This window comes from Battus philenor, unplaced genomic scaffold (assembly GCF_028537555.1).
Source record: "Battus philenor isolate CCGP_79_NKW_IND1 unplaced genomic scaffold, ilBatPhil1.0.hap1 SCAF_1, whole genome shotgun sequence".
NCBI lineage: Eukaryota > Metazoa > Arthropoda > Insecta > Lepidoptera > Papilionidae > Battus > Battus philenor.
Window position 1 is genome coordinate 266,860 of NW_027181661.1, and position 144,179 is coordinate 411,038.

The window sequence follows — 144,179 nt, forward strand, 5'->3', positions numbered from 1 at the left end:
TCTTGAGCCTCATCACGAAGCATGATGGACACTGTTATACAGCCCGGTTGTCTGCAGTTCGACGGATTGTTTTCACCTTTTTGACATTTACCAATGATTTAGATCACGTCGCAACAAAATATTTGTGATTCTAAATTCAAAACTCGCATCGGTTATGTATTATTGTAAATATTTACAAATTAATATAAATAAAACTGTCAAAAGAACAAATTTTCGTTTTATTTTGTCAACATGAACTAATTACAGTACCCGGCGATAAATATTGCACATCGACTTTTGGAATAGAGGCAATCGGCTAATTTGTTAGTCGTTGTATTTCGTACGGCAGAGATAACACTATAAAGCTAAAATTAGCCGATAGTCTCTATCTAAAGGTCGATGTGCAATATTTATCGCCGGGCATTGTATTTAATATCTGTAGTTCTATCGTTTTTAGTGCATTAATGAAACAACACAACAATTTAAAGTGTTTTATTAAACAGATTCCGCGGCGGCAACCTAAGGCAACAGGGCCAAATAAACGTTGCATATAAATAAACTTTTCTAATTATTGAACGGATCACTCGCTGAATCCAACTCGAATGAGCAGCGTCCAGGAAGTTCCCAAACCTCTTCACGTCTAAAATACTGCGATGTTTGAAGACGGGTGATGACATACGGATCCAAGATGATTTTGTCACTCATAAGAAGGTTCAAGGTCACCCAGAAAACAATGGAGAGGACCACGCTCGGAGTTTCACTTGCTCGTGTGAAGTGGCAACGGGTGGGGAAAATCCCGTACAATCGAAAGGCATTGAGGCCGAAATATCCTCGAGACACGACCACTAGGTCGGGGTTGGGTAGACCAATCACTAGGCGGACTGACGAGATGGTTATGGTCGCGGGAAGTCGCTCGATGCTGGCCGCGCAGGACCGTACATCGCGGCGATAGTTAGGGCAGCCCTTTCCCTTACTGGAACTGAAGGCTCCATGAACTTAACAGAATCATTCTAAGTCGTTCGCACGAAGGTATTGAGTGTAAGTGAACGATGTAAGATGAAAGCTCGGTCTATTAGGCAACCGAAGGAGGGATACGGGTTCTACCTCGGATCGCCCTTGTAATATGTACAGTTTGGTTTTGACTCTTGTGTGAGTGTGATATCCAATAGATGGAGTTGCTGTTTCTAGGTCTGCGCTTGCAGTATTCTAAATGACCGAGCAGGATATAATTTGATGAGTTGATTGCGGAAACTTTGAGATGGAGAACGACTCTTTCTGGTGTTGTTCTAGAAGTTTTTAAAATGGTAGGATATTTGGAAGACATTTGCGCTTTTCTAGAAAGTTGTGGTGTTAAATAATCAACAATAGATAACGACAGAAATATCAATTTGTCAAAATAATATTGACAAAGCCAATGGTAATCAATCAACAGTAGACTTTTCTTTTGCGCTGAAGCAAATTTTGTGATCGTGCAAAAAAGATGATAACATAGCAAAAAAAAAAACAACACGGTATATGATCTTTGCTGATGCCATATTCTTCATCGTTTCATTTATACATAGTCCCCGTTTTTGAGGCGTGTGGGGCAGGCACGTTACATATTCGGGTAAATAACTTTTTCAGTCATAATTTTTATTTCTCTTTCTCCTTCTATGCTTCACAAATTCTTTACCGTTTTCCTTACGCCCTTCGAAATATTTAACTATCTGTCGCTTATATTATCTGCCTTTCATTTTGCTTTCACAGTATTGATTAATTTTTATAATTTTTTTTTTACTTTTTTTTTTAATTTTCACCTTAACAATTTTTAACTTGCATATTTATATATCTTTTCGGCTATTGCCCGATCCCTGTACTGACCTAGTGCCCTATTTTTATTAATGGCATACTTTTCCGCAAAACCTAGAAACGATGCACATAGTTGATCACCGTTTTTGTTTGTGGCGCACTATATAACGTTATCTGTACAGCTCTTTAATAATTTGTTTTAGTGCCATCTGTTGTCGAACATCGGTATCAGTAAGATTAAAATGAACACAATTAGTTCCAACTATTGGTTAGAAAACACAACAGAAAATATGGATACATTATATCTTCGTTAAAAGGTTTTGAGTAAGACAATTTTATACTAATTTATAATGTTCTTGAGCCGTTTTTATTGATTGCATACTGCACTACCTTTCTGCAAAAACCTAATAACAACGGGCGGAGTTGGTCGTTGCCCATTAGCGAGGCAATGTTATTTATTTCTATTTTTGCTCTCAGCTGTTGTAGAAATCGTAGCGAGCCCTCCAAGCACAGGGCAGCGATAAGGTGCACTTCTTCTCCGTTGTACAGCACTGAGTAATGTGATTATTTTTATGTTTGTGACGCACGATATTACACCATGTGTGATGATCTTTAGTTTTGTTTTAGCGCCATCTGTTGTTAAATGCGGACATCAACAGGATTCAAATGACCACAATTAGTTCTATCTATTTGTTACAAGATATGAAAGAAAATACATTACGCGTCCGTTTAACAGGTGGCATTGGAGGTTTTGATAATTTAAAGTTTTGAGTAAGAACATCAAGCTTTAGCACTTTTGTTTCTATGCGGTTACTAACATAATTTACCGGTTTTCTATGGTTAAACCCAAAAATAGCACGGATAGGTTAAGATTTTATAACCGCCCGTACTTAGTTTAGTGTTTTGTCTTTCGTTGTTTGAGTCTATCGACGCCCACTTTAATGCATGCTCCCATAAAGATATCTATGGAGAGATATACCATAATCGGCACGCTTTATAGACGGAATGGTGATTGAAGTGTGGTATTATCGTAAGCAGAGGACACGGTTGCCCATCCTCTAGAAACCTGTGATCAGTGGCAACACTATATAATTAATGTATAACGTTTGAAATATTTTTTATCGTATCCCGGAAATCGAACCCAAAACCTGCGATTGCAAGTCTCAGTCCTCTGCTGTTGGGCTGTCATTCACATCTTAATGTAACCACTGGCACTGAAATCAGATTTACTTCTTGGGGGGTTAAGGCTACCTTTAACTCAAGGCTTTGCGGGTTCCAAGCGCGCTGGGGTTAACACGGGTTAACTTACGATTTCCTCAACATATTAGTAAAATAAATTTACTTTATTATTATAAATTTACTTAATTTTTGTTTATTAAATTTTATAATTGTTTAATAAATAAGTTGCCTAGAAAACAGTTACTAATTCTTGTTTGTATATTGCGAATAGTGCGCAATAAATGTTTTATGATCACTAAATGGTATATAAACAATTGTAAATATTAATTAAAAATTTAAATTACACTATTATTGTTTGCAGTTGAAGTTATTTCTGTTAGCCATTTTGGCTTTGTGCAGTTTCTTAGGTAATGAGCCCGCGGATGCAGTAGGTACGCGAGGTGTAAATTTTGGCTGGGCGGTCGTATCCCAGTTACATCGGAGCCGTTCACACGGAGAAGGACTATACCCATGTAGATGTATAGTGTTGTGAGTGCAGTGTGTTGTGTGTTGCGAAGTGAGAACTACTGAGTCGAGAGAGACGCGGGCTGATCTTGACCTGTCCCCGGTGCCTTGGGTATTAACCCTTTGCGGTCGGTACCGCCACTGAGGCAGCATTTGTAATCTGTCGCGAAAGTCGGTCTCGACGCTGTGGCGGCATGATCACGTCTCGAAAGACCACTCCACAAAAATTTAAATTAACAGAAAGCTAGCCATTTCAGACTTCTCACGCGTTATTTTACCATCGTGAAATGTATGATAATAATCAATCAGAGGCCAAAGAAAAACATGCACAGCGATACCTTTTTTTCGAATCTAATTTGCACCCACGCTTCCGCACAACTTTTGCACAGCAAGCCCTGTGCTTTTGCAACAACGTTCCAAACGCACAGGGCTACCACCTGTACACCGACAGAGTATTTCTCTTGCGGACTCTTCAAATTGAAAATCCACTTAACAGGAACAGTAATACCACACCGAAAATACCTGCCACCTCAAATTAAGAAGCTCAGAATAACAAAAGTAAAGTACCGTAACGTATAAAAGAATAAATTAGTCCTCGCATGGAAAAGCAAACGGGTAGTGACTTTCCTGACCAAAAGCGATACCGTAAGTCTCCCAACAAGTTGCAGCAAGGAGACGCAGCGGTGGCGGTGCGATAAATGTGTTGCAGCCAGTGGTAGCTGTAAATTAGACGAAAAAAATGATCGCTGTGGATCGCGCTGATCAATATGCAGCATCATATTGTTTTTGCGAAAGTCGCTAAAATGGCGACGAAAATTGTTTTTCTCGAGTATTGAACGTGCGTCATCAACTCATACATAATGTACAAAACGGTACACGATACGAATAAGATAAAGCCGCTAAACCACTTGAACTTTGTGAAATGTTTAGTCGACGAATTAGTAGGAACTTTTCTGCAAGGAACACCACTTGCAGCACAGCCGTCCACATCATTCGTAGATAATAAATTAGATAATAAGCTACATATAATGCGTTCAGGAACTAAAAAAGATTGAGCGGTATGTTCCGACGGGAAAACCCCCGGTAAAAGGCGAGAAACACGTACATTTTAAGTAAGAAAAGGACCAATATTTAGCCACTTCCGCACATGCAGTCGTGCAATGAAATGCACCGCCCGCCAGCCCGCTGATAAATGCGTATGCGGCAAACAATGCGAATCACACAACCGCCACCGCCAAATTACTCAACACGTGTTTTACCCCTCCACGGGGCATCTTCAGGAGTTATGTTACAACGATTAGTACGCACATTTTGCGATACTTGCGTTCGGAAACCACGGCTTCATATCGGCAATTACTTTGAAAAATATCACACGTTGGCAAATTACAAAAGTAGAATTTTATCATATTCATGTAGTTAAAACGCTATTAAACATTATAAATTAGCATCAATACATTGTGTTTCTTTAAATATAAATATACCTACCTTAAATCGTTTAAGCAACAGTGGCTCTAAAAAGCTAAATTTGCGCCAAATAGCTGGTACTCCCAAGCGAAAAATTTACCCACCGCAAAGGATTAAGGCGGTAAATTGTATATAATAACACCGATATATAAATATAATAATATATCCGTAACGCAAACACTTCCCAGCTACTTGCTTTAATATCTCAAGAGTCGAGACTTCGGGCTATTAGTGTTCCTAAGCAAAAATAAATAATACTTAATCACTAATTTATAAGTAAAACGATTCAATGTATAATCAATGATGGGATCAATGTTCAAGACTCGCGGTTTTTATTACCAAAGGCAGCTTGTCTGGCGTTTAGTTATGTTGTTACATATGAACCTAAGACTAAACAATGTTTATGATTGAAGTAAAACTGTGATATCGTCGACAAATCTATTTATTAATTATTATTAAGCATTAAACATCAAATTCATATAACTCGTTCATTCCAAAATCTTAGTATTTTCTGTATATATGCGGTTGTCACAGCAATTGTTTATGTATAACTTTATTTATTGTTGTTGTTGTTGTGTATTGGTTCCGTTATATATGAATTAAACAAATAAAAATAGAGAATGGGAATAATAGGGGATTCCTTGTTAATTTTTTTTATGACCCCCGCTATTGGGGGCCTCTCGTAACCCTATTTATGGTGGGACAGGGACTTTATTTGCAATTTAATTTTTCACATGATTTTTTATTTTCTCTCTCTTCTTTCATATTTTACTTTCTCTTTCGGTCTATTATCTATCTTTTATGCTACATTTCTACTTTCTCACCCTTTTGCTATGTTCAACTATCATTCTTTCCTCTTTTCTTATTACATTTTTTCATTTTACATTTTTACTTATTTTCTATAATACATTATATATCACATTTGAGTTTTATTTTATCACATTCCTTATTGTATATTTGGATTTTTATTTTTTTGTATAACGTTTTTAACTATTTTCTTGCAACAAGCGAGGAATTTTTTCCTAGTTTCTTTTTCGCCTATCAGGGAGGCTATTGTCTCCTCCCTGATTTCAACGTCCGATCCTTGTTATATTGCGGATTCTACCTAGAGCTGGTAGGTGTTGATGGGTATACATTGTTACGTCGCCACCATGTTCTTCTCAGGTGTTTCACGGCGATGTAAATCGCTAGTGATTCGCGATCGTGCAAGCTGTAAAGTCATTGAATGACACTCATTGCCTTTTCAAAGATTGTTGATTTCCTGATGCAATACGGCACCCATACTGTGGTCAGACGCATCGGTTATGATTGCGAGCTTCGAGGCAGGGGCTCGACGAGTCAAGGTTTTAGCTTTCGCTAAAACCTTTGTCGGCAATTTTCAAATGTTACTACGGCCTGCGGAGTCCATTCGATTTTTAAAATTTGTATGTATTTGGCTGTATTTATGGAGACATCAGCGAGTTCTTGCGGCTTGACAGTGACGAAAGTGGAAGCGTGGTTATTTTCCATTTTCTTTCTTAAGTAGCAACATGTTCTTGTAGACGGCAGATCATTAATATGGTGTATTTATCTATAGCTGCCGGGGTGTAGTGAACGTCACTATTTTGTTTCAGTTCTAATGATTGGAGCTCTTGTAGAACGTAGCGGTACTTCTAGTCATCTGAAGCTTTGAGAGAGTTGACCACTGCTTCGAATTGCATAAGCCAGGACCTCGGAACATCATTGTCTGCGGATAGACTCACTGCAAGGCATCAGCCGCATAGTATGATCGGACTTGCGCTAAAGACATTTAGGGTCAAAAAATGTTCAACTTCAAAATAGTTCTTCAAAGTAGGTCTTAATTATATTATTTAAACAGTATAAGTTGGTGGCTTACTAACTAGCAGCCGGCTCGGAACGCTGATCTGTATAGAATAGTCGACCAGAAACTAAATAGACTTTTAAATAAATTGTTATTTTGGTATAACCTATCAAAAAAACGAGAAAGGTTTCAGGTACAATAAACAACGCATTAGTATAACTTTAAAAATCTATGTATTCTGATTTATATCAATAGAAATAATTTAAAAGTTTTAAATCATTTTCCTGACCAATGTGCTGTCATCATTTTATAACCTTATAACCAATCACCCTGTATATGTAAATTTGAATTTTAGGCCATTCGCGCTAAAAAATGCGTGGACTCGTTGTCTGTCGGTATAGAAATCGCATTAAAATTCAATAGTCACAAATTGAAGGCATTCAGTTGGTGACTGATTTGATTTTTTGTTTGGTATTTTTTTAAATAGATTATACTCGCGTTATAAATCATCACCATAACGTCCACCGCTGGAGATAGGCCTCACCTATATAATTCCAATAGTACCAGTTGAAGACAGCCTGCACCCATCGCCTTCTTCTCCTTGCTGATCTGCGGTCTCCACTCCAGAACTCTAAAGACTCAACAGCCATTTCTTCAATCCACCGGACGGTCAACGGGTCTCATTTCTGATACGATTTCATAGTTAAATTTCGAGCATAGCCCTTAGTTAAAGTTAAAAACAGGAAGAGAGATATTTTTTTTCCATTTCAATGGGACATTTTTAAACGGTTTTATTTAGTTCGACCCGTACGGAATTTATTTGGATCAAAATTAGAAATTGAAATTTAAGCACCTTCCCGTTGTCAGATTGATCTTAAATTTGGTACACACAATATAATAAAATCAATAACATTATAAATCTAAGATGGGCGCCGATACAAAATGGCGGATTACGTATTTTTCCTTAACCCCCTCAATATGGGTAACAAATGAAAGGGCTACACTAGTAAAACACGATGATTATGTCAAAATTTAAAATTCAATATGGACGCCGTTCCAATATGGCGGACTAGGTACATATTTTTCCACAACCACCACAATATGGGTATCAAAAAACCGTTTAACATAAAAGTTTTTAAATGTATTTATTTGTGATTTGCTTCTTTAGTTTGATCAACATTCAATGTGTTTTTAACCAGACAAAATCATTTTTATAAATAAATATCAAAATGAATTAAGTTTGTATGGCCACTTTCGATTGTAATGTTTCGGAATTATACCAGAATAATAAAATGATAGAAAAATTATATTATATCCACGTTACGACTTCGCTGTGAACGTATCAAAATACGCTTCACTCATACCGTTCACTGATAACGTCATGACTTTATCAAATGGTTTCAATCTGCGCCCGTCGCCTATTTACCAAAACCAATACAGTTCCTGTTCTAAATTAACTCGAAGCTTTCACACCTATCGATCTTTTGATAACAAACATTACACGACCATTATATCGACAACACATAGAAAATATACACGTATATCTTTTTCCAGGTTCTATGAAATTTGTAATTGCTTTGCGAGTTAGTATGGGTCCTTTTCCAATATATAATTTTATATATTTCACATGTAAAGGATGATTCAATTTATACATGAAGCTTGGATGAATTTTTACTATTTTATCAAGGACGTTTGTGAAAGTGATCATTAAAAATCTATTCAAGTATTATATATTGTAGGTTGTTCAAATCGGATTGCGTTTGGATCCAACGTACCTTTTAATTTGGAGGATGCAATAGTGGAGATCTGTTTGATTTTATTTATTTTATTGTATTGAGTCTCTCTTCTGAGGTATAAAAGTGTTTGATTTAAATAGTCATAAGTGAATAATTGATGCGGAACATGGACTTCTTCAATAAGTGTCTAATAAAAGTGTTAGGAAGCGGCACGCGTTCATCGTGTTTCGACAGCCTAAACAAGATTACCGTGGTCTTCCACCTAGTATTTTAATTAGTTCGAAACGCTATGAGGCCTGCTTACTGAAATTTCTACTAAAAACATCTCTAAAAAAGAGAGTAAAAGAAATAAGATGGTGAAATAATTATTAAATTGTAAAAAACGTTGCAACTCATAAGATATGGGCGAACGAGAGGTCCAAAATAACGTGACAATTAAAAATTGTATATCCGCTGAACGATGTCTACTTTCCTAAGTCTACGTATATTTTTATTCCAAAGTGAATAATGATATTAATAAATTAAAATATAAATATATTAATTTATCATGTGTAATACGTTGTAACAACTTCATATATATATTCCGCTTCGTTGATTTTCATACGCGAAGGCCGCATCCGCGCGCGCCCGCTCCGCCCGTCCCGGTGTTCAGGTTCCAAGGGCGCCCTAGACTATAAAACGTCTGGGATAATTAGACGTAATGTATTGCAGTACGTTATACAATAAAGAAGACTGTAATCACAATGAACGAGTGTTCCCTTGACCCGGTCAAGTAAGGCACATAGTTGTTTAATAAAAATAAGCGAGGCGTTGTAAATAAAACATGAGTAGAGATAAAAGTTAACAGCATTAAATATAAGATGCAAAAGAAGAAGTAAGGAAGTTAAGAACATGGCCGATGTTTACAAAAATGATAATTAAAAAAGAACTGAAATGAAGGACACTATGCCAATAGTTTGAAAAAAATAGTAGATGGTAAAAGAGCACTTCCTTGACCTCTAAAATAGGATATTGAGTAGTATTTGATATTTATTCGTATTTACGTAATACCTTTTAGATGTAAATGTATATATATATAAATATATATATATCTAATATATAAAATTCTCGTGTCACGGTGTTCGAACTTGAACTCCTCCGAAACGGCTTGACCGATTTTTACCAAATTTCATATGCGTATTCAGTAGGTCTGAGAACTACTATCTATTTTCCATACCCCTTAGTGATAAGGGTGGTCCACTCTTAAATTTTTTTTTAATTTTTTAGAAAAAAATTTTGTTTTTATTTTTTATGATACAACATACAAAAATACACACAACCTTAAATTTTTACCCCTCTACGATCAACCCTTATTTTTAATGTGTTAATTAAAAACTTTAGTTTTTGTTTGCAAAACAACGTTTGCGGGATCAGCTAGTATATATATTTATGTATAAGTATTATTGTATACATGCATGTGCTTATTTGTTTGTATATACACACTAAACCGCCCTCTCCTTCATATTTCTCATTTCCTCCCAAAGGTTGTCTAGTAGAGATCGCCTCGAGCGATAAGACCGCTTCTTGTAACCTTTGCATATAAATTTTTTAGTTATTATCTATGGTGCATAATAAAGTATATAGGTGCATAATATAGAATAGCGCTCCATCGATGACTGTAGTTTTTGACCTCTGTCGGGATGTCATTTTTAAATCAAATTAAAAAATATATTTATTCAACATACAATATATAACATCTCTTATTGACGTCTAGTTGAGCCTAACAACTGGTCGGATGATATATATGATGATCTCAGGCTAGACAAACAGTTGGAAGAAAGTCAAAGGGATTATACGTTTTTAATAATATAAAATAACAACTATCTTGAAATCGACCGGAGGCGAACATATTAATCTCAAGATGTGATATCTTCCATTAAATCATTTTGTCGTTTCAGTCCACATACGCCCACCGCAATGCACATAAATCTGAAAATAAATGGGCAAAAAAGAATTAAGATAAAAGTTTTTACGAAAAAAGTGGTAACACAGTGTCTAAAAGTAAAATAACAAAAGAAATGTAAATAAACATAAAGATTCCATGTTAAAAAAATTGTAAGAAGTAATGTGAAAAACTGTGATCTAGGATTTAGATAAAGGATGAAGGGAGGTGTAAGAAAGATCTGCAAGCTAAGAATGACAAATCACGTGAAGCTTAAAAGAAATTAATAATATATAATGGGCGCGTAAAAGAATGTAGAATAAAAATTGAGAAATTTATTTTACCTTTATTTGTAACGTCGGGCAGGGGGAAGGCGAAGCCCTCAAAAACGAGGGTCTAAAAAAATGTTAGACCTCCCCCAGAGATATCTATAGGAGAACATACCATAGTCGCACGGCAGGTGGATTGGCAATTGCAGTATGGTATTATGATACGTCGTGATTGATGCTCTCCCCTAGAAACTTCTTTGTGAACAGCTAGTCTATTTATATTGCCATAACCCGTAGAACACAAATATTCTGTGAGATGTTTTTAAAATGTAACAATTGAAACATTTGCTAACTCAATGAAGTCGAGACACAAAACTTATCTATGGTTTCTATTATTTATATTATGTATACTACGCTTTCATGGAAAACTAGTAATATTTTTGTAGACTTACAGTATGTCCGGTGGCAGAATTTGTATTTTATATTAAAAAAATTTCGCAACTGTTATGTAAAAGAGTAAAAAAAGGGCAATGCTTGCTTTGATAATTATGCGGATTTTTTATAGTATAGTTGCAGATTACTTGTATAGTTTTTTTAATTTGAATTTAAAATCCAAATTCGTCTCCAGACACCCTATACAATACATTTTTATATACACCTAAACGTACCGAGAAGTAAGTCAATAATTAAATTTTTACAATTTTTATTCTTCAAGACACTTCAGGGCCCAAATTATAATTAGCGTAAATAGCTTTATTCCGCAGCGCATATATTGTGTTTATTGCACCACCATTACATTTCAGCAGTATGCCAAATAATGTAGTTATGTGAATATGGCTGAAATAAAATATGCAGTCTGTTTCTATATAACTGATTTAAAAGAGATTTATTCTTTCTACGATATTTCTCATTTGGTCACCTAGATCCAGTTCTAATGGTAATTAATTTTAAGTAGATAAATATAATTTATACATTATGAAGAATTAAAGGATTACAAGATACATTTTTTTAAAATTATAGTTCAAATATTTGAAGTAAGACAAAAAAGTTACTATTAAATCTAACTACACTGTTCTATTTACTCTTTTCTCCTACTTCACCTGCCAATTAAACTCAATTTCAATTCGTAGTAAGTACAGTAAAACACTTCGCACTTCGAGCAATTGCCTACTCATGATGACTCCCATAGTAACGACTTTACTCACTCCTTCGCAATACAATATACGAGTATTCTTCTCTGTAATGCGCTCCCCCTCGATATTATGATGATCAGGAACCTTTGCGTATTTAAGGCGAAGGTTAGAAAGCTGTCGCTTGAAAATCTGACTGAATCATCATGATAATTTGATTTTATGGTTTATTACATTTATATAAATAGTATCTGTAGATATTTAAATATATTTATTATGATACATTTACATGTAATGATGGTATAGTAGCCATAAATATTATTAACATATACATAAATATTATTTTTTTCTGTTCTTTTATTAATTTATCTCTGCAACGCCGAAACAGGTACCTGGTAGAAAATGCCTTCGACATTAGGTTCGCTGCTATACGTACATTATATAAGAATTGTTTAAATTAAAGAAAGAAAATAATATACAATCTCTTATGAATTATTTAAACATCTTTCTCTTACAAGATATTGATCAATTCAAGTTAGTAATAGACAAAGAAGACATTTTGTTGAGTATCCAGACGGATGTATGTATTATACATACGATCTTTCACATACCAGATACCGTTATCTTAACAAGTTTTGTATAGTCAACATGAAATTGTCGCTGGAGTTTCTTCCTCCACTTCTCCCAGCATTAATGCTCTATGAAGTGCTGGTAATGTTAACCTAAAAATATCAATCGATAAATTCGTTTCGATACTTTGAAACACGAGTTACGGATTCCTAGATTATGCAGAGAGTAAAGAAGAGAGTTATACTCGAAGTTTCCGAAGAAGAACTAAGGTCATCAATGTAGCTCGAAGAATTGCTCATATGCAGTAGATACATCACTCGTACAACCGATCGCCGTTGAGGTCCAAGTTCTCCAGTGGCGACATGGTTATGGTTGCGGGACGTCACTAGATGCAGGCAGCTTGGGGTCGGTCATCGTGGCGATTTTTGGGAGTGGCCTATGACTTAGACCCTAAAGGTCCTTCCAATCGACTCGAGAGCCTTAGTTATATAAGGTGTTTAGTGTAGTCACCCTTATCTTAATCTTTAATTAGAAAAAATTAAGATGCTCTCTAGCGGACACTTGTGCCGTGGAGCGTTCTCTAAAGCGATGTAATTGCTTGTCGGCTTTCAATATGGAAATACAATATAACAAAGCAGTCTGAGCTGAGGATTCCTAGGAATTCTAAAAGCTTTGTTACGTAAAGCGAGGAGTAAGTTAGTTACCCTCTGTGGTCTTTTCACTCGAGTCCGTGGAATTTGTTACGATGTTCCGAAGAAGTCTTAGAATTGTACATTGAAGGGTCTACATAAATAAAACAACAATTGATAAACACACAGAATCAAATTTATTAACACATATATTTAATAATTTAATTATCATCGAATAATATCTGACAAGAAAATCGATATATCTTTAAATATAGCCAATGAGAGAACTACTAAACATCGATATATTTGAAATCTAAAACTATTCACCGATCATATTTTCACATTTATTATAACTAAACTTACTAATACAATTACGTTAAGATAAAATGTTGAATAATTAAACGTTAAATATTAATTATTTTAAAATTACAGTAAATATACTCGTGCGAGAAACATCTAAATACCTGTTTACAGGTTAAATATGTAAATTTAATAAAAGCTTCATTTTTTTTGTATTTTTTTCACTTGATTTTGCTTCAATAATAATCATTTAAAATCTTAACACTAGAATCATGTAATCGACCATTTGACAAAGCCGAGTCGTTGTTATAATTCTGCCGAGCGCGTCTGCACGAGGAATGCCACGTGGAACTAAACTTATCACGTAGTAATTGAATCAATGAAATACTGTTTCATTGTTATCTTTCATCTTAACCATGCTCTTTATAAGTGAGATATTTATATTTAAAATTGACAAAACATGCATCCCTCCGATAGACGTTATTCGCGAGGCATTGATATCCTCCTTATATCGGTAGGATATCAATCCGCAAGTTAGACTATGTTGTCTGTCGGTCTGCCCGCGTCACGTCTACCGCTCGTGGTCGCGACTCAAACCTTCCGGTCAAATTGGTCGCACGATGAGCCCCGCCCATTACTACTTCAGATGAGCAATGGTCGAACTACGTCGGTGACCTCTTTCTGCGGATCTCCTCTTTTCTGGTTCAATCTCGCAGCGAAGTTCCATAGCTCCCTCCATTGCTCTCTGGGCGGCATTGAGCCTTCTTATGAGGCACATCGTAAGCGACCACGTCTCGGATCCATGTCGTCGTCGGTTACTCTAGTCAAACACTACCTGTGACGTAATCGGTCAAGGAGCATGGTAGTCGTGACTACAATAATACATAATTTTCTTAACGCAAATACACTAAAGTATAACTAGATATCTATTCAACGATATATTTTCTTTATAAATGTCTCATGAGTTGACTGATTGAAATAGCCAGAGTTAAGTATAAAAGTGAAGAGACAGAAGTTTTCCTCGCTACCGAAATGAGCCTTCCGAGGGCAAAATTCATTAAAAATTAACTCCAATGGCCCACTATCCGTTACCGTGTACACACGGCCTTACGCTTACCATACGAGAGACTAGCTTACCCTGTTCAGAATAAAGATTTTTATATATATACATTCCCTGATAGAAGTTTTTGCCGATTCTAAGAGGCTGGTACGTTTATACATATGTATATATATATACAAAAATTACTTCGAATACATTTTATCAATCTCATTTATAATACGCTTAAGAAATCTATTATTATAAATATTAGAAAATCGAAATGCCAATAGTTTAACATATATAGAGAACATTAAAGATGGAAGTATGTTCGTTAATGTATGAATGACATGTCGAGAAAGAGGTTGTCTTACACTTGTTTCATGCGTACGAAAGAGAATTTAAAACGTTACGTTACGTTTCAATACTTGACGTTCTTGTCCGCGAACATAATTGTTAGGTTTTCTATGAAAACCATCAAAATAATGGCCCTGAAAATGTAAATACAATATGTCTATCGACCGATTAAATGTTAATTAAAATAAATGGATCGTTTTTACGAAAATATATTTTTTTAAATAATTCGCGAAACAATTTTGTAAACACGACATTATATCTTTAGGAACGCTTTGAAATTAATTTAAATATATTTACATTTTTAAATTTCAATTAAAGGAACGAATTTTTGGTACATTTCGAAAATTTAAAATGTTGGCTTGGACACTTGTTTTGATTGTACTTTGTGTCATATCGCGAAACATGCGTACACAGGACATGTTTATTATCTGTGACGTCATATTACTTCTCAAGGGACGACACGCACTGTAACGAGATGTTGGCATGTTTCAAAGTGTCCTGCTTGCTTACTATCAATCCCGCTCTCAACTAGAATGATAATAGAAATGGAAGTTGATGTGTGCGTGTGCTGTGCGTGAGTGCGTGTGATGATGATGTCCCTAAGGTTTCTCTTCTGCTGATTTAGAGGCAGGAGTCTTTGGTGTCGGCGGAGGCGGGCGGTACCCCGGCGGCGGACATCTTGCGCCGCTCTAGGCGCGCGCGCGACACCGGCCGGTAGTACTGCTCGCTCCGCCGCCGTCAGCGCTCCGGCGGGGGTGCTGGTGCCTCCGACTCCAGCTCCATCCACAGCGAGCTGATCACTCGGGACTCTGTGGACAATACTACACTTAAAACCAGATACCATTCAGATGCCATCTACTTCCTGTAGGCTTTGCAAAATATTTGAGGAAGGTTTAGTTGTAATGATAATAATATTCATTTAATATATTTATTCCACTCTCTTCCTGAAAGAAAAATATATTACAAATTAAATATGAGAATCCTGTTTAAAGCCAGTCAGTCAGCTCGAAGACAGTGAGTTGGTGTGACATACATCACGAAAACACAACCCTGCTTGAATCATTTTTATACGTACTTGGCAAAAGCTATGTACTTCTAATTTCAAGAACCTGTCTAATTCAAAAGTTTATTAATGTAGCCTGTGTGGAAATGATGTTACTTTTTAATTTGTTTTGATTTCGCTCCAATATCAACACGTACTTGCAGTCATGTGGAGACCAAACAGCTGCATTGGATTCTAATTGAGAGGGATATAGGTGATACTTGATGACTTACTGGGCTTTGTTTCAGTTTCAGGCGGTGCTTCAGTGGCTTCCTCGATGCAGCTCTGCTCGTCGGGAAACTGGACGTGTTTCTTTACTGCCGAGCGAGACGGTCGCGAAAGTACGGAAGCTATTTGAAAGAGCAGTCAGTGTATTGTTAGCATAACAAATTAGTGATACTTCACACAGTTTAACCACGTTTTTTGTTCAATCATATTTTCGTAAATAGTAAAGTTGTATTTATAATGACCAGCAGAAGCAAACCTTTCAAAGAATGCGGATGACAATTGTGTGAATTTTAAAACTGGATAACTCGCATAATGGTGGTGGTTCAAGTGACAGCGATAATTCACCACTTTCTAAAGCAAAAGGATCAAAGTTTATTGCAACGTGCAGCCTTAAGTAAAGAATAATCACAAAACTCAGAATAATATAGAAACAATTCGTAAGAGTTTCTATTGTAATGTAAAATGTCCAACTTCTCCATCCATAAGTAGGACAGACAACTTTAGTTAGGATGCAGTCCTTATCCAATCTATCCTTTTGGAAATCTATGGGTGATGTCACGTGCACAACTGTACATATCATTTAGAAACGAGTAAAGGTTGAATATATATGCAAATATGATCAAAGTGTCAGTCTACGTTTGTAGTGTGCACGGTACGTACAAGTTTTTTAATAAAAACCATGTTTGATATAGAAACAGAGACTAGCAATGAAACCTGTTAAAAATACACATAATTTTTTTAATATTAAAAACCAAAACTTTTCTGTATTATGTAAAAGTATATTTATGTTTTTTTTTCAATTATACGTACATATAAATATCTGTTATAGATTTTTCGTATATATTTCAAATCATTTTACTAGTTGTCGTGAAATAGAAATGTTTTAATATTGGTTGTTCAGATGAGAAGTTATAAACTCTTACGAAAGCTGTCCAAATACTTGGCAAAGTGAATGTACATACAGACTATGATTTAAATGGGTGATTCAAGCTACATATTCAATAGCAAATTGTTCGTATTTCGCCACACCCATGCTCAGACGATATATGACGCATAAAATTAGATGCATGTTCACAGTGAAATGATGGTGGCGTTCAAACCTTAGCAAAAAAGAATGATCCTCGTTTCAGCCTATAGACATCCAATTATATAACATTGTGTCCAAGGGCTCGAACCTGCGACTTTACTGTTGGGCTATCACTAGTCCTTGGGCTCTTCTAGCATTCTATTCATTACCTGTACGTGGTCACAGTAAAAAATTCTCACGCGTTTAGAGTGTAATTTCAAACCTTCTTTAAGGGTGTGATCACACTATTAAAAGGTGAAGTATGACATGTGCATGTTTACCTTGAAATAAGTCTAAATTCAGTGGCAATGATCACATAACTGACAGCGTTCGAATTTCAAACGGCGTTCAATTTTGAATTCGAATTCGAGAACGATTAGTGTGTGATAAAACAAATAGTGTTGTAGCCGTAGTGGCCAGCGACATGAAACTATTTTTTAACCTTTTTTGTGCCACGCTCCACCTTGGTCTTTCTAAAATTCTTACGACCCGTATTCAACATATACATTTTAAATGTTAATGCATGAAAAGGTGAAACTCCCGTCGAGTCCACTTTAGAATTGTCTCCCTTAACAAACAATGCCCCCTGTTGGTAATCACTAGGCTAGATGTGTTTGTGTGTGTCTGCATGAGGTGAAGCATGTCAGATGTGATTACTAACTAAGAGTCTTTGTTGGCGCCTCCGAGAAGTCGTCGGGTTCGCAGCGGCTGGGCGTGGGTTTTGCTGCCGAGCGGCGGCGACCGCTCGGCGCCGAGCTTGTTGTTGTCGTGTGTTGCGCCGTCGCCGTGTATTGTACCCCCGCGATCTGTAATCCAACTTTGTTGAACAGCATCATGCAGGACCATGGACTTTAAGTCAGCGCTTAGTTCGCGACCGCAGGGCTACTGCAAATATGACGTGAAACCTTTAAATGGGTGGGTTTATAGATATTTTTTTTTATTAATTAATACACCATACAAAAATTAATGGTTTCAGAAATAATAATTAACATAATTATTATATAGAAAAATATATATATTATTTATTATCTGTCCTTGCATACTTCGTAATTCCAGAAGTAATTGGTCTGTTGCATTCAAATAGAAAATAAATTATTTCAGAGTGGTTACGTCATAAAGGGCAGTTGAAAATATGTGGAAATACTTTAAACCTTACAATTAAAATACATTTTTACCCCTTTAAAATTAAATAATTTTTTTACTATTTCACTCTGTAGTCTTTTAGATTTAAGAAAATGATTTAATATTTTCTTAACTCGAATAAACCATGGTATATAATTACAGATATTGATGAATTGGGCTATGCTTTAATAGGAATCACCTAAAAGATTATTACAACACGGATACAGGCATTAGTTTTATATTTCGCGTATACAATAATATATATTGTCGCGTAAATATATTGCATCAACAGAATAAAGTTTACGCTAATATTGCCATACTAAAATTGTTGATGTTTTAATTAAAATTGTAATTTGGAAATACTCTTATAATTTTTATATTTTTATTTATTTTATTTAATTGATCTCTGTGTTTGTGTCACACATAATTATTTAAATACATGTATAGATTTATATACACATATGTGACTTATTTATATAGTATTATAAACGTATTGTTTGTACTTACGTTTGTTGTTTGGTGACATTTATACATTGTCTACAGCGATCGTATGGTATGAGAATTTTTATTTATTATTTATTTATTTACACACTTCTTACAACAACCATGAATTTAATGTTGTAGGCTTTTAAATATATATTAATATATCTAAAATTGAGATTGACTATAATCTATATACATAAATATTATAAATATATAACAATTATAATTTGTTTGCATATACTAAAAAGGCGCATAATGCGACCGTTCACTTGCCAAAAGGATACTTTATTACTTTTATAATTTAAAATGAAATATCATGAGTTCATAATAATTTAAGTGAGTGTTTGACCATGGTTCGATAAATAATTATAATTCGCGCTGAACTGTATATAAAATTCGATATTAAAGAAAAAGATATGTGCGAGCGTGTATGAGTGTATTTGATGCATATTATGTAGCAGTCCGATGACAGGAGCACGTGTGGGCACCTGCACAGCCTTGATCCAAAAAATGATGTCCTCGCTGCGTTGGCTACAAAATGTTATCTTTACAAATGTTTCAACAGATCTACGTGATTAAAAATAGTATACTACGATTATAAATATTACACACATTCATTGCAAATAAAAAGAGATATAAGCATTTAACATTCATTGACAATAACAGACTTTATCAAATAGTTGAAGTAAGGAAGCTGAAACGAAAGGAATGAATTTTTAAAATTAATGATTTAAAATATTCTGTTCTATAAAAACAATAAAAATATGAGATTTTATGAAAAGGAAATGAATAAATTCAGTAAATTTTGAACACATGGAGCGAATTTCGCGAACAACTCAGGAAACGACACAGATATCCTCGTATATTCATGGGGTTAAGCATAAAATCGAGAAGTGACAGTTCGATTCATTTACAGAAGCTGTAAATAAATAAATATATAAATCAGAGTTTGAGTTTGCGTTCAGAGAAGAGTTTGAAGGAGACGGAAACTTTTAGAGGTCACTTTAGTTATTGATGTCTACACACCGCGTCTCCGTCGAGTATCGCGTCTTTTTTAGTCTCGTACTGTGCACAGAAAAAAAAACACAATTTAGTTCTCTTTTTTAAAAAGGATACATGTCGTTGAGAAAAAGTCACTACGTGTTATATAATATTAAATAAAAAAAAAACTAACTGTCTAAAAGCTTGGCATCGTCGAATACAATCCTATTTGCTTATCTACGGATGCGAGTTAAATAATTTATGGCGGTAGACTACCTACCCACCTGGGATCAGGGACCATTTACCGTTTTATATCTGTCCCGGGTTGTTTACGAGCGGTATCATTGAAAGTTTTAAGAATAGCAAAAATAATTAACTAAACATCAGGCTACACACGATTTATTGTTTTTCAAAATAGTCCCCTTGACAATCTATATATGTAAAACTTCATTCGACTTTAGGGCGTATTTTTCATTGCGTTTTCGAACGCAGCCACAGTATCTTCGGCATTTGACTACTGTATTCTATGATTTTTTTATCATGTTTGAGATTATAACAACTACGACTCAAGAATTTTAGACCTCAGTGTAATTTTCAGTAGTTGGAATACTACTTTCAAAATAATAGGAAAAAACTAGCTTGTTACATAACAGCCGGGTTAATCAAAGAAAGAGGCAACCATCTTTTTTTTCTTCACATTTTCATCTTTTAACTCTTTTGTTATAAATTTTTATTAAAGATACATCATACAGTGTCATACCAATCCAAGTTTGGTTATTTGTGACACTATACTATAATTAAACTAAACATGGCGCCAATCAATGTTACAGCGTTTCAAAGAAATGATTGCAAATATTTTAAATTTGACTTATACCAATGCTCAAACTTTCTAACAATTTTTGGGAGGAAATTCCCTTGTAGACTATATTACGTGCTCCACTACTTCTATGTCAGTTTCGGATCGAATTAAAAGAATATTACGATCATGTTTGAACTCTTTCTTTTTCTGATTTTCAGTCAATGGACGCCCACTACACGACATGTGTCTCCCCTAACGATGGTCACGATGGTCACGATGCCCGGTCCAGAGCTGCCGCATCCAGTGAATTATTGCGACCTAAAGTACTTGGCTTTCGAACTCGTTCATCCAATGGTAAATGGTTTTATGAGATCAAGTTTCATCACCAAAAGTTGAACGAAGTATTTTACTGATAGAGACTGGAATGTAAATTGTAAAATCATAGAATACAAAAATTTCACCTGTAAATAGATAACGACGCCGATACGTATTTTTAATTTAGCTCTCAACAATTTCTAAAAACTTTCAGTGACACCAACGTAGTAGAAGCTCGGTGAGTGCAGGGAAAGTCACCGCACCCTAGAATTGGCCTAGAATATGTAGATTATTAACCTTTGTGTTTGCTTTAGAACTACAGTTGGTTTGTCTAGAGAATGCAATGAATCATCATTGTCCGCTGGCTTTGTAATGTCCCGTAACAACGTCTGTTTTTGTGCAGTAAATAAAATGCACAAAAATCACAAAACATACTTCACTGATATTTATAAAAATATTAATAAGTATGTTTATGCGATGAATTGAAACCTTATGAAATAATAAGAAGTTGATGAGACATATTGTGGTGTAGTTTCTTTTAGTTGAATTTATTTTCGACTTGAATTTCGACTACGATATAGACGGTATTTCTTCGAAGCCTATTGTTACTTTAGACGCTTTTACATATACAGATATGTGAAAAGAGTGTACCTATAAATGTTTTACTTTGTCATACGCAACACAATAAAAATCGCACTAAAAATACCACACAAAAACATACGGTTTTTTAGTCGGAGTGTATCGTTTCAAACGCTTGTAAGTTTTAATATCTTATTAATACGGATGCAGGTAGACCAGCGGACACTGATGGTTCACATGTATTGTGTATTATTAAGGATTACATCTACGCCAAGCTCCGGTACGGCGGGCAGAAGATGCTCAACTCACCCTGTCAGATCGGTCGAAGGCAGCGGTGCCGCGCCCGTCCAGGTACTCCTGGAACTGCGAGATCACGCAGATCATCGCGTACACCTGCAACAGATGAACACTTCTAATCGACCGCATACATATTGTACTTCTTCATCAAAGGTTAACTGTATCAGCTGTAAAGTCATTTTGTTTCTTAATTATTTTGGCTGCAATTTGTCTCCGGATATACAGGATGAACACCTGTACAAGGTGAAAACACTAAAATATGTTACATTAATTTATTTTTTAATTCGGAATACAACCAACTAATAACTTATGTTAGTACAAAGTTTGCAAGGACAGACAGAAAGCAATAATTGACTTTAACATGTAATTCGAATTAATAGTGTTTTTTCTTATTACATTATCATGTCTGAAACCATTGTTTTTTTAGGTAAGGTGTCCTATATTTAAATTGACAGCAAATGTACATTCACCCCATTTACTATCTAATTCCTATCACCCTGTATAAAGTCATTACTTTGAAGTATGTTACATTAAGTAGTTTTTTTTATTTTTATACTGAAATACAACAAGCCAGTAATTTTTAGCATCACAAAATTAAATTTAAAATTGTATTAATCCGAATCTTTAAAACACTTTTTATTTCTGAAACCATTGATTTTTGAGTAAGGTTTCGTATACATTATAGCAATTAGCTAAACATTCACCCCTTTATACTCTTACAACCTTTTTCCGCTCACCTTGTTTAAAGTGATCACTTTGAAACATATCACATTAAATTAATTTTTATGTTTCAAAATGACAAGCTCTTCTTCTTACTTCTGGCAGCACAATATTTAATTTTAAAATATAGTAATTCGTATTTTAAAAACTCTTTTTCATACTGTATTATAATTACTTATTATTACTGAAATTATTAATTTTTGGATAGGGTACACTGTGTATTTATAGACAGCAAATGTACTATACTTTCAACCCTGTATAGCGCAGCTGCACCAAAATATATTCTTTCATAATTTAATCGCTGATTGGACAATTTCTTTTTGCTCTAACCTGTGGCTATGGCATGTCGTTAATAAAGCCTTTTTTACTTTCACAACCATTAACGATGCCCAACCTTGACATTAAGTGCCAATGTTTTATACGGTAACACGTAGTGTGTTAAAACTGTTTTTAAAATGCTGACTTTAGCATTCTGTTATCTTTTACTTTATACACTTTGGAGCGGAAGAGTTCAGTGAAGAAAATATTACCATGGTACATATACGAGAAATGAACGACAATATGGGTGATACATCTTTATCAATAGAAACAAAGATAAACCTATTATACAAGTGATATTAAATAAAATAGATTTCTTATTAGACGTTACGAATTTTTAACTTTGAACACTAAAGAGACTTGCGTTTTTACAAAGTGTAGATGAAATGCATGGTAGGTAATACCATTATCTATCTTTATTCTATTGATAAAAATAAATGAAGTTAAAAAAATTGCTTTTTAAAGAAAAATCAAGTGAGAATTTTAAAAGAAAAGGTAAAATTGTTAAATATGTAGCGAATAGAATGGCAGATATTGTGACTGACGAAAGACGAAAAATTAATAAAATGATATTAAAAAACATAGTGAAATCAAAGTCGGGAAACAACCCCCACAACGGGGGGCCATATAAAAAAAACCAGTGCCATGTATTTGAGTATTAGATTGCACGCAAATTGTTAATAATATTAAAGATATATTTAGTAAATATGTATGTATAAAGAATAGGATACAAAATATCAATTATTGAATATAAATATCGTAAAGATAAATAGCAGATAAATATTAATGTATAAATACTAATACAATCTAGGAAAAAATAAATATAGCAGAAATAAATGTACAAACTCGCGTTGGTATTGAATCAGTAAATACAGGCATAAATTGTAAAATAAATGCTAAATGAAATTATTTATCTTATATAAAAGTTCTCTGCTATTTGACTGCAGAGGATTTCAGGTGGATACATAAAAAAACGGTAATTTTTTTATTTGCAAAAGCACGCCAAAAGCAGATTATTGACACGATGCAATGAAACGTTACATAAAAAATTCTGATGCATATTAAAATTGAGTACAACATTCATATGTTGACGTATGAAATAGAATACATGAAACAAGCACGTTAAGATATGATAATTAAATACACCGTGTATATTATAAAACAAATATAAACTCTTTAAACAATTTCACCTAGCAAATGTTTCACTGTTTGTTATTTTAACAGTTGCACTGTTGAGATAATTACAAATTCTGCACATGCTATGTGAGAATTAAGACGTGTATTCGTACAGATATTACATGAAAGGTATTTTAACAAAAATTTGTATTCCACACCGCCGACTCCAAAGTAATAGTGACAAACACTTTAAGTAAGCTTTATTTGCAGCGAGTTTTATGCTAAAAGCTTTCTTGGAAAGTGTGACACCTTCACAGGTGGCCTAACGTTGGTTGCCACTTTAGGTTACATATTGTACAAAGAAGGCGACAAGTGTATTGCAAAGGTAAATTTATATTTGAAATGGCACTTCTCATACAAAAATCTGTAAATCAAAATCCGGATTACTACACAATAAAATTCATTTCTGTTAACTATCTCGCCCTGCAGACTTTGTACTGCTAGAAGTAATTTTATTACATAAAGAGTTGTGTGTAAAAATGTGTCGTAAATATTTCATGTAGTGTTTGTCAAATGTTATTTTGTTTTGCTTCAAAAGATAATTTTCGATAATTTTTTATTAAATATTATATACTTAAATAATGATTATTAAAATCTAAAGATTATCTATCTTCTGATTAATTAATTTTACGTAATGAATGTTTTTTCATAGATTTGAGATACAGATTGTTTTGTACCGTATTTTTATTTTTAATCTATAATTACTTCTAATTTTATAATTTATGGGAAACGAAAAATCTGTTCTTAGTTGTTGAACATTTGACGTCAATAAAAAATATTTAATATCGTGTTGAAATTAAAATATTAGTATTAAAACTTTGCAGTGCAGTCAAATATTTAAAATAGATTTAAATATAGAATAAATAAAACTATAAATCGGAATGAGTTTTTATTTATTATATTTTTTATGGTCTGTGAAGGAAAACAGCTTAAAAAAGATAATAAAAATTTTAATTCAGCTTCCTTTAATATTTAACTCAACCTGTCTAAACTGCAGTCTGCGAGCACGACCGTGGTTAAAAATTCAAGAGACAACATTTAAATAAAGCATTTACGAAGTGATTCAGGACTCAAAGGCGCTTCATCTGCTTCGTGCGATGGAAGAATATTTTTCAATTTAAAAACTGAATCTAACTTACAAACGAGTTTTCTATTCAATTTCTTGAGGTCAATTTGACGGCGTTGTCTCTACCTTGATTTTGCAATTTTATAGTTTATATAGAATATGCAAGAGTTGTGCCGATGCAATTGTAGCAACGAAACGTATAGGCGTGCGGTTGCGCTCTCATCAGGCGGACAATATCCGAAGATAATACGGAATACCTCGCCAGGTTGCAAACAATTCAAATTAAATGGAACGTGGTCGACATGCTTTAAGACTGGCCATTTTATTGACCTAATAACTTTTTAAATGATATAAATATTCGGAATTCAAATTAAAAAGCAAATAGCTTAAAACAATCGTCACCTGCCAGACACATTACAAAAAATTTTACATAGCGAAAATATTTATATATCTGTGTTTGTATATGTATATGTGCAAGAAGACTTTTTTTGGACGGACTCTCACTGCTTCATATGGCATTTGCAGAAGCCGCGGCAATGAGGTGGTATGAGATAGTGCGCCCAACTAAAGATATATTTTAAAGTATCGCAGCTCAAAGGGTTCCCGCGTGACCCACGGGTCTACTATACTCTGAAATGTATTGTACATTTTCATGTTTTATTTTTTTATGTAACCCTAAACTGCTCTCACCTACACGTCTCTCATCTCCATCCAAAGGTTGTCTGATAGACATCGCTTCGAGCGATAAGACCGCCTCTTGTGTTATTTAGTTACATATGTGATATTGTTACATTCCCTTTTTGATTTTAGAAAGAACTTTGTTGTACAATAAAGCGTTAATAAATAAATAAAGAATACTTAAAAAGGCAGATATCAATAATATTACTTAGTTTATATTCAAAAGTTTATTGCAGAATTACTTTTACAAATTGTTATTAGCCTAAAAAATAATATTTTCTATCTATTATTGTTTACATAATGGACGAAGGTCATCAACTTCGCCTTGCCAATAGGTAAGTTGAGATGGCATTCGGCAGTCACATTGCAGATGGCAGCTTTGGTCTTGAGGTTTCGGAGACCACAGACCGGCAAGTTCAGCTTTGAACGTTTACCCATTAGGTGGGCAGATGAATTTGTTAACGTCGTCAGATGTCATTGGTGATATTGGAAATATATGGTGAAGGTCTATGTCTGGCAGTGGACGTGGTACGACTGAACGGTGATGATGATTGACTTCTCTTTTCAGCAGATAGACGCCCACAAGGGTAGTATAGAATTGAATCACAATGCGATGTTACGGCGGACAGGGGAAGCTGTTGCTCGTTCTTAGGAAACTTGTTGATGACGAACGAGTGCTTTAGCTCCACGGAGGTCAATTATGTTTCAATGTTTTTTTTTCATTATCTGTTGGTCTTTGTAAACATTGTTATGTATTTATACAATTTAATATTATTGTATATAGATAAATAAATGACTCTGTATGGTCAAGTCCACGAAAGAATATAATATTATTTTTCTTAGTATTATGAAGCAGAACATAATTCTTCCATTTCCGAAGCTATCAATTTGTCGTAACAATTACTGTCTAGACATGCGGCAGTCGGGCCTGAGCCAGCGGATGCCGTGACGGAAGTTGCTACAAAGCGTTTTCATTTCTACAATACGACTGATCTGTACTTGGAACTATAACGGATGAATAGAAAACAATATGTTTTCCTGTTAAGTCTATTGCAGGTCGATAAAGGTGTTGATAAGTCTTTTTTTGTTACACCGGGTCACTTTTAGATTTAGTAATATTTACAGTTTTTATTATTCGTTTTAAGAAAACCCGAGGTCTCCTTTAACAACTTTATCTGGTGGTTTCACGTAGATAGGAAGCCTGTGAAATAATTTAAATAAATTTTGTATGAAGATATTTTCATAGAAAATAAGCTTTTTCTTCAACTATTGTTCATAACAAAAGTCAGCAAGTATTGTAACGAAATAAACAGGTGCAGCTCAGTGGTGGTGGACTGAGACTCGTCATCGTAGATCGCGGGTTTGATTGCGTAGTACCGGGTCAAACAAGCCTGCGTCAAGCATCTTCCAAATTTAACAAATTCGTCTGTCCGTTTTGTTTTTTTTTAATTTACTATTTAAATTTAACGACAAAGGTGCACTTTTATTAAAACTAAATATCCCTGCGATTTTTCTATTTTTTTTTTTAAAAAATCATTGTTGTTTGTTAACCGAGGTATGAAAAAAATTGCTCGAATTTATCAAACCTTTTTTGAATTTTTAACTCAAAAATATATTTTGTTAGTTTATATTTATATACACCAATTTTTAGACAGAAAAGCTTTGTTCAATTTTCAACAAAAATCTTGAATACCTTTTTATGATCATTCCATATAGTTATTACTCCGAAATATGAACTTTGAAAATTTATTATTAAAATATTGAGTTAATTTTCAGGTGCAGTGTACAATACATTTATTGACAGCAAATGAGCCATATTCTCCCCTTTAAGCCTTTGACATGTATAAGCAATCGCCCTGAGTAGAGTTTCAAATATGAATTTTCACACCTTATTTCTTATTATTACGTTATTTATTATTTTTATATCTATCTCTCACTTTACATAGAGTGAGATGCATTTACCCGTTTAAAACTTTTACTCCTATAACTAATCATGGATTGTGAATATATTTATTAAGTTTATTTGTCACAGAAAATGTTTGCTGCGTTTAAAAACATTTATAAAAAATTTACATTGAATAGAACAAAGCCGGCAATTCCCGTGCACCGCAAGCGAAACCTTTACAATATTCAACGCAATACGTTTCATAGTTAACTTAGAGCAGTTAATTTCTGTGCGGTCAGGCTTGGAAACTTTCTCCGTTGTATAAATGAACACACAAAAAATAGCGCAAGCAGTAAAATTTCTTATTACATTTACACGCAAAGTTTATATTCGTGTAACATGTTATTTTGCTTACAATTTATCAAAACCCGTGTGAAAACTCTGTGTAAAAATGAATGTACAGAATAATATTTCAAATACAGACCATGTATGCGGGAAAATTGAAAATTAAAGTATCCTTTTAGTTTTATCTTGTAAAGCCGAGAGGAGATTGAAATTTATATAGAGCGCCACAGACGTGTGCAGATAAATTTAGATAAACCACAGATAAAAATTAATTGGTTTCTGAGCATGTTTAAAAACAACATACTTTTTATAATATTATACCTTAGAGATATAGAATTTATGAAGTGTATCACAGAATTTTGTATTTCAAAATTCTGCTCCTTTCAATTTTATGTTATAGAATCTTGTATACCGAGACTCTGTACCTTGAAAATCCATTACAGTCCGATTTTGTACTTTTGGTTTTACTGTACATCTAGATATCAAACTAATAAATTCCATGCAATTTGGTTCATCATACTGTACTTCGTTTGCAATTGGTTTTTGTTAATCAAAAACCAATTGCAACGGATCTAGTCTTTTAGAAACCTGTGCAAAAGATTTTTTATTTCAAAATCTTGTTTGTGCCACATGAACAGCTTTGTATAAATTATATTGAAATAATTTTTGAATATATTAATGTAGGTCACTGTAGCAGCTACTAGAATATTTGTAAAAGAAAATTATAGCTTCTAGTAGAAAGGAATAAAATATTAAAGGATCTGTGATGTGGTCGCTTACTATGGGCCTAATAACAAGGTTATGAGTTTCGAAGTGAGATCTAATAAGAAATGCCGAGATCCGCAAGAGAACCAAGGTTCGAAGTAGAAGAAGAAGAAGTTCGAAGAATTGCTCGTCTGAGTGTAGTGGCGGTGGGCGGGGCACAACGCTTGCGCTGCGAGTGGTGACCACAAGCAGGCAGTGGCGGCGTAAGTAAACCCCCACAAGATGAACTGACGACATAGTTAAGGTTACAGGAAGTGGCTGGATACGAGCAGCGCAAGACTGGTCGTCGTGGCGAACTTTGGAGCAAGCATCTATTGGCTGAAAAGAAGAAGAAGTAAAGCAGAAGGCAGCTGCGTACTTACGTTCAACACGATGATGAAGAAGTCCAGGGTGAACAGGAACGAAGTGATGGGGTTGAAGTTCAACTGTAAAAGAAAATCAACCTTAATACTCATAGAAATAGAGTTTAAATTACAATAACTGAAATGTAACTACATTTTTTATTTTCTGCCTCTGCTATTGGAGGCCTCTCGTACCCCTAATTAGTTGGGATCATTGTCTTTGTTCACAAATAAGTTTTTCAGATTTTTCATCTTTATTCTTCACTCACTGTTATACTTCTCAAGGTAACTACATTTTAAAAGCAACAGGATGATTGGTTATATTTGTAAAAGTTTTAATACACGGCTGATTTATAAGAATAAATTTAAAACTCATATTCATTCTATATGTATGTAATCTGAAACTCTATTGGAATATAACATTTCAATTCATTATAGCATTTCAGTCTACAAACAAATAATAAACATTTATAAATTTTAAAATGCAATACGAATTTTGAAAATAATTTTTCATACTATATTATCATTACATTATTTATCATTTCAGAAACCTTTGAATTTTGATAGGGTAACCACACATTAATTTCTCAGCGCATCAGCTGTAAGTTCAAAACCTGTTAAAAATGAGTATTTGACTTTCGCTCTTGTGTGCTGGTGAACGTAGTTAGAGAAAGAAGGACTAGACATTTTCCATATTACCATATAAACCCTTAGCTCATTATCCTCTGTACCTCTCTCTAGGCTTCAATCTCTATATAATAAAATCAGTAACTCTTTTTAGCGATTGTGTTCAGTATTACTGTACAAATAGGAAGATAACTTATTCTGAAGAATTTTTTAATTAATAAAGCTTGTATACGAATTTATCTATTCTGTTAGAGTTTTATAGAAGTGACCACAGCAAAAAATCAGTTCAAGTTTGTTTAAGGCTTTACTCAGATAAGTGGTAGTACCTCCACTATTGAGTGTATTTACAAAGCACCGTGAAAAACTCGCCGTAGAAAAGTTACGACTGCAAAGTCACTAATTAACGGAATTTTTATTAAAATTCCAGAAAACGTTATCGGACTACCGATAACAGAATTCAAAACTTATAATAAAAGTAAATTGATGTAAGAAGCTGAAGCGAATATTCAGTAGAGCGTTTATTTTGATTTCATTTAGGCTTTATCTGATAAAGTGTATATGTGTTAACTTTTATTTAAAGATGTGTTATAATGGAATTTATTCCTGATTTTTCTCCACAACTATAATAACACCGTGCGAAGCAGAGTAGAGTCAAAAATAAGATATATTAATAAAATAAATAGATAATAAGTTGACGATCTATAAGAGTTTTGTTAAAGGTTCCAATGTTGAATAAATGAATTTTATCTTTATCTTTTTAAGAAAAGGACTAACATATAGCTACCACCGCTATGTAACAATAGTCGTGCAATAAAGTGCACCGCCCGCCAGCTCGCTGATAAGTACGCGTGCGGTAAACAATACGAATTACACAATTACACACCACCGTTAAATCACTCAACATGTGTTTCACCCCTCCAAGAGGCATCCTCAGGAGTAATGTTACACCGATTAATGCCAAACACCGACTCAAATGACGATGAAAAATAGCATTAGTGAAACACGATAGTAAGTGATTTGATGGTAGTTGTGTAATTCGCATTGTTTACCGCACGCGCATTTATCAGCGGGCTGGCGGGCGGTGCACTTCATTGCACGACTACTGTTGCATAGCGGAAGTAGCTATATATTAGTCCTTTTCTTACTTAGGATGGACTTCTGCAAAGTAACGCCTGAATCTATTAAATTTTTATCTCTTTCATTTACTATTCTCGACATATGCCACCACAAGAGATTTTTAAGAAGCTCAGTTCGTGCAGTGTCTTCTGGCGATCTAGCAAGGTCAAGTGTCCAGCTTGTGAGAGCACATCCAGCACTGAGTGCACTGCTTGCAGGTCCGTGGTCTGGGATCTCAAGTCTCCAGTGGACATTTGTTCTGAGTGGTAGGTAGAATGTAAGTTACTCACTGTCACTTCTAGTTGCCAACCCTCAGGGCTAACTGAGTTACTTTATTTCGTCTTTGCTGATTCGATCTTTTCGCCTCATTAAGCGATTGCTAATTCCTCAATTAAAACTTTTATACTGAAACGAAATCTTGTTCTTGTCTTGCCTTTGCGAGCTGGTTTCCGCAACCAGACGCTGGGCTTATTTTGCTTCGGACTCAATTTTACTCAAGTTTATCAACCTCCTCGATACTACACAGCACACACATCAGGACAAACTAGAATAATTTAGCTCAGTAAACACAGTAATATACAAAACATGAGAAAAAAAAATATCGGAAATATTAAACGTTATTGTAAAAACAAAGATATGAACGCTAATGTCTAATATAGATTCTAATATTAATAAAAAAAGGAAATCCCGGCAGGCTCTTGATGTCGCCGGCACTTCGGTTATCCGTAATGAAGACAAAATACTGTTAAAATTAATTTAGGTACTTTCTTATAAACGTCAATAATTATGACAGGTATTTAATCTGTTATAGCATCAACATTGTGACATTTAAAGTAATTTATTTATACATTTTATATCTCTCATACGTATTACTATATAATTAATAAAATATATACGTAACAGTAGTAGTATTCTGTAAGATTCAATTCTTTCATTTGGAATTATTTTTAATTTATTTAAAAAACGTAAATGTAAAAATTATTGTCTGTATTTTATGTTACTAGATCTTCTACACACAAGTCGATTTCACCGCCATCATATCAGCCTATAGGCGCTCACTTCAAAATATAGGCTTTCCTCAAAAATCCACTTGTCTTCGATTTAAAAAAAAAATTAGAGAGCCATTTATCGATATAATTTATTCTTTAGACATCTAGAGGCGCCGAAACCTGTGACATTGTCTATCAGGAAGATAGAAGCGAAAAATTAACCTAAAGGTTTGCCATATCTCTACGCAAATAAATTTTGGAATCTAAATAGAACATTGTGTACGATATCTTATAACATGACATGGTACGGTTTTAATCACTATACCTGAATAATATAAATGGAAAAGTAGAAATAGTTAAATCAATTAGACATAAACAAGTGAATTAAAAAAAAACAGACAGGCCACACCATCGTACTAAATGCCACCTATAAAAGTAATAGACGGCACGTATGCATAATTAAGATCTAAATAAATCAATCACAAGAGCTAGAGTTAAGTAATTTCATATAGTAAATAGAAAATTAAAAAACAAAAAACTATGAATGACGTAGTACACAGGTAAAGGTATATGGCGTCTGTCAATAGTAAAAAAAAAAACACTATTTCACTAAAATGTATTCGCGTTAGGAAATGATTTATCGTTGTCATTTAGCATAACCACATTCCTTGTCCAATTAGATCGTAATAAATTATAAAGCCGTGTTCACTTTTACCAGTCTAAACAAACATTGACATCAAAGTATAGTCGGGTCTCGTCAAGTTTAATAAATATTTTCGTACATTTAATTTATGTGACAACGATGAACCTGTAATTTTTTAATCCAAAAGGTTAGATTAAGTTGTTCTCGTCTTGCCTTTCTCATCTTTAAGCTATCTTCAATGTTACAGAGTTTAATTGAAATTTTCTTCACTCGGAATTAAATGTTGTACTGGTATGAGAATGTATCAATTTAAACCTTCGCATTTAAAATATTTTGTCTGATATTTGAGTCAATGTAAATTTATAAAAGAAATTGTTAATAATGTAATTAAATATAATCGTCAAAGGCTTTTATTCTACAAAGCTATCCCATAAATAAACATAAAGCCTTAATCTAGTGATAGAGCAGGCAGTGGCTAACCCCAAAATTAAAAAAATATATCAGTCACGTATATTTGAAATTGCTGTCATTAAATAACAAATTTAACACGTTCTTTATATAAGAAAGACTTTAACTATTTACTTTGGCAATTTTTCTCAACTTACCGTGAATAACCTTTATGTTTTCAATCTTATGACAGCCTCCAGTGTTATTCTAGTCAAATGTAACGGGTCAATGTCTTTAAAGGCATAAGGCTCCAGTTTTTTTTTATCTCTCTCCACTTTAGAACCTTAATTCTCTAGCGATTGGTGACCAGCCAACCACCAGGACCAGCAAGCATTAAGAAAGACGTTCAATTACAAGGTTGAGATAGGTACTTAAAAAACGCTGAACGCTGGTCGCTTTAAAGATATAAGGAGAAGAGAAGGAGATGAAAGTGTAGAGATGTACGAAAGGAAAGGTAAGAAAAGGAATGCAAGATATTAAAAAGGAATAGAAAAGAGCATGACAATAACAATATTCGGTAAAAATTATTAATTTTATAAACAGTTCTTGCATCACCACGGAAGCGGAGAACGAGAGCCTCTTCCGCGACTCTCTTCCATCTCGCTTTATCTTTCGCCGCTTATTGCTAAGATATCTTCCTTCAGATATTTCAGAGATCTTCCTCCACATATTCCTGCCACCTTACCGGGTCCTACTCTTGTTCTTTTTTGTTTAATCACGTCGGAGACTATCTTAACTACCATACTATCGATCAATCTTTCAAAGTGGTATGTCTATATTAGTTTGTTGTTGTGTGTTTGTAGAACTTGACAATCGCTTAGTTGTGAATCGAATAGTTCAACTCGTGATTAATCTCTTTAATTTCAGCCTATAATAAATATGATAGATATATATAATAAAGGTCGTTGGTTTTTAATAAAATATAATAAGGTAACAGCTGTAAGAAAAGTAACATGTATATAAATAAATTATGTAAAAAAATAAATATTTTTTTTTTGTAAATAAGTGAGAAACGCGGCGATAGAAAGGACAAGACAGATGAAATGTAGAATGTAAGGAAAGAATAAAATATCTAAAGATGCACGGAAGAAGAGCGCAAAATAAAAATATAAGTGAAATAATTAATAAAAAGAAATAAAAATCCCTAACCCATAAATAACTTTGGGGTACGAGAGACCTCCAATAGCGGTGCCCATAAAAAACAGCTATAGAGAACAAACACAATTGTTCAATTATAAAAAAAGTATAGAATGAATGCATTATAAAACTCATTTCAACCTTTCCAGCACTGTTTACTCGAAACTAGTTTTGTTTAAGTTATTGATTTCCCAGCATTTTCTTTGCATACAAAGTTGTATGAAAGTTACACAGAGATCATGAATTTTAACCATGTTTAATTTGAATTTGTAAATAGTTTTTGTTTTGGTATTGAACAAAAGAAAAAGTTTTTATTTGTTATGAATATTTACATTATTAAAATTCATAAATTCAACTAGATTTTAGATTTTAATTTTATATTATTTTTTATTAAATATTTTTTAATGTTTACATTTAATTTAAATGAATAATTTTTTTATATTAAATATTGAATAAACTCTTATTAGGTACTCAGGTTATATTTATCTTTTTTATATATCAAGACCGGCTCATTGACAGCAGGGATAATTTTTTTTATAAATATCGCGGGCTAAATACGTCATAAATACGAAATGTATCAAAAATAATATTAAGAAAACTACAAAAATTATATTTATTAATAACATATAATACTTCGAACAAAAAAAGTCGATAAATTTTAAATATTAAACACATTTTTTTAATTTTAATTAAAATTGTTGAAAATTCTGTAAATAATTTATTACAGCATTTTTCAGTAATTCTTTCAGACGCTGGTTTTTTATGGCCATCGTTTAATTGTTAGTCAATTGACACTAACCTTTTTAGCTAGGCACTCACTCGAATATACTTTTCATTGATTTTTTTATTGTTATAACTTGCATTTCCTTTTATTTATAAGGACTAGTACGGATAAACATGTTATATAATCTTTTTGGCTATTTATGCATCTGGCTTAATATCTGGTTTTGATGCCATTAAAAACGCTATATTTAAAAAAAAGAAAAGACTATATAAAAATTTATATCGTGATATTTTTCGTTTATTTTTTGTTAAAATAAACGACTCTCATGATTTAAAATTCGAACTACTTAACCTATGCAAGCCTCTAAAAATATTTGTGACGTTTATTCGGATAGAGTGTCAGAAAGAGTAAAGTTGTTTCAAGTGTTCCTATCCGGGATATTCGATGTCAAAGATGCACTACGCGTTGGTTGCTCTGTTACGGATAAAATGGATTGAATTTTTGATAAAAGTAAATAAAGATCAGCATTTCAGAAGTCTGCTTAAGTATTTTAAATTTTAACTCAAAATTTTATGATTCTCAACAAATACAGCAAAAATAACGATTTACAAAACAGTATTATCTGAAATTTTATTTTAAATTATTATATAATATTTTCGAAACCTATGATAGAAATAATAAGGTAAATAAGTGTATAGTTTTCATTGTACCTTATATAAATCATGTAATAAGTACACAAGGTTTATACAATAAAAGCCTCATTCCATTGTAAAGAATTTTTTAAAAGAATTGCGAAAAAAATACCGTTGTGATGCGTTGACTTTGTTATAAGATCTCAGATAGAAGCATGTTTTTAACCATATGTATACATAAATAAGTATAACAGGTTGAACGATGCTATTATAGATTCATAGCGCAAGTGATTTCTATAAATTAATAGCTTATGAGAGAGGATAACAAACAAATAAAGGAGATGTTACAAGAGCTGGCGCGTCACGGATTCTTTAGTGAACTCGTTGAATCAAATGTGTAGCGAGTTATGAAGCAAACTTATCGCAACAGAATCCATCAAAGCATCGAGCCGTGCGCGGTGAACAACGACGTAAGTGAGGATACGAGTCGAAGCACGTTCCGGGCATCTGTCTTGGTAATAAGTTACACAGAGCTGTCATCTCGGCAAATTGTTTCAGTATTTTCATTTACGTCGCTTTTTTTTTCGTAATTACATTTCATAAATGTGCGAGATTTCATAGGGAATGTTTAACGTATTTCTTTGACTGTAATACATATATTTTTGTTATTACACGAACGAGACTCAAGGTGCGATCGCAAGATTCATCGATACTTGCGCTACAGCCTAATGATGGCAATAGAAGCGATGAGGAAAAGGTCACACAAACGTATATTTATAAAACTAGATATAGTTAGGACGTGTAATTCAAGACTATTAATAATTTAATTAAAATGCCTTTTTGGTTTTTAGGACCATTTTACAATGTTAACTCTATATAATTAAAAATTCACTCACAGTCTGCAAGTAGAACAGGTAGACGAGGTTGATGATCTCGACCAACGTCTCCAGCGCCATCGCGATGATCCACGGCATCAGCATAAACTTGATGTCCTGGACAAAATGTATAAATATTTTTATATGAACAATTATTTGATAAATTAAAGTTAATACACGAACCAAAAGTAGCTCAGTGGCCCACTCGGACGCCCTTTTGTGGGAATACGAAGCAGGTGTTATCGACGTGTGACAGCCAAAGCCGAGGACCCATCGTGGGGTCCTTTGAGCGTTCACTGAAACGACCTAAGAGCGCGGCGGCCTCCACATTTGTTTAAATAATAGTATAAAGCGGGTCAAACCGAAGCTCTTTGAAGAGCTTCAGTTTTGCTTAGGCGTGGCATACTCTGCACCCTACCACCACCTCTGCAGGAAGCAAGTCATGGAGTTAATTGTTTCAGCAAGTTGTGGTAAAAATAGTATAGGGAGCGTTGGATAGGAACGGCAGTTCTCTGCACCCAGGAAAGGAAGGAAATAATTAACATCCACACGCCGGTTAGGACCGCCCAATAAACGGATAAAAAAAAATATAAATGAGATGTTAAAAAGTAAAGTTACTGAAAATTAATAAAACAATATATATCAAGCAATAGTTTTTATATGTGACAGTGAAAACTATTCTTAAATAGGCACTCTGTTTACCTGTTCACCGTATTAGTTTTAAAATGTAATATTTTAAATGTATGAGAAAATATATACAAGAGCGTAAAATAAAATGTAAATTTTGAATATGAAAAAAAAAAACGAAGCATAAGTTGTCTATAAAATGTAAATAAAAATAAATAATCTAAAAATTTACACTAGGTTAAAAGTCCCTGCCGATGGCGACTAAAAGAAAGAACCCAAGAAGATTCACACGCGCATCTGTGACCCAGCGCTGGGCTAAACCGTGGTGCACCTGCTGTCTGTTATTCGGTGCTACCCGGACAGATATAGATATCGAGCAAAGAGGGTAGGTGTAGAGTTGCAGCATCGTCTCCCTGATAGGGAAAGAAGAATGCAGTTATAGATTCTTATATTAATGCGAGGAAGTCGTAAAGAAAATCATAACTATTAACAAAATCTAAGGTGTAATAGTGATATACAACTGTGATATTCAAAACAGAAAACAAATTTTGACAGTTGAGACAGACAAATGAATAGTAATAAAAAATGTCATATTGTCAGTAATTTGGCGACGGATAGAACGAAATGTATGAACAACAGAATGTAAATAAAAGTTATAGAGTGAAAGAAATTGTGAAGGAAGGAAGAAAAGAGAATGCGACACTATATGTAAGATGAAAGAAGAGAAACGAAGAACGTCAAATGCTGAAAAAATAATATTTTGTAAGCCTGTCATAGATAAAAATAGTTATACGAGAGGTCCAAAAAAAAAGAGGCCTTAAAAAAAGTCACGGGGTTGAACTCCTGAAGCCTCTCTTAGTAGATGATATTTGAAAAAAACAAAAGTGAATTTTGTTAATGTTCACCCTTCATTAAACTTTCTGATAATGCAGCTAAGTAGAATGTATTTTCTTTGGTAAGCCACATCCAACAAGAAGTTACTAAAAATAACCTTATTATGGTCCACCCTGTATAAGAAACTAGATTGCAGTCATACGCTTTTTAATCTTACATATAGTAGAGAAGCTAAATCTGTACGAATATTTAAAATTTCAAACGAGCGTGGGATATTTGAATAAATCATACATTGAAAAATTGGGCGGATCATTAATGTCTCATGTGAACGCAAATATAAACATACTGTGTAATAAGTTCCGCTGAACATTCGCGTTGTGTTGGAATACGCATTATAATAATTGATTTAAATTCGGGGCCGAGCCTGTTCTCTGTTTATTTTGGTCGGTAAAGCGAACGCTTGTATGTTTATGATTTAAAATGTTAGTCTGCAGAATTATTTCGCTTCATCGGTTACGTAATTACATTTCGTAACTAATTGGATCATCCTTAACTCTTTGTGTGTTGTTTGTGATCAAATTCATGTGTTCATCTAAATCTGGGGATATAGAAGTTGTCTCCTATCTTTCTACATTTGAAATACGGTTTAAATAGTTTTCTATCACATACGGGGTGATGCGTAAGGTATTACGAAGTCTGCAGAGAACGGTAGTAATTAATAATTAACTTTAATGTGAAGCAATGAAAATTTTAAAAACAATTTCTATATTCTTTAAACATTAAATTTTGTATAGGGTGTGCTATACGCTAATTGACAGTAAATCCAATACGTCATGTATGGTAAGGGTCGTTGACCCTGTCAATTTTGTATTTCCAGAAACGAAATATTGGCGACTAAAGTAATGGAGTAACGACTGATTATGGAACGAAAAGGTGCATATTTCTACAACAACAGCCTCAAAAATAAGTCGTTTAAGGTGCTCATTAAATTGTAAATGGTTTTACATTACAAAGTTATGTTACCCGGTGAAGGCAATACAATTCACCGCTCACGATACGAAAAAAACTTGACTTAGTTTATTATGGATTATTCTTAGATCAGGAAGCCTTTGGGATCCCAGTAGCTTTAAGTTGAAATCTAACATCACAGATAATCTCATTATAGAATCAAGGTTCTATAAAATTGAACTTTTTTTGCATTTTCCACTTTACGTACACATGTGATAATTATATTAAAAGTAATGTAGAACGTTTGTAATTTAAAGTAAAAATAAAATTACCTTGTAAACGCCCAGGATCAAGAAGACGCAGGCGACCAGGCCCAGAGAGCTGCAGGCGAGGAGAGTGATGTTCAGCGAAACAGTGACTGCAACAATAGACAGGTGTCAAGTGTTTTTAGTTGCTTTCTGTTGACAGGCAGCTGTAAACTAGAAAGTCATAGCATGGACCTTTATACTGTCCACTATGTTTCTTCCTTACTCAGGCATACCAAACGAGTAGGTTTACGATGTGTTCGGGAGGGCATACGGGTTTACTCTGGATTACAAGTAATATTATCGTTCCGCTTACTCATATAATGATGAAAGTGGTTTAAATATTGGTAGTATATTATTGTCGATGTACATCACTATTAGTGCCACGGAACACAGAAGACAGTCAAATGTTACGCAAGGTATTCAAAATTTCACATTGCCAGCTAAATTTGTATTTTTGATATATCAAGTTTTTCTAGAAATTTGTAGAAAGTTCTGAGTCGAATCGACCGATATAGGTAGACAGAAACAAATAAAAATGAAATTAAAATCGATCAAAAATTCTCGACTAGTTACTTATGGGTTATCAAAACCAAATTTCTGGTTAGAGCTGGTAGTCAATGAAGATGAAGTCATCCGGGAAGTGGTAAAAGTAGAAAATAGCGGAAGAGATTTAGATAAGTCAGTGCGGCAAAATTTGTGTGTAAAAATCCCGCATCGAGAACTGAGTGTTTCTCTGCGTTATTTTGATAGCAATTGGTTTTCTACTCGAGCCCACGGTAGGCAGTTAAATAAATTTGCTAAATAAGTTTCCTAATTCAGACGGTAGGTTTACACTGTCGTGGGAACAGAGCAATTTCGCTTGAGATATTGTTTGAAATTGTTCCAATTGTAAGGTAATATAGGAGCCTTCCTGATAAGCGAAAAAGACACCAAACAGTCATACATCACCCTCTGCAGAAAAATCTTAAAAAATGCTATAGAAAGAAATAAAACGTAAATATTGCAAATAAATAGATAATGAAGACAAAATAAGAGCAAAATAATATACAGTACTGTGATAAAAAATAATTATAGAATTTAAGTAATAAATATGTGATATAAAATAATAATGTAATTATGAAAATGAAAAATGGAAAGAGGAATGAATGAAAGGTGATACAGAGCAAAAGGGAAAGACAGCAGAATTGTGGCATGAAAGAATAGACCGAAAGACAATGTGAAGTATGAAAGAAGAGAAAGTAAATAATTAAAAATTATGTGAATAATTAAATTTGCCCGTAAAGTCCCTGTCTCACAAAAGATAGGGAGTACGAGAGGCCATAAAAAAATGGTAATATAGGTAATATAACAAAGAAGGTAATATATAAGGTAATATAATAGTAGAGTACAAACAGTACAATAATTGAAATTGAATTAAATAATTTTCATTGCACGCTTTTTATTAATATTAATTAGTTCCTATTTACTTTCATACGGTTTTACAAATCTAAAGTGGCAATAGGCGATTGACTCGTGACGGCTGTTGGGTTCGAAAAGTTTTCCAGTGGCGGCCACAAGCCGATTGACGCGGTGGGGATAGGCTTCACTCTACGTGGGTCAAAGGCAAAAGGCCAAAGGGAAAAGTGGGCAAAGGGCGCCTATCAGATGTAAAGAAGAACCAAAATTGCGGAATTTTTTGACCAATGTACTACCGTGATTCGATATCATTAGTGATGAGCATTAAGATTTATATATATAGTTGTATTTAGATACGGCATCGAAAACTTTTCATTCATATTTTAAAAATAAGATCAGCTACGGATGTTGAAATGGCTCGCATACTTTATTTCAGCTACTTTCTCAGTATTATATCCTATAGCATTCTGCAGCGGAGTAATGTTGCAGCAATAAACACGTTATTATCCTGCAGCGAAGATTTATTCGTGCTATTTATAATTTGACTCGTAAACTTAAAGGTAATATGAGAAAAAATTATAGAAATTGTTAAAGAGAACGAACAATAATTTTGGCGCGGCTTTGAAATTGCCATTTTCGTGTAAATAACAGTAAAAACAAATTAATACGCAAATAAAAGAGGTTTTTGTTAAAAATATTACAAAGAAAAATTTTTAAAGAATACGTCGTAGTATTCTCAGATCAGATCGTATTTTGAATTACTACTATTAATTTTTTATTTTAATAAATCAATTAACGACTGTTAATGCCACACACACTCAAATTTAATGTATCAATCTTTAATCTTAATTAAAGACAGTTAAAGTTCCAAATAATTTCATGTCGTAAAAGAATTCATTATATATGTACTTATGAACTTAAATTTTTATGTAATATATTTTCATATTAAACTTGCTAGTGTTTTATAAATATTCTTTTATAAAATATATACATATCTGTATCATAGTTTCTATTCATCGACCCCCACTTGAAGGCATATACCTCCCCCAAAGATATCTATAGTGGAATATACCATAATAGTCACACTTGACAGGCAGGTTGACTAGCGCAGTGTGGTATTTTGATACGCCATACTCTAGAACTGAATAAAACCTTTCTAAAATTCTTCCGCCTCCTACTATGTAACATACATCATTTTTATATTAACGAGAAATTTCACTCGAGACCAATTTCGAATCGACCCCAGTGGGACGTGGGCCTCACCTTGGGAAACAGCTCTAGAAAGTTATTTGTGGGCAGTGGAATTCCATTAAAATTAATGAAGAAAGTGTGAATTGTGTGTAATTGTATCCCGGGAATCGAACTCGTAACCTGTGTATGTATGTCTCAGTCCTCTAGCTAGATTACTGCTCATATATATATATGCAAAAGCATATATGAATACAAGTGTCCATCTAATTGTGTTATTCTAGCAGAGAGGTATGTAAGTGATTTTCTAGAATGTTCTGAAGTGGAAAGCAATGTAAATAATAATGGCCTGCACCCGAAGGTAAATCGGATGTTGTCTATTCGAATCTCCGTTTAAATTATACACGTAATAGTGGCGTTATATCCTATTATGTGGAATACAATGGAATTTCAGATGCGGGGCAATGTGAAACGAATATCTAATATGAAATAATGAGCTGTGGCGATAGCGTGCCCGCAATGGAATAATGTAACTGTCAATTTATTGACGAAACTCGGGAACGGTAAACAAATATTGCGAAACAAATAAACCCAGACACTTTGTTTTTCGTTATATAAACTAGAAATAAATTTTGTATGAATAATAAGATATTGTGCAATGTCTGAAAACTAAAGTCTTTGACCAATGTGTGTTGCCGGTGATGACATACGGATCCAAGACTCAGGGTCATCCAGAGAGCAATGGAGAGAGCTATGCTTAGAGCTTCGCTGTGAGTTCGAATTAGAAATGATGAGATCCGCAGAAGAAACAAGGTCACCGACGTAGATTTAAGTATTGCTCGTCTCAAATGGCAGCGGGCACTCGTGCAACTGATGTCGTTGGCCGTTCTTTGTTACCCGATGGACGCAAATTGCAAGGCACAAGCCACCCCGAAAAATGCTTTAAATTGTAGTTATTGTAATTTATACTCTATTTCTATCAAAATTAAGGTTGATTTTACAGTTGAACTTCATCCCCCATCACTTCGTTCCTGTTCACCCCGGACTTCTTCATCATCGTGTTAAACGTAAGTCTGCGGCTGCCTTCTGCCTTAGTTCTTCTTCTTTAGCCAATAGGCGCTCGCTGCAAGGCAAAGGCCTCTACCAAAGGTCGCCACGACGACCAGTCTTGCGCTGCCCGAATCCAGGGACTTCCTACGACCATAACTACCTCACGCCGCGTCTACCAGCCTGTGGTCGCCACACGAGAACCTTTCGGTCCCAACGGCCATCGATTTTATGAGCGTTGTGCCCCGCCCACTGCCACTTTAAACGAGCAATTCTTCGAGCTGTAACGGTGATCTTGGTTCTTCTGTGGATCACTACATTTCCGGTAAATGATTATACATAGTAAGAAAAAGACTAATATTTAGCCACTTCCACACATGCAGTGGTAGTCGTGCAACAAAGTGCACCGCCCGCCAGCCCGCCGATAAATGCATATGCGGCAAACAATGCGAATTACACAACTGCCACCGTCAAATTACTCAACACGTGTTTCACCCCTCTACGGGGCATCTTCAGGAGTTATGTTACACTGATTAGTGCCAAACACATAGTGTGATTATACATAGTAATATTTATATATAATACCAAAAATATTTAAATTATCTGAATAGTTCTAAATTATATATATAAAGAACTGAAACTAAATGAATTATTGATAAAAGATATAATGTTACTGTCTGCAGAGACGTCCATTCATATATAAAAAAGTAAAATGCGTTATCTATCCGAAAATATGAAAAAGGTTGAAATTGAATGATCGAATTATTTTCAGATGCGATTTTTCCTCGATTGAACTTAATCTTCTTTCATAGATCTAACACACTGTGGATATATTATTACACTACTTAAATAGAAATGTTATTATTAAGAAGTAAAGTTTGCATTTACATTTCATTGGATTCAAAAACGTTCTATATTCAAACTAATTTTGCTCAATCATTTCACATGCTTTATCAATTTATCTTTAAAGTCACGGCATCGGCTGTGATTTGATTTATACGTACGTGCAATAGGCAAGTAGGTCGTAGGTCATGGGTTCGATTTCCGGGAGACAGTCTAATATATAATTCACACTTTGTGCTTTAATTATAGGATGATCACTGCTCACAAATGAATTTGTAGAGTAAAGGCAGCAGTGTTTTTGATTATCATAAAACCACATTGCGACCGCCAACATTCCTGTCAAGCATGGCGATTATGGTGTACATCTTGCAGTGGGTGTCTATGGGCTGAATCGACCACAATAGGTCATCAATATAGGCCAAATTCGGGGCGTTCTCTTAACAATATAAACAACAATAATACTGATTTTTTAAAGATATTTATTAAGTCAAGGTGATAGGCCAATTGTGTATGTTTAACTAAGGAGCTTATGATAGTGAAAGAGATAGGTATAGATTGAGTACGTGCAGAAAGAGACAGGCAAGAGGGATCGTCGGAAGAGAGTCAATCTTGGTAGCTATAGGAGTTATCTTCTTCTTCTCCTTTTAAGCCGATTGTCGCCCACTGCAAGGCAAAGGTCTCCTCTATAGATCTTCCACCATGACCGGTTCTACGCTGCCCTCATAAAGCGACTTTCTGTCACCTTAGCTATGTCGTCAGTTTACCCAGGGGACCTACTCATGTTTTGTCTACTGACTGGTGGTCGCCATCGAGAACCTTTCGGCTCCAACGGCCATCAGTTGCAAGCGCGATGTGCCGCGCCAACTGTTACTTCATATGAGCATTTATCAAAGTTACGTCTATGATGTTTCTTCTTATGCGAATCTTCTCATTTCTGATGCGATCTCGCAGCGAAATTCCGAGATATATCCCTCTCCATTGCTCTCTGGGAGACTTAAAGCCTTATGAGGCCCGTCGTAAGTGACCACGTTTTGGATCCATGTGTCATCGGCAACACATATTGGTCAAAAACTCCTATTAAAAGCAGTAGCATTTTGGACGAGAAGAGGTTTAGGAGCTTCCTAAACTCTGCCCATCCGAGTTGGATTCGGCGAGAGATCTCCTTCTGGAAGTTTAAGTCACCAAGCTGGACCGCTTTTCTCAAGTATACATAGTCGTCTATGACTTCGAAGCGTGGCACTTTCGACAGCTACTTGATTAGGCACAACCTTTTAAGGCTATGGTATCGTATCTTACATAACGTATAAATGGCCGTAGATATCTAGCGCTAAATTTGATTTTACTTAGTATGAAATTGTAATTATATATATATATATATATATATATATATATATATATATATATATGAGTGTGTGTGTGTGTGTGTGTTTCCACTCAGACCAGGTGTAAAGTCTCCCGAGAAAGGCTTGACAAGGGTATTCTTATGTTGCGTACAACTTTGACTTGATCGGTCTTTAGGTTACAAGTAGGTGTAAAATAAGCCTCGTTCATCTTATAACTTAATATAACTTAAATATAAAGGGGTAGTTCCACTGCTATATAAATCTTTGTTATAATTTATATCTCGGTATCATAATTCTTGATGACTTTGGTACCGTGCCAAATTAGGAAGCGAAATTAATTTAGGCTGTCTCTATCGTTCTATAAGAATTATTAAAGTTCAAGACATCAAAGTACAAACAAAAGTACTAATTTAAGTAATAAATTAAATTTAAAGGTGATGGTTATAAATGCGATGGTGGAATCACATTAGGATAGCGGTTAGCAAGGAACCTTACTACACAGGAGAAAGTGGAACAGGGAAAAGAGATAATTGAAGGAGTCTACATGTAAAAAATTTTTTTTATTTTTTTTTTATTTTTGCAAAAAGACTAATGTATGTAAAAACAAAGAGATGGAACGGGCACGTCATAGAAATAAGCACGTCAATTGAAATGATGGCAGGGCGCCCCATAAAAAGTAACTGGTCCAGAAAGGTGCAGAATAACGTGAAACGGAGAAGAATGGAAGACTTCACAGAAGGCCTTTTTCAACGAAAAGGCTGTTGGAGGAATCCGATAGTTAAATAATACAGTAATAAAAGCTAATTTGATTTTATTTTTATATTTTGTTACATAACTTCGGAGTTAATTATGTGCAATGTAAAATACGCGATATATAACAATTGTTATGTGCAATCATACAAGGCATAAGCCTTCTCGTAAGATCGCCTCTCGTCTCGTCTTACGCTACCTGCATCCCGCAAGGTTCAAGGTCTATTTCCAGCCATGTCTGTGACTTTGGAGATTTCCGGATATCCTCGTTTTTGATTCTATATCGCAGCAAAACTCCAAGCATAAATTTTTAACAACCTAGCTGCCGATCTCGCGCCCGCGCGTGATGCCTACCGGGCAATTTTTACGAGCCAGCACGGCGCCGGCATCGCTCAAAGTAATATGCAAACGTGTCTGCACTGCGCTTGAACGTTCCAACTTCTATATCAAAGTCAAGCGACAAAAAAAATCGAGACAGAAGTAGAGAGAATTTATTTCCCATCACCGGTCTCGTGCTAGTGCGTGATGTTTTTAGTTTCTTATTTTTTCATTTTAATTACTTTATATAGAGTATTTAATAAATAACCTTTGAAACATTTTTAAACAAAAAAGAAAGTAGGCATCTGACTGACTCATTTTCAAGACACCGGCAGTGAAGCTGTTAAACAGCTCTCTGTGTGACCATGACCTTTTTATGGAGTCCACCGTAAACACGTCTCAAATACCCATCATCACCGATAACACATAGTGATGAAAGACCTTCATCTTTAGACATTGCGGTATTTTATAATAGCAAAAAATATTTTTATAATAGCGGTTAATAACAATTACATTAATAATAGGTACATGAGTCAGCCGGAGCTTTTTTGTAATCTCCATTTCTTAAATATTACAGTACCCGAGCGTCACTTTTGTGTTCTACAAGCGCCCCCCATTAAGGGTCCTTGTTAAAAGGTCGTGAACAACGTACAATTAGTTCGCTATTAAATTTCATTGTACAAAGTGTCGCGGCTGGACCTTTTGCTTATAAAGTTATGGTAACAATTCTATGCGCCGAAAGCACTCGTTCTATCTTAGAGGCAACAATGAATTTAGTCATACATCAATATTTATTAACAAATTGTTATAAAAAATTACAACAAGATGTAAAGTCAATTTGTTTGGATCGGAAGCTAAAAATACCAACAACGTAATTTTTGTAATTACACCAATAAAACTCAATGCGCACTACACGTATTACATAACTCGTTATATATGACTAAAAAAAATTGAACTCTTTTTTTTAAATTAATGGGCAGTATAGATATTTATTAAATGCCAGTATTTCTAGTGTAAAAGTAATCTGATATAAAAAATATTTTAATAATTCAAAATAAGACGTATTGTACTCGATATTAAGGGTGTTTATTGGTTGTTCTGTGATTCAAATGAAATGTAATAAACACATTAATTATGTCAAAGTCTTGCTATTTACAGACAATGTCGTTCTAAATTTAAAGTAGCCATAAATTATTAAAATTACACCAAAGAGTTTAACAATTTGTTCAAGGAGGTCGCTGCAGTATTTCATTTCAATATAATGTTTATGTGGGGAGTAGACGCGGCGTAAACAAAGACTATTTTATACCGAACGATGTCATTTAATAAAATTACTCAAGAAGACTCTGCGCTTTAATTACATTTATTTAGAAAAAAAAAAACACTAGAACTACACGCATTTTACCACTTTATGATATTTTGAACAACGTTCAAATTTGCTTGTACTATGGTATATATAATAGAATGCCTATTTGAAAACTCTAGTTGGAATAGAAAAAACTTTGGAGCAAAAAAGCAGCTTCTTCTAAGAAATTTATTTCCCCGCACATCTGTTCGTTACCATTTTTAATACAGAAAATTTTTAAAGAACATCGAATAACGCATAAAGGATTCTTAGAATGTTTTATGCGAAGCATTGAATTTTTGTACAGCTTATACACTACTGATTTATTTATTACGTCATTTGAAATATAAATTCTGCTGATGAAAATAAATAAATTGTGTCATGCGTGCAGTATAGTATTTTTAAAGAGTGTAGCCTTCGAATGCACTTGAATTAGAACTCCTTAATAAAGTGGCAAAAGCCTGGAAACATGGTACGACAATGGAAATCAAAGCGTTTCCGATGGAGTAAGGATGTGTTAGTGGTCGTATGAAGCTTTCGTTAAAATAAATTAAGAGGCTTTGTCAACACTAACATGCAAAAACGTGAGCCTAAAAAATTTCAGAAATATTAAACGTAAATGTAAAAACAAAGGCACGGACGCTTATGTCTGTGAAATACAGATCCCAATAATAATAAAAAAACGCTCCAAAATACGCATTAAGTGAATGTATTAACACTTGACCACATATCTGTATAAAAGGTACAGATATGTGGCCAAGTGATAAAGCTGAAATTAAAAATCTTCATGATTAGCAAGCGGAGTTCAACTACCCACCCATGCCAGACGACCCGTGCCTTTATTCCGAAATATCAACTGAATTCGAACGCGAAAGAATAATTTAAAATAAAAAGTATCGTAGTCTTTGTGGCCAGCAACATGAAGCATTCTTACGTGAATGCTACATACATATAAAGGCCGTTGATCATTTTTAGTTTTAATCTGTCGTCTTGTTTCAATTCACATTCGAAATTTAAATTCTATTTTGATTTTAAAATTTATGTAAAATTATGAATTATATAAAACTAATCTTTGTCGCAAATAATGTAATATAACTATCAAATTTTTAATTTTTAAAATTATTGTTTGATATATATTAGCCAATAATAGTAATATACCATATAAAAAACTTCACACAAAAATAATACCTATGCATTTCATGTATTTATTAAGAGCATATATTTTTTGATTTTGGAATACTTTTAGATACTTTTATGTCCTCGGAGGAAGATACAGGATTTTATTTTGGACCGAACTGTCACTGTTGCGCAAAAAAGAAGCAGAGTGCGCCTTGCCTGAGATCTCTTTTAAAGTAGCGAATCTTTGAGGCTTGTGCCCTGGGTTCTGTTTTACTGGATTAGGAGGAGCTCTCAGATCGCTTCGGTCGAAGACCAGTTTGGGCTGTCATTCATCGGTAAATATTAGTACACGAGTGGTTTTCAAGGTCAAATGTACGTGGCAAGTAAAACTTTTGTCAAAACAATCAAAATATTATCTGACTTATTATTATGAACAGTTGTATTCTTTTTTATTCTTCTTTTTCCTCTTTTCAGCGGATGGAACCTTAATGCAAAGCTTAGGCCTCAACCAAAGTTCGCGACGATGACCGGTCTTGCGCTGCCCGCAACCTTGACTATGTCATTGGTCCACCTGGTGGGAAACCCACGTCGCGTCTACCGGCTCATGGCCCCCACTCGAGAACCTTTCGGCCCCAACGGCAATTGGTTACAGGAGCGATTTTCCCTGCCCACTCCTATTTCAGACGAGCAATTTTTAAAAAGCTACGTTGTTGATCACGGATCTCATTTATTATGCGATCTCGCAGCGAAATATCAAGCATGACCTTCTCCATTGCTCTCTGGGTGACGTCGAGCCTTCTGGTGCGGCCTAATTCCAGAGTCATAATTTTCTATCTTTTTCCTTTTTATTTGTATGTATATTTGCATATTTTTTGTATAAAAAAAAATTATATATTAATACAAAAAACAATTTATTGCAAAAAATTCCATAAACGGTTTTTCACTTATTAAACCTACCTCACTACGCTTTTTTCAAAACGAATTTATAATTTAACTGTCTTATTAATAGAGTAAAACATATTCTCCATATATAATCATAGACTTATGCTACATTTAAATATCTTAAAATTATATTATTGTCAGTTATAGCATGTACTATTTTATAAGATATATGCTGTGTTAATTTTGAATCTTTGAAATATATTGAAGTATTTTTTTAAAATAAGTATATTGCTCTCAAAAATAAAAAAACATAAATGAATAACAAATTATTTATACGAATAAAAAATAATAATTTTAATCCATTTGATTATGATTTTCATACGTAGACGCGAATCGACAGCTGGCTCAGAATTCTGCACGTGGAAATTATAATATACCCTATACCAAGCATTAATTAAACAACAATATCGGATATCATTGTGATGCACGGACAAACTCACTGAGCTTGTGATTGAATTATATACAATATGAATATATTTTAAGTGTAAGCAAGTGGAATGAAACCTACAATATAGATAATTACTGACTGACTTGAATGTTTCTTTATTCCACAGACATTAGGGTTCAAGTCTTTGTTTTAAAAATGACATTTAACATTTCCAAATTTTGTTTTGCTCGCGTTTCTGCAAGTCACAGTGTTAACTATGTCTCATAATCTATTTTAACGACGACCTAAAAATGTCCACTTTTTATTTAATATTACGTTTCGTGTGATCATTTCCTCATCCCTACTCCATATTGCCATCGTCAGGATCGATGAGCCTTGCGATGGCTTTGATTCTCGTCCTTGCATTACACGCACGAGTTCGTGTGACGTGATATTGCTACCTCCGCGTGTAAGACACTGTTATACAGCCCGAGGGTGTCTGTAGTTTGACGAATGAGAAATTTCTTGCTCTTTTTCCTCTGAGATTTCTGAGTTCGTAGACCTACTTAAACCATAGCCTTGTCTAATGAGAACATGTTTATCGACTTGTGTGTGAGTTACGTACAGGGTGTTTCTCTGTATTCTTCTCAGAGTAAGGACGCCTACTTAGAAAGTGCACTGTGGGCTTTAGAGCAATTGTGCAACTTCATCAGTTAGCATTTGCAAACGTATTGTTATCATCATTGTTTTAGATATGTGATGTTACTGGTGAACATAGGCCTCCCTCCCAGACTTTCAATATGGTCTAGCATCTTCCGACGACCTTGACAAGGTCATCTATTCATTTTATGTGTCTGTTTCCACTTCAGAACCTTTAAGAGACAGTTGCCATTTGTTTAATGCACAATATGACCATCTGATAACTACATTAACTCTATTGATTCACTGATCTGTATCGATTAGTTTGTTTCTACGAATCTAGGAGATACACAGCATATCTCTCTCCATGGCTTGTTGAGCGAGCTTGCGAATGTGGCTAAGAATTTATATTAGTATTAAGTTCTTCTCGTACACGCTTGTGGTTTAAGGTATAAATGCAACGGTACTTACTCGGAGTGATCTTGTCAGGTTCGAGAAAGCTTTCCGATTCAGGGTGCGCCATCTCGCCGCTCAGATAGCGCTGCTCCACCTCGATGAAGTGGCCCATTGTGATGATGGTGACGGAGAAGTACACCTGAAAACAAAATTGCTATCACCACTTATGAACCAATGTATTTATTCAAAACAAAAAAAATATATACGAAGATTTTATGTAGGTATTGGTTATAGGTGTAAAATATCTAAAAGACTGATTGTACAATTCAGGGGTGAGAGCGACCTTGTTAATCAATGGGCCATTGTAAAATATATATTTGTAAAGAAATTCAATACAAAAGTCGCGCAGACGAGTCGCGTTTGTATTGCATGTTTGGAAAAGTCTCTGTGGGAGTAACTTGTTACAGACAGATTGGTTTATTTTAGTATGAACTCACCCTTTTTTTTAAAGGTGAAAGTCAATAAAATAAATTCCATTTTGAAAATGCTAGACGGGCCGCTTATATAAGTTCAAAAGGCCACAAGCGGCCGCGTGCCGCGATTTGTTCCTCCCCGGTATAGCTCATTTGTCACCTAAAAGGGTGAAAGCCTTGACACATTTTTTAAAATCTTATAATTTATGTTTTCTATTGAAATTTGACAGGCCAATAACTTCTCGAAGTATGAAGTTGGCAGGTACGCACACACACACACACACACACACATATATAAATATAAAATGCATGCGTAAGTATAGGGATCGGAAGACCTGGAAGATCTGGACGCAAGCTGATTCCAATCGTTCCTACTGAAAATCTATGGTGGAGGCCAATGTTCTGTAGTGAACGTCCCACTGCTGAAATGTTGATAGAGTTAAAATGTCAGAGGGACATGCCTTTTGAAACTAGGTGACATTTGGCTTTTAGTACTTTTTTATCGCTTACTAGTACGCCTTTGACCATCAACTCCACTGTTGGACGACGACAATGTTGAAGATAAATTTCTCAAACTCAATAAGTACCTGTTCACAGTGACCTTGAAGAGAGCTGGGTAATATTTCTCGGCTAATAAGGGAGCCGGTAGATTGCTCCATACTCGAGATGCTGATCAGAAATGTAGAATCGAAATGCTTAGAAAGGGAACTCCACCGTGTGGGGTTGGTAGTGGGCCGACGTTCTAGTTGTCTTATAGAGAAACGAGGACTGTTGGATAAGAGACTATCTCATTATCATCTATAAGTTGAACAGCGCACCGTTATATTTACCTAGGAAACTCCTCCCATAATCATTTGGAACAGTTAATGATTATATTCTAGTAAATTACTTGCATGCTCTGGATGTTGTATTTTTTTATTACTTTTACGTAAATTAGCACGTAATTAAGAATGCAATAAAGTTGAAAAAACAATATCAATTATTTGGTTTACATTCAGATGATACTACACGGGATACTACACGGGTTTGAAAGTGTTGAACATTAATATACTGCAGTATTTTTTCAATGTGTAATGAGATTTGTATTAATATAATAAATAAATGAAGCATAGAAATTTAAACGTGCAGACGTCATAAAAACGGTTGAAACACTAGTACAGTTTACATACAAATAACAATATTCAAACATTGACTGTGGCTTGTTGTAGACGGTCAAGTAACTTGAGGGTGAGGCTTGCGAGACTATAAAATTCAAGTATGTATGTAAATAGGTTTTCATTTTTTTAATTTCAAAAGTTAAATTCCTTCCACTACATCTTAAAGCCTTAAATTACTATTAGATGTACATAAATCTTTTTCAAATTAAAGGTAAAAAAAAAAACATTTCTTTCTACTTAAATCTATAAGAAAACTAATGAAAAAGGATCCATAGGGTTAATAATAAAGACGAGAGATTTAATAAATAAACTTGTAAAAAATACCAATGTTTTTTTTTGTTGAATGATTTGTTCCGGTCATTAAAAATATCAAGAAGTAGTTTGTGCAAACTGGCTAGACCTGTAATTGCATATGGAAGTAGGGGGTATGTGACTGTAAGTATCTATATACAGGATGATTGTTTATAGGTGTATAGGCCCATTTGTCATCAAAAAACATTTTTTTTAGAATCTATATTCCGCAGACATTAGCGTCCGTGCCTGTTTTTATATTCACATTTAATATTTCCAAAACTATTTTTGACGAGTTTTTGCGTGTTACAGTGTTTTCTAAGTCTCTTGACCTATTTCCTAACTTATATCGTAAACTATTTAAAACTAAATTGAAGTCAAGTAATAATTTTTGTGTATAAATCATTGGTGTGTTGTTTGTTTTTGACGACGATTTAAAAATGTTCAGTTTTTAAAATTACTGTTCATGCGAGGACTTCTTCATCTTTACTCCATATTGACATCCTCAGGTTGTGCGCCAGTGTCTATGCGGCGGTGTGCTGTATTCGCTACCTGAACCTTGCGATCGCATTGATATACAGCACGAGTGTGTCTGTTGTTCCGACAGACAACGATGACCACCTCGCCTTTTAGATCCTGAGCTTTGTGAATCCTTAAACCTGCTTGTATACTGCAGCCTTGGCTAATGTGAACTTCTTTAGCTACTTGAGTGTGAGTTAGGTACAGGGTGTTTCTCTGTCTCTCTAACCTACTCACGTAGTGCACCATGAACCATGAGAAACCTTTAAAGCCTTTGCACCTATTTCCGATCATACTGTATAAAGTAATCACTTTTGTCTGTTATATTACTTTATATTGTCAATTAGAATAAGACAAGCCGAAATTTACATTAATATGTAATAAAATTTAGAAATGATTTTTTTTTACTATGTAATCATTCCGCTAATTATTATATATGAAACCCTTGATCTATGATTGCGTGTACCGTACATTAATTGACAGCAAATTAGTTATACACATACCCGGTAAAAGTTTTTACATCGACAACATCATCCTGCGTGTATGAATGTATGTATGTTTGTGTTTATTCCCGATCTAAAAGCGCGAGAAGGTTCATGAGGAAGCTCGCGAGTGGAGGTATAATAACGCGTCCCAATTTGTAATCCGAGGTTTAGATGGAGGGGGGAGGGGAGGGGGCAAAAGAAAATGATCGTATCCACGTGTTGACTCGCCGAGAAGTCACAAATAATTAGGTCAACGACCTACACGCGGAGGGATCCCGGCGCCCGAACTTACGTAGGGATATGTTCAACCCTACAGGCGTTCGTCCTGACGGGAATACAAAGGGAGTTGCGTCTAATTTGTTCTGCGATCGATTCATTTTGTTATCACTCGCACCGGGTCCCTCTAATCTATAGTGATTCTTTCTTCATTACCAAAATCGTCGACTTTCGTACAATTATCTTTTGTACATATAATAAATGACTACACGACTTCGAATTCTTCATATAACTGCTATTATAACTCTAAAGTGTAATTGGAAATCGGTGTATAAACTTTTAAAGTGGTGTATACATAGCTCATTTTTTAAAAACCTTTAACCTTTCTGTGGAGTTGCTTCCTGCTTCTTCTCCACAGCTACAACACCTAAGCAGAACGGAGTCAAAAATAAATTAGATAAAAAAAATAGATAACATGTCGACGATCAATAAGAGTTCTAATGATATGTTGAACAGACGTATTTTATATTTATTACCTATTTCCAATTATCTAGTCAAGGGACATAAATTCAAATAACGTGTTTCAAAGTTAGTTATTATTTATTATCTATCTTTACAGAATTTGTACTGCCAGATGTTATTGGCCTGTAGTATGTAAATAAAAAAACAGTGTAACATATTTCAGAGTGATCACTTTATAGAGGTTGTTTGAAAATATAAAAGGTTTAAAGCTCATTGTTGTTTAATGAATTTTAACACTATTAATTAATCATTCTGTATATTTAGATATGCATATCTCTCTCGGTGTTTATTGTAATAAAAGCATAACTGGATATGTTTACATTGCCCACGTAATCCGATTGTAATGCACCGCGATATTTTTAAATCAAACAGTGAGCTTTCGAAGCTCAAACTGAAACAAAACCGATCTAAAAGCTCACGTAATCAAACATTTACAATTGTATTAAATTGCTTGTAGGTGTAAAAATATCAGACAGGTTTTTCAACGGGCGCTGTCCGGTAAGTCGCTGCGTGACCGTTCGACCCTTTCGAATGATTAGATAAAAGAATAGAAAAAATGTCCGTGTAAGTATTTTATTTATGAAACCCGTAATATGTGTTGCATTATATGAGAAAAAACCATATAAGGAAGTATATATAAGGTATGTATATAACATTGTAAAAGGATGTTAAATAATAAACCAAAACAAATTACTTAAATATACGAAAAAAATAAAAGAATAAAAAACGTGGGTAATACTAAAAATAATTAACAACCCTAGCTAGGTTTACATATTATAATACAAAATTAAGTAACACGAAATGTATATTGTGAAATAAAATTCGAACTATAATTGTAAAAAAAATTAAAATTCCCTTCCGAGTGATGAAGGTGATTTTAAAGGGTTTATTTAAAAAAAATTAGTAGTTGCAATAAATTTTACAGAAATATATCGAGCCTAGTTGAATGTTAAGCGAAAGACTTAGTCACGCCATAGATGCCTCTGGCATCCTTGATTTTGAATGCTCGACGCGTGTTGAGTGACAACAATTATCTAGATCCTGAAAGCAAACGAAACAGCTGTACCACGCCTTAGGTATGAGTGCGGCAAGAAGGGGGGAGGTGTATCGACCGCTCTTTTCCGTCAGTCCGCTGTTAATAATTTCAAACAGCGGTTTCACTAACACTTCACAAATGCTAGACTCAGTGCCCTGTCATTTCAAACCTATTGAAGCTAAAATGCCCAACGGAAGCCATTTTTTACGTGACGAGTCCTGCGCTGTCTGCATCTAGCGACTACTCGCGATCCCAACTATATCGTCGGTTTATTTATTGGACGTCCTACCTGCACCGCATCTACGGGCTCTGGTCGTCACTCGAGAACCTTTCAGCCCCAACTGCCATCAACCAACAAGCGAATTTCCCTGGTCACTGCCACTTCAGATGAGCAACTCTTCTAGATACGTCGGTGATCTTGGTTTCCCTAAGGATTTTTTCATTTCTGATTCAATCATACGCACTGAAAACTCCGAACAACAACTTTTTCCTTTGCTGTCTTATAATGCTCTTATGCAACCCCCCAAAATCTAAATAAGAAAAGGACCAATATTTAGCCACTTCCGCACATGCAGTGGTAGTCGTGCAATGTAATGCACCGCCCGCCAGCCCGCTGATAAATATGCGTATGCGGCAAACAATGCAAATCACACAACCGCCACCGCCAAATTACTCAACACGTGTTTCAACCCCCCACGGGGCATCTTCAGGAGTTATGTTACACCGACTAGTGTCCAAAATCAATAAAGCATTTACAGTACCCGGTGATGAATATACATCGACCTTTGGAAAGAGACAATCGGCTAATTCCGGCTTCGTAGAGCGTTATCTCTGTCGCACGAAATACAACTGACAAAACATCACATAGGTAGCGTGAGACCGATATAGTGCTCAACGAAGCCGAAATTAGCCGATTGTCTCTTTTTAAAAATCGATGTGCAATATTTATCGCCAGGTACTGTACACGTATTTCCAATAATCCTGTATAAAGTAATAACTCTTGAAACTCTATTGGAATACAATATCAACACACAATAACTTCTGGCAATACAAAGTGTGCAAGGACAGATAGTAAAAAAAAACAAAAATTAATTTTGTAAATGAGACAGTTTAGCCCTCTAAATCCTATACAGCTGTTTATTATTATAGATAAAAAAATAGATAATTTATAGTATTGTAACATTTGAGTATATATTTCAAAAATAATTTCTTTCAGTTTCGAACAAAGAATTTATCAAAAGGAATAAAAATGTTAGAATATTTCGAATCTCTGTAAACGGATTAAGCTGTCATAGTATCACAAAACCCTTGTCAGTCTGAATGAAACAGGTGTTGAATCAATCTGGAATACCACAAACGTTAAATAAAATATTAAAGTTAGTATGAACTTGGAAATTATGTTATAATCTGATTTTATCTCTAGCTATTTGGCTTCTGTATTTGTTATTGTTTAAATGTAATATGAACAATTTAAAATTATAACTTCAATACAATGCCATTGACTTTTCGGTGGAACGCAGCTGTTTGCTACTATGTGTTCAAACATTTACGTCTAGTGTACGTACGTTTTTACTGCCGCGCACGAGAGTTACAATCTATTTATATCGCCTCCAGAGACTCGACGTAAGAGAACGTTAATAATGCTCTGGCTTTTACGTTACTACGTTATTACCTTAACGGCTAATCAAACGTAGCGCGTAGGATTGAGTGATACTTAGTTTTTTTTTTACACAGATTAATGCCGTTTGTTCGTTGGTTTTTATAACAACCTAATATTGTTGTTATTAAGTTCAAATTTGAGGAAGATATCAATCTTTGAATCCAACTCGGGCTTGAGACTTGACAATGTTGTCAGGGATGGGGAGAAGGTTAAACCATGACGGATTGTATGTATGTATGTTTAAGTATGTATGTCTATGTGTGTTTATGTATATTTATGTTCATTTGTTTGTGAATATGTATTTTTTTTGTACACGTGAACTACCCTTTATAAGTACTATTATCTTTTCCTTACTATGGTTGTCTGTAAGAGAATGCCTTGTGTGATAAGACCGCCCATTGTAGTTTTCTGGTATGTGTATATTATGTATCTTATCGTGTACAATAAAGAATATTAAATAAATAAATAAATAAAAAAAGATTGCTGGACATTATCTTCGATGAACGACTCGCCTCACCCCTACGCTTTTTCATAGACCACGTTATGAAGGATGTACTGGCCTGGAACGGTAACACTAGGTTTCCTTGCGGAACCACGGCGCCTGACGCTGCCGGAACATCAAACGCAACTGGTTAAGTTTAAATAATATAATTAGAAAAGATATTAATGTATAAATAAGGTTAAATTATTTAAAGAATTTTTTAGATATAGTAGAGAACACTGCTGTCTATCCTAAGGAAACTTGTTTGTGAGCAATGGGAATCCTTTATAATTAATGCGCAGTGTATGGATTGTTTAAGATGGTATACCGGGAATCGAAGCCGCGACCTATGATCGCAAGTTTCTTCTCTTTCCTAATCCCTCCACCACTACCTACCATTGCTCATTTTCACTATTCAAGGTCATACATATACCAAGTTGTTTTTCGTATCTACAATCAGAAAGGTGTGATATGTGGAACAGGAGACCATGGCAAGCGGATAGATGACCAGACAAGGTGGATCGTTAACTAAGAACGATGGATCCGCTTACAACCTAACTATAACCAAATAAGACCTTATTGGAAATATACGGGGTATGTCTATGTCGAACAGTGGACTACGTATGGCTGAGGTGATGATAGTAGTGGAAGCAGAACGCTGGAAGCTCCCTTGACTTGGGTCGCTACGCTATCTGGCTCAGGTTTGCTCAGGCAGACGCTAGACCAAGCCCTGGACTGTCATTAGAAACACGATTCCGATTCTATAGAACCCGAGAGAGACACGATCACAAACGAAGTACAAAACTTTATATACAAAACCTGAAATATAATCTAATCTTCACAAATGGACTGAATAAATAAAAATGCTTGAACATACCTTTTTAATTCTATTATCTAATCATTCGAAAGGGTTGAGCGGTTGCGAAGGGACATTGTCAGATTTGGGCGCTGTGAAAAATGTTCCCGAGATTTTATTTATTTCTATAACATTTTATTTGTAACAGCGTGTCGAAAACATTCTTTACCAGTTAACTGTTTGGCCGGAGAACAGATAGATTAGGTAAGTGAAATAAGATGTCTTCATAAAAGATAAAAAATTAAATTAAAGAAATTTAAATCGAATTCAGGAGATAAATAATTACTAAGATAAACAAGACACCTATACATATGTATTTTTTTATGACCCCCGCTATTGGGGGCCTCTCGTACTCCTATTTGTTGTGGAATAGGGACTTTATTAGCATTTAATTTATTCACTTAATGATTTTATTTTCATTCTCTTCTCTTTCATTCTTCACATAATCTTTCATTCTGTTCTTTATACCACAATTCTGCTTTCTTACCCTTTTGCTCTTTTTTACCATTCTTTCATCCTCTTTTAACTTACATCTTCTTAATTTCTAGTTTTGTTATATTTCATCACATTTTTATCTTTATCTTTATCACAGTTTAATATTATTTATTTTTACATATCTTTTTTGTTTTTGTTTTTGTTTTTGTTTGTTGGTGCCTAGCTTTTGTGCTTTTTTTCTATTGCGTGCTTTATAATTTTTTTGCAATAACCGAGGAATTGGTTAATGGTTTCTTTTCCGCCTATCAGGGAGATATAAATGTATTAATGGCTACTACTAACTATAATTATATATAAATATACCATAATAAATGTATTTAAATATCTACATGTACTATTTATGTAAATATGATAAATAATAAAATCCTATTACCGCGATGATCGCGTCAGCGTGTCTAGCGACAGGTTTGGAACTAATACAATGTAAATACATTTGTTTTAGTTCACATAGAGCACGCGTCCATCAAGTTTCGGAAGGTTAGTTGCAAACTTACTTTCTACAGCTCACATAAAATTAGTAAACGTTTTGTGTGGTTCTGTATACGGTGTAACAATATATTCCCGTGTTTTGTACCTAAATAATCATGTTATAAATTTTATAAGTTTATTCAACATTAACTCTTATTAAAATCCTATTACAATGTAAATATTTATTTATAGAAATAATTACAAGTACTTTCGATTCGTAAATCTCAGCATTGTTGTCCATGCATGAAGCCGCCAACGGCTCGGAAGGCAGTTCTGCTAAGAGCCGGCGAGAAACTCAACAGTTGCTCTTTACAAATATAGTTTTATATATGTCCGCGACAATAATTAACTTCCTTAATGAGCATAGATATTTAATTACACTCATATACTTCAATATAGTATTCTTGTATGGAATAAAATGCTTTTTCAATAATATTTTTAAATACGGCAGATATAAAATTGATTGTGAAATTTTATAATGTACATATGTATACCTTGGGTAATAAACGATTTATTTAATTTTTAAAAACGAAGGCTGGGGGTATACAGTTTCCTTGTACACCGTATCTGTCATTGATTTTGAAAAAATTTTGGATGTCTTTGCGGATTAACATTGGCTTACAATTCCGAACTAAATTATTAATATCGTTATTTGATAATTGAAATTTGAAATATCGGGATACCGGTATTAAAACCGGTAATATTAATAAAAATTACTAGTTACATTTTGATTTACCTCTGTATATTGATTTGTTAACAAATAATATATGAAATCCAATATTAAATCGTATGTTACATTTTCCAGGCCCGTATGGTATTTTATAATTAAAGAAGCAAAAACATAATTAAATTGAAAATATTTATGAAATAATATTAATAACATGCGTTTTAATTATTAAAGTATGGTCATGAAAAACATAGTCAATCGTTATATTTTTATTTGTAAACACTACAGATGATTTGCAAATCGAAGCAATCTAATCTAAACATAATAATTTTCGAATTACATACTTTATGAATTTGTATAAAAGAGACCGAGATTGCTTGGGCAGTAGATGTAAAACATAAACATTCGCTTTGTAGTGCCGACACCGTCTCTTCTTGACGGTGCCTTACTCGACTTACCGGCTCGATATGTGTAATAAATATGCCTGATATACATTTTAATACAATCAAAATGTTTGTATATCTTAAAAAATTCTAATTATTAATTGATATTATTTTAAATTCGATTTATATTGTGCATAAATTAAATTTTTATCAACTAATGTAATACCGAAATACAGGTATTTTTACAAAAAACGTCCGGAATTCTGGTATTTGGGATCCCGGAATCGGCCACTCTATAACCTTTTAAATCCAACAGCTATCAGTTGCATAAACAACGTGCCAATACTATGTACATTTTATTTTTTTTTGGAATTTATTTAAAACATTTACTTCAACACATTTTTAAAAAATAACTATTTAGTAATTAAAAAAAACTTCATCTCAATTTAATTGTAACGAATACAATTCTTTTAATATGTACTGCTCGCGTTGGCAAATACCGATGTACTCGTGTTACAATATACGTGGAATCAGTGACGGTAGTTGTTATGACGCAGCTGTCCTGAATCGCGCTATCAAAGTTTTGACTTTTGTTGAGTATATATACGACGTCTTAAAAAAGTTTGTCGGGGGTCCTTTCCTACACAGGGAGGTAGGAATGAGAAGAGCTGCTCTAAGTCTTCCGTACTTTGACAATACGAGCGCTGCTCATGCTCATCAGCAACAGTAGTATCTCGTAGCAACTTGCAAGTTTGAGCGCTGGTACTTGTCGACATACCGCGCTCGCACCACTGCTGTAGGAACTTCGACTCCCTTTTTGCTGGGATTCATTGATCTTAAATTTATTCTTTCATTAATTTTTTGACGATTAAATCTGAGGCAGTTGTTTAATTCAATGTATTTAAATAAATTATTTTATTCATTAAATATTTATATATTTATTCCCTCATAAACAGGTATTCGTAGAAAAGTTAAAATAACATACTTCTCTTGTAAAAAACGAGACAGTTTTTTTTTTATAATATCATATTTGTCTATTTATAGTTTATGATTAAAAATATTGTAATTTTGCATGTTAACGTCCCATACATCTTAATTAAAATTTTTACTAAAAAAATTTAAGCACGGGAAATGTCATATAAATTGCAATACAGTAAAAAATTGTTGAACACTTGTCGGGAAACGATACATCTCAAGTGGCGTGGACCTTTGTTTTTATAACAAACATTCTAATGCGCCCGCGCACCAGCCGCAGAGCATATATCCATTGCCCGGGAGAAGGACCCTGGCCTCGGTCGCGTTCACTTAACGGGGTCTGTAACGTCTCACGCGCCGGCCCAATTCGAATTTATGTAATAAGTTCTCATCTTGGTTCTTTTGATTCTCGGAGCATTTTTAAACTCACGCCACGACCTTTATATCGACACGCACTCAAACTAAAAAAAAAATAACCTTTGGTCATTGAGGTTGAATCTATTCGTACCTCGCATGGGCACGAACACACCTGTCAACTACCCGCGCTCCCTGCTCTCGACCTGCTACCGCCTGACCACTCCTGAGAGATCGTGCTGACCACCACCACCAAGCGAGTACCGACCCGCGGTGTAAAATCAGACTAGGCCTTCTGCCCACTACACTTCTCGATTTTAAATGTATTTTTCTTCTGTTGCCGAGCTCGCAGTTTTCTTTCTACCGTGCCATCTACAACTTAATACGTTACAATATTGCATTTCAAATCGAAAATAAATCTATACTCTCTATCTATAGTATATCGTTTCGACTCATTCTTATTGAGCATTTTTGCTGTGGTTGTGAATGCCATAACTTAAGTTTTTCGGGGTCAAAGATCAGTTTAATACTTTCACCCCACTCAACGATTTTTCTAAGCGCAGAGTTGGTTAATCCTTGGAGGTCAGCGCGAGTGTGGTGTGTGATGAGTAAGATGTCGTCGGTGAACGCTTGTAAGTGGCACCCATCAGATTGATCCATTTCGAGAAGCTCGTCCAGGATAATGTTCCCCATAATTGGGCCACATGCCGAACCCTGAACGCAGCCCTTAATTAGCGTCTTCGTGATTCGTTCTCCGGCGTTATCTAAATCCACTTGTCTCAAGGATAGCTTTCGATAATTGAAAAAAATGTTTCGAGGGCAGCCGATCCGCTTGAAGCTCTCGAATAGTGCTGGCCACCAGGCGTTATTAAATGCCGCCTTGGTGTCAAGGGAGACGTCGATGACAGCCTCTCAGGCTCGTATGGCCTAGTTGACCTTGAGGACTGAGGAGATCGCCATGGTTGTGTTGGTTTGCTCCTTGAAAACAAATTGGTGACCGTCGAGCTTGCCTGCAACCGTGGCTACAAAGGTCATCTTTTTGATCAAGAGCTTTCTCAACATCTACCCGAAAATAGGAACGAGGCCGATTGGTCTGTGAGACTCGAGAGTACTGTAGTCAGGTTTACCTGGCTTCGGTATGATCTTGACGTATGCCTGTTTCCATTGTCGAGAAAAGTGATGCAATTTCAAACATCTATTTTAGTAATTCTGTAATTAGCTGTGGGTAAGCCTATGCAAATCGCGTACATATGTCTGAAGTGAAACCATCCATGTCTGGTGCCTTTTTTGTATTCATAAGTTTCCGTAATTCCAGTAACTCCTCCACAGTTATTCGATGATAGGTGAATGTGGTGCATGCTTGTGTAAATTTAAAACGTATTCATGGAATTATCAATATGTGATTGTATTAAAATGAAGTGCAATTTTTAATATAAAATAATTTTACAAATGTTTTCAGATAAAACGGATAAAACTTGCAATATATTTATATATACACGTCTCAGATTTTAGCTTCATACATATTAATTTGTTTTGATTCGTTCTTACTAGACGGATATTGAAGCAGGTAATGTTCAATTGTAAATAGATGCGTTGGAGTTATTGGAGTTACTTCAATCGTCCATTGATATTTTTTTAACGTGTATAATTAATTGACTTGTAAAGCGTTATCCATTGCTGCGTTTTAATGAGCAATTTTAATGTTCAAAGTTGAACACGATGAAATGAATACACAAGCATTTTTATTTTCGTCTAGAATTATTTTTGACTCGATATCGCTTTAAAAAGAAGTTTTGCCTCTGATTTTCGTATGCTATTCTATATATGAATTAAAAATGTATGCTAGTATTTTAATTGTTCATAATTTGAACATAAACCGCACAGGGTTTATGGAGGCAGTCAAACACGCTGTTTCCTGGGAGTTACACGGTTCTTTAACAGCGATCGATACCTATTCGTCTAGGCCGTTCCACTGACAATGCCATTTACTCAGGCACGCACTGACGACGCAGTAATTTGCTACGGAATTAACCTTTTCTTGTACATTTATCTATTTTTATTTCACCTCATATTATGGTGCATGGGACGATGTAATACTATATATTTAATATAGTACAGTAGGTTTTAGCCTTGTCTTTATGTGTAAGATACTGATAAATATAATAAAAAATACGATGTACACAAGCTAGGCAGAAGCAGCGCAACGGTAAAGGATTGAGACTTGTGATCTTAGCTCGCGGATCGATTACCGGGGCGCAGTTTATACTTTAATTATATAGGATTGCAACTGTTTAGTAAGTTTCTAGAGGTTGGGCAGAAGCGTCCTATACGAACTATAATACCACACTGCAATCCTTAACCATGTCATGCGTGGCGATAATGCTACATCCCTCCATATATACCTTTTTTAAGGGCCCCCGTTTTTAGATGCCTTTCCTTACTGTGTTTTGTGTGTAACAGACACGTTATAATTTCGAGTTGAATATTAGTTTTCAGTTTTGTATATATATTAATATTACTTCACGATTTCTTTTTTACACGGAGGCCTATGTAGTGGGCGTGTATGAGGTTTTATAAAATTAATGGCTTTTAAGTAAACCACCGTATAAATTTATTGTGCAACAACAAAACGTGAAGGTTGGTAAGTAATAAAATAGAGGATATGGTGGGTAGAAGATCTTTTTACCAACCGGTTTTAAATTAAATCGCTGAAAAAGTCCTATGTAACACGTTTATGAAGTTAATTACTAAAAGATAACATTCGTATTTGGTTCCTTTCGGTTCAGAATGCAGTTGGAACCATTGTATAGTTTAAGCTGAATGATGATCAAAATGATATACACAAGTGTTAAAAATAAATGACCTTTAGTGAAAGAAAATTTTAAAGAAAAATAGGAAGAGTGAAACAAAAATTAAGATCAATAAAATACGTATAAACGATTTGTCCTTGATAAAAATGAGTCCATTGTACGTACTGTAAAACAAACTGCGTAAATTTATTGACCCGAATACATAATTCTATATAAAAAAACGTTTCAACGAATTTCGTACTCAATTGAGACGTCTTAATTTCTTTGAAGAAAAAACCTTCGTGCGACACTCGGAATTTGTTTCTTAAAAAGCTTATAACGAATGCCTGAACATAGATTTTCATAATACGTATTATTCATTTCCATTTCCATATACACTGAATAATTTTTATGATATTTTAATTTTCTTTAAAAATATAACTAACTGTAGTGACTCAGTTTTTATTAATACCTGTTTTATTAATTAATTAAAACATTATTTATGGCGCAAGGTATGTACAAGAAAATTTCGCAATTAATTTCAGATTTGTCTTTGGAGAAATTTAAAATTAATATTAAAATAATATTGTTAGCGTGTGGAATTAAATGTAGTCGATGCTCACTATGGAAGCTAATTATTATTAAGCACTCTTTATAGAACAATATTTGTAAAGAGCAACTGAAGGCCCCCACTAGGGGGCGAAGAGATAGTAGGGGCAGCGCGAAGCCGCTGGATGCAAGCAGCGCTGGACCGAACATCGTGGCGATCTTTGTGATAACCCTATGTCTTGCAGAGAGTGTCTATAGACTAAATCGCTTTAACCAAAGAAACTAATAATAAAGTTTTTTTTATTAGTTCGCAATATAATATATACAAACGTTATACATATTTACGTGGTTAGAATTTACCGGACAAATAGTATGGTTTTTAATTTGATAACATTTTTATAAACAGCGTTAGATTGTCGTTATCGGGCAAAAAGGGGTCGAAGTTCCTACAGCAGCGGTGCGAGCGCGGTGTGTCGACAAGTACCAGCGTTCAAACTTGCAAATTGCAACGAGATACTACTGTTGCTGATGAAGTCATCACCATCAGCAGCACTCGTATTATCAACGTATGGAACACTTAGAACAGCTCTTCTTATCCCTACTTCCCTGTGTAGGAAAGGACCCCCAATAAAGTTTATTAGGACGTTGTATATATACTCAGCAAAAGTCAAAACTTTGATAGCGCGATTCAGGACAGCTGCGTCATAACAACTACCGTCACTGATTCCACTTATATTGTTACACGAGTACATCCGTATTCACAAACGCGAGCGGTACAAAATAAAAGAATTGTTTTCGTTACAATTAAATTGAGATGAAATTTGTTCGATTACTATTGTAATTACTAACTATTTTTTTAATATGTTACAGCAAATGTTTTAAGTAAATTAAAAAAAAAATAATTATTCAATGTACGTAGTTTAGGATAACCTTTGGGCGTTAATTTGACGAGTCATGGAAATAACAAAAATTAAAAAAAAATAATTTATGCAACATTGAAACTTTCAACAGGACTTTTTAATTACACTATGCACGTCCTCTATATTTTTAACTTATTATAATTATTGTTATTGTTCTGATTATCTATGAGAGCAAATAATAAATGAACTTAAGTGTACCGAAATTACATTAAATGTGGGAACGTCTTACAAACTGGCTGCGTCACCAGGAATATTTCTCGAAAGATCTCGAATGTTCTCGAACTATCGACTCTGACCAACAACATTCATGAGCATATATAAAACGGGCGTGTGTTCCCCCGGGAGCTACCGGTTCCATTATTCATGCTATCATCCGAACGGGCTTGTCCTGTTTGTTTGGTGCAATTTACGGTTGGAATTATGACTAACAGAGACATATGATATTTTTATGCTAAGCGAAGGAATAAAATATCAATCGGAAGCGTTAAATGGGATTCTATTGTATTGTGATCTTTAATTGTGAATAGATAATATGCAACTTTAATATCACCATCATTTCAGTTACAGGATTTCCACAGCTGGACACAGGCTTTCGCATACTACTGGCCCAGTGCCACGACTCCTTACTTGTGGCGGATCACCCTTCCTCCGTCGCCAAGGTCATGCTAAGGGGGTTGGAGAAAGGCGTGGTATAACACTCTCCTACGTCCAGGTCGACTGCGGATGGGGAGCTCAGATGTCCTTTCTCTCTCTCTCTCTCTCTCCGCAACCTTCTTCTACGACATCACTTTTTCGCTTTTACCATCGCCTTAACAAAGCTTGGTAACGAGAGGTCTTTCAGTATTGGTAAGTTCTCTGCGCAGCTCTTTCCAAGCTGTACATTTCTCAAGCATTTGCTGAAATGTATCCTCTTCACTACCACAATGGTGGCATATGGTTCACAGTTCCCTGTGTATGCGACACAGGTACTTGCCAAAGCTTCTATGCACTGAAAGCACCTGCACACCTGCATGTTAGAGTACTGTACCGCCTGTTCGTCCAGTCCTCTAGGACCGAGTGTGCTGATCCCTGCTCTTAGGCTGCTCAATCATTCCTTCCATCATCCTAGTAGCAACCGTCGTGTGAAAGACGTCTTCAGTTCCAATTCCCCAGCGAGGTTTGATCACAAGCCCATAGTTCCAAGCGCCTCTGATATATCTAGGCTTGTAGCCTTGTTCAAGATCCACGACGGACAGCCTACCTTAATATACTCGTAATAGGGACTAACGTAACATAACACAGTGAATAAATATATATCGCATACCATATTCACATCCACATGAAATTTGATGCCTAATATATACAATGCGCCAATGCTTAGTAAGAAAGTTTTAAAATTTATTTATAACTTTTTATTATTTTTCCTATTACCTTTTTGTAGAACTCCGAAAAGGCCTGGCAACATTCCTCTTTATTCACTAGTGAGGAGATGTTCTCTTACTCTATTCTCTCTACTAACCGAGATTGGTATCTGTTCTTACTCGACATAATTGTTTTTCAGGCAACTGGTAGGCGAAGAAGACGTATTATATATGTAACATAATATTATTAAAATGTAAACTGTTAGTCCTAATAATAAATAAATATCGGATCTAATTCATGTCATTGTATCATAAATATAGATTACTTTGGTTCGATGCCAAATTAGGAGGCAAAATTAATAGACGCTGTTAGGATAATTATACAAGTTCAAACATCGAAATAAAGATAAAAAATAGTATTAGAAATACTCCTAAAATGTAAATAATTTCAGCGATACATGTGGTGATAGTAAATTTTTAAATTACTTCTTGTCTTTCGAAATAGATCCCTCGATAATCAATGCATTCTTACATTTAGAAAAATCATTGTAAAAGTAGTGCTTTTCACATTTTGGTGACTTTTTTGACCGCTGCTTCAACTCGGCATCTTGAAACTATATTCTAGAAAGTTTCTCTTTTATTTCTGTGGTCAAATAAAAATTGTATGATGCGTGGTTAAGTGATACAAAAGATGAATTATTGTAACATATTATAAAGAGATTTAAAGATTTAATTGTCGGATGAGCTACGCATTAATAATATAGAGCTCTTACAATCGATAACAAATATAAAAATATTTTATTCTTATTTCATTACGTTTAAAATTCGCATAAATTCAATTAATTCACCGCTGACAGGTCGTCAATATCAGAGTGAAGTTAGTTCGGATATTTAGGATCATAAGCAGGGGTCAATCTCGCGCGTTAATTATTTTGCGTTGATGGAAGGTAATGGCCGCGAGTTTTTGACGCGCCCCTTCACTTTATTTTCGTTATCAGGCGTGCTTCATTCGATAGACAGCGCGCCTTTATTACTATAAGACTTTATTAAAACCATTTATGTTTTGAAATATTCACACGAAATTGTTTTTTTGAATCAGTTTTATAACGCTTTTAGGAGTTAAAAGTGAAACTCGTTTGCAGAGAACAGAACACTGCTCGCAGTTTTATCCGCGGAAACAGGAGATCCATTAGCAAAATAATGACGCTGGGTGATCGTACCTCAGTTACAAATGAAGTTCTGACGAAGAGGAACCGTGTAGGTTGTAGGTAGATTTACCAAGCGGGGAATACTCGGCGGTCGACAGCGACGCGATCTGACCCTGACCCGAGTGCTAGAGTGATGCGTGTGCGGTGCGTCGTAGTGTTGAAATGAAGAGGGAAATTAATTAAATTTCGTTTTAAGAGCAACGAGGAGCAAGTTGTGATTATAACAATAGATATAGGCAAATATTTGTCAAAGGGATAGAAACATTCGGGACATGGTGTTGGTGCAAAATGTTCAAAATGTTATGGACTTTAGTCGCATTTATTTATCTATCCGCGGATCCGACTATCTACAGTTTGCTTGAGATAAATCCTCGATTATTTGGGTAGAATTGCAGGAAGGAGTTTTGAAATTTAAAGCTAATATCATTCGCTCGAAGTTGTTGACGATTATATATACCTGCAACAAAACGTTCAGCTTCGAGAAAGAGATCACTCGCCGAATCCAACTCGGATGGCCAGCGTTCGGGAAGCTTTGAAACCTTTTGTCCAAAATATCGCAATGTCTGAAGACGAAGACCTTTGATCAATGTCTGTTGCGGGTTATAACATACGGATCCGAGATGTGGTCAGTTACGACGGGCCTAATAAGAGAGTGAGGGCTATGAGTTTCGCTGCGAGATCGAATCAGAAACGAAGAGACCAGCAGAAAAACCAGGATAACCGACGTAGTTGTAAGAATTGTTTGGATTAAGTGGTAGTAAGCGGTGCACACGTTCGTGTAATATGGCGGTTGGGGCTGAAGGGTTTTTGAGTGGCGACCACGTCTACCATGGCGTGGGTAAGCTCCCCACAGGATCGAAGACATAGATAAGGAAGTAGCCGGATGCGGGCACAGCTACCAGGTCATCGTAGTGATCATCGTTGGTTAAAGCTTATGCCTCGCAGTGGGCGTCCATCGGCTAAAAAGAAAGAGGAATAGTAGTCGGTGATGTAGTGGATAAATTGGTTAGAGAACAAGCATAACGCCACAAGTGGAAGACCACGTTTCTGTACCGTAGGTAACACATTATAAACTTTCGCCTTTAGGTACTGTGAGATATATTATGCTGTGATTTATACGGAAATGCGCCGTTGAAAAGGTATATCCTTTGTCTATAAATGGCCGAGCGAACAGCGCAAAGCGGTTTATAAAACAGTTTAGAATCCTTTCATGCCGTGCCTCACATAAACTGTTCTGAAATTTCTATTTGCATGCAAACTACATATGCGTTTTTAATGGATCATTTAGTTTCATACGTAATGCAAAATTTTCTATGAATTTTCTTATACGTGGTTTTATTACAAGATGTCAAACGTGGGCGTCGTGTTAAAGGTGAGGGTTCGTCATTTCTCTTCGAGATAAAATAAGTCCAGAGTATTTGCAAATTGAAGTAGCAGTAGGCAGCCACATTTCTTTATTTTTATTTTTTGGTATCACAGATTTGTTTGGATTTGAACTTTTCAATATATTGAGACAGTCGACCTTGTATAGGTCATCGGAGATACTTATACTACGAATGGAACGATAATTATACTACGAATGTCCAGAATCAAATATCAAATGATTTATTTAATGACCCTCGCAGACAAGCGTCAAGGAACAAAGGACTTATCTACTAACCGAAATCTATTCAAAAGTTTCAAACAGTTTGTCTTGCAACCCGCATGGACCGAGCGTTCAATACAGAACTGTTCATAATCTTCTCAGGTGAAATGTCAATTGTAGAAGTTTCCTTCCAGTTAATCGTAATCTTAACAAATAATAAAGCTGGAATAACATGAGTCAAGTCTTTCCAGATGACGTATCAACTATAACAGAGAAAGATAAAAGATATATAAAAGATATATTTTACCCTTTTGATATGTAAGAAGATAAGGAAGATAACAAAGGAAATCATACGGAGTAATAAGACGTTAAAATAAATATCTTGGTAAGTTAGTGTAAAAGATAATAAAAATGCTATAAAATAGTGAAACAAGGCAGTGGGGCAAATGGCTCGTGCCACCGATGGCTGTTGAAGCCGAAAGATTCTCGAGTAGCGACCACGAGCCGGGAGGCGCGACGTGGCTAGGCCCCAGACTAGGTAGACGCGACGTGGCTAGGCCCCAGATTAGGTAGACGCGACGTGGCTAGGCTCCAGACTAGGTAGACGCGACGTGGCTGGGCCCCAGACTAGGTAGACGCGACGTGGCTAGGCCCCAGACTAGGTAGACGCGACGTGGCTAGGCCCCAGACTAGGTAGACCGACGACAATGGTTAAGTTTGCGGGAAGGATGGAATGGATACAGGCAGCACAGTATATTTGGGGAAATCCAGGCATTCATCAGCTGAAAAGAAAATGCAAGCGAGGACCATCTGTACTAAAGAAGTATTAACTCAAACGGAAAGACTAAAGATCATTTAACACAAAAAAAAACAATATAATCGCAAAAGAAATAAGAAAAGGTAACAAAAGTAATACATAAACATATTTATGCGGAGAATCAAAGAGAAATGAATTATTTTTACCTATCTACTCCGAAAGTTAGATATAAACACAGAGAATGATTGATGAATGTTCATATAACTTTTATAAACTACTCCACGCATTATAATATCTGCGTCTCTTTAGTCAGATTGCTTTGATATATGAAACTACAAACTTTCGCTTCATAAACGTGCATATAGTTTATATTAACTAATCCAACTTTGAGAAAGAGGTCAATTGTTGAATCAAACTAGTATGGGCTGCGTGCGGGGTGCTACGAAACATCTTTTAGTCTAATATAATTCGGATACCAATGTACAGAACTGTATAAGCAAGCTATTTGCTCAATGAGTCACGGAAAAAGGTTAACTTGTTTAAGTTAAGTAGTCTAATCTAGCCTAATTAGGAACCTTCCATCGGACAACAAGATGTACGGATTCCGTACACTGTTGAAATTCCATCGGGTGGATGCACTAGACTATTTGCTAATACTTTTATATTGAACAGCCAAGGGATGACACAATCTACCCTCGTTGTTTCCAGACGATTATAACTTAGATCTTCAAGACAAGAGTGAATATGTTTATTCCAGGTCCAAGCATGTACTATCATAGATCTATATAGCTAAAGATCAGGCTAGAGATCAAATGCTTCTACTGTAAAGGATCAAAACAGTCAGCTGAAAGGTTCTATCACAGGTTAACAGACGACCTTGTTAAGGTCTTCAAGGATGCAGAACATATTCAATTTGTACTATTGGAAATCTATGTGGATGATCAGTGAACAAAGGTTTTGAAGGTGAAGGTGATGTGATGAATTGCGTTGTTGTGCATCACATCAAATAAGTGCAGTTAAATTACAAGTTGACTCACACGTACCATGGTGTAGATCGCCGAAGCGTAGCAGCCACGGCGTAGACTCCTCCAGCAACAACACGACTTGATTAGAGCCATGACGTCACAATGTTCTACGGACAATGAAAATTATTCATTTTAAATTTAGAATGTAGCTATGAAACTGGAGGTGCTCCTCGAAGGAAATGTTAATAATGTGATTAAAAAAGTAAGGTGAATTTGTTTATAAAATGAGCATTCTTTATTTAATCTTGCAAATTAATTTCATCGCAATCAAAGAAATCCCTGTTCGATAAAACGCAACTTTTGCCAACGCTTCTTCCAGTCCGCGAAACAGTCGGTATGGTCTTTTAAGAGTATAGCCTTCAAGATGGTTCGATTCGGTTTTTATCTTCTCACCTGTTTCAAAATGGCGTCGTAGCATGTGCCTTTTGAGTTTGCTGAATAACCAGAAGGCGATATCAGTTGAGTTTTCGTATCAACTGACACTTATCACGTTAGAGATACAAAAAACATCCTTCAAAATGTTTCGAGCAGAGCCATATATATTTTAACTTTTGAAAAACAGACGCCTAGCAAATGTATAGACAGTTCTACCAACTTAGGAAAAGAAATATCTGACTTCCTAATGCTGGGGCAGTTTTAAATGACAATTTCACCTTACTTTTTGATCACAGTAGTATAAGGTCTTCGGCATGTCGTCGTTAATAAAATTTGATTGGTTATCTGTATTAAAATTTTAAAACAATGCGCTGTCTAAAATCAATGATTTCTGAAATAATAAATGACGTATATATAATATAGTTTGTTTTCACAATCCGTGGTACTATTTATTAAAATTACTTATTGTTTTGTTCCTGAAGATTAATTATTTCTAGAAGTTAATGGCCTGTAATATTCCTATAGATAAATTAAATTAATGTAACATATTTCGCAGAATTCATTTTATATAGGGTCATTGTAAATATATGTAAAAGTATTAAATAATATATAAACATATTCACCCTATTAAAGCGTTTTAATTAAAATCATTCTGTATAATTACAACAAAAAAAGTTAAAAGAAAACGATTCAATTTGCATGACTTAAGCTATAAAACATCGAGACATTGGCATTCCAATTTAATTAATTTCACTTCGGTCGCTTAAACTCCATGTACGCATCCCTTTGTAAATGTTTTAAATTGTTTACATCTATACGACCTAAATTTATTAGTAAAACATTGTTGTATTGCTTACTCAGCAATCATAGCTCATAGACTAAAGATTCTCTTATAGAAAACTCATCAATTATATGATAATACAATACATCGTATAATATATAATAGGAAGTGAGGCAATGTACGGAAAGGAATAAGAGATATTGTGAAGTAAATTAGAGGAAAGAAAAGACATAAAAAGAAATGAGATCATAAAAAAAATATTAAATCACCTTTATTTGTAAAGACAAAAGAAATAAAAGATAATTGGATCTTGTGCTTCCATAACTAAGCATTAGCTACCTTTTTAACAAGTTTTTCTCTTTAGGTTTTCATAGATATACGAAATGAGTTACATTTTAATATATATTTTAGATAAGAGCGACGATTTTGTTTTTGTCTTTGAAAGGCATTGGGGCTCGCTTACAGCAGACACATCTGGATATATATTGAGCGGGTTTATGTCCAGCTGTGGACGTCTTGAAGCTGATGTGATAATAATTTTTTCATTATATTATCACGTTCGATTAACAGATTTTTTTAAATATGGAATTAATGAAACAACAAGCACTTTGGCCAATAAGTGAAATATATTTTTTTAGAAAGGCTTCTTTCTATTAATGTAATTGTACAACGTTTTATAATTACGTCGTCCTTTTTCGTCGCTACTGACCACACACTGCAAGACATAAGCCTCCAAAAAGGTTTCTATAGGTGGAATCGCATGGCAGGCGGGTTGATGATCACAGTGTGGCATTATGATACGCAGTACACAGTGCTGCCATATACTTAATGAACAAAATGTGAACCATATAATATTGTATCCCCGGAATCGAATCCGCGATCCATGATCGCAAGTCTGAGACCTCCATTGCTTGATATACCGCGATTTTATTAATCAAGCGGCGTCGTTAAATGCATGCAAACGTGTCAATATAGTAAGGGTTGATAAACAATTTTTGTGAACGCCCTACGAAATTTTTACTTAACTTTGCGGTTAGTTAAGTAAAGGTGACATCATGTCATGGTAAAAGTTTCTTTGGCTTTTAAATACAACAATGATACAATGTACTATATATATATATATATATATATATATATATATATATATATATTATTCTTTAAACTAATTATTCTTAAAACATCTTGGTAGGTCTTCATTTTCTTCTGTATGACATGCTCTAAAGATTGCCCGCATCTAGCGACTTCCCACGACCCTAGTCATGTAGTCGTATCCCCTACTGGGGAACATACCCGCGGTGCGTCTACTGGCTGGTGGTTACCACTCGGGAACCTTTCGGCCCCGCCCACTGTTACTTCACACGAGCAATTCTTCACGCTACTTCGGTGTTCTTTGGTTCATCAGCGAATCTCCTCATTTATAACGCGACCTCGCATCGAAACTCATGAGACATACATAAGCCACGTCTCGGATCCGTAAGTCATCATCAGCAACACACATTGGTTGACATTCATCTTAAGATATTGCGGTATTTTAATCGTTGCCCATTCGAGGTGGATTCGGCGAGTGATATCTTTCTCGATGATTTTATTAAACATATGATAACCAAATTTGATATATCATGTCGATATCTAGAACTTCGAATGTCAATACATAAAAAGTACAGTCATAAACGTTAATAAAATTATTTATACAAACATTATATTTTTTATGATCTATAAATTCAATTTTATTTCTTTCTTATACAGTTATAAAGGAATGTTGTGTTTAGTAAGTCTGAGACGTTAGAATATTTATGAAGCCGTTGAACTCCGACCGCGCAACATAACATTGATTTAATTAAAAACTAACCCCTGTTCTATGAATAGTGTAAGTAATGAATCAACTATGAATCAGCTGCGATATTAAATTGTACATCTATTTATATAACTTTTAATCATTAAATAAACAATGTTATAATACAAACTATATTAAAGTTTATCTATAAACAATGGGGTAAAGTGTACAGACGACTTTAATGATTTTATTTTTATAATGATAAGAGTTTAGCTTTACCTGTCATAGCATAAATACCAACACCACGGCTGGGCAAATGAATCCACAATCCACGTAAATTTACAGCGATTTGACCTTGACAATGTCATGACGTCTTGCACTGTTTGCTACTCTATCTTCACTCCCGAATCATAAGGATATAGCAGTATTACAGCAGTTCTGCGGGCTATGTGGTGATCACTACTTCATCATGCCAATTCGGAGAACTATATCCATCACTTTCGTTTTACTAAGGACCTGTCTATTGTTAATTCGATCTCGTAATGTTATCAAAAACAATCTTTCAATTGATTTCCTTGCGGTTGATGCAGTAAGAAACCAAGTTTCTGTGTCGGTTTCTACTGGTAATACATATCTAATGGATTTAGGCGTTATTTTGCGAAAGTCCATCCTAATTAAGAAAAGGACCAACATATAGCTACTTCCGCCAATGCAGTAGTAGTCGTGCACACTCAACACGTGTTTCACCCCTCCACGGGGCATCTTCAGGAGTAGTGTTACACCGATTAGTACCACACACAGAGTGAGCTCAAACCGTCACCGCGTTTGACGTGTTGAGTGAATTAACGGCGGTAGTTGTGTAATACGCATTGTTTGCCGCATACGCATTTATCAGCGGGCTGGCGGGCGGTGCACTTTATTGCACGACTACTACTGCATTGGAGTAAGTAGCTATATGTTGGTCCTTTTCTTACACAGGTAATACAAATTGGTCGTAAACTTTCGTTTCTTGATACTGATCCATATGGTTTATTAAAGTGATCATTCTTCTTTTCAGCCGAAGAAGCTCTTTATAAGGTATAGGTCATTCGTGATATCGCCACGATAATCGGCCTCGCGCTGCCCGCATTCATGGACTTCCAGCGACCTGAACTATGTCATCTATCCATCTAGGATCCAGGATCCCGAATACCAGAAACCAGGACGATTTTAGTCCGTTATTTTAACCGGTATTTATATAAAAGTACCGGTATTTTGGTATTACAGTAGATGATAAAAATTGAATTTAATCAAATTTAAAATACTGTTAATTAATTACAAGAAATTTTTTGAAGATATCCAAACAATTTGATTCTATTAAAATTTATATCAGGCACATTTGAGCCGAGTACGGCACCATCGAGAAGCCGCGATGTCGGCAATACAAAGCGATTGTTTATGTTTTTAAGAGCATACTTTAATAAACAAAACGTCAAAGAAAAAATTATTAATATTATTTCATATTCATAAATACTTTCAATTTAATTATATTTTTTGCTTCTTTAATTATATAATGCCTTACGAGCCTATTATATGTAAAAAGTAACATTCAATTTAATATGTACTTTTTTTACTTGCAGGTTTTTTTGTGTCTATCTACTTCAACTTTTTATGTAAAATAATAAATCATGTCTACTTATTTTAGAACAATATTTATTGGATTTCATATATTATTTGTTAACAAGTTTATATAACAAATGAGGTAAGTAAAAATATAACTAGTAATTTTTTATTAATAATACCGGTATCCCGATATTTTAAATTTCCAATACCAAATACGGGTATTGAGATTTTAGTTTGGTCTTGTAAGTCCTAGTCGACGCAAGCCGCGTCTATCGGCACGTGGTCATCTTTCGAGAACCTTCCAGCACCAAGAGCCATCGATTAAAAAATATTGAAGATGTTTGATATTTACTTTGACCACTACTTTAATAGATACGACTAAAAAACGAAGAGGTTTAATATTTTTAACGAGAAATTTAAATATTTTTCATGCAAATGCATTTTTAAATTAAAAATTATTAGACTATTGTTGTAACGTAACATTTCGACCACTCCAAAGTTCGGTATAATTGAAGTTCACTCCGAACTTTTTCCATTTCACTCGAACTGTTTCTTCGCCACAGAACTGGACCGGGAATAACGGGAAAGCCCACCCCTCCCGAATTTCGACCCGGCGAGAAGGTGATATATACAAGGGACATAAATTACATAACTTGAAGGATAAGTTATATAACTTTGTTAATACAACTTCAAAAGGAAGCTAATAAGTTAAATGCATACAGAATACGTGCTGATTTGATTTGCGAATCATAGCGCGGTTCGTTGGTTCAATTATCTGCTGTATGTATTTCGTGATTTTAAATTTCGAATGATTCCACGGTTGAAACGGTCGATCATTTGCGCGGGTACACATATCTGAACTTTCCCATTAACACAATATTTTTAATTCGTTTAGCTAAAACATGAGAGAAATATCCTTCCTATTTTCAGCCGATTGACGCCTACTGCAGAACATAGGCCAAAGACCGCCACGGTGACCGGCCCTGCTCTGCCCGTATCCAGCGACGTCCTCAGCTTAACTATGTCTGTGGGTAAACCCACGCAGGGGTTACCGGATCGTGTTCACTCGAGAATCTTTCGGCTCCAGCTGGTACGGTTGCACGAAAGGTGTGCCCTGCCCACTCATTCGAGAAAAATCTACGATCGAATAATTTATTACCACTTTTTCCTTCTCACAAATATGACTTGGTTAATTCTTCTGTATCCATCTAAAACCTTCTGCTTTGTTCTAAACCTCTCCTACGATTAAGAAAACCTACAAATCGTTATTTGTTTATTAAAATCTTCGATATCTATCAGCGAATGAATCGACTAAACATTTCTCTAATTTAATATGGTATAGTATATGATTATATATGTATCAGTAATTTATTAATGGAAGCAATGGTAGTACGGCGATAGAGGACTAAGGCTTGCGATTCGTAGGTCGTATGTTAGATTCTCAGGATCGAATCTTCAGCAGCAGTGTCATCTGCGTACCATAATACCACACTGTGATCGCCAACTCGCCTGCTAAACGTGGCGATTGTGGTATGTCCCCCTATATATATTTTTGGGGGAGGCTCATGCCATGCAGTGGGCATCTATCAGCTAAAATGACGTGTATTATATAGAATTTTGTTATATATTTACACATCCTACTTCTTATCTCTGCGCTACACTAGGTTGACCGGTAAAGAATGCCTATTAAGGTATAATTCCATCATTATACAAAGTGTAAAAATAGTAAATAGTTAAATAGTAAAAGTTAATAAAATATATGATATGCCAAACAAAACTGAAAAATTTCATAAATGTCTTCTTTTTGCTATTGCTGTGTTATTTATCAATGAGATATAAATAGAATATACTGACGTAAGCTATCAGCTAAATGTCAAATGTTTTCACATGACACTGTGTAGTAAGGTGAATTTGTTTATAAAATGCAAATTTTTTCTTCTTACAAATTCATACCTTTCAAAATAATCTCCGTTCGATAAAACGCACTTTTTCCAGCGCTTTTTTTAGTCCTCGAAAAAGACAGAATGGTCTTTTCTGGTATAGCCATTAAAGACCTTTTTCGATTAGGTATGTATCTCCTCCATTGCGTCAAAACGGCTTTCTCCACATTGAATTTGAAGAGCCAGAAGTCCTACAGAGCCAAATCAGGCCATTCCAAATCAAAATCATTGGTGATATTGACATTTATTATTTATTGTCAGTTCTAGAGACTTGACGCTTTTAATAAAATTAAAACATTTAAAAAACACATGTAACTCGTAGATAGTTAAACATTTATGGAAAAAATTATAGAGTGGTATCCCACCTTTGTGGTTCTAAAATTCTCACGCCTCACTATGTAACATATATAATTTTTACAATTAAAGCAAAAGGGTTAAACTCGTATCGATTCCATTTTCGAATTGCTCCCTCCCAACAAATAAATTCCCCTCCTGTGGGCGTGGGCACCACGCTGGGTAACACTGTAATAAATTGTCCTCCCAACTTAGATAAAAAATTTCCTGCCATCCTAATGCACAAGAGTTTAAATAAAAAATTTCACCTTACTTTTTAATCGCAGCAGTATAAGAGTATGTCATCATCTAATAAAACTTGGTTTTGGATGTTAAAAGATAAATATATAGCTAATTTGCTGTCATTTATTATTATTAAAGTAAAAGAAATTTTTATACTCAACTAATATCGCATTTAACTAATATACAGAGTGCAACCGTATTTAATTGGTTGCTTTAGGAGCGTGCGTGTTGTGACGGAAGCTTCCAATTGGCAGGGCTGTGACAAGTTTTAAGTCAATGTCGAAATTAGTATTTCTTTCTTCTGAATCCGCTGTTTATGATTATATATCACTTGTACATTCTTAAGTGATGTATAGTTGAATTCAGTCATAAAAATTTCACCAGATTTAAGTAATTTCATCATTATCATTCATAATTAAATTCAAAATATTCCGTATCCAAATAGGCTGTTTTATTTCTACATGAAGCTACCACCGGCTCGGAAGGACCCGTTGAAATCGACCTGACATCTTTCCATTGCAATTGTAGGTCCAGAACCATAAATACCAAGCGGTTGTTTATTTTGCACGTTAATTTGCCTATCCACTGCTACTTTAATTTGAAAAGGCGATAAGATTCGACCTTTTTGCAGTAGCAATGCATGTTACATACAAGGCTCTAAGCTGTAAGGTCGTTTTTATGAACGAACCATTGAGTGACTGAATACAAGGGCCTCCGAGATATGTTCTCTGCTGTTGATACCAAAGAAAATTTATTTCAATCAGACCACTATTAATTTTTAAACTTGTATTGGTCATAATATATATAATATTACGATAGAATTTATTTCTCAATATAATTATCAAGGAATAATAAAATCATTAGATTTTTTTTATTTATTTTATTAAGTTAGATTCATTTGTATGCATCATGAGCAGAATAGGCAGAAGAGCGTCCCTAAAATTCAAATACGTTTCAAATGCGCCATGATCGAAGTGCCCACAACAAACACAGATTTTTTTTTAATATGATAACCTTCAAAAGAATTTGTAACAGCAAATAATGACATTATTTCAAGCTCCATTATTGCTATAACAATTATCACAGGCTTTTATAAAAGACATAAAAAGTCTGTGATAATTTTTATATTTAATAAACTTTTATATGTATATATATATATATATATATTATATCATGTGAAAAAAAAACTGTATTATATATAGATATATATGTGTAAAAATATCGAACAATGAAATCTTGGTGTCGACAAATAACAGATGTTGTTAAAAAAAAACATCGACAAAATGTGAGACAGTGACATCCCTACATCAATGACGACTCGGCCGCCTGTAGCAAAGTGATGTATTGTGACGTAAAAATTGAATTATGACCCCTGAGCGGCGCAACCAAATAAACATTGTGATTATGTCACAACAGGATAAGAACTGAGTTGAGTAAATTTCTACGTTTACAGACAGACAGACGATCAAAAGGAATATGTTTTATTACTAAAATCATCATTTTTTCAATGTTTAAAGTATAAGATTTAATCTATGTTCAATCCTGTCATTAGCTGTCGAATCTCACGGCTAGTTTGACACTTCTTTTGCCCTCCAGCTTTGATGCCAGTTGGCATGTGTTAGTATTCTCGTCTAGTAAATTATGCTGTTTTGTAATCTCCTTTTTCACGATATAGATATAAATATACACTGGATACAATGTTCGCAGAAGAGCCTCCGGATAAGATAAACATGGATAAGTTGAAAGTGAAGCTTAATATCCAAGGAGTTGTTGGAGGTGCTACGCTCGAAGTTGTAGACGATCTAGGACAAGCCGTCTAGCTTCAAAAATCAAACTTCGAGAAAGATATCATTTGAATCCAATTCGTATAGACAGCGTACAAAATACCACAATGTTTTAGACAAAAATCTTTGACTATGTGTATTGCTGATGACGACATACGGATCCGAGACGTGGACAGTTACGAAGGGACTTATAAGAAAGCTAAAGGTCATTCAGATAGCAATGGAGCGAGCTATGCTTGGAGTTTCGAAGAAACAAAAGCACTGACGTTGTTCGAAGAATTGCTTGTCTAAAATGGCAGTTGAAGGGGCTGAAAAGTTCTCGACTGGAAAACACGAGCCGGTAGACGCGGTCGGGGTGGGCCCCCCACTGGGTGGACATAGTTGAGGTTACGGGAAGTGGTTACACGTTTACCCATCGCTTACTAACAAAGTACCTTGATGCGTATTATTTATTTCAGATGCCTGGGGAAACCTTCGAGAGTTATAAAATACCCGCCTACCGACTGTCTCGTATTTGCTGTGGAATAAACAGATTGCCAGGTTACAGGAAGGAAATTTCGCCTCGCTAGGGAACGAGGAATGTCGCCGGAATTTTCTAGAATTTAGCAGGGTTCCCTCTAAAATATAGGGTTAGGCTTCGTTTCGTCTTCGTTTGGGCCCTTACACCTCCACTGCAATGCTGTGCATGACTAACCGACGTCTAACTTACTTAACTAACTTCCTCAAAATTATCTATGGGGAATATACTCGTACCATAATCGCCATGATTGGCAAGCGGATTGGCTATCGTAGCGTGGTATTTTGGTATGCAAAGGACGTTGCTGCTCATTCTCTGTAAACTTATTTGTGTGCAATGCACTAAATGTAACTTATATAAGATTATAGCCCATGAATCGAACCCATGATCTACAACCGCAAGTCTATCTTATACGCCATAGATACCACTGATCTTATGTCGTATGTTATCAGTACTGGTGTTAATATATAAAGTCAATTAGAATCAATAATACTAAGTTATGTATTTATATGTATTGTGTCAATGTCTTGCCGTTTCAAAGGTGCCAATAATATTTGGGATAATAAATGGTTTGTGTTATTGTTAATGTAAGAAGCCACCAAGTTCAATTCGCTAAGGCGGTCGGGTACAGAGAGACTGGACACAATTAGAAACGCATTTAGCATTCCAATATACGAGGTTTCGAGAGGGCTACACATAGGCGGTTCTATTATTGGATTATCGGGAAAACTTCTACGTGTGTATGTTAGTTCAAGTTCGGAAAACTATCTGCGCAGCGCTGTATGAATAAGCGAAACAGTTACTAGAAATTTAATTGTTCTTTTTTTAAAATTTAACAAAAACTGTTAACATAGCCTGACTAAAGCCTGTCTGTCGTTTACGAACTTTTTTTATTACGTTCGAATCTGAATTCGAATTCATCGTATCCATGGCAACCCGAATCGTTCAATGTCGAATGAGTCAAAACAAGTAACAAATTTATACCCGTCTAGCGTGTTTTACATTCGTCGCTAGGGCAGCCATGGTACAGTGACAATTTTTGGGACATATCTGAAAAAACTAATATATTCAGTAAAATTTTAATATCTAACGTTATAAATAAAATTAGTTAATAAATTAAAAACTTAATTACGGTGTATTCCATTTACATATAACCAATAGTTTTTGCTACTTATAATTTGCGCAAATATTCTGAGGAATTTTCTTTTTTTCACGTGAAATACATGTTAAAAATAACGATTTCATGGTCACTTGTTAAGCTGCTCTCTGACCTACAAATTCTAAACGTGTATTTCGAGACAGTCCAAGTCGAGGTCTATCTCGGGGTCCCCTGAGCCTTGTCACTCCAGTGAGCGTCCCAAGCGGATTAATAGCTTGTAAGATTTCCAATCAGGTAATACATGAATGTAATACTCGAGCCAAGGCTCTCGAGGGAGTTGACGAGCTTACGAAATAAGATGAAGTTTACCCTACCAGATCTCAGCGCTCTGTCCCACAGGGGTCAGTACTAGAGCTACTTTTATGGAACGTACTATGGACTCCTAAAGAAGCACCTACCCAGCGAAACTAAACCCGTCGCATTCGCTGATGATCTAGCAGTCGTGATAGTAGCGAAATACTTGGAGGAAGTGAAATAGGTATTTGAGAGATCGTTCCAAATAATCACCCTGTGGATGAAGTCAATCGGACTAGAACTGGCTGAGCAGAAAGCGGAAGCAGTGTTCATTACCGGCAGGAGAGTTGCGGAGACCATCACACTCAATGTCGGCAGCTGTGAAATCGCAACCTAACCAGCTATACGCGGTACCTTGGAGTAATGATCGACCATAGGCTAAACTTCAAAGATCAGACTGAGAGAGCTGCAACGAAAGCGTCTCTGGCGACAGCTTCAAATACGAAGATTCCCGTGACCGTCCTATTTGTGTCGGAATCATTGAAGATGCAGAGCACGTCTTTTTCGTCTGACCTCGATTTAACGAGGCTTGGAGGCCTGGGAACTTACGAGCGCGTACTGTACGAACAGCTTGAACAGCCACTTTATGAGAAAACTGCGGCTAAATCCCCCCCGCGAAGTAATGTTTGGTGACCATGCCGTGGGGACCAGGGATACCGAAGAAAGAGGATTGATATATATATATATATATATATATATATATATATATATATATATATATATATATATATAGAGAACGAGGATATATATATATGTACATATAAATATATATATATAATACTACACAATAGCCTATTTTAGAGGCCAAGGAAGTGCTTTTTCACTATTTTTATAAATGCTGACAGCCATTTAATGCGTTTTATTGATTCTGGCAACTTATTTCATAACCTAACAGCAACAACAGAAAAAAATTCTCTATTTAATTCGTTTAGTTCTTATATAAAGTAAAATCATCCCTTCCTGTCGATAAAATAAAGATGGGATACCTTTCTAAAAGGTAACCATTTGACAAGTCTAACAGAAGATGATCAAAGGGTCGCGTTGAGTTGCGTGTAATAAATTCGGAGTCCCTTGTCGTGGCCAAATACGAAGTGTAAATCATGCATTGAAATGTATCAATATGTAATACTTTATTTGGAACGAACAGACACAAATACGGTACTGTAGACATAATCATTGTTTATACTTATAACAGATATAAAGAACTTTCTTACCTATTATTAATCATATATAACGTGATTACTCTGAAATATTTTACATAAATTTATTTTTTCTATAATAATGCGAAAGACCAATAAGTAATATAAAATCTGTACACATGTAATCAATCGTCAATAAATATTTTAAGTATTTAGTTATTCGAATTTTGAAAATGCTGCTGTTTCGCAGCCGAGAGCATCATTTTAAAACAGTGAAATAATTGAAAGACGTATTTAAACCCATTAAACACAAAAAAATAAACTCAAGTTCAAAATTGCTTCCATATATATATATATATAATAAGTGATGTTAGTGTGTTTTAGGTATCTAAAGAATCGCACAGAATTTTTTCAAAGTCATTTTTTTCCTGTGTATACACGTATTTATATAGGTTATAATGAAGTAAGTAGGCGGGGAAAGCTGTCTAATCGGAAATTATTAAAAAATACTCTTTACAAGTGGTTTATTTACAGTGTTTTAGTATTTTCGAAGTATAGAATTCAAAATAAGACCTGGTTGCACCGCCAGCACTTAGCTTTTCATAAAAAGCATGGTATTTACACCTCTTAACCTAAAAAGTGAATCTTACTTAGGCATTATTTTGGATTAAACCATGATCTTTCAACCTTCAGAAGTAAACTTAGCTCAGGTGGTTTTGCAATTAAAAATGTAAGACAGGATATTAATTAAGCTCGACACGCATATATTAGTTATTTTCGTAGCGTTTTGTCTAAAAGTATTTTATTATAAGGCAGTGCTAGTACGGGATATGTATAACTTAAAATATAGATATTCCCTGAGAGATGTTTTTAATAATAATGGTATTTTAACGGTTGTTTTACAATATATTTTTAATTACAAATTATTTATGCGCATTTATTTATAATCTTCTATGAAAAATTATAGATACATAATAAATAAAATATATAAAAATAAACTCGTAACTAATAATTTTTTTAAAAAATTAACAAATACTTCACGTGTAGGTGTATGCGTATATTAATGTTCCTTAAGATATCTTAGACCTTCCGTTTCTTTGTTTTAAATTAAAGAATATGTTATTAAATAAATCTAAATGAATTAATAAAATGAAATTTAAATTTCATTTAAAAGGGCAACCGTTGTGCTTCTGTCCGGATATTAGCAGATCTGTTATCCGACCCGGTGGTATCTTACTGCTTATAATGTTAAAATAATAGTCGATTCAAAAGCGCATTTAAATGCCTATTTCAATAAAGATATTTGAAATATATTCATAGAGTAATAATATCGGCGTTATTCTAACATTGTTTTTAATATTTTTTTTATAATAATTTTTTTTCTACCTTGATATTTCTAACATTGTTTAACGTTTTTCTAATTAGTTAACTATTTAATTAATTTAAAACTAATTAATTAAATTTTTCTGACATTATTTTTAATATTTTTTTGATAATTATTTTTTTTCTACCTAGATTTTTATTAAGGATGCCTATACAAAGCGTTCCGTTTCGCACTTCATGTTTGTCATACCCCGACCTCAAGCTGACACATAGCCTATCCTAAACCAACAAGGCATTGCTGCAATACATTTAGGATACATTTCATAAAGTCAAATATATACAAAAAATTGCATTTTTTTTTGATACGGGACATTACATGAGTTATATTATGATATACTTGCATTAAACAGTGAAAAACCATATCATCACCATCTTTTTATTTATTTAAAAATTCTTTTCATCCATCTTGTTTTCGGGATATACAGCCTCCTATTTTCACTCCCCCTCTCTTTATCATTCTTCACGATCACTCTTTTTATTATCTCTTTCATCCTTCATTTTTTCCATTATTCAGCATACATGCAACACACAGCATTCACCCACATTACATTCACGTATCGTCTCCCATCCCTTGCCAACCTTCCTGTTACAAGATTTCGTTGTCTAATTACGTTACCCACCACCCTGTAATAAACCCGTAAGAAAGTGTGGTGGTTCTCCAGCTCCTTCAAAATGGGAGCAATGTTGTCGCAAGCAATGCACCGACCCGTTTCCACTTCGCAAGCCACGCTAGGTTCTCTATATACGGGCCAGTAAGTAATTGGGTGCACCACGATCTGGTCCACCGCTGGTTCACAGATGCACAAGAAACACTACGTGAGCTTAAACCTTTACAGGTACTTTGAAAACCCTCAGTCCTCCTTCAACATTTGGGTCAGACATTTGTCCCGATCACGTGTACAAGTTTTTCTGTCCACATTAAGGGCGGAGGTTATTTCCGAGCTTGCCGGTTCATGGTCTTTACTCTAAATATTCAAGCCCGAGTTGATTGCTTTTGTATCTCATTTCTGTTTCGATCCAAATTAAACAGAAACATACTTTTTATATTATTCACATTTTATCATGTGACTACTTTTATATGACACTAGAGGAATGATAGACAGTCTAATTTGATAAAAACTACAATCAATTATTTATCTTTAAGATTCCAAACGCGTTCTAATATGAAAATAGCCCACAACATACTCTAGTTTTATTTAAATATCATATAGTATATCACTGGTTTAATTATCTAAGTCATACATTATAAAGACGCCATTAACTTAATGTTTATGGAGTTTTGAATGCTCAATATACATATAAATGGTTAATTAAAATAATCTGTTCTTATACTCTCGCATGGTCGGTGATAGATACGCGATACCTTCGAATAGAGTCAATATACGCACATTTGCAAGCGTGTGAAAGAGACGGATAATTTCAATGGACGTTAAAAAATTAAATAGTAAGGAAGCATTTACATGTGATCACGTTTAAGAGACGAGCAAGTGATAATTCATGCGATTTTTTAAAAAATTTTCGCATATATCTTGCAGTTGATATAAAATGCCACCCAACGTTGTTCGTAACACCAACTGATAGTATTAACAGGGGAAAAGTAGAACACGTAAAATAATAAGTTAGGAATAATTTCCGTTATAAAACAGGATGAATCATCGATATTGTACAAATAGTAGACCAGTGTAAGCGCATCTTTACCTTGTTTTAAGAAATTTATGTAACCTAATAAAATTATATGTTATAACTTCTGATCTATAAGGAAGGTTTATGCAATCAAAATAATAATTAAAGCCTTAGATACAGAGGCATGAACAGACGTCTCCGGAGGCTGTGTTAAGCTTTGGTTCGCTACACCAGTACACTTCAATGAGCTTTGGGTCTACGGTATGCTACGAAACATATACCTAAGCGTCTACGTTATTTGGACTAAAAGAGAGCTTTCAAGTTCACGTAGCAGATAAATCAAAATATATCTACAAATTATTCTAAAATTAGAACGAAATAATTGTTTAATGTGACTTCAGATTCAGATTCATTTTTATGAACTTCAACTAAATTTATTCCAAATTAAAATTGTATTATAACATGTAAATTAATAAATAATGAGAAATACGTTATTAAGTTTTATTTTTTATCTATTATGCAAGTTAAATTAAAATTTAATTAGTATTTTTTACAACGTAAAATTAACATTTATTTAAAGTAAATAACATATGACATTATAATTTTGTATAATTCACACAATTTTTTATTAATTATATAGGGTTGCAACTGTTTAAAAATAAGTTTCTAAAGGATGGGCAGCATCGGCCTTTGCCTACCATAATACCACAATGCGATCGTCAATCCTCCTGCCGAGCGTGGCGATTATGGTATATCCCTCCATAGATATATTTGGAGGTGGCTTATGCCATGTACTAGGAGTCTGTGAGCTGAAACTTCGACGAAATTGTAAGTAAATTTACTTTGAAAAATAATAGAATAAGATTGCAAAAAGTTAAGGTTACGATTCTGTTTATATACCATCATTTAAGAATTACATCGTTACGTAATAATGTTATAGTTTATTAATTGTGCTTCCTGAATTACATATAATATATTGTATCTTATTGATTTACTATATTGTTACATGCAGCGCTTTTGGTGTAGTATGTAAATGCACAGGCTTTTCCGAAAGATCGCCATGATGACCGGTCCTACTCTACCAGCACTCAGCGACTTCCAGTGGCCTTAACTATGTCATCGATCTACCTAGTGGAGGGGAGAGGCTTCCCAAGCCGCGTCTACCTGCTCATGGTTGCCACTTAAAAACCTCTCTGCCCCAACGGCCATCAGCTACACGAGCTATGTGCTTATTGCCACTTCAGATGAGCAATTCTTTGAACTACGTCAGTGATATTGGTTCTTCAGCGGATCTTCTTATTTCTTATTCAATCTCGCAGCGAAACTTCGAAAATGATTGACTTTGATGATAAAACGAAAAGAAAATTAAATTTGTACTGTAGATGTTTAATAATATAACTGAATTATAGAATTAATACAAGAAATTGGATAAAAGGAAGCATAAACTATTACAACGCGATGTTTAAAAGGCGTGAAAGGAAATAGACGAAACGTTGGGAAATTGACATTAGGGGAAGTAGCTGTCGTAGAATGGATATAAAAAGCTGAGAAATATGAAAATCTTCAACGAAAGCTTTTGTCGAATCAAAAGCGGACGTAAAATAAGTTTTTACATTAAATATTTTTTACTAAAAACACATAACATGATAAGAAAAAAACGTATATATTAAAATATATCGTCGAATACATTATCTATGGATATTTTAATTCTCTCCAAAAAACGACGTATTGTTCGGCCGCTAAAGAGCAAGGGTGGTTGCGTTTATTGATTCGAGGTAAAAAGGTAAACTTAGTGAACCTTACGACTTAAGCAGGAGGTTGTTATATATACTTGAATGGTCTCCAAGGAAACGAATCCGTCGTAAATTCACCCCCAAAATAACAATGAATTCTACGCCAGAAAAACCCGAGCGCACCCAAAATTTTCATTGGACGGTAAAAAAAGGAAAAGGATCTCTTTGTATTTTATTTATTTCAAGTATCCCGTTGTACGCCAGTAGTAAGGATCGTGATTTGTGATCGTAGATCGCGGCTTCGATTCTCGGTATACAATGTTTTATAATTCAAACTTACTGTATTAATTATATAGGATTGCCACTGCTCACAGAAAATTTTCCATATAGGAAGCAGTTTCCTCTGCGTACCATAATACTACACTACGATCTACCGCTGCCAAGTGTGGTGATTATGATATATCCTCCATAGATATCTAGAGTTATAGTTACAAATAATTTGTTTTGACTTGCGTATGTCACAGTGGAGTAAGATCAGCGGTAGCTGAGTGGCAGAGGACTAAGACTTGCGATCGGTTCGCGGGTTCGGTTCCCTCAATACAATCTTAAATAATTTTGTTCATTAACTATGTAAGGTATCCATTGTTCACAAAAAAATTCCAGTTGATGAACGATAGAGTCCTCTGTGCTCCATTATACCAAGCGTAGCTATTATGGTATATATATATATATATCTCTTGGAGCATTTATCGAAGCGATCTAATACCCCGACAGCCTCCCAATTCGGTAAAATAGTATTAAATAGCAGCCGAGTCAAGGCTGTCTCTAAAAAACTTTATTTATAATTGAAGGGTCAAATTGGGCTCTTTTCAGGTTATATTGTTGATGACAACTTAGATCCGAGGGCTCCCTAGGGAATCTGGACATGCAGTGTGACCAGTCAGTCTGACTGTCTTTCAATACGCGTTTAGCGATACGCCTCAAGACTGTCTTAAAATCCACAATATTTTAAATTTTAGTCCTGTTTTATCAGGTATTTATTATTTCTCTTAATACAGCCAGTAACAATCGGTAAGGCCAGATCTCTCGTATCTTAGAAGTAAATACAGTGAGTAATAGACGAGCGAATGAGGAATGTCGACAGGTAAGAGGCAATGCCAATACCCTGCAGGCTCTGAACACCTGGCTGATGCGAACTCTACTGCGTAGTGTCTCTGTGCTGGGCGTGCCTGGAAGAGGACGATATTTGGTTCTCCAAACTGCCTCCCCGAGATCACCGGCAAGATCTATGGTCTGCTGGTATTTCTCGAGGAATTGGTTTTTTTTTAGCTAATTTAGATTTATATAGCTTATAGAATGCAGAAACCAGCCGGCAGAGACAAGACAACGTGGCCAGTCGTCGTTATAGCCTATAGAAGCCAACTGCAAGGCATATACCACCCCCAAAGATATCCAAGGGGGGGGGGATGTACCATAATCGCCAAGTTTTACAGGCGGGTTAGCGATAGCAGTATGCAAAGGACGCTGCGTGCCATTCTATCCTATAATCCTGGAAATCGAACATGTGAACTACACACACACACATATATATATATATATATATATATATATATATATATATATATATATATATATATATGTGAATGTAACGTAAACAAATGGTAAGTGAATGAAAGAAAATGCGAAGAAAGGAAGAAGAAAGAGAGAAATAGAGATTGTGAAGAACGGAAGAGGAAAAACAAATTGAAAAAATATTTAATTAAAAAGTCCATGTCCTCAGTATGGTGGGGGATACGAGAGACCCTAAAACGGGACAATTAAAAAATAAGACCGGTTGGAAACAGCCTCCAACCATACGATTACCTTAACAAAGAAATTAGTCTTATATATATATATATATATATATATATATATATATATATATATATATATATATATATATATATATATATATATAATGCGAAAGTATACGGGAACCTTAACCGGAGTAATATTGCTCATCACATCACAAGGCTTTTACAAATCGAAAGTTTGTTGTACTAGCCTTATAACGTTCGTACCGGAGCGTCGGTACTTCCTGTATGTGCCCGCGTCTCTCTCTTCAATTTCCTATACGGAACTAACGGTTTTAATTTAGTTTTTTTTTATCGCATTAGCCTCAAAACCCATTGCCGGGTTTTGGTATTGGTAGTGAAATGTGTATATTTTTACATCTTTTTTATATTTTTTTTAAATTCATACTCTATTATCATTCTTCTTAAAGCCTTTCATTCATCTTTTTACGTTCTACAATTATTTAGCTTGTTTTTGTTATATAACTTAAGAATTTTTCTTATAATGGCTTGTAAGCATGTGAAAAACGCTTCTGGCAGTACAGCGTCACATAGCACGCGTAAAAGATGGTTGCTAGGACCTTATGGTTCTGCATTGGAGACTGCAAATTAGGTAGCGCAGTGCAAGACATTCACACAAATTTGACTAATGTCTTTATTAAGGTTATCGTATGGTTGGAGGCTGTTTCCAACCGGTCTTATTTTTTAATGGTCCCGTTTTAGGGCCTCTCGTATCCCCCACCATACTGAGGACAAGGAATTTTTAATTAAATATTTTTAAGTTAGTTTTTCCTCTTCCGTTCTTCGCAATCTCTATTACTTTCTTTCTACTTCCTTCCCTCACATTTTCTTTCATTCTCTTACCATTTGTTTACGTTCCATTCTCATCTCGCCTTTCTTCCTTCGACTCACCCTTTTATGTCTTTGCTTATATTATATCAATGTTTTGTTTATTCTGATTTTCAATTCGCTATCTTATACTTATGCCTTTCTAACCTACGTTGAAATTTTTACTTTTAACTTTCTAATTTTTCAGCAACATCTCAAAAAGATAGATTACCCTCTTTTTTCAACTTCTCCTATCGGAAATTTATTAAAGAGGTCTATATTCAGTCGCAGTCTTACAGTTGAAATGATAATGATGAACGATGTTACCAGAAAAAAATTAAGTTATCCTGCACCAAGAGTTTCAGACTAGTTTTCAAGGTACGGTTAATGGTTTAAGATGATCCACAGATGATAAGAGAGTATATATAGAATCATCACAAAATCCGCGCGTGCGATATTATTTAGAGTAAGAGAGATAGTGCGGGAAGATGAGAAGAACAGTGCAATGACAACTGCTCTACTAGAAACATAAAATTATTATATGTAAATTATAAAGTTAGAGCAAAATGTAGAAAGAACATCATATAAAGATGTTTGTCAACAATATACTTTGTGCGTGTGTGGTAGAGTTGTCCCAGCTATTGGATTCTTCTTTTTCTTTGCAGCAGATGAACATCTACATCAAGACATAGGTTTTCCCCTAAGATCGCCAGTTCAGCGCTGCTCGCACCCACTTACTACGTCGTCCGTCTACTTAGTGGTGGTCTACCCCTACTTCGTCTACTAGCTCAGGGTACAGTTGAATTAAAGCTATTTTATTATAGAAATGATAATGATTATATATCTCAAGGATACCGGCAGCGAGTAATGACTAGAGTTGGTCGTTCGTATCCGATTTATAGCACCGTTAAGCCATTAGTTATTTGAAAATCGAGCGCCGTTTACGCTGACCAATGTGAATATAGTGGTTAGACGTATGCCACTAAATACTCAGTTTATAACGTACTAATTAAATTGTTAACAATAAATGAATTTATTAAATTTTATTGTGACTTTTTTTTCGTATTATAAATAAAATTAATATTTAGTAAAAACATTGTTCCGATGACTACGAATTTTAATCTTTATGCGAGATTATTGTGTGTTTGTTTATTCTCTTCTTTTTTTAAGCTGAAAGTCGGTAATTGAAGGTATAGGCCTCCTCGCAAAGATCGCCACGATGTCACTTCCAGTGGCTTTTGCTCGGTGAAGAGATGGGTAAGAAAAAAAAAAGATTTTGTGAAGAATAAATGATGAATGAATAAATGACAACGCAAATAATATGATGATCTTGAAATATTTTGTAAAAAAAATGTACTGTGTACCTAATACAGGTAAAGTACTATAGGACCCCATAAACGGGAGCCATAAAAAAATTACCATGAAAGTCGATGTATGGAAAGATCGCTAAAAATGAAAGATATAGTAAGAGAAGACAGAAGAATAATAAAAGAGCTTAAGAAGTTAGTGTGCCACGCCCACTGCCACTCCATACGGGCAAGTATTTTATTATTTGTTTAGAATTTAATTGCAATAAATTAAAAATTATATCACATTTTGTTCCTGCCTAGTGTAAGTTCGTATCTTGAAGATTTTTTTGGGAAAAAAATACTTTTTTAATTCTTTTAAATCCCTAGTTTCATTTAGCATTTTCAAGAGATATTGTCTTTGCTTACTAATGCAAAAAATATTTTATAGTGTGCCCAGAGTGTGCTCGTATCTTTAATAATTACGTCTTATATTTCAATTTGTGTTTTAAAAATGTCATCTTTCACAGTTAAAAACGGTGACAATAGCAAAATATACATTCTGGAATCGAACCCGCAATTTATTACGGTCGTAGAGTTAACTAGTGGTGTATAGCTACATTAGCCTTGATTTTATTCGGGCAAAATTTTTCTCTATTTCACACATATAAATAATATACAAATATTTATAAATTATATTCGTATTGCGTGCTGAGTATGAATTTAACATCATCTGTTCATTAGATAGCGCGCAATGAATGTAATGTATGATTAAAATTTCAGTAAGAACCGATTTGAAATCTTCATGAATGAAATCGGAGTGAAAATGATTGCGGTGATATGTAAGGTATGTATACACTATCATTATCCATAATAATAAAATAGCTGTCAATTTTAGTGAACATTTCAGAGAGAGATAGATAACGCGGCTATAAATAATATAGAATAATAATCGCTTCAGTTCGTAGCAACAAGTAAACATTCTTGAAAAAATCTTTATTCAAAACGGATACTTACAAAATGAGGAGTATTTTTACTGAAATAGGCGGACGCGGGGAGGAACGCGATTGTTTTGTTACCGCTTTTGTACTAGCTACGAGTTGGCTTTAGCTCAAACTCTAGCACGTCTTAGTGAATGACTTACTTTTTTCTATTTTTTTTGAAGCCTTTTAAATTAGAATGGTGGTCTACGCACTGCCGTTTGGAAGCATTAAGCTCTTCATAAATACGAAAACTTTTCGTTTGTTAAAAGTTGTGAGAAAACATTATAAAATAAAAGATTTCGCTTTCAGCCAAATTTTGCCGCATCGCGTGTAAATTTAGAAGCTTCCCAAAACACACGTTTCAGGAAATAAAAATTTATTAGGTTCGCCGTTACTTTTTATACATAACGACCCAAAAACACACACATAGCCACGCTTGCAGCACGAAGAACAAAAGCTAAAAAAAAAAACTGTGTCAAGCTCGGAATAAAAAGACGGAGTAGTATTTGTTTGCCGCGATATAAAAGCCTTGATGGTTTTGAGTGATTAAGGTAACGGAAATGATTAGATATGCGCACAGCGAGTGAAATCGTGAGCAAAAAGAAATAATTTTCCAAGCAGCGGAAATTTGCGATGAACACCACTCCAAAGTTTTACCCGTGACAAATTGCCGCAAACGAGCTTTCAGTTTTCATAAGTTAAATAAAAAACTTATTTCTAACGTAAGCTTTATTTAATATATATATACTTTAAGTCAAATATTATACGTTAAGTCAAAATAAATAATAAACGCTTCAGTATGTTAAAAAAAATATATTTACCTTATGCCTGTCAACCTCGAGTGTAGAAGCACTGGTCCCCAACTATTACACTTAATAAAAGAAAGTTCTGAATTGTTCACAGACTATTTACTTTTTGAAATGTTCCCGGGCAGGAGCGCGCGAGTTTAGGAGGACCAGGCTTCCGTTGGAGGGCGTCCGCTGCTGCCGGCGGCTCGCGAGGGACTGAACGATGCTCGCGGCCACGACTCTCCCCGCTCCGCTCGCGATGTGCGCAGTTTTTCGGCCACACCACTCCTCACCACACCGTGCCACCCTGACTCCACGCGCCCTTCGCAAGTGAAAACTCGCGCGTTTCTACCCTTGTTATATGATCACACTTTTGACTTCGCGTTTGCGACATCGGCGTACAATAATAACGACTTCTTAATCTTTGCACATTTACTTATATTATTACATTTTTTAAACTCTAGATTAGTATTAGTATATAAAAGCATAAAACCAAAAAAAATTCTCTTCTATTTCATTTGAACTCCATAAATATTAAAAGTTTATCAGTAAAACTTTATTAAATGTTCTTCACCTTTTATTTTTTTTATTTCAAAATCAATTCAAACAATTGTTGCGCATCATGCTGAGGCTGGCACATTACTCCAGCATTGCTTTGTACAGAAAGATATATTAATATAACATGTCTAGTAAGGTACATTTTTTACTTTAGTCAGTAAATTTAGAAAATGGGTACTGTAATGTGAACAAATGTGTTGAATATAATCTTATTCATTTGAGAGTAGATATTAGAAATAAACCGAGCTACCTCTGACATTCTGTAATAATTAAATTACGCGGCTTTCTCCGTTAGCTGATAATAGTCGACAGCAAACCAAGTGGACCGACGTCATAATTACTGTCCTGCGAAATCGCTGGAGGCATCGCGGGTCCGGTCATCGTCGCGATCTTTAAGGACCTATGCCTTGCAGAGGGCGTCTGAATTTTGATTTGTATTAAATCTTTCATACGTCTTTAACACCTACCAACCTACTGTGTCCGTATTAAGTATTTTTTATGGTCACCCTTTTTTGGGGGCGCATCATTTATCCGTACCGTGTAAGGGACAGGGTCTTTTACAATCTTTAATAACTTTTTTTCACTTTATTTTTTTTATTCCACATTTTTACAATCTTCTCAAAATCTTTTGATCATTTCACATAATTCACATGATCTTTCATTCTCATCCATATTTATTCTCCGTCTTTACATCATCTATTATTATTTCGTTCACTTTCTGAATATCATAAGCGTTGGGCTAATATCATAGTGCTATTGCTATGTTTATTTACTATTTCACCACTACTTAATTTTTATTACAAATTTTCGTATCAAATTATTTCTTTTTATATACTTCGCTTACCCGACCTCATGTTCCTCTCTTCAATTACCTACCTGAGAAAGATAAGGAAGATTGGTTCTTTTTCAACAAAGTATTTGATAAGTTGAAGCTAGTAAGGTTCCATTAACGGTATTACATTTATAATTGTATACATGGGAATAAACGGTGCCAGATCTAGACGAGTAATGTAAGAAAATGTTCCGTAGACATCGACTGCAAGGCATGGGATTCCCCCAAAAGATATCTATGTAATCTTGTTTTGCAAGTATTGGCAATTCTATGTAACTAACGCACATAGTGTGAATTATATAAGATTATATCCCGGGAATCGAACACGCGAACTATGATCGCAAAAGTCAGACCTCTATTTTTGGAATACCACTTCCTTTTAGAAGTAAATTTTATGTTAATGTAATTGTAACATTTGGTATAGTTAATCATTATAATTCTAGATTTAAATATAAACCAATTATTATTATATGTAATGGATGTATATAAAATATGAACTTCAATTAAAAAAGTTTTTAATGTCCTTTCCAAGGAAGGAGATTTCAGGTGGCCTAATAAAAAATGTTTTAATGCGGTAGTTAAAACAACTCATTCCCAAGCTGTTATATTAAAATTTTAAAAATTCCGGCGCTTTATTCTTCGTTTATGATCATATCTTTTACCACGTAGTAGCGTTCTACGGATTGTGGAATGCGTGAATGAATATAAAACATGCTAAGTTACTGCCTATTTTTAAGTAAACGCTAAAAAAATATTTGGTACACCAATGATTATTTATAATTGAATTCATTCTTTTTCTTTCTCTGTTTCTTTATCCTTTTTAAGGTAACTGCGAACGTTAGTATGATATTTTTTATTTATTATTATATGTATACTATATATGTACTCGTTAACAACCAGCTATACTACCTTGTACTGTTTCCATATTATGGTTGTCTGTTTGTCTGTAAAAAATTGCCTCGTGTGATAAGACCACCCATTATACTTCTTTCTTTACTATAATGCAACTACGTATATATTTTCTAGTGTGTACATTAGAGAATTTAAAAACAAAACACTTTACACCGCAGTAGAACGTTTTTATTACTTTTAACATCTCAAATTTATTGAGACATAACAAGAGAGTTTATTGTAAAGTGTGAACTAACGTGTTACTAATTTTATAGAGTCTAGAGAAAGGTACTACAAGCTTATCTTAATTTTTAGTGCCAACCTCTTGTACCTCGCTAACATGTATATATTTATATACACACACATATATATATATATATATATATATATATATATATATATATATATATATATATAGTATTCACGTACAACTATGTATAAGGATGCGTAAGAGTAGCCCGGTAGAGGAGTGAGACTTGCGATCATATGTATTGGGTTCGATTCCCGGGATTCAATCTTAAATAATTCGTGTTGTTATATAATTAACTGTGAAAAAATTTCTTCGTTTTTTTTTATAAAACAATCGACACATATTTTTTAAAGTTTATTTACATTTAAATAAAGTATATAGAGTATTATTAACTATAGTACATTCAGCTAGATCGCGGATTCGATTCCCAGGATACAATCAAAGATAATTAACACTGTGTATTAATTATATAGGATTTCCACCGCTCACAAACAAGTTTTCCAAAGAATGAGCAGCAGTTCACAACGTACCCCTACTACCACACTGCAACCGCCAATTCACCAGCCAAATGTGGCGATTAATGTATATACCCCATTGTTATTTTTATGGTAGACCTATGACATGTAATGGGCATCAGGAAAATTCCCGTTTCAGATCTTTTTGGACTTTCCTTCAGTGCACGTTTAGTAACCAAAACAGTTTTAAATTTAAGGTAGCCATTTTCAGCTCAATATGATTCTAGATCATGTTAAATTCTTCTAATGACGTATACTAGTGGTCACGATGATCAAAGATGAGTAATGGTCACTATCGTTTCAGCCGTGTAATATCCAGTTCTGGATGTAGGCCCATTTTATTTAAAATTTTCAAAAAGTCCAGCTGCATGAACTAATGAAAGAACGACAATAATGAAAATAATAAACAATAATAATAAAATAGCTGATAATAGAAATGTAAGTTATGTGAAAGTAAAGATAGCAAAAAAATTAATAAGAATTAATAATAAATATATATATTGCAGAGGTCTGGAGTGAAGGCGAAGGGAAGCGAAGTATAGAAAGAGATTGCGAAGAACGAAAGATAAGTATGGAAATAAAAAATATAATTTAAATAAACTTTTTTTTAAATAAAATCTCCTGCAAAACAAACAAAACCCTTCTTAGAGTTTACAATCACTACTGGACACTAAGCTTCTCTTATTATAATCCGATCTATATCGGCTGAGACGTAGTCCGGTTCTCACTGATGCTGTCCAGTTAAAACGCTGTATCGTTGCAAGTTAACGTCCCATAAATCTTAGTTAAAATTTTAACAGAAACATCTCATAAATCAAAATACAGCAAAAAATTGTTTAACCCTTGGCGGGGAACGGTACATGTGCAAGTGGCGGGGGATCGCGGAAGCGTGCGTGGTTAGGCGGACCTTTGTTTTTATAACAAACATTCCAATGCGCCCACGCACCAGCTATAGGAGTTTACTTTCGTTGCCTGGGAGGAGGACCCTGGCCTCGGTTGCGTTCACTAGCTACGTGACGTCAAACGCGCCGGGGCCAATTCGAATTTACGTTATAAATTCACATCTTGGTTCTTTTCATTCTCGGAGCAACTTTTAATTCACACCACGACCTTTATATCGCCTCTCACACCAAAGGGTTGTGAAAATAACCTACAACCTATAGGTCACAGCAATGTTAGTACGGGCGTACAGAACAGTGCCCGCGCTCTCGTACTGTGTTTAAGGCAAGACTAGGTAAGGAAAATACACTTATAGACGATGGGCAGCAGCTTCTTTCGAAGACATTTGATAATAAAAAAAAAACGCCTGCCAACCAAAACCAACCGTAGCGAAACTTGCCAAACATGACCTTTTTTGATATTTAACAAATGAAGAAAAATAAACAACGTTGCGAATGTAACAAAGTCATATCAGAAAAGTTACGTATATTTACAGTCGGTACGGTATTTATTTGCATTTACTTTAATTTAAAAATTAAAATTACGCGATTTGAAATTAAATCGAATTGTTAATTTTTAATATTCTATAATCGTGTCATAAATGAAGAGGTCTTCAGGAGAACCGAAGTCACGGCTGTAAATCGAAGATTTGCAAGTCTAAAGTGGTTATGGACGGAGCTGAAAGATTGTCGAGCACAAGCTGGTAGATAGGCAATCCACCAGGTAGACCGACGACATAATTAAGGCTACGGAGGATCGCTGGATGCGGCAGCGCTCATCGTGGCTATCTTTTTGTGTATCGCTTCCACTATAAATTACGTAATAAATAACACTAATTATATCAAAGCTTCTTTAAATTTGCCGTCAGAATATTTTTTTATCCAAGAAATGAGGTGCGAAGCAACAGGTTCTTCCGTTGCTTATTGGCACAGAGGGAGTAGAGAGAGTTCACACATTCTCTTATCTCGGCAGCGTCGTGTCGGAATCAGGAAAGATCGAAGAGGACACCTCTTCGAGAATCTCCAAGGGAAAAGCAGCCTTCGCACGGCTCCGTTCTGTATGGCAATCGCGGAAGCTGACTAGGAGAGTTAGGCTCAAAATATTCCGGTCCAATTTGAAAATCGTGTTGCTATATGAATGCGAGACGTGGAAGGTTACCAAGGATATCAAGCGTCGGCTCTAAGTCTTCGTTGACAACTGTATCGTGGGTTCACGGCGGCAGGTCAGAGAGGGCACCTATCCAAAGACTTTTGTTAAGATGGCGAAGCTTGTGGTCACTCTGGGAAGCCCAGGCTTTAACCGCGACATACTACAATTTCGCTGGATAAGAAGGCCGCCGAGTTCTTCCAGTTCCTAGTATTCCACAACACTCGTTTTCCCAAGTGGGCTGAACCTAGATGTGGTCGGTAGCTATATTCTCGACTAATAAAACCACTAGGACGTCGGAGAGGTTTAGCGATGGGAGAAAAAGTGGCGAAAGCAACTTCAGCAATGATTTTATCGAAATGATTGGGAGTGGCGTTGACTGTAATATCCTCGAATCCTACGACATATCCCACTGTTTGATTCCATAAGAACTCTTCTTGAACTTTAATGAGAATGAGAATAACAAAAAATTCCACAAGGTCGGTATTATGAAAAATTTTTGTTGAGATTCGAGACAATTTCGTAAAAATATAAATATGAGGGTAACTTAGAAAATATTGTTAAGAATTGCATCGACGCGGACAGCTTACGTCGACAAGCGACCAGTTGGTCAGCGATGAAGTTACAGTGCATACGTGACGGCGCAAATTTAAATTTTCTAAGTAGACTATTGGTAATTAGTGCAGATTTATATCGTGTCTACGATCAAATACAAGCGCAATTATCTGAGGTAAGTGAATTATTTATTAATATGCTTGTCGCTGCAATAACGCGTCGATGGGTGGAAATTTGACTTTGAAATTTGAGTTTAACCTTGATAATTAAAATTAAACCCTTGCCATGTCTAGATGAACAGCATTTAATGAAATGTCATTAAAGTTTTCATCAAACATTAATGTATTTCAATGCGAATAGCGTCGAGGTGCATGCGGCCATTAGACACGTGCACGTGGCAGATGAGTTCAATTTTTTTTATAATAATTTTTTTATAATTTAAAAAAATATAAAAATGTTTTTCAACATAACACCAAAGAAACCAGATTAAACGTAATTAATATCAATTAACGCTTAAAAGTCGCCGGATGTCGATAGATGCGTGTAGCGTTATACCGAACATCGCGGCCATCTTGAAGGACGCCGGTCTTGCACAGGGCATCTATCTGCTGCCAAGTTATTATATCAGCTTTTATGCTTTTAAGCTATGAATTACGTTCATGTTGCGACTTTGATAAATGTCTAATGGTGATGATGTGGGATGGTATTTCTATAATAATTGTCATTATTTATTTAAATCGTATAACGACTAAATAGAGAGGCCTATACCTTGAAGTGGGAGTGTGTTGAGTAACATGACGATGATATAATCCGAGTAGGGTATATGAGTTAACTAAATCTCCACCGGTAGGCATACAACAATAAATAAGTTGCAATGCAATAATTCACAGATAAAGTAAGCGGCAGCCGGCGACGCTTCACTTGTAGGAGGAGAGGCAGAGTTCTGTAGCGCGTGCCACCCGTAACGAAGGTAAATGTATTGTTGATTAGAAATAAAAGCTTGTTAAAAATGTAGTCGTGTCAATTTAACTTAAGAAAGTGACATTTCTTTCCGGTCCTCCTAATAATTATTTTAGTCCCTTATTCGTTTGTTGATGGTTGATTTTGTTACTTTTTCAGTTTCAAATCAGTCAATACTTTGTATCAAATTGTCAATTAACTTTGTTTATTAACATAATATCATTAATACATAACGCACATATAAAAATTTCAATCAAGAAGAGCCACTGTTGAGTTTCTGGGCCGACTGTATTAAAGGCCGACACACCTCTACAAAGATATTGAAAAAAAACCATTACACTAAATTTAAAGATTTTTTTACATAGCAAATAAAATATTATGTATTAAATTGCTGATTTTGTTATGTGTGAAAATGGAGACGCTCCATGTGAGCCAAAGTCGGAGGTAGTCAAAAATACGGGCTGATTTCAATACATGTACTTTAGACATCTTTTGTCCTGCAGTGAATATCCATTTGAAGTATAAAATTAACAGATATATTAATTTGTTGGACGCTTATATCATTGTATGTGTATTCAAATCGTAGTGTTATTAGTGAGTGCAAACATTTATATTATTAATAACCGACAGTAAAAACCATCATTGGTAAGAAGAGAAGTTTCCTTAACTTATGTGTTTTTGTTCTAGAATTTACAAGAAAAAAATTAATATTAATGTGTGTGTTTGTAGCAGCTTTATGTGTTTTCAGTCATAAGCTTGTTACTAAACGCATACATATATATTAATAATAACCAACGGTCCAAGCCCATCATCTGTAAGAAGAGAAATTTCCTTAACGTTTAAGTTCCAGTATTTAAAAGAAAATATTTAATAATAATGTGTTTGTTTATGGCAGCTTTATGTGCATTTAGTTCATAAAACTGTTACTAAACATACACATATTTATTAAAAATAACCAACGGTCCAAATCCATCATGTGTAAGAAGAAAAATTTTAATAATAATGTGTAAGTTTATAACAGTTTTATGTATATTCAAGCCATAAAACTGTTAGTAAACATACAAATATTTATTAATAATAACCAACGGTCGACACCTATCACGTGTAAGAAGAGAAATTTCTTTAACATGTATGTTTATGTTCCAGAATTTAAAAGAAAACATTTAATAATTATGTGTGTGTTTAAAGCAGCTTTATGTGTATTTAAGTCATAAGCTTGTTGCTAAACATACACATATTTATTAAAAATAACCAAAGTTCGAAAATCATCCTGTGTAAGAAGAGAAATTTCCTTAACTTATGTGTTTATGTTCTAGAATTTAAAATAAAATATTTAATATGAATGTGAATGTTTATAGCAGCTTTATGTGTATTTAAGTCATAGGGTTGTTAATAAACATTTACATATATATTAATAATAACCAACGGACGAAACCCATCACGTGTAAGAAGAAAAATTTTAATAATAATGTGTATGTTTATAACAGTTTTATGTATACTTAAGTCATAAAACTGTTAGTAAACATACAAATATTTATTAATAATAACCAACGGTCGACACCTATCACGTGTAAGAAGAGAAATTTCTTTAATGTATGTGTTTGTTCCAGTATTTGAAGAAAATTTTTAATAATAATGAGTATGTTTATAGCAGTTTTATGTGTATTTAAGTCATAAAACTGTTACTAAACATACAAATATTTATTAATAATAACCAACGGTCAAAACCCATCACGTGAAAGAAGAGCAATTTCTTTTAAATATAAGTTTATGTTACAGAATTTAAAATAAAATATTTAATAAGAATGTGAATGTTTATAGCAGCTTTATGTGTATTTAAGTCATAGAGTTGTTAATAAACATTCAGATGTATATTAATAATCACCAACGGAAGAAAACCACCGTATGTAAGAAGAGAAATTTCCTTAACATATTTGTTTATGTTCCAGTATTTGAAAGAAAATATTTAATAATAATGTGTATGTTTATAGCAGCTTTATGTGTATTTAAGTCATAAGCTGGTTGCTAAACATACACATATTTATTAATAATAACCAACGTTCGAAAACCATCATGTGTAAGAAGAAAAATTTCTTTAACATATTTGTTTATGTTTCCAGTGTTTGAAAGAAAATATTTAATAATAATGTATATGTTCATAGCTGCTTTATGTGTATTTAAGTCTAAGAGATGTTAATAAACATTCACATATATATTAATAATAACCAACGTTCGAAACCCATCATGTGTAAGAAGAAAAATTTCTTTAATTTTTGTGTTTGTTCCAGAATTTGTAAGAAAATATTTAATAATAATGTTTATGTTTATAACAGCTTTATGTGTATTTAAGTCATAAAACTGTTAATAAACATACACATGTTTATTAATAATCACCAACGGTCGAAACCCATCATGTGTAAGAAGAAAAATTTCTTTAATTTATGTGTTGTTCCAGAATTTGTAAGAAAATATTTAATAATAATGTTTATGTTTATAACAGCTTTATGTGTATTTAAGTCATAAGCTTGTTGCTAAACATACACATGTTTATTAATAATCACCAACGGTCGAAACCCATCATGTGTAAGAAGAGAAATTTCCTTTACATGTGTTTATGTTCCAGAATTTACAAGAAAAGATTTAATAATTATGTGTGTGTATATAGCACCTTTATTAGTATTTAAGTCATAGAGTTGTTACTAAACATACTTAATATAGTGATGAGACAAATTGCATCCAATTTCAAAATATTAACAAACAGTGTAAATTTAATAAATAATGAATAAATAAAAATGAACAAACGAAGTTAGTTTCAATATCATCATTTCACTAGAATGTCGTCGTCTGCCGGTCAGCAGCCTCCCTTGTAGATTTAAAATGACATTGGTTTGACGAGGTCCGCGTTCAACATATTCTGAAAACTAAAGATTATAGATATCTCGGGAGATGAAGATAAAACCTAGAACAATGTCGCGTATTTTCAAAAATAGTTTACGACTTGCAGCTTACAACTTTTATTACTATTAGAGTAATAAATGTTGCATACTTTATAATAATTTGGTTTTTCTTTGTAATAATATTTATGGCTAGACTAAGTTGATATTCTCGGTATATACTGGCCTGTGAAAGTCTGCAACGTAGAGCAAACCTGGCGGCGGACGATCACTACAGAAGTGAAGGCAATGACATAGAGCGAAGTGAAGCGCGAAGCTCAAGACCGCATGGGATAGCGACGTACTGCGGACGCTCTCCTCATCCCACATAGTAAATGAATAAATGTATGAATGAATAAATTATGATAAATTAATGATAATAATCAATTTATGATATTAAACGATATAAATTATATTGATGTAAAATCACCAGTACAAACGTACAGAACCGTCCCCGACCTCTCATCTTGTGGTTAAGGTAAGATCAGCTAAGAGGAATGTATTCATAGACAACGGGCAACAGCATCTTTTGAAAACATTTGATATAAAAAATGAAAAACAAATAAATAAAAATAAACAACTTTTTGCACACACTGTATATATATATATGAATTGGGACAAATCATTTAGTCCTATATGTCAACGCAAATGGTTGTATTCATGTTACCGTGGAATGCTTGAAGTTATTTCTCCAACAGCCTTAAATGTTAAATATTCGATTACGAAGGTGTTGAAGTATGCCTTTGCAACAAAAATATGTGCTACGGATACGCCGAATCGGTAAATATTTAAAAAAAAAACTTTATTTAACCAATAATTCGTTAATCTTACAAAAGTAATCGATTAATGATATAAAAGTTATTTTATTGTTATGATATCGGGAATCCGTTATTAAGAAATGAAATTTCAAGAACTACATATCAACATCGTTGTCATTTCAGCTGAAAGACGCCCAGCGCTGGGCATACGAGTAGACCTTAACTAAGAAATTATGATTAAACCTCTATTTTTAAGGGATAACGTTATTTCATTTATTTAAAATATATTTTCCTTATTTTAAGCTGTAAGCTGTGTCGAATACAGCGATTCCCGCGATTATTTCGTCATCCTCGCTATAGCGTGCCTACTCACGCCGCGTCTACGAGCACTTGAGAATCTTTTATCCCTAACTGCCATCGGTGGTTACAGCAAAGTTTTCCGCCCCATTCTATCAAACGAGCAATTCTTCGAACTACATCATCATCGGAGGGCACTCCATTCATTAGGCATGATGGTACACTACAGGACTTCAATAGTAGCGTGGTTATGTTTTCAATTTAATGTAATATAGAACATTTTTAATTTACATCACAACACGTCTCTTTTTGCTTTTGAATAACTTCAAACTACGTAGGATGAGTGTTTTAATAACCATGTGATTTATATGGAAGGAGAAAAGTGTTTGTTTTAGAGTGTTCCATGCAGACATTTTACTCTTTTTATTCCATAGTTTCTTTTCTCGAACTTCAATGAGGATGAGAGTAAAAAAATTCCACAAGGTCGGTATTATGAAAATTTTTTATTGATATTTGAGACAATTTCGTAAAAATATAAATATGAGGGTAACTTAGAAAATATTGTTAAGAATTGCATCGACGCGGACAGCTTACGTCGACAAGCGACCAGTTGGTCAGCGATTAAGTTACAGTGCATACGTGACGGCGCAAATCTTTAATTTTCTAAGTAGATTATTGGTAATTAGTGCAGATTTATATCGTGTCTACGATCAAATACAAGCGCAATTATCTTTGGTAAGTGAATTATTTATTAATATGCTTGTCGCTGCAATAACGCGTCGATGGGTGGAAATTTGATTTTGAAATTCGGTTTTACCTTGATAATTAAAATTTGACCCTTGCCGACGACGTCTCAATAAATAACATTTAATAAAATGTCATATTAGTTTTTATCCAATATGCGAATAGCGTCGAGGTGCATGCGGCCATTAGACACGAAGCACGTGGCAGATGAGTTCAATATATTTATTTATTTATAATTTTAAAAAATATAAAAATATTTTTCAATATAACACCAAACAAACCAGATTAAACGTAATTAATATCAATTAACGCTTAAAAGTCGCCGGATGTCGATAGATGCGTGTAGCGTTATACCGAACATCGCGGCCATCTTGAAGGACGCCGGTCTTGCACAGGGCATCTATCTGCTGCCGAGTTATTATATCAGCTTTTATGCTTTTAAGCTATGAATAACGTTCATGTTGCGACTTTGATAAATGTCTGATGATGATGATGTGGGATATTATTTCTATAATAATTGTCATTATTTATTTTAAGTCGTATAACGACTAAATAGAGAGGCCTATACCTTGAAGTGGGAGTGTGTTGAGTAATATGACGATGGCATAATTTTAGTAGGCTATATAAGTTCACAAAGTCTCCGCCGGTAGGCATACAATAATAAATAAGTTGCAATGCTAATTCACAGATAAAGTGAGATGTTGAACGAGGCGTTGCGGCGTGCACGGGGGCAGCGGGCGACGCTTCACTTGTAGGAGGAGAGGCAGAGTTCTGTAGCGCGTGCCACCCGTCGTAGGCGCCGCGCGAACTATTCTAAAGTCAGACAAATGTTGCAAAAGGGTAAACATTAGGAAATTCGTTTTACATTTAGTGGTTTATGTATAATTGCCTCGTGGACACACTGTGTTGTTGAAAACGTATGAAGGCGTCCAAGTCATGCTTTGACCTAGTTCTTTTGGGAATCTATAGTGAATCGATGGTGATCTAATGGGATAAACTGTTAGAAAATTGATCATTAATTCATTATCTTTGTTACTGTTAACATAACAAATATGTTTACGATAATTTTTATTATAATCATGTGTAAGAATCTAACCAGTGAATTTTCTCTAGAACTTAATTTCTTATGTCCAGACGGCTCCATCTATACAAATATTAGAGGGACCGGAAAGTAATGTTGTTACTATCGTTGTTTTTATGTTTTACAGAAAAAACCGATTCATTTGTTACTGCTCCGGCAATGATTTTTATACTAGATGTCAAAAGGTTATTAGTAACGAAGGTAAAAGTATTGCTGATCAGAAATAAAAGCTTGTTAAAAATGTAGTCAGGTCAATTTAACTTAAGAAAGCGACATTACTTTCCGGTCCTCCTAATAATTATTTAAGTCCCTTATTCGTTTGTTAATGAATATTTTTTTACATTTTCAGTTTCAAATCAGTCAATACTTTGTATCAAATTGTCAAATATCTTTGTTTATTAACATAATATCATTAATACATAACGCACACATAAAAATTTCAATCAAGAAGAGCCACTGTTGAGTTTCTGGGCCGACTGTATTAGAGGCCGACACACCTCTACAAAGATATTAAAAAAAAAATATTTCACTAAATTTAAATATTTTTTTTACATAGCAAATAAAATATTATGTATTAAATTGCTGATTTTGTTATGTGTGAAAATGGAGACGCTCCATGTGGGCCAAAGTCGGAGGTAGTAAAAAATACGGGCTGATTTCAATACATGTACTTTAGACATCTTTTGTCCTGCAGTGAATATCCATTTGAAGTATAAAATTAACAGATATATTAATTTGTTGGACGCTTATATCACTGTATGTGTATTCAAATCGTAGTGTTATTAGTGAGTGCAAACATTTATATTATTAATAACCGACGGTAAAAACCATCATTGGTAAGAAGAGAAATTTCCTTAACTTATGTGTTTTTGTTCTAGAATTTACAAGAAAAAAATTAATATTAATGTGTGTGTTTGTAGCAGCTTTATGTGTTTTTAGTCATAAGCTTGTTACTAAACGCATACATATATATTAATAATAACCAACGGACCAAGCCCATCATGTGTAAGAAGAGAAATTTCCTTAACGTTTAAGATCCAGTATTTAAAAGAAAATATTTAATAATAATGTGTTTGTTTATGGCAGCTTTATGTGTATTTAGTTCATAAAACTGTTACTAAACATACACATATTTATTAAAAATAATCAACGGTCAAAACCCATCACGTGTAAGAAGAGAAATTTCTTTAACATGTAATATATGTTTATGTTCCAGAATTTAAAAGAAAACATTTTATAATTATGTGTGTGTTTAAAGCAGCTTTATGTGTATTTAAGTCATAAGCTTGTTGCTAAACATACACATATATATTAATAATAACCAACGTTCGAAAAACATCCTGTGTAAGAAGAGAAATTTCCTTAACTTATGTGTTTATGTTCTAGAATTTAAAACAAAATATTTAATAAGAATGTGAATGGTTATAGCAGCTTTGTGTATTTAAGTCATAGAGTTGTTAATAAACATTCACATGTATATTAATAATCACCAACGGTCAAAAACCACCGTATGTAAGAAGAGAAATTTCCTTAACATATTTGTTTATATTCCAGTATTTGAAAGAAAATATTTAATAATAATGTGTTTGTTTATGGCAGCTTTATGTGTATTTAGTTCATAAAACTGTTACTAAACATACACATATTTATTAAAAATAACCAACGGTCCAAATCCATCATGTGTAAGAAGAGAAATTTCCTTAACTTATGTGTTTTTGTTCTAGAATTTACAAGATGAAAAATTAATATTAATGTGTGTGTTTGTAGCAGCTTTATGTGTTTTTAGTCATAAGCTTGTTACTAAACGCATACATATATATTAATAATAACCAACGGTCGAAACCCCTCATGTGTAAGAAGAAAAATTTCTTAAATGTATGTGTTTGTTTCAGAATTTATAAGAAAAATTTTAATAATATTGTGTACGTTTATAGCAGTTTTATGTGTATTTAAGTCATAAAATTGTTACTAAACATATAAATATTTATTAATAATAATCAACGGTCAAAACCCATCACGTGTAAGAAGAGAAATTTCTTTAACATGTAATATATGTTTATGTTCCAGAATTTAAAAGAAAACATTTTATAATTATGTGTGTGTTTATAGCAGCTTTATGTGTATTTAAGTCATAAGCTTGTTGCTAAACATACACATATATATTAATAATAACCAACGTTCGAAAATCATCCTGTGTAAGAAGAGAAATTTCCTTAACTTATGTGTTTATGTTCTAGAGTTTAAAATAAAATATTTAATATGATTGTGAATGTTTATAGCAGCTTTATGTGTATTTAAGTCATAGGGTTATTAATAAAAATTTACATATATATTAATAATAACCAACGGACGAAACCCATCATGTGTAAGAAGAAAAATTTTAATAATAATGTGTAAGTTTATAACAGTTTTATGTATATTCAAGTCATAAAACTGTTAGTAAACATACAAATATTTATTAATAATAACCAACGGTCGACACCTATCACGTGTAAGAAGAGAAATTTCTTTAATGTATGTGTTTGTTCCAGTTTTTGAAGAAAATTTTTAATAATATTGTGTACGTTTATAGCAGTTTTACTTGTATTTAAGTCATAAAATTGTTACTAAACATACAAATATTTATTAATAATAATCAACGGTCAAAACCCATCACGTGTAAGAAGAGAAATTTCTTTAACATGTATGTTTATGTTCCAGAATTTAAAAGAAAACATTTAATAATTATGTGTGTGTTTATAGCAGCTTTATGTGTATTTAAGTCATAAGCTTGTTGCTAAACATACACATAAATATTAATAATAACCAACGTTCGAAAATCATCCTGTGTAAGAAGAGAAATTTCTTTAATGTATGTGTTTATGTTCTAGAATTTAAAATAAAATATTTAATATGAATGTGAATGTTTATAGCAGCTTTATGTGTATTTAAGTCATAGGGTTGTTAATAAACATTTACATATATATTAATAATAACCAACGGACGAAACCCATCACGTGTAAGAAGAAAAATTTTAATAATAATGTGTAAGTTTATAACAGTTTTATGTGTATTTAAGTCATAAAACTGTTAATAAACATACACATATTTATTAATAATAACCAACGGTCGAAACCCATCATGTGTAAGAAGAAAAATTTCTTTAATGTATGTGTTTGTTCCAGAATTTACAAGAAAAGATTTAATATTAATGTGTGTGTTTATAGCAGCTTTATGTGTTTTTAGTCATAAGCTTGTTACTAAACACAGACATATATATCGATAATAACCAGTGGTCGATAACCATATGGGTAAGAAGAGAAATTTCTTTAATGTATGTGTTTGTTCCAGAATTTGTAAGAAAATATTTAATAATAATGTTTATGTTTATAACAGCTTTATGTGTACTTAAGTCATAAAACTGTTAATAAACATACGCATATTTATTAATAATCACCAACGGACGAAACCCATCATGTGTAAGAAGAGAAATTTCCTTTACATGTGTTTATGTTCCAGAATTTACAAGAAAAGATTTTATATTAATGTGTGTGTTTATAGCAGCTTTATGTGTTTTTAGTCATAAGCTTGTTACTAAACACAGACATATATATCGATAATAACCAGTGGTCGAAAACAATAATGTGTAAGAAGAGAAATTTCCTTAATATACCTGTTTAAGTTCCAGAATTTACAAGAAAAGATTTAGTAATTATGTGTGTGTATATAGCACCTTTATTAGTATTTAAGTCATAGACTTGTTACTAAACATACTTAATATTGCGAGGAGACAAATTGCATCCAATTTCAAAATATTAACAAACAGTATAAATTAAATAAATAATGAATAAATAAAAATGAACAAACGAAGTTAGTTTCAATATCATCATTTCACTAGAATGTCGTCGACTGCCGGTCAGCAGCCTCCCTTGTAGATTTAAAATGACATTGGTTTGACGAAGTCCGCGTTCATCACATTCTGAAAACTAAAGATTATAGATATCTCGGGAGATGAAGATAAAACCTAGAACAATGTCGCGTATTTTCAAAGATAGTTTACGACTTGCAGCTTATTATTTTTCTAATTAAAAAAGAATAGGACGGTAAGATCAAAACAACTATTTTAACTGTGCGCAAATGGGAGGTCGCACAAATTGCGACCACTTCGAATAAATTTCATATAAATGTTCTATATTTTAATATAAATGTATTAAACTAACTACAATCTAATAGTAATAAATGTTGCATATTTTATAAAAATTTGGTTTTTCTTTGTAATAATATTTATGGCTAGACTAAGTTGATATTCTCGGTATATACTGGCCTGTGAAAGTCTGCAACGTAGAGCAAACCTGGCGGCGGACGATCACTACAGAAGTGAAGGCAATGACATAGAGCGAAGTGAAGCGCGAAGCTCAAGACCGCATGGGATAGCGACGTACTGCGGACGCTCTCACCATCCCACATAGTAAATGAATAAATGTATGAATGAATAAATTATGATGAAATGATGAAGTATAACACAATAATGCGATTTGTCTTACATCAATTATGTAAAAATATAATAATCAATTTATGATATTAAACGATATAAATTATATTGATGTAAAATCACCAGTACAAACGTACAGAACCGTCCCCGACCTCTCATCTTGTGGTTAAGGTAAGATCAGCTAAGAGGAATGTATTCATAGACACCGGGCAACAGCATCTTTTGAAAACATTTGATATAAAAAATTGGCCCGCCAACCCACTGCTTAGCGTAGGGAAAATATCCGCAAAGTCCTTTTATAATGAAAAACAAATAAAGAAAAATAAACAACTTTTTGCACACAGTATATATATATATATATATATAAAATAAAACGATAGTCTAATGTAGACGACATAAGCCAGGGGCTAAAAACACTAGTTGCTTTTAAAGACCAAATGTAGAAACTATTTTTACTTGCAAGAATTGGTACAAATCATTTAGTCCTATATGTCAACGCAAATGGTTGTATTCATGTTACCGTGGAATGCTTGAAGTTATTTCTCCAACAGCCTTAAATGTTAAATATTCGATTAAGAAGGTATTGAAGTATGCCTTTGCAACAAAAGTATGTGCTACGCCGAATCGGTAAATATTTAAAAAAAAAAACTTTATTTAACCAATAATTCGTTAATCTTACAAAAGTAATCGATTAATGATATAAAAGTTATTTTATTGTTATGATATCGGGAATCCGTTATAAAGAAATGAAATTTCAAGAACTACATATCAACATCGTTGTCATTTCAGTTGAAAGACGCCCAGCGCTGGGCATACGAGTAGACCTCAACTTAGAAATTATGAGTAAACCTCTATTTTTAAGGGATATCGTTATTTCATTTATTTAAAATACATTTTTCATATTTTAAGCTGTAAGCTGTGTCGAATACTGCGATTCCCGCGATTATTTCGTCATCCACGCTATAACGTGCCTACTCACGCCGCGTCTACGAGCACTTGAGAATCTTTTATCCCTAACTGCCATCGGTGGTTACAGCAAAGTTTTACGCCCCATTCCATCAAACGAGCAATTCTTCGAACTACATCATCATCGGAGGGCACTCCATTCATTAGGCATGATGGAACACTACAGGTCTTCAATAGTAGCGTGGCTATGTTTTCATTGTAATGTAATATAGAACATTTTTAATTTACATCACAACACGTCTCTTTTTGCTTTTGAATAACTTCAAACTACGTAGGATGAGTGTTTTAATAACCATGTGATTTATATGGAAGGAGAAAAGTGTTTGTTTTAGAGTGTTTCATGCAGACATTTTACTCTTTTTATTCCATAGTTTCTTTTCTCGAACTTCAATGAGGATAAGAGTAAAAAAATTCCACAAGGTCGGTATTATGAAATTTTTTTATTGATATTCGAGACAATTTCGTAAAAATATAAATATGAGGGTAACTTAGAAAATATTGTTAAGAATTGCATCGACGCGGACAGCTTACGTCGACAAGCGACCAGTTGGTCAGCGATGAAGTTACAGTGCATACGTGACGGCGCAAATCTTTAATTTTCTAAGCAGACTATTGGTAATTAGTGCAGATTTATATCGTGTCTACGATCAAATACAAGCGCAATTATCTGAGGTAAGCGAATTATTTATTAATATGCTTGTCGCTGCAATAACGCGTCGATGGGTAGAAATTTGACTTTGAAATTTGAGTTTAACCTTGATAATTAAAATTAAACCCTTGCCATGTCTAGATGAACAGCACTTAATAAAATATAATTAAAGTTTTCATCAAACATTAATGTATTTCAATGCGAATAGCGTCGAGGTGCATGCGGCCATTAGACACGAAGCACGTGGCAGATGAGTTCAATTTTTTTTTATAAAAATTTTTTTATAATTTAAAAAAATATAAAAATATTTTTCAACATAACACCGAACAAACCAGATTAAACGTAATTAATATCAATTAACGCTTAAAAGTCGCCGGATGTCGATAGATGCGTGTAGCGTTATACCGAACATCGCGGCCATCTTGAGGGACGCCGGTCTTGTATAGGGCATCTGCTGCCAAGTTATTATATCAGCTTTTATGCTTTTAAGCTATGAATTACGTTCATGTTGCGACTTTGATAAATGTCTGATGATGATGATGTGGGATATTATTTCTATAATAATTGTCATTATTTATTTAAATCGTATAACGACTAAATAGAGAGGCCTATACCTTGAAGTGGGAGTGTGTTGAGTAACATGACGATGATTTAATTCGAGTAGGGTATATGAGTTAACTAAGTCTTCACCGGCAGGCATACAATAATAAATAAGTTGCAATGCTAATTCACAGATAAAGTGAGATGTTGAACGAGGCGTTGCGGCGTGCACGGGGGCAGCGGGCGACGCTTCACTTGTAGGAGGAGAGGCAGAGTTCTGTAGCGCGTGCCACCCGTCGTAGGCGCCGCGCGAGCTATTGTAAAGCCAGATAGATGTTGCAAAAGGGTAAGCATTAGGAAATTTGTTTTATATCTAGTGGTTTGTGTATAATTGCCTCGTGCGATAGGTCCGCCCATTGTTCTTTTTCTTTGCTATTATGCAATGTTGACATTTTCTAGTGAGTACAGTAAAGATTATTAACTAACTTAATTTTTTTCTGTTATTCTAATGTTTTAGTTTAAGATTTTGTTTGAATCTACAATCACAATCGAGGACAGACTGTGTTGCTGAAAACGTATGAAGGCGTCTAAATCATGTTTTCACCTGGTTCTTTTGGGAATCTATGGTGAATTGATGGTGATGTAATGGGATAAACTGTTAGAAATTTGATGATAAATTTGCGGCATGCACAGGGGCAGTTGGCGACGCTTCACTTGTAGGAGGAGAGGCAGAGTTCTGTAGCGCGTGCCACCCGTCGTAGGCGCCGCGCGAGCTATTGTAAAGTCAGACAGATGTTGCAAAAGGGTAAGCATTAGGAAATTCGTTTTATATTTAGTGATTTATGTATAATTGCCTCGTGGACACACTGTGTTGTTGAAAACGTATAAAGGCGTCTAAGTCATGCTTTGACCTAGTTCTTTTGGGAATCTATGGTGAATCGATGGTGATCTAATGGGATAAACTGTTAGAAAATTGATCATTAATTCATTATCTTTGTTACTGTTAACATAACAAATATGTTTACGATAATTTTCATTATAATCATGTGTAAGAATCTAACTAGTGAATTTTCTCTAGAACTTAATTTCTTATGTCCAGACGGCTACGTCTATACAAATATTAGAGGGACCGGAAAGTAATGTCGTTACTATTGACATGTTTTACAGAAAAACCGATTCATTTGTTACTGCTCCGGCAATGATTTTTATACTAGATGTCAAAAGGTTATTAGTAACGAAGGTAAATGTATTGCTGATCAGAAATAAAAGCTTGTTAAAAATGTAGTCGGGTCAATTTAACTTAAGAAAGCGACGTTACTTTCCGGTCCTTCTAATAATTATTTTAGTCCCTTATTCGTTTGTTAATGAATATTTTGTTAATTTTTCAGTTTCAAATCAGTCAATACTTTGTATCAAATTGTCAATTAACTTTGTTTATTAACATAATATCATTAATATATAACGCACACATAAAAATTTCAATCAAGAAGAGCCACTGTTCAGTTTCTGGGCCGACTGTATCAGAGGCCAACACACCTCTACAAAAATATTAAAAAAAACATTCAACTAAATTCAAAGATTTTTTTAACATAGCAAATAAAATATTATGTCCGTAAATAAAGAAATTGCTGATTTTGTTATGTGTGAAAATGGAGACGCTCCATGTGGGCCAAAGTCGGAGGTAGTCAAAAATACGGGCTGATTTCAATACATGTACTTTAGGCATCTTTTGTCCTGCAGTGAATATCCATTTGAAGTATAAAATTAAAAGATATATTAATTTGTTGGACGCTTATATCACTGTATGTGTATTCAAATCGTAGTGTTATTAGTGAGTGCAAACATTCATATTATTAATAACCGACGGTCAAAAACCATCATTGGTAAGAAGAGAAATTTCCTTAACTTATGTGTTTTTGTTCTAGAATTTACAAGAAAAAAATTAATATTAATGTATGTGTTTGTAGCAACTTTACGTGTTTTTAGTCATAAGCTGGTTACTAAACGCATACATATATATTAATAATAACCAATGGTCGAAACCCATCATGTGTAAGAAGAAAAATTTCTTAAATGTATGTGTTTGTTCAAGAATTTGTAAGAAAAATTTTAATAATATTGTGTACGTTTATAGCAGTTTTATGTGTATTTAAGTCATAAAATTGTTACTAAACATACAAATATTTATTAATAATAATCAACGGTCAAAACCCATCACGTGTAAGAAGAGAAATTTCTTTAACATGTATGTTTATGTTCCAGAATTTAAAAGAAAACATTTAATAATTATGTGTGTGTTTATAGCAGCTTCATGTGTATTTAAGTCATAAGCTTGTTGCTAAACATACACATAAATATTAATAATAACCAACGTTCGAAAATCATCCTGTATAAGAAGAAAAATTTCCTTAACTTATGTGTTTATGTTCTAGAATTTATAATAAAATGTTTAATATGAATGTGAATGGTTATAGCAGCTTTATGTGTATTTAAGTCATAGGGTTGTTAATAAACATTTACATATATATTAATAATAACCAACGGACGAAACCCATCACGTGTAAGAAAAATTTTTTTAATAATAATGTGTATGTTTATAACAGTTTTATGTATATTTAAGTCATAAAACTGTTAGTAAACATACAAATATTTATTAATAATAACCAACGTTCGAAAACCATCATGTGTAAGAAGAAAAATTTCCTTATGTGTTTATGTTCTAGAATTTAAAATAAAATATTTAATATGAATGTGAATGTTTATAGCAGCTTTATGTGTATTTAAGTCATAGGGTTGTTAATAAACATTTACATATATATTAATAATAACCAACGGACGAAACCCATCACGTGTAAGAAAAAATTTTTTAATAATAATGTGTATGTTTATAACAGTTTTATGTGTATTTAAGTCATAGAGTTGTTAATAAACATTCACATGTATATTAATAACCACCAACGTTCCAAAACCATCATGTGTAAGAAGAAAAATTTCTTTAACATATTTGTTTATGTTCCAGTGTTTGAAAGAAAATATTTTATAATAATGTGTATGTTCATAGCTGCTTTATGTGTATTTAAGTCTAAGAGAAGTTAATAAACATTCACATATATATTAATAATAACCAACGGTCCAAACCCATCATGTGTAAGAAGAAAAATTTCTTTAATGTATGTGTTTGTTCCAGAATTTGTAAGAAAATATTTAATAATAATGTTTATGTTTATAACAGTTTTATGTGTATTTAAGTCATAAAACTGTTAATAAACATACACATATTTATTAATAATAACCAACGGTCGAAACCCATCATGTGTAAGAAGAAAAATTTCTTTAATGTATGTGTTTGTTCCAGAATTTACAAGAAAAGATTTAATATTAATGTGTGTGTTTATAGCAGCTTTATGTGTTTTTAGTCATAAGCTTGTTACTAAACACAGACATATATATCGATAATAACCAGTGGTCGAAAACCATAATGTGTAAGAAGAGAAATTTCTTTAATGTATGTGTATGTTCCAGAATTTGTAAGAAAATATTTAATAATAATGTTTATGTTTATAACAGCTTTATGTGTACTTAAGTCATAAAACTGTTAATAAACATACGCATATTTATTAATAATCACCAACGGTCGAAACCCATCATGTGTAAGAAGAGAAATTTCCTTTACATGTGTTTATGTTCCAGAATTTACAAGAAAAGATTTAATATTAATGTGTGTGTTTATAGCAGCTTTATGTGTTTTTAGTCATAAGCTTGTTACTAAACACAAACATATATATCGATAATAACCAGTGGTCGAAAACAATAATGTGTAAGAAGAGAAATTTCCTTGATATACCTGTTTATGTTCCAGAATTTACAAGAAAAGATTTAATAATTATGTGTGTGTATATAGCAGCTTTATGTGTATTTAAGTCATAGAGTTGTTGCGAGGAGATAAATTGCATCCAATTTCAAAATATTAACAAACAGTATAAATTAAATAAATAATGAATAAATAAAAATGAACAAACGAAGTTAGTTTCAATATCATCATTTCACTAGAATGTCGTCGACTGCCGGTCAGCAGCCTCCCTTGTAGATTTAAAATGACTTAGGTTTGACGAGGTCCGCGTTCAACATATTCTGAAAACAAAAGATTATCGATATCTCGGGAGATGAAGATAAAACCTAGAACAATGTCGCGTATTTTCAAAAATAGTTTACGACTTGCAGCTTATTATTAATTTTCTAATTAAAAAAGAATAGGACCGTAAGATCACAACAACTATTTAAACTGTGCGCAAATGGGAGGTCGCACAAATTGCGACCACTTCGAATAAATTTCATATAAATGTTCTATATTTTAATATAAATGTATTAAACTAACTACAATCTAATAGTAATAAATGTTGCATACTTTATAATAATTTGGTTTTTCTTTGTAATAATATTTATAAATAAATATAAATATATTCTCGGTATATACTGGCCTGTGAAAGTCTGCAACGTAGAGCAAACCTGGCGGCGCCGATCACTATAGAAGTGAAGGCAATGACATAGAACGAAGTGAAGCGCGAAGCTCAAGACCGCATGGGATAGCGACGTACTGCGGACGCTCTCCCCATCCCACATAGTAAATGAATAAATGTATGAATGAATAAATTATGATAAATTAATGATAATAATCAATTTATGATATCAAACGATATAAATTATATTGATGTAAAATCACCAGTACAAACGTACAGAACCGTCCCCGACCTCTCATCTTGTGGTTAAGGCAAGATCAGCTAAGAGGAATGTATTCATAGACAACGGGCAACAGCATCTTTTGAAAACATTTGATATAAAAAATGAAAAACAAATAAATAAAAATAAACAACTTTTTGCACACAGTATATATAACATATAAAATAAAACGATAGTCTAATGTAGACGACATAAGCCAGGGGCTAAAAACACTAGTTGCTTGTAAAGACCAAATGTAGAAACTTTTTTTACTTGCAAGAATTGGTACAAATCATTTAGTCCTATATGTCAACGCAAATGGTTGTATTCATGTTACCGTGGAATGCTTGAAGTTATTTCTCCAACAGCCTTAAATGTTAAATATTCGATTAAGAAGGTATTGAAGTATGCCTTTGCAACAAAAATATGTGCTACGCCGAATCGGTAAATATTAAAAAAAAACTTTATTTAACGAATTATTCGTTAATCTTACAAAAGTAATCGATTAATGATATAAAAGTTATTTTAATGTTATGATATCGGGAATCCGTTATAAAGAAATGAAATTTCAAGAACTACATATCAACATCGTTGTCATTTCAGCTGAAAGACGCCCAGCGCTGGGCATACGAGTAGACCTCAACTTAGAAATTATGAGTAAACCTCTATTTTTAAGGGATATCGTTATTTTATTTATTTAAAATATATTTTTCATATTTTAAGCTGTAAGCTGTGTCGAATACTGCGATTCCCGCGATTATTTCGTCATCCACGTTATAGCGTGCCTACTCACGCCGCGTCTACGAGCACTTGAGAATCTTTTATCCCTAACTGCCATCGGTGGTTACAGCAAAGTTTTCCGCCCCATTCCATCAAACGAGCAATTCTTCGAACTACATCATCATCGGAGTGCACTCCATTCATTAGGCATGATGGTACACTACAGGACTTCAGTAGTAGCGTGGCTATGTTTTCAATTTAATGTAATATAGAACATTTTTATTTTACATCACAACACGTCTCTTTTTGCTTTTGAATAACTTCATACTACGAAGGATGAGTGTTTTTATTCACCATGTGATTTATATGGAAGGAGAAAAGTGTTTGTTTTAGAATGTTCCATGCAGACATTTCACTGTGTTTATTCCAGTTAGTTAGTTAGTTTCTTTTCTCGAACTTCAATGAGAAGGATAAGATTTAAAAAAATTCCACAAGGTCGGTATTATGAAAATATTTTTTTGAGATTCATGATAGTTTTGAAAAAATATAATTATGAGGGTATCTTACAAAATATTGTACATAATTGCATCGACGCGGACAGCGCACGCGTCTGCAGGCGACCAGTTGATCAGCGACGAAGTTACGGTGCTTACGTGACCGCGCAAGTCGGTTGACAAGGAGTTTTAATTTTCTAAGTAGACTATTGGTAATTAGTGTAGATTTATATCGTGTCTACGATCAAATACAAGCGCAATTATCTCTGGTAAGTGAATCATCTGTTAATATGCTTGTCGCTGCAATAACGCGTCGATGGGTGGAAATTTGACTTTGAAATTCGGTTTTACCTTGATAATTAAAATTTGACCCTTGCCGACGACGTCTAGATAAATATCATTTAATAAAATGTCATATTAGTTTTTATCAAATATTGCGAATGGCGTCAAGGTGCATGCGGCCATTAGACACGAAGCACGTGGCAGATGAGTTCAATTTATTTATTTATTTATAATTTAAAAAAATATAAAAATATTTTTCAATATAACACCAAACAAACCAGATTAAACGTAATTAATATCAATTAACGCTTAAAAGTCGCCGGATGTCGATAGATGCGTGTAGCGTTATACCGAACATCGCGGCCATCTTGAAGGACGCCGGTCTTGCACAGGGCATCTATCTGCTGCCGAGTTATTATATCAGCTTTTATGCTTTTAAGCTATGAATTACGTTCATGTTGCGACTTTGATAAATGTCTGATGATGATGATGTGGGATATTATTTCTATAATAATTCTCATTATTTATTTAAATCGTATAACGACTAAATAGAGAGGCCTATACCTTGAAGTGGGAGTGTGTTGAGTAACATGACGATGGCATAATTTTAGTAGGCTATATAAGTTCACAAAGTCTCCGCCGGTAGGCATACAATAATAAATAAGTTGCAATGCTAATTCACAGATAAAGTGAGATGTTGAACGAGGCGTTGCGGCGTGCACGGGGGCAGCGGGCGACGCTTCACTTGTAGGAGGAGAGGCAGAGTTCTGTAGCGCGTGCCACCCGTCGTAGGCGCCGCGCGAGCTATTGTAAAGTCAGACAGATGTTGCAAAAGGGTAAGCATTAGTAAATTTGTTTTATATCTAGTGGTTTATGTATAATTGCCTCGTGCAATAGGTCCGCCTATTGTACTTTTTCGTTACTATTATGCAATGTACACATTTTCTAGTGTGTACAGTAAAGATTATTAACTAACTTAATTTTTTTCTGTTCTTCTAATGTTTTAGTTTAAGATTTTGTAACGTCTAAGTTTTTCTTCAATTTTCCTTATTGCTATAATTGCTTTGTTGTAAATCTACAATCACAATCGAGGACAGACTGTGTTGTTGAAAACGTATGAAGGCGTCAGTCATGCTTTGACTTGGTTCTTTTGGAAATCTATTGTAAAACGATGGCGATGTAATGGGATAAACTGTTAGAAATTTGATGATAAATTAATAATCTTTGTTACTGTTAACATAACAAATATGTTTACGATAATTTTCATTATAATCATGTGTAAGAATCTAACCAGTGAATTTTCTTTAGAATTTATTTTTTAGGTCCAGACGGCACCGTCTATACAAATATTAGAGGGACTGGAAAGTAATGTCTTTATACTAGATGTTAAAAGGTTATTAGTAACTAAGGTAAATGTATTGCTGATCAGAAATAAAAGCTTGTTAAAAATGTAGTCAACGGTCAAAACCCATCACGTGTAAGAAGAGAAATTTCTTCAACATGTGTGTTTATGTTCCAGATTTTAAAAGAAAATATTTAATAATTATGTGTGTGTTTATAGCAGCTTTATGTGTATTTAAGTCATGAGCTTGTTTCTAAACATACACATATATATTAATAATAACCAACGTTCGAAAATCATCCTGTGTAAGAAGAGAAATTTCCTTAACTTATGTGTTTATGTTCTAGAGTTTAAAATAAAATATTTAATATGATTGTGAATGTTTATAGCAGCTTTATGTGTATTGAAGTCATAGGGTTGGTAATAAACATTTACATATATATTAATAATAACCAACGAAAGAAACCCATCATGTGTAAGAAGAAAAATTTTAATAATAATGTGTAAGTTTATAACAGTTTTATGTATATTCAAGTCATAAAACTGTTAGTAAACATACAAATATTTATTAATAATAACCAACGGTCGACACCTATCACGTGTAAGAAGAGAAATTTCTTAAATGTATGTGTTTGTTCCAGAATTCGTAAGAAAAATTTTAATAATATTGTGTACGTTTATAGCAGCTTTATGTGTATTTAAGTAATAAGCTTGTTGCTAAACATACACATATTTATTAATAATAACCAACGTTCCAAAACCATCATGTGTAAGAAGAAAAATTTCTTTAACATATTTGTTTATGTTCCAGTGTTTGAAAGAAAATATTTAATAATAATGTGTATGTTCATAGCTGCTTTATGTGTATTTAAGTCTAAGAGATGTTAATAAACATTCACATATATATTAATAATAACCAACGGTCGAAACCCATCATGTGTAAGAAGAAAAATTTCTTTAATGTATGTGTTTGTTCCAGAATTTGTAAGATAATATTTAATAATAATGTTTATGTTTATAACAGTTTTATGTGTATTTAAGTCATAAAACTGTTAATAAACATACACATATTTATCAATAATAACCAACGGTCGAAACCCATCATGTGTAAGAAGAACAATTTCTTTAATGTATGTGTTTGTTCCAGAATTTACAAGAAAAGATTTAATATTAATGTGTGTGTTTATAGCAGCTTTATGCGCATTTAATTCATAGAGTTGTAAATAAACATTCACATGTATATTAATAATCACCAACGGTCGAAAACCACCGTATGTAAAAAGAGAAATTTCCTTAACGTTTATGTTCCAGTATTTGAAAGAAAATATTTAATAATAATGTGTATGTTTATAGCAGTTTTATGTGTATTTAAGTCATAAGCTTGTTGCTAAACATTCACATATATATTAATAATAACCAACGGTCGAAACCCATCATGTGTAAGAAGAAAATTTTTTTAATGTATGTGTTTGTTCCAGAATTTGTAAGAAAATATTTAATAATAATGTTTATGTTTATAACAGCTTTATGTGTATTTAAGTCATAAAACTATTAATAAACATACACATATTTATTAATAATCACCAACGGTCGAAACCCATCATGTGTAAGAAGAAAAATTTCTTTAATGTATGTGTTTGTTCCAGAATTTACAAGAAAAGATTTAATATTAATGTGTGTGTTTATAGCAGCTTTATGTGTTTTAGTCATAAGCTTGTTACTAAACACAAACATATATATCGATAATAACCAGTGGTCGAAAACCATAATGTGTAAGAAGAGAAATTTCCTTAATATACCTGTTTATGTTCCAGAATTTACAAGAAAAGATTTAATAATTATGTGTGTGTATATAGCAGCTTTATGTGTATTTAAGTCATAAAGTTGTTACTAAACATACTTAATATTGCGAGGAGACAAATTTCATCCAATTTCAAAATATTAACAAACAGTATTAATTAAATAAATAATGAATAAATAAAAATGAACAAACGAAGTTAGTTTCAACATCATCATTTCACTAGAATGTCGTCGACTGCCGGTCAGCAGCCTACCTTGTAGATTTAAAATGACATTGGTTTGACGAGGTCCGCGTTCAACATATTCTGAAAACAAAAGATTATAGATATCTCGGGAGATGAAGATAAAACCTAGAACAATGTCGCGTATTTTCAAAAATAGTTTACGACTTGCAGCTTATTATTTTTCTAATTAAAAAAGAATAGGACGGTAAGATCAAAACAACTATTTAAACTGTGCGCAAATGGGAGGTCGCACAAATTGCGACCACTTCGAATAAATTTCATATAAATGTTCTATATTTTAATATAAATGTATTAAACTAACTACAATCTAATAGTAATAAATGTTGCATACTTTATAAAAATTTGGTTTTTCTTTGTTATAATATTTATGGCTAGACTAAGTTGATATTCTCGGTATATACTGGCCTGTGAAAGTCTGCAACGGAGAGCAAACCTGGCGGCGGACGATCACTACAGAAGTGAAGGTAATGACATAGAGCGAAGTGAAGCGCGAAGCTCAAGACCGCATGGGATAGCGACGTACTGCGGACGCTCTCCCCATCCCACATAGTAAATGAATAAATGTATGAATGAATAAATTATGATGAAATGATGAAGTATATCACAATAATGCGATTTGTCTTACATCAAGTATGTAAAAATATAATAATCAATTTATGATATTAAACGATATAAATTATATTGATGTAAAATCACCAGTACAAACGTACAGAACCGTCTCCGACCTCTCATCTTGTGGTTAAGGTAAGATCAGCTAAGTTGTCTATGAATACATTCCGTATTCATAGACAACGGGCAACAGCATCTTTTGAAAACATTTGATATAAAAAATTGGCCCGCCAACCCACTGCTTAGCGTAAGGAAAATATCCGCAAAGTCCTTTTATAATGAAAAACAAATAAAGAAAAATAAACAACTTTTTGCACACAGTATATATAGATATAGATATATGTATATAAATATATATATTTATATATATATATAAATATATGTATATATATATATATATATATAAAATAAAACGATAGTCTAATGTAGACGACATAAGCCAGGGGCTAAATACACTGGTTGCTGTTAAAGACCAAATGTAGAAACTTTTTTTACTTGCGAGAATTGGTACAAATCTTTTAGTCCTATATGTCAACGCAAATGGTTGTATTCATGTTACCGTGGAATGCTTGAAGTTATTTCTCCAACAGCCTTAAATGTTAAATATTCGATTAAGAAGGTATTGAAGTATGCCTTTGCAACAAGAATATGTGCTACGCCGAATCGGTAAATATTTAAAAAAAAACTTTATTTAACCTATAATTCGTTAATCTTACAAAAGTAATCGACTAATGATATAAAAGTTATTTTATTGTTATGATATCGGGAATCCGTTATAAAGAAATGAAATTTCAAGAACTACATATCAACATCGTTGTCATTTCAGTTGAAAGACGCCCAGCGCTGGGCATACGAGTAGACCTCAACTTAGAAATTATGAGTAAACCTCTATTTTTAAGGGATATCGTTATTTCATTTCTTTAAAATACATTTTTCTTATTTTAAGCTGTAAGCTATGTCGAATACTGCGATTCCCGCGATTATTTCGTCATCCACGCTATAGCGTGCCTACTCACGCCGCGTCTACGAGCACTTGAGAATCTTTTATCCCTAACTGCCATCGGTGGTTACAGCAAAGTTTTCCGCCCCATTCCATCAAACGAGCAATTCTTCGAACTACATCATCATCGGAGGGCACTCCATTCATTAGGCATGATGGTACACTACAGGACTTCAGTAGTAGCGTGGCTATGTTTTCATTATAATGTAATGTAGAATATTTTTAATTTACATCACAACACGTCTCTTTTTGCTTTTGAATAACTTCAAACTACGTAGGATGAGTGTTTTAATAACCATGTGATTTATATGGAAGGAGAAAAGTGTTTGTTTTAGAGTGTTCCATGCAGACATTTTACTGTTTTTAATCCATAGTTTCTTTTCTCGAACTTCAATGAGGATAAGAATAAAAAAATTCCACAAGGTCGGTATTATGAAATATTTTTTATTGATATTCGAGACAATTTCGTAAAAATATAAATATGAGGGTAGCTTAGAAAATATTGTTAAGAATTGCATCGACGCGGACAGCTTACGTCGACAAGCGACCAGTTGATCAGCGACGAAGTTACGGTGCATACGTGACGGCGCAAATCTTTAATTTTCTAAGTAGACTATTGGTAATTATTCGTAGTGTAGATTTATATCGTGACTACGAACAAATACAAGCGCAATTATCTGAGGTAAGTGAGTTATTTATTAATATGCTTGTCGCTGCAATAACGCGTCGATGGGTAGAAATTTGACTTTGAAATTTGAGTTTAACCTTGATAATTAAAATTAAACCCTTGCCATGTCTAGATGAACAGCATTTAATAAAATGTCATTAAAGTTTTCATCAAACATTAATGTATTTCAATGCGAATAGCGTCGAGGTGCATGCGACCATTAGACACGAAACACGTGGCAGATGAGTTCAATTTTTTTTTTATAATTTAAAAAATTAAAAAATATTTTTTAACATAACACCAAACAAACCAGATTAAACGTAATTAATATCAATTAACGCTTAAAAGTCGCCGGATGTCGATAGATGCGTGTAGCGTTATACCAAACATCGCGGCCATCTTGAGGGACGCCGATCTTGCACAGGGCATCTATCTGCTGCCAAGTTATTATATCAGCTTTTATGCTTTTAAGCTATGAATTACGTTCATGTTGCGACTTTGATAAATGTCTGATGATGATGATGTGGGATATTATTTCTATAATAATTGTCATTATTTATTTAAATCGTATAACGACTAAATAGAGAGGCCTATACCTTGAAGTGGGAGTGTGTTGAGTAACATGACGATGGCATAATTTTAGTAGGCTATATAAGTTCACAAAGTCTCCGCCGGTAGGCATACAATAATAAATAAGTTGCAATGCTAATTCACAGATAAAGTGAGATGTTGAACGAGGCGTTGCGGCGTGCACGGGGGCAGCGGGCGACGCTTCACTTGTAGGAGGAGAGGCAGAGTTCTGTAGCGCGTGCCACCCGTCGTAGGCGCCGCGCGAGCTATTGTAAAGTCAGACAGATGTTGCAAAAGGGTAAGCATTAGGAAATTTGTTTTATATTTAGTGGTTTATGTGTTGTTAAAACGTATGAAGGCGTCTAATTCATGCTTTGACCTAGTTCTTTTGGGAATCTATGGTGAATCGATGGTGATGTAAAGGGATAAACTGTTAGAAAATTGATCATTATTTCATTATCTTTGTTACTGTTAACATAACAAATATGTTTACGATAATTTTTATTATAATCATGTGTAAGAATCTAACCAGCGAATTTTCTCTAGAACTTAATTTTTTATGTCCAGACGGCTCCATCTATACAAATATTAGAGGGACCGGAAAGTCATGTTGTTACTATCGTTGTTTTTATGTTTTACAGAAAAACCGATTCATTTGTTACTGCTCCGGCAATGATTTTTATACTAGATGTCAAAAGGTTATTAGTAACGAAGGTAAAAGTATTGCTGATTAGAAATAAAAGCTTGTTAAAAATTTAGTCGGGTCAATTTAACTTAAGAAAGCGACATTACTTTCCGGTCCTCCTAATAATTATTTTAGTCCCTTATTCGTTTGTTAATGAATATTTTGTTACTTTTTCAGTTTCAAATCAGTCAATACTTTGTATCAAATTGTCAATTAACTTTGTTTATTAACATAATATCATGAATATATGACGCACACATAAAAAATTCAATCAAGAAGAGCCACTGATGAGTTTCTGGGCAGACTGTATTAGAGGCCAACACACCTCTACAAAAATATTAAAAAAAATACATTGCACTAAATTTAAAGATTTTTTTAAACATAGCAAATAAAGTATTATATCCGTAAATAAAGAAATTGCTGATTTTGTTATGCGTGAAAATGGAGACGCTCCATGTGAGCCAAAGTCGGAGGTAGTCAAAAATACGGGCTGATATCAATACATGTACTTTAGACATCATTTGTCCTGCAGTGTTTCCATTTGAAGTATAAAATTAAAAGATATATTAATTTGTTGGACGCTTATATCACTGTATGTGTATTCAAATCGTAGTGTTGTTAGTGAGTGCAAACGTTTATATTATTAATAACCGACGGTCAAAAACCATCATTGGTAAGAAGAGAAATTTCCTTAACTTATGTGTTTTTGTTCTAGAATTTACAAGAAAAAAATTAATATTAATATGTGTGTTTGTAGCAGCTTTATGTGTTTTTAGTCATAAGCTGGTTACTAAACGCATACATGTATATTAATAATAACCAACGGTCGAAACCCATCATGTGTAAGAAGAAAAATTTCTTAAATGTAAGTGTTTGTTCAAAAATTTGTAAGAAAAATTTTAATAATATTGTATACGTTTATAGCAGTTTTATGTGTATTTAAGTCATAAAATTGTTACTAAACCTACAAATATTTATTAATAATAATCAACGGTCAAAACCCATCACGTGTAAGAAGAGAAATTTCTTTAACATGTATGTTTATGTTCCAGAATTTAAAAGAAAACATTTAATAATTATGTGTGTGTTTATAGCAGCTTTATGTGTATTTAAGTCATAAGCTTGTTGCTAAACATACACATAAATATTAATAATAACCAACGTTCGAAAATCATCCTGTATAAGAAGAGAAATTTCCTTAACTTATGTGTTTATGTTCTAGAATTTAAAATAAAATATTTAATATGAATGTGAATGTTTATAGCAGCTTTATGTGTATTTAAGTCATAGGGTTGTTAAGAAACATTTACATATATATTAATAATAACCAACAGACGAAACCCATCACGTGTAAGAAGAAAAATTTTAATAATAATGTGTATGTTTATAACAGTTTTATGTATATTTAAGTCATAAAACTGTTAATAAACATACACATATTTATTAATAATCACCAACGGTCGAAACCCATCATGTGTAAGAAGAAAAATTTCTTTAATATATGTGTTTGTTCCAGTATTTGAAGAAAATTTTTAACAATAATGAGTATGTTTATAGCAGTTTTATGTGTATTTAAGTCATAAAACTGTTACTAAACATACAAATATTTATTAATAATAACCAACGGTCTAAACCCATCACGTGAAAGAAGAGCAATTTCTTTAACATATATGTTTATGTTACAGAATTTAAAATAAAATAATTAATAAGAATGTGAATGGTTATAGCAGCTTTATGTGTATTTAAGTCATAGAGTTGTTAATAAACATACGCATATTTATTAATAATCACCAACGGTCGAAACCCATCATGTGTAAGAAAAGAAATTTCCTTTACATGTGTTTATGTTCCAGAATTTACAAGAAGAGATTTAATATTAATGTGTGTGTTTATAGCAGCTTTATGTGTTTTTAGTCATAAGCTTGTTACTAAACACAGACATATATATCGATAATAACCAGTGGTTGAAAACCATAATGTGTCAGAAGAGAAATTTCCTTAATATACCTGTTTATGTTCCAGAATTTACAAGAAAAGATTTAATAATTATGTGTGTATATAGCAGCTTTATGTGTATTTAAGTCATAGAGTTGTTACTAAACATACTTAATATTGCGAGGAGACAAATTGCATCAAATTTCAAAATATTAACAAACAGTATAAATTAAATAAATAATGAATATATAAAAATGAACAAACGCAGTTAGTTTCAATATCATCATTTCACTAGAATGTCGTCGACTGCCGGTCAGCAGCCTCCCTTGTAGATTTAAAATGACATTGGTTTGACGAGGTCCGCGTTCAACATATTCTGAAAACAAAAGATTATAGATATCTCGGGAGATGAAGATAAAACCTAGAACTATGTCGCGTATTTTCAAAGATAGTTCACGATTTGCAGCTTATTAATTTTCTAATTAAAAAAAGTTTAGGACGGTAAGATCAAAACAACTATTTAAACAGTGCGCAAATGGGAGGTCGCACAAATTGCGACCACTTCTACTAAAAGTAATTAACTAACTCAATCTAATGGTAATAAATGTTGCATACATTATAAAAAATTGGTTTTTCTTTGTAATAATATTTATGGATAGACTAAGTTGATATTCTCGGTATATACTGGCCTGTGAAAGTCTGCAACGTAGATCTCTGGAAACGCTGCGGTGAGATGCCGATCGACCAGCAGATGAAACGCCGCAAGTGGAACTGAATAGGCCACACGCTCCGTAGGGTCCCTGATCACATATCAAAGCAAGCCCTGAAATGAAATCCTTAAGGAAAGCAAAGACGTGTCCGCCCAAAGCAAACCTAGCGGCGGACGATCACTACAGAAGTGAAGGCAATGACATAGAGCGAAGTGAAGCGCGAAGCTCAAGACCGCATGGGATAGCGACGTACTGCGGATGCATCCCACAAAGTAAATAAATGTATGAATGAATAAATTATGATGAAATGATGAAGTATATCACAATAATGTGATTTGTTTTACATCAAGTATGTAAAAATATAATAATCAATTTATGACATTAAACGATATAAATTATATTGATGTAAAATCACCAGTACAAACGTACAGAACCGTCCCCAACCTCTCATCTTGTGGTTAAGGTAAGATCAGCTAAGAGGAATGTATTCATAGACAACGGGCAACAGCATCGTCGTCGATATCGTTATTTCATTTATTTAAAATACATTTTTCTTATTTTAAGTTGTAAGCTGTGTCGAATAGAGCGATTCCCGCGATTATTTCGTCATCCACGCTATAGCGTGCCTACTCGCGCCGCGTCTACGAGCACTTGAGAATCTTTTATCCCTAACTGCCATCGGTGGTTACAGCAAAGTTTTCCGCCCCATTCCATCAAACGAGCAATTCTTCGAACTGCATCATCATCGGAGGGCACTCCATTCATTAGGCATGATGGTACACTACAGGACTTCAGTAGTAGCGTGGCTATGTTTTCATTATAATGTAATATAGAACATTTTTAATTTACATCACAACACGTCTCTTTTTGCTTTTGAATAACTTCAAACTACGAAGGATGAGTTTTTTTATTCACCATGTGATTTATATGGAAGGAGAAAAGTGTTTGTTTTAGAATGTTCCATGCAGACATTTCACTGTTTTTATTCCAGTTAGTTAGTTAGTTTCTTTTCTCGAACTTTAATGAGGATAAGAGTAAAAAAATTCCACAAGGTCGGTATTATGAAAATTTCTTATTAATATTCGAAACAATTTCGTAAAAATATAAATATGAGGGTAACTTAGAAAATATTGTTAAGAATTGCATCGACGCGGACAGCTTACGTCGACAAGCGACCAGTTGGTCAGCGATGAAGTTACAGTGCATACGTGACGGCGCAAATCTTTAATTTTCTAAGTATTTATATTACTATTGGTAATTAGTGTAGATTTATATCGTGTCTACGATCAAATACAAGCGCAATTATCTGAGGTAAGTGAATTATTTATTAATATGCTTGTCGCTGCAATAACGCGTCGATGGGTAGAAATTTGACTTTGAAATTTGAGTTTAACCTTGATAATTAAAATTAAACCCTTGTCTAGATGAACAGCATTTAATAAAATGTCATTAAAGTTTTCATCAAACATTAATGTATTTCAATGCAAATAGCGTCGAGGTGCATGCGGCCATTAGACACGAAGCACGTGGCAGATGAGTTCAATTTTTTTTTATAATAATTTTTTTATAATTTAAAAAAATATAAAAATATTTTTCAACATAACACCGAACAAACCAGATTAAACGTAATTAATATCAATTAACGCTTAAAAGTCGCCGGATGTCGATAGATGCGTGTAGCGTTATACCGAACATCGCGGCCATCTTGAAGGACGCCGGTCTTGTATAGGGCATCTATCTGCTGCCAAGTTATTATATCAGCTTTTATGCTTTTAAGCTATGAATTACGTTCATGTTGCGGCTTTGATAAATGTCTGATGATGATGATGTGGGATATTATTTCTATAATAATTGTCATTATTTATTTAAAACGTATAACGACTAAATAGAGAGGCCTATACCTTGAAGTGGGAGTGTGTTGAGTAACATGACGATGGCATAATTTAAGTAGGGTATATGAGTTAACTAAGTCTCCACCGGTAGGCAAACAACAATAAATAAGTTGCAATGCTAATTCACAGATAAAGTGAGATGTTGAACGAGGCGTTGCGGCGTGCACGGGGGCAGCGGGCGACGCTTCACTTGTAGGAGGAGAGGCAGAGTTCTGTAGCGCGTGCCACCCGTCGTAGGCGCCGCGCGAGCTATTGTAAAGTCAGACAGATGTTGCAAAAGGGTAAGCATTAGGAAATTTGTTTTATATCTAGTGGTTTATGTATAATTGCCTCGTGCAATAGGTCCGCCTATTGTACTTTTTCTTTACTATTATGCAATGTACACATTTTCTAGTGTGTACAGTAAAGATTATTAACTAACTTAATTTTTTTCTGTTCTTCTAATGTTTTAGTTTAAGATTTTGTAACATCTAAGTTTTTCTTCAATTTTCCTTATTGTTATAATTGCTTTGTTGTAAATCTACAATCACAATCGAGGACAGACTGTGTTGTTGAAAACGTATGAAGGCGTTAGTCATGTTTTGACATGGTTCTTTTGGAAATCTATGGTAAAACGATGGTGATGTAATGGGATAAACTGTTAGAAATTTGATGATAAATTAATAATCTTTGTTACTGTTAACATAACAAATATATTTACGATAATTTTCATTATAATCATGTGTAAGAATTTAACCAGTGAATTTTCTCTAGAACTTATTATTTATTTCCAGACGGCACCGTCTATACAAATATTAGAGGGACTGGAAAGTAATGTCTTTATACTAGATGTTAAAAGGTTATTAGTAACGAAGGTAAATGTATTGCTGATCAGAAATAAAAGCTTGTTAAAAATGTAGTCAACGGTCAAAACCCATCACGTGTAAGAAGAGAAATTTCTTTAGCATGTGTGTTTATGTTCCAGAATTTAAAAGAAAATATTTAATAATTATGTGTGTGTTTATAGCAGCTTTATGTGTATTTAAGTCATGAGCTTGTTTCTAAACATACACATATATATTAATAATATCCAACGTTCGAAAATCATCCTGTGTAAGAAGAGGAATTTCCTTAACTTATGTGTTTATGTTCTAGAATTTAAAATAAAATATTTAATATGAATGTGAATGTTTATAGCAGCTTTATGTGTATTTAAGTCATAGGGTTGTTAATAAACATTTACATATATATTAATAATAACCAACAGACGAAACCCATCACGTGTAAGAAGAAAAATATTAATAATAATGTGTATGTTTATAACAGTTTTATGTATAATTAAGTCATAAAACTGTTAGTAAACATACAAATATTTATTAATAATAACCAACGGTCGACACCTATCACGTGTAAGAAGAGAAATTTCTTTAATGTATGTGTTTGTTCCAGTATTTGACGAAAATTTTTAATATTAATGAGTATGTTTATAGCAGTTTTATGTGTATTTAAGTCATAAAACTGTTACTAAACATACAAATATTTATTAATAATAACCAACGGTCGAAACCCATCACGTGAAAGAAGAGCAATTTCTTTAACATATATGTTTATGTTCCAGAATTTAAAAGAAAACATTTAATAATTATGTGTGTGTTTATAGCAGCTTTATGTGTATTTAAGTCATGAGCTTGTTTCTAAACATACACATATATATTAATAATATCCAACTTTCGAAAATCATCCTGTGTAAGAAGAGAAATTTCCTTAACTTATGTGTTTATGTTCTAGAATTTAAAATAAAATATTTAATATGAATGTGAATGTTTATAGCAGCTTTGTGTGTATTTAAGTCATAGGGTTGTTAATAAACATTTACATATATATTAATAATAACCAACGGACGAAACCCATCACGTGTAAAGAGAAAAATTTTAATAATAATGTGTATGTTTATAACAGTTTTATGTATACTTAAGTCATAAAACTGTTAGTAAACATACAAATATTTTTTAATAATAACCAACGGTCGACACCTATCACGTGTAAGAAGAGAAATTTCTTTAATGTATGTGTTTGTTCCAGTATTTGAAGAAAATTTTTAATAATAATGTATATGTTCATAGCTGCTTTATGTGTATTTAAGTCTAAGAGATGTTACTAAACATACAAATATTTATTAATAATAACCAACAGTCAAAACCCATCACGTGAAAGAAGAGCAATTTCTTTAACATATACTCGTATATTTATGTTACAGAATTTAAAATAAAATATTTAATAAGAATGTGAATGTTTATAGCAGCTTTATGTGCATTTAAGTCATAGAGTTGTTAATAAACATTCACATATATATTAATAATCACCAACGGTCGAAAACCACCGTATGTAAGAAGAGAAATTTCCTTAACATATTTGTTTATGTTCCAGTATTTGAAAGAAAATATTTAATAATGATGTGTATGTTTATAGCAGCTTTATGTGTATTTAAGTCATAAGCTGGTTGCTAAACATACACATATTTATTAATAATAACCAACGTTCGAAAACCATCATGTGTAAGAAGAAAAATTTCTTTAACATATTTGTTTATGTTCCAGTGTTTGAAAGAAAATATTGAATAATAATGTACATGTTCATAGCTGCTTTATGTGTATTTAAGTCTAAGAGATGTTAATAAACATTCACATATATATTAATGATAACCAACGGTCGAAACCCATCATGTGAAAGAAGAGCAATTTCTTTAACATATACTCGTATATTTATGTTACAGAATTTAAAATAAAATATTTAATAAGAATGTGAATGTTTATAGCAGCTTTATGTGCATTTAAGTCATAGAGTTGTTAATAAACATTCACATATATATTAATAATCACCAACGGTCGAAAACCACCGTATGTAAGAAGAGAAATTTCCTTAACATATTTGTTTATGTTCCAGTATTTGAAAGAAAATATTTAATAATGATGTGTATGTTTATAGCAGCTTTATGTGTATTTAAGTCATAAGCTGGTTGCTAAACATACACATATTTATTAATAATAACCAACGTTCGAAAACCATCATGTGTAAGAAGAAAAATTTCTTTAACATATTTGTTTATGTTCCAGTGTTTGAAAGAAAATATTGAATAATAATGTACATGTTCATAGCTGCTTTATGTGTATTTAAGTCTAAGAGATGTTAATAAACATTCACATATATATTAATGATAACCAACGGTCGAAACCCATCATGTGAAAGAAGAGCAATTTCTTTAACATATACTCGTATATTTATGTTACAGAATTTAAAATAAAATATTTAATAAGAAGGTGAATGTTTATAGCAGCTTTATGTGCATTTAAGTCATAAAGTTGTTAATAAACATTCACATACATATTAATAATCACCAACGGTCGAAAACCACCGTATGTAAGAAGAGAAATTTCCTTAACATATTTGTTTATGTTCCAGTATTTGAAAGAAAATATTTAATAATGATGTGTATGTTTATTGCAGCTTTATGTGTATTTAAGTCATAAGCTTGTTGCTAAACATACACATATTTATTAATAATAACCAACGTTCGAAAACCATCATGTGTAAGAAGAAAAATTTCTTTAACATATTTGTTTATGTTCCAGTGTTTGAAAGAAAATATTTAATAATAATGTATATGTTCAAAGCTGCTTTATGTGTATTTAAGTCTAAGAGATGTTAATAAACATTCACATATATATTAATGATAACCAACGGTCGAAACCCATCATGTGTAAGAAGAAAAATTTCTTTAATGTATGTGTTTGTTCCAGAATTTGTAAGAAAATATTTAATAATAATGTTTATGTTTATAGCAGCTTTATGTGTATTTAAGTCATAAAACTGTTAATAAACATACACATGTTTATTAATAATCACCAACGGTCGAAACCCATCATGTGTAAGAAGAGAAATTTCCTTTACATGTGTTTATGTTCCAGAATTTACAAGAAAAGATTTAATAATTATGTGTGTGTATATAGCAGCTTTATGTGTATTTAAGTCATAGACTTGTTACAAAACATACTTAATATTGCGAGGAGACAAATTGCATCCAATTTCAAAATATTAACAAGCAGTATAAATTAAATAACTAATGAATAAATAAAAATGAACAAACGAAGTTAGTTTCAATATCATGATTTCACTAGAATGTCGTCGACTGCCGGTCAGCAGCCTCCCTTGTAGATTTAAAATGACATTGGTTTGACGAGGTCCGCGTTCAACATATTCTGAAAACAAAAGATTATAGATAACTCGGGAGATGAAGATAAACCTAGAACAATGTCGCGTATTTTCAAAAATAGTTTACGACTTGCAGCTTATTAATTTTCTACTTAAAAAAGAATAGGACGGTCAGATCAAAACAACTATTTAAACTGTGCGCAAATGGGAGGTCGCACAAATTGCGACCACTTCGAATAAATTTCATATAAATGTTTTATATTTTAATATAAATGTAATTAATTAACTCAATCTAATGGTAATAAATGTTGCATACATTATAAAAAATTGGTTTTTTTTTGTAACAATATTTATGGATAGACTAAGTCTATATTCTCGGTAAATACTGGCCTGTGAAAGTCTGCAACGTAGATCTCTGGAAACGCTGCGGTGAGATGCCGATCGACCAGCAGATGAAACGCCGCAAGTGGAACCGAATAGGCCACACGCTCCGTAGGGTCCCTGATCACATATCAAAGCAAGCCCTGAAATGAAATCCTTAAGGAAAGCGAAGACGTGTCCGCCCAAAGCAAACCTAGCGGCGGACGATCACTACAGAAGTGAACGCAATGACATAGAGCGAAGTAAAGCGCGAAGCTCAAGACCGCATGGGATAGCGACGTACTTCGGACGCCCTCCCCATCCCCTTCGCCATCTTGGGGACAGAGGAATAAATGATGAAGTATATGACAATATTGCAATTTCTCTTACATCAAGTCTGTAAAAATATAATAATCAATTTATGATATTAAATCATATAAATTATATTGATTTAAAAACACCAAATAAAGTGAAAAATGTCACCATTATCTCAGCTGTAAAAGGTCTACTTCAGGTAATATACCTCTTCCGAAGATTATCCCAATAGGATCGGTAAGAAATGACCTGCGTCGTCTCTTCTCCTTGTACATGTGTTCTCTACTCTACAACCTGAAGGCCACAGCAGTAGCAGTACAAACGTACAGAACCGTCCCCGACCTCTCATATTGTGGTTAAGGCAAGATCAGCTAAGAGGAATGTGTTCATAGACAATGGGCAGCAGCATCTTTTGAAAACATTTGATATAAAAAATTGGCCCGCCAACCCACTGCTTAGCGTAGGGAAAAAATCCGCATAAGTACTTTTATAATCATGAACAAATAAAGAAAAATAAACAACTTTTATATATATATAAATATATATATATATATATATATATATATATATATATATATATATATATATATATATATAAATAAATATAAATATATAAATAAATATAAATAAAACAAAAATAAATCGATATCTCCAACACCCTTAAATGTTAACGAATAAATCGTTAATCTTACAAAAGTAATCGATTAATGATATTAAAGTTATTTTAATATTATGATCGGAAATCTGTGATTAAGAAATGAAATTTCAAGAACTACATATCAACATCGATGTCATTTCAGCTGAAAGACGCCCAGCGCTGGGCATACGAGTAGACCTTAACTTAGAAATTATGAGTAAACCTCTGTTTTAAGGGATATCGTTATTTCATTTATTTAAAATATATTTTTCTTATTTTAAGCTGCAAGCTGTGTCGAATACAGCGATTCCCGCGATTATGGTAAAAAATATAAATATGAGGATCTCTTAGGAAATACTATAAATAATTGACGCGGATTGCGCACGTTCCTGCAGGCGACCAGTTGGTCAGCGACGAAGTTACAGTGCGTACGTGACCGCGCAAGTAGGTTGACAAGGAGTTTTAATTTTTTAAGTTGACTATTGGTAATTAGTGTAGATTTATATCGTGTCTACGATCAAATACAAGCGCAAATATCTGAGATAAGTGAATTATTTGTTAATATGCTTGTGTTGTGCGTGGCAGATGAGTTCAAGTTTTTTTAATTAAGTTATAATTAAAAAAAAATTAAAAATAATTTTTAATATAACACCAAATAAACCAGTTTAAAAGTAATTAATATCGATTAACGTCGTTAAAAGTCGCCGGATGTCGATAGATGCGTGTAGCGTTATACCGAACATCGCGGCCATCTAGAGGGACGCCGGTCTTGCACAGGGCATTTATCTGCTGCCAAGTTATTATATCAGCTTTTAAGCTATATATTTTTAAATTACTTTGATATTGCGACTTTGATAAATGTCTGATGATGATGATGATGTGAAATAGTATTTCTATAATAATTAAAAAGTTAATTCAAAAGCCCTATTTATTTAAATCGTATAACGACTAAATAGAGAGACCTATACCTTGCAGTGGGAGTGTGTTGAGTAACATGACGATGGCATAATTTTAGTAGGCTATATAAGTTCACAAAGTCTCCACCGGTAGGCGTACAATAATAAATAAGTTGCAATGTTATTTAACAGATAAAGTGAGATGTTGAACGAGGCGTTGCGGCGTGCACGGGGGCAGCGGGCGACGCTTCACTTGTAGGAGGAGAGGCAGAGTTCTGTAGCGCGTGCCACCCGTCGTAGGCGCCGCGCGAGCTATTGTTAAGTCAGACAGATGTTGCAAAAGGGTAAGCATTAGTAAATTTGTATTATATCTAGTGGTTTATGTATAATTGCCTCGTGGACACACTGTGTTGTTGAAAACGTATGAAGGCGTCTAAGTTATGCTTTGACCTGGTTCTTTTGGGAATCTATGGTGAATCGATGGTGATGTAATGGGATAAAATGTTAGAAAATTGATAATAAAATCATTATCTTTGTTACTGTTAACTTTAAAAATATATTTACGATATTTTTTTTCATTATAATCATGTGTAAAAATCTGACCAGTGAATTTTCTCCAGAATTTAATTTCTTATGTCCAGACGGCTCCGTCTATACAAATATTAGAGGGACCGGAAAGTAATGTCGTTTTTGTCGACATTTTTTACAGAAAAACCAATTCATTTGTTACTGCTCCGGCAATGATTTTTATACTAGATGTCAAAAGGTTATTGGTAACGAAGGTAAAAGTATTGCTGATCAGAAATTAAAGCTTGTTAAAAATGTAGTCGGGTCAATTTAACTTAAGAAAGCGACATTACTTTCCGGTCCTCCTAATAATTATTTTAGTCCCTTATTCGTTTGTTAATGAATATTTTGTTACTTTTTCAGTTTCAAATCAGTCAATACTTTGTATCAAGTTGTTAATTAACTTTGTTTATTAACATTATACCATTAATATATAACGCACATATAAATGTTTCAATTAAGAAGAGCTACTGTTGAGTTTCACCTCTACAAAAATATTTATTAAGAAAATATTTCACTGAATTTAAAGATTTTTTATCAGAAGCTAATAAATCGTTCTATCAGTAAATAAAGAAATTGCTGATTTTGTTATGTATGAAAATGGAGACGCTGCGAGGTGGACCAAATCCGGAAGTAGTTAATAATACGGGCTGATTTTAATACATGTACTTTAGACATCATTTGTATTGCGGTGAATATTCCATTTGAAGTATAAAATTAACAGATATATTAATTTGTTTGACGCTTTTATCACTGTGGTGTATTCAAATCATAGCGTTATTACTTAGTGCACAAATTTATTTTATTAATAACCGACGGTCGAAAACCATCATTGGTAAAAAGAGAAATTTCCTTAACATGTGTGTTTGTTCGAGAATTTGAAAGAAATATTTTTAATAATAATGTGTGTGTTCATAGCAGCTTTATGTTTATTTAAGTCATAGCGTTGTTTCTAAACCTTCACATATATATTAATAATCACCAACGGCCGCAAAACCGTCACGTGTAAGAAGAGAAATTTCTTTAACATTAGTTTATATTTCAGAATATGAAAAAAAATTAATAATCATGTGAAGGTTTTTAGCAGCTTTATGTGTATTTAAGTCATAGCGTTGTTACTAAACCTTCACATATATATTAATAATCACCAACGGTCGAAAACCATCATCTGTAAGAAGAGAATTTTTTTTAACATATGTATTTATATTTCAGAATTAGAAAAAAAAAATAATAATGTAAATGTTTATAGCAGCTTAATGTGTATTTAAGTCATAGAGGTGCTATTAAACATTCACATATTATTAATAATAACCAACGGTCGAAAACCATCATTGGTAAGAAGAGAAATTTCCTTAACATGTGTTTATATTTCAGAATTTGAAGATAATTAATAATAATGTGAAGGTTATTAGCAGCTTTATGTGTATTTAAGTCATAGCGTTGTTACTAAACCTTCACATATATATTAATAATCACCATCGGCCGAAAACCATCATGTGTAAGAAGAGAAATTTCCTTAACCTGTGTTTTTATTTCAGAATTAGAAAAAAAAAAAATAATAATGTGAAGGTTTTTAGCAGCTTTATATGTATTTAAGTCATAATGTTGCTATTAAACATTCACATATATATTAATAATAACCAACGGTCGAAAACCATCATTGATAAGAAGAGAAATTTCCTTAACATTAGTTTATATTTCAGAATATGAAAAAAAAATTAATAATAATGTGAAGGTTTTTAGCAGCTTTATGTATATTTAAGTCATAATGTTGCTATTAAACATTCACATATATATTAATAATAACCGACGGTCGAAAACCATCATTGGTAAGAAGAGAAATTTCCTTAACATGTGTTTATATTTCAGAATTTGAAAATAATTAATAATAATGTGAAGGTTTTTAGCAGCTTTATGTGTATTTAAGTCATAGCGTTGTTACTAAACCTTCACATATATATTAATAATCACCAACGGCCGAAAACCATCATGTGTAAGATCAGAAATTTCCTTAACATGTGTATTTATTTCAAAATTAAAAAAAAATTAATAATAATGTGTAGGTTTTTAGCAGCTTTATGTGTATTTAAGTCATAATGTTGCTATTAAACATTTAAATATATATTAATAATAACTAACGGTCGAAAACCATCATTGGTAAGAAGAGAAATTTCTTTAACATATGTATTTGTTCCAGAATATGAAAGAATATTTTTAATTATATTGTGTGTGTTTATAACAGCTTTATGTGTAATTAAGTCATAATACTGTTACTAAACATACACATATTTATTAATAATAACCAACGGTCACAACCCATCATTGGTAAGAAGAGCAATTTCCTTAACATGTGTTTATATTTCAGAATTTGAAAAAAATTAATAATAATGTGAAGGTTTTTAGCAGCTTTATGTGTATTAAAAACATAGAGTCGTTACTAAACCTACACATATATATTAATAATCACCAACGGTCGAAAACCATCATGTGTAAGAAGAGAAATTTCCTTAACATGTGTTTATATTTTAGAATTTGAAAAAAATTAATAATAATGTGAAGGTTTTTAGCAGCTTTATGTGTTTTTTTGTCATAGAGTTGTTACTAAACATTCACATTTATATTAATAATAACCAACGGTCGAAAACTTGCATAGGTAAAAAGAGAAATTTCCTTAACATATTTTGTATATTTCAGAATTTGAAAGAAAATATTTAATAATAATGTGTATGTATATAGCAGCTTTACGTGAACTTAAGTCGTACAGCTGTTACTAAACATACACATATATATTAATATTAACCTACAGTCGAAAACCATCATTGGTAAGAAGAGAAATTTCCTTAACATGTGTTTGTATTTCAGAATTTGAAAATAATTAATAATAATGTGAAGGTTTTTAGCAGCTTTATGTGTATTTAAGTCATAGCGTTGTTACTAAACCTTCACATATATATTAATAATCACCAACGGCCGAAAACCATCATGTGTAAGAAGAGATTTTTCCTTAACATGTGTATTTATTTCAAAATTAAAAAAAATGTTAATAATAATGTGAAGGTTTTTAGCAGCTTTATGTGTGTTTAAGTCATAGAGCTGCTATTAAACATTCACATATATATTAATAATAACCAACGGTCGAAAACCATCATGTGTAAGAAGAGAAATTTCCTTAACATGTGTATTTATTTCAAAATTAAAAAAAATGTTAATAATAATGTGAAGGTTTTTAGCAGCTTTATGTGTATTTAAGTCATAATGTTGCTATTAAACATTTACAAATATATTAATAATAACTAACGGTCGAAAACCATCATTGGTAAGAAGAGAAATTTCTTTAACATGTGTATTTGTTCCAGAATATGAAAGAATATTTTTAATTATATTGTGTGTGTTAAAGCAGCTTTATGTGTAATTAAGTCATAATACTGTTACTAAACATACACATATTTATTAATAATAACCAACGGTCACAACCCATCATTGGTAAGAAGAGCAATTTCCTTAACATGTGTTTATATTTCAGAATTTGAAAAAAATTAATAATAATGTGAAGGTTTTTAGCAGCTTTATGTGTATTAAAAACATAGAGTCGTTACTAAACCTTCACATATATATTAATAATCACCAACGGTCGAAAACCATCATTGGTAAGAAGAGAAATTTCTTTAATATATGTGTTTATATTTCAGAATTTGAATTTTTTTTTAATAATAATGTGAAGGTTTTTAGCAGCTTTATGTGTATTTAAGTCATAGAGTTGCTATTAAACATTCACATATATATTAATAATAACCAACGGTCGAAAACAATCATTGGTAAGAAGAGAATTTTTTTTAACATATGTATTTGTTCCAGAATATGAAAGAATATGTTTAATTATATTGTGTGTGTTTATAGCAGCTTTATGTGTTATTAAGTCATATTACTGTTACTAAACATACACATATTTATTAATAATAACCAACGGTCACAACCCATCATTGGTAAGAAGAGCAATTTCCTTAACATGTGTTTATATTTCAGAATTTGAAAAAAATTAATAATAATGTGAAGGTTTTTAGCAGCTTTATGTGTATTAAAAACATAGAGTCGTTACTAAACCTTCACATATATATCTATCACCAACGGCCGAAAACCATCATGTGTAAGAAGAGAAATTTCCTTAACATATGTGTTTATATTTCAGAATTTGAAAAAAATTAATAATAATGTGGAGTTTTTTAGCAGCTTTATGTGTATTTAAGTCATAAAGTTGCTAATAATTATTCACAAATATATTAATTATAACCAACGGTCGAAAACTTGCATAGGTAAAAAGAGAAATTTCCTTAACATATTTTGTATATTTCAGAATTTGAAAGAAAATATTTAATAATAATGTGTATGTATATAGCAGCTTTACGTGAACTTAAGTCGTACAGCTGTTACTAAACATACACATATATATTAATATTAACCTACAGTCGAAAACCATCATTGGTAAGAAGAGAAATTTCCTTAACATGTGTTTGTATTTCAGAATTTGAAAATAATTAATAATAATGTGAAGGTTTTTAGCAGCTTTATGTGTATTTAAGTCATAGAGTTACTATTAAACATTCACATATATATTAATAATAACCAACTGTCGAAAACCATCATTGGTAAGAAGAGAATTTTTTTTAACATATGTATTTGTTCCAGAATATGAAAGAATATTTTTAATTATATTGTGTGTGTTTATAGCAGCTTTATGTGTAATTAAGTCATAATACTGTTACAAAACATACACATATTTATTAATAAAAACCAACGGTCGCAACCCAACATTAGTAAGAAGAGAAATTTCTTTAACATGTGTGTTCATGTTCCAGAATTTGGAAGAAAATATTTATTTATAATATGAAGGTTTCTAGCAGTTTAATTTATGTTTAAGTCGTTAAGTTGTTACTTAACATAACATATACATTGATAATAACCAACTGTCCAAAACCATCATTGGTTAAAAGAGAAATTTTTTTAACGTATGTGTTCATGTTTCAGAATTTGTTTTTTTTTTAAATAATAACGTAAATGTTTATAGTAACTTTATGTGTATTTTTGTCATAGAGTTGTTACTAAACATTCACATTAATATTAATAATAACCAACGGTCAAAAACCATCATCGGTAAGAAGAGAAATTTCCTTAACATGTGTTTATATTTCAGAATTTGAAAAAAATTAATAATAAAGTGTAGGTTTTTAGCAGCTTTATGTGTATTAAAAACATAGAGTCGTTACTAAACCTACACATATATATTAATAATCACCAACGGCCGAAAACCATCATGTGTAAGAAGAGAAATTTCCTTAACATATGTGTTTATATTTCAGAATTTGAAAAAAATTAATAATAATGTGGAGTTTTTTAGCAGCTTTATGTGTATTTAAGTCATAAAGTTGCTAATAAACATTCACAAATATATTAATTATAACCAACGGTCGAAAACCATCATTGGTAAGAAGAGAAATTACTTTAACATATTTGTTGATATTTCAGAATTTGAAAGAAAATATTTAATAATAATGTGTATGTCTATAGCAGCTTTATGTGTATTTAAGTCGTAAAGCTGTTACTAAACATACACATATATATTAATGTTAACCAACAGTCGAAAACCATCTTGTGTAAGAAGAGAAATTTCCTTAACATGTGTTTATATTTCAGAATTTGAAAAAAATTAATAATAATGTGGAGGTTTTTAGCAGCTTTATGTGTATTTAAGTCATTAAGTTGCTAATAAACATTCACATATATATTAATAGTAACCAAGGGTCGAAAACCATCATTGGTAAGAAGAGTAATTACTTTAACATATTTGTTGATATTTCAGAATTTAAAAGAAAATATTTAATAATAATGTGTATGTCTATAGCAGCTTTATGTGTATTTAAGTCGTAAAGCTGTTACTAAACATACACATATATATTAATATTTAACAACAGTCGAAAACCATCTTGTGTGAGAAGAGAAATTTCCTTAACATGTGTTTATATTTCAGAATTTGATTTTTTTCTTTAATAATAGTGTGAAGGTTTTTAGCAGCTTTATGTGTATTTAAGCCATAGAGTTGTTAGTAAACATTCACATATATATTTATAATAACCAACGGTCGAAAACCATTATTAGTAAGAAGAGAAATTTGCTTAACATGTGTTTATATTTCAGAATTTGAAAGAAAATATTTAATAATTATGTGTATGTTTATAGCTGCTTTATGTATATTTAAGTCGTAAAGTTGTTACTAAACATTCACTTATATATTAATAATAACAAACGGTCGAAAACCATCATGTGTTAGAAGAGAAATTTTCTTAACGTGTGTTTATGTTCCAGAATTTGAAAGAAAATATTTTATATTAATGTG

General features: G+C 33.5%; 1 protein-coding gene across 1 annotated transcript; it reads right to left on the reverse strand.

Annotated features, from left to right (window-relative positions):
• Positions 1–15,401: 15,401 nt before the first annotated feature.
• LOC137921772 (uncharacterized) lies at positions 15,402–71,772 on the reverse strand. Its single transcript, XM_068764595.1, has 9 exons — positions 71,698–71,772; positions 50,544–50,667; positions 38,801–38,886; positions 36,081–36,176; positions 28,891–28,953; positions 21,588–21,671; positions 17,661–17,805; positions 15,939–16,055; positions 15,402–15,472 (listed from the first exon to the last, which is right to left on the reverse strand). The coding sequence occupies exons 1-9, from the start codon at positions 71,770–71,772 to the stop codon at positions 15,402–15,404; spliced, it is 861 nt and encodes a 286-aa protein (XP_068620696.1).
• Between the last annotated feature and the right edge of the window lie 72,407 nt (positions 71,773–144,179).

Excerpts from the sequence above, each read along its gene's own strand:
- LOC137921772 (XM_068764595.1), bottom strand. The coding sequence starts at position 71,772 with ATGGCTCTAATCAAGTCGTGTTGTTGCTGGAGGAGTCTACGCCGTGGC. Across the intron at positions 50,668-71,697 it reads CTTCGGCGATCTACACCATG|GTGTACTTCTCCGTCACCAT; the intron begins GTACGTGTGAGT and ends TTTTGTTTTCAG. Across the intron at positions 21,672-28,890 it reads TCTTCATCATCGTGTTGAAC|GTGTACGCGATGATCTGCGT; the intron begins GTAAGTACGCAG and ends CATCTGTTGCAG.